General features: G+C 40.0%; 2 protein-coding genes and 2 pseudogenes across 2 annotated transcripts; 2 read left to right on the top strand and 2 right to left on the bottom strand.

Annotated features, from left to right (window-relative positions):
* Positions 1–2,873: 2,873 nt before the first annotated feature.
* Positions 2,874–54,056, bottom strand: LOC132649923 (COP9 signalosome complex subunit 5-like; annotated as a pseudogene).
* A 240-nt stretch (positions 54,057–54,296) lies between these two features.
* LOC132649922 (PWWP domain-containing DNA repair factor 4-like) lies at positions 54,297–56,390 on the top strand. Its single transcript, XM_060374700.1, has one exon. It carries the CDS (start codon positions 54,297–54,299, stop codon positions 56,388–56,390), a length of 2,094 nt encoding a protein of 697 aa, XP_060230683.1.
* Positions 56,391–77,084: 20,694 nt separating this feature from the next.
* Positions 77,085–122,175, bottom strand: LOC132649921 (COP9 signalosome complex subunit 5-like; annotated as a pseudogene).
* A 239-nt stretch (positions 122,176–122,414) lies between these two features.
* LOC132649920 (PWWP domain-containing DNA repair factor 4-like) lies at positions 122,415–124,508 on the top strand. The gene has a single exon (XM_060374699.1). The coding sequence runs from the start codon at positions 122,415–122,417 to the stop codon at positions 124,506–124,508; it is 2,094 nt and encodes a 697-aa protein (XP_060230682.1).
* The last annotated feature ends 19,671 nt before the right edge of the window (positions 124,509–144,179 follow it).

Genomic DNA, 144,179 nt, shown 5'->3' with positions numbered 1-144,179 from the left:
GACAAAAAGGATTTAGCAATGCTTAGGAAATAGTGACACCAAGTAGAATTTTGCTGAGGGAAGACTGCCTCTAAAACATCCCACAGATAAGTAGTATGCTAACCAGGACTGTTAGAGATTAGAATGCTTAGATACACATTTGGTCACCAGGATTGTCCAGACATTTGGCTCCAAACCAAAAAAGGGGGGACACTGATTTAAAAATATCCACTAGGCACATCCTCATATCAAAGGACAGGCCTCTAACAAGGTGCCCAATGGTCCATTACACCTCCACAACTGACACTAAGGCCTGGTGTGCCATACAGGTGTTGAAGTAACTTTTATTCTCCTGATGTAATTTTCCTTTCACAGGCTTTCTGCTTCCATCTGCGAACCTAGGCCAAGTCCTGGAAACTTCTAGACTCCATCCAATCTAACCCAGGCCTAGAATGTTTTCAGCTTCTGAGACTTACTGATGAATAAGCTCACCCTTTCTGCTCCTATCTCAACTCTTGCTGGCTAGTTCACGTCTGCTGTTCTGACTCAAACTGTTCTCCAAGCTGACTGATTAAATACGTTTTTCTTTTTGTTTTTGTTTTTGTTTTCTCAGTTTCTGACTAAATTGTTCTGCTTAGCCTCATACTAATTCTGGCAATATGTTCTAAGCTTCTGGCTCTTTCTCTTTCTCTGGCTTGTTCTGTCTTTACGTGTGTCTAGTTTGTTCTCTTTTCAACCTGTCTCTGTAAAACTCTCCCAGTGAAACTGCCTCTGTATTTCACAAACTCAGCTCCACTGCACTGCCTCTCAACTCACTGACTCATCTGAACTGCTTGAACAGAACTGACTAGAACTGTAAAGTCTGCATACCCTTGCCTCCTGAGTGCTAGAATTAAAGGCATATACTACCACGCCTGGATCTAAGGTTTTCTTTACCTGAAACTTGCTCTATTCCAGGCTGGCCTTGAACTCAGAAATCTGTTTGCCTCTGTTTTCTGGGATTAAAGAGGTGTCTGTATTCTAGTTAGACCACACAGACCTACAAAGTGCTTGGATGTGGTTTCTTGCCATAGCAGCCATGTTCTGAATTAAAATTCCTCTACACAGAGTTTCAGTTTGCTTTTTGAGAAAAGCACAATTTTGCCCTATGGGCAAGTCTAAACTGGTTGGCACTGCTTTGAAAAGGAAAAACACTGTTGTGTTGAGAGCTGGCCTGATCAAGAAAGGTCATCACAGCAGAAGTGGGTGATTACTTTAGGCCCACACTATGTCAAGCAAAAGGTGATGAGCGTATGGAAAAGAGCAACTAGAAACTGTCACTAATTGAATGCAGACTCTCCTAGATATCAGTGTTAAATAATACAGGGGGCTACAAATATCCACATAGCAATCATAGGCCATAGAGGCCAGAAGGCAAAACTCTGTGATCATGAAGGTAGGCCAACAACTCAGTTGTGCTGCACAAGCATGAAAAGGGATGGTGTTGTGCTCTACCACATCTCTGGTTCACCATCATCTCTGGTGTGAGAGCAGATGAGAAACAAAGTTCAACTAAGGTCAGGTGACTGAGAAAGAAGTACATATATAGATAGTGTACTTACTATACTATACTAACATAGTGAGATTGGTAGAAACTTTAGGCAGTGGGATGTAGTGGAAGGAAGTGAGGTGACTAGGCACACCAGCTTCCTTAAAGTGTTTTTAACTGACTATGCTTCCCAGCCACCAAAAAATAAGAGCGTTTCATTTTAAGACACTCTCAGCATGTATACTGGGTTAGAAACAACTGGACCAATCTGAATGAAGAATAAAACCTGACACTTTGAGCAAAAATAAAACTTTCTTTCTTATAAACTCATTATCTCAGGTATTTTGCCACAATAATGGAAGCTAACAAAAAGCTGTAAACCAAGTAAGAGCAAAGACAAAAGATACTTGTTTTGTCCTGAGTTGGATTCCCAGGACTTGCTTGATGGAAGAAGGAAACTTGACACTTTCATATTTTCTTCTGACCACAGTGCCTGAGCCCACATACATGTACACAAACACATACACACTTACAAACAAATAAATAAAAGAAGCTTTTAAAAATTGCTATGGCTGTCAGGCATGGTGGTGTACTCCTTCAATCCCAGTACATGGGAGGGATAGGCAGGTGGATCTCTTTGAGTTGGAGGAAATCCTGATCTACAAAGTGAGTCCAGGACAGCCAAGGCTACACAGAGAAACACTGTCAAAAAAATTAAAGCCCCCAAACCTAAACCTTACATTTATGTATTGTGTGTGTATGAGTACCATGTGGATGAATATACTATATGGAAGTCAGAGTACAACAGGCAGGAATTAATTCTTTCTCTTGTATGGTCCTGGGGATTGATCTTAGGTTGTTTTATGCTCCAGGGTGGAAATCAGGTTAGCACATGAACAATGATCTTAGGTTTTCAGCCTTGGCATCAAGGACCTTTATTCACTGAACCACCTTGCCATCCCAAAATTGTGTATTTGAAGGTCAGCAAACATGTTACTGTAGACCTGTAGTATTTGTCTCCACTGTTAATTTTTTGTGGACACAGTATCCTGTGCAATAAAAAATGTTTATGTTTATGTGAAAGATATGAGCTATATTAATATAATTACTGAGGAATAAACATAAATAAAATAGTAATTATTACCTAAATAATTTGACTGTTATCCTAAATCAATTTTTACTACTATTTCAAAGGTACTATATATTATCAAATGCATTCTGTCTGAGTTTTCTTATGTGTTAAAAAAATCTTTGACTAAATCATTTCTGAGTTTTTGGTGCTGGGGTTGAACTCAAGGCCATGGGAGTGACAGGCATGTATTCTGCTGTTGTGTTACATCCTTGGCCCTGATGTCTGGTCGACTACTCACTGTTTGCAGTGCACAAAAAAGTCTTCTATTTTATTAAGTGGTATAGTCTGATACTCAGAACGTTCTTCATCAGGAGATTTGTAGCCAGAAAGGAAGAAAGAAAGACAAAGAAGAAAGAAAGAAGGAAAGGAAAGAAGGAAAGAAAGAAAGAAAGAAAGAAAGAAAGAAAGAAAGAAAGAAAGAAAGAAAGAAAGAAAGAAAGAAAGAGAGAAGGAAAGAAAATCCCCTTAGCATATTCTATAGCTTATTATGGATGGGATGAAAATCTGGAAAACCAATTAGTAAGCATCAATATTTTAATAACAGCTGGGCCTGGTGGCTCATACATGTCAATTTCAGTACTTGGGAGGCAGAGACAAAAGGACTACTGACAGTTGTGAGGACAGCATGTATTCAGCTCCAGGAAAGCATGGGCTATACAGAGTGTGATTTTATCTTAAAAGCAAAACCAAAGCAAATAACAAATCCAAGAAGGAAAAAACATTCCTCCTACTCACCTCCAAAGCCATTAGTTTCTCTAGGCAGGATTTGGCATATGGCTTAAATTCTCTTGTGTTTAGGTGATGTTTACATATGCTAGTAATATCGATTGCTGACTACAGGCTCCCTTCATGGAAAGAGATGGATTCAGCTTATTTCTCTAGTACTTGTCAAGCTGCAAAGGTCTCACAAGCATTTCTCTTTTTTTTTAATTTTAATTTTTCTTTTTAGTTACATTTTGTTAACTCTGTGTCCCAGCTGTATCTCGCTCCCTCATTCCCTCCCCAACCCCACACTCCCTCCCTGGTCTCCTCCCTGCCCCTTTCCAAGTCTACTGATAAGGGAGGACCTCCTCCCCTTTCATTTGATCCTGTTTTATCAGGTATGTTCAGGGCAGGCTGCACAGTCCTCCTCTGTGGTCTAACAGGACTGCTCCTCCCCTGGGGGGGGGGAGGTCAAAGAGCCTACCCTTGAGATCCTGTTAGAAATAGTCCTTGTTCCCCTTACTTTGGAAAACTACTTGGTTACTGAGCTACCATGGGCCACATCCGAGCAGAAGTTCTAGGTTATATCCATGGACGGTCCTTGTTTGAGTGTCAGTCTCAGAAAAGACCCTGTGCCCGGATAAAACCCTTTGTCTGCCAAGATTAATATTTAACAACTATGTTATCTTTTTATTTGAACTGTGGCAGTTTGCAATTTTGTATTTGAAAAGTTTTCTACACTAAAAAAATATCAAACAGGATGGACATATAGCTTGCCTCTATCCCTTAGAACTTTAAAAAAAAAGATTGTATAAAAATATGAGAAGCTAAATTTGGATCCCAAAACCCACACAAAGAAGGACTAGTTAATACTTATAGTCGGGGGAGCTGGAGACAGATTCCACAGAAGCCAGCTGTATAAGCCTGGTGGCTGGTAGCTCATTTGCAGTGAAAACTAAAAGAACCTGCCTCAAACAAGGAGGAAGGAGAAGACTGGCACCAAAGGCTGTCTTCTGACCTGCACACCAGTGCTTGTACTCATGAACACATGCCACTCCTGTGGTGACTCACATCTCTACTCCCAGTGCTTCACAGGTAAGTAATTTCATGGCTAGTATAAACTACCTGAGACTGTGAATGTCCTGCTTATCTTCTCCATCCAAATTACCTTTGGATATGTCCAAAGGGTATCAAGATTCACTTTTCCTGAAGATATTGTTCTGGTTGGGTTAATCTAGAAGAGATATATGCTTAATATTGGTCAACATAAACCATATGTTCTAGTGAGTCAAGATCAGAAACCCAAAACAAGCAAGTAAATATAGCACTATATATTTGTAAACTAAACTAGCAAACCATCTGAAAAAGATAACCAAAATAACCAGAAAAGTTCAATAAAATGGGAATATTCAGTTATTTTACAGATTAGATTTAGTTACCATATCATCAAAGAGTATTTATTATTATTATTTAAGCTGTGCATGCTATTCAACAAGGACATATTTTTGAAACAAACAAATCAACTGAGAATCTTCCCTCCCTTACCCAAATACTTTAATAGATGAACAACTATTAGTTTCCTCCTAATAAAATCCAGATTGCATCTAAAGCACCCTGGACATAGAAGAAGACAGGTTCTAGCCATTTCTGCTTCTCCAATTCAGTCCACCCTGATTAAATGCCTATGCAGAGCAAAGAAGATGACATGGGTTCTATGATTTAACTTCTTATCACAGGAGTGAAGTGTGAGGTGCAAGAGGGTTAAGACACCAGAGCTTAAGCCTTTATCACAGTGTTTTAATTTTTCAGTATTCTTTCTTTAGCAAATCTTTCTGAACAACTTAAAACACACACACACACACACACACACACACACACACACACACACACACACACAGAAACATAAAACAAGCTTGGTGTGGTGGTATATGGCATTAACCTGAACACTCAGGCAGAGGCTGTCTGGGAGTTCAAGGACAGCCTGGTCAACATATCCAGTTCTAGGATAGACAGAGCTACATAACAGAGAGACTCTGTGCCAAAAACAGTAACAAAACAAAACAAAATTAAACCCATACAAAACTTATATAGGTTGGAGGGATACCTCAGAAGTTAAGGGTAGTTGCTGCTCTGGCAGAAGGAAATGGGTTTGGTTCCCAGCACTCACATCTAACTCCAATTCCAGGGTATCCCACTGCTACTTCTGGACCCTACAGGCACCAAGCACATGTGTGGTGCACAAAGATAACATGCAAACACTCATAAAGATACAAATTTTTAAATATTTACTGAAGCTAGAGGACTGAGGATATAGCTTCATGGTAGAGAGAACTCTTAAATAGCATATGAAACCCTGACACCATAAAAACAAAAGGTAAAATGAAACAAAAAAAGTGGAGCCACTAGGATGGTCCTATGGGTAAACGTGCCTACTGTCAAGCCTGAGGACCTGAATTTGGTCCCTGAGACCGACATGGTGGAGGGAGAGAATGGACCCCAACAAGCTGTCTTCTCACCTATGTACATGGGTCATAGCATGTGTATGTCTCTCCCCCAGCTCCTGATACAAACGTACAAGAAGGAAGACAAACAACAAAAATTAAAACTGAAATAAAAAAATGCTAAAAAGAATGTGGTACTCTACACTTATAGTCCTAGTATGCTAAGCACATAATAGGAGAATCAGGAGTTCAATTTCAGGAGGTAATGACCAGCCTGAAACACATGAGACCCTCATTCATTCATTCGCTTATTTATTTTTACCTTATGTATGACTCCTTGAATATATGTCTTATATCGTGTCCTTGGAGGTCAGAGAAAGGTTTCAGATACCCTGGATCTAGGTTGTAAGCCTTCATATGGGTGATAAGAATCAAACTAGAGTTCTTTAGTTCTTTGCTAAAGCAGAGACACTTTTTGTTTTGTTTTGTTTTGTTTTGTTTTTTTAATGCACGTACCACCACTGCCATGAATGGTTACTGGGAGTGCAAGTTAAGCATCTGCCTACTAACATCAATCCCAGAGAGCCAAGAGCTTTAACCTGGGTAGCTCTGGTATAAGCTAATTGCATTTTCAAGGTGGCCACCTTAATACATGAAAGAAAAAGCTTGCTTGAGGTGTGGTAGAATCTCAGATATTGTCATTTACAGGTTTTATGAAGCACTGTGGTCTAGTAGCAGTGTGAAGCACATGCTTCTTTGAAGCTAAAGAATTTCTGAAAAGACACACATGCATGCAGTGTAAAATTATCAAGGTACCAGATCAAGGCAATCCACTCTCTTTCTGTACCTTTTCCCTCATCTCTCTCTTTCTCAGCCCAGACATTATCACTAACATCTGATATACCTTCGCAGGAATATGCTGTAGATTATAAAACATATCTGCACATAGATGCATATCACATACAACATACTTAAAAAATTGAACAAAAAATCTTGATCTTGTTCTGTGTAAGTATATAAGTAACTTAAGGAAGAAAAATATCCTAGTCCATTAGATTTCAACCTCACACTCATCAGAATGGCTAAGATAAAAAGCTTAAGGAATGATGCATGCTGGAGAGGATATGGAGAAAGTGGAACCTTCCTCCACTGTTGGTGGGAATGTAACCTAGTACAATCACTTTGGAAATCAATCTGGTGCTTCTGCCAAAATTTAGGAATAATGGTACCTCATGATCCAGCTATAATACTCCTAGGCATATATCCAAAAGATACCCCACCACTCACTAACGACATTTGCTCAACCACGTTTGTAGCAGCTCTATTCGTAATAGCCAGAATCTGGAAACAACCTAGATGTCTCTCATGAAGTAATGGATGCCGAAATTGTGGTACATTTACACAATGGAACAGTACTCAGTAATTCAAACAAGGAAATCATACAATTTGCAGGCTAATGATGGGAACGAGGAAAGATCATCCCGAGTGAGATAACCCAGAAGCAGAAAGACACAAATGTTATATACTCACTTATAAGCGGATATTAACCATATAATATAGGATAAACATACTAAATCTATAGCCCTCAAGAAGCTTAACAACAAGGAGGACCCTAGGGAAGATGCTTAATCCATATTCAGAAGGGCAAACAGTATTGATTTGAAAGTAGTAGAAGGAACAAGACAGGAGGTCCACAAGGGACCTCGGATAGACTCTACCTACCTGGATATTGAAGGAGAAACTTAAACTCATAGCCTAATTTTGGGAAGAGTGGCAGAATTATTAAGAAAAAGAGATAGAAAGAAGAGGGAGATAGAAAGACCTGGAGGGGACAGGAACTCCACAAGGAGGAAAACATTGCCAAACTTCCTTGGCTGAGTGGGGACTGTAGAGACCTATACTCCAACTATGGACCATTCATAGAGAGGACCTAGAACCCCTGTTTAGAGAAAGCCAATCGGCTGCTCAGTATACAAGTGGGTTCCCTAGCAAGGGGTGCAGGGGCTGTCTCTGACATTAACACAGTGGCAGGCTCTCTGATCACATTCCTTTGGTGGGTGGAGCCTTGCCAGGCAACAGAGGAAGATGATGCAGTGAGCCTTGATGAGACCTGATACTCTAAGGTCAGTTAGAATGGGAGAAGTTACTCCCCTATCAGGTGAATAGGGAAAGGACATAGAAGGAGATGAGGGAAGGTTGGTGGGACTGGGACAAGAGAGGGGGCTGCAGCTGGGATACAAAGTGAATAAATTGTAATAAATAAATAAATAAAATTACTTAGAAAAAATTAGATTCACTCTTCTCAGGAATAGTTAATTCCTAAATTTCTTCATTTTTTTTTCCAGTGTTGAGGGATTCTGGAGATATTGAACTCTGGGCTCATGAATGCCAAGCCTACATATTTTTTTTTCAATTTTAAACACAACTGACACTGACTATGAAAATTTAATTGAGAAGGACTCCTTCCTCCAACCTAGTACTATAAACCTCACAAGATTTTTAATACTTTACATGAAAATTATTCAATTTTAATTGTAAATTTTAATGTGAAAAGGACAGTTTTAAGCTCAGAAACCCAAAAGTCATCTTGAGACTCTTAAGAGTTACTAAGTTCTAAGAAACCATATTTTTACCTGTTTGTCATTTTCTGTGTTTGCAGCCATTTCCTCATATGTGGCAGCCTGAGAATTTATTTTGGTTTCAGTGACCTCTACAGACAAAACAAAACTGCCCATGATGATCATGGTCCCACTGTCCACTTTACCAAGCACCAAGCCCATCACTTCCAGGTTGCCTCCTGATCTGGCACGCATCACGATTTTCAGTAGAGCCAATGTTGAGATTTTGCAGTATTTAAAGTAATGCTGACTATAAAACAAAATCACAGTACAATCAAGGTTCTTACATAATATACAATTTCAAAAGATTTTTTATGAAAATAAATAAATACTGAAGGGATCTGTAGTGATGGAAGAGGACTGTAGAATGGGGGGCTGGGGGGGAATAAAACAGCATCTACAAGCACTGGGAAATAGCTTCACGAGTCATCATCATCTCTGGCCCCCAGGGAAAGTGAAGATTACAAAGTAAACTTTAATATACTATTGAAGTGAAGGAATAATATGATCAACTCGATAGGCCTTTTTATCTCCATTAACATGTAATCATCATAGCTTTGATTATGTTCTCAGTTCTAACTTTATGACCTAAATTTATTGATTTATTAATTAAATTGCAACCACAAGCTGAAAGAACAGAGACCATCTTGGAAATCAAAACATAAGTTAAAAATTTGGCTCTTCTGTTTACAGGGAAAAGAGAGAAAGATAATCACTACTATGGCTCATTGCATATGGCTCATCTAGAAGCTTTAAATAAATTACCACATCTATTCTTCATAACATCATCAATAGCTAGATTTACTTTTATCTTACAGGTAGGTAAGTTTAGATACTTCAGTTTCCTAATGCCAGTCAACAGTTTAACTGTTCAGAGGTGATTTTCAGTTTGGTGCTCCTGAGTTCATTACTGTAGTATGATAATGAGGTGAATTTCTGAATGCATTTGTTTATTTCCCTATTTACAGAATAGGAATGAAAGTACAGTACTGGACTGCCATGATTATTAAACGACATGAAAATCTTTAATCCAGTGCTAGGCCACGGTAAGTACTCAATAAATACTTTGAAAATTGAATAATGCCAATTAAAGCCAGCTTTGCTACCAAAACAAAACACCTGAAAATAGTGAGACAGTTTAGACAGCATCCATTGGTGAGTTTTCTTTACTCTCCTTAACACAAGCAGCTCCATGAAAAATCTTTTGACTTGTATTCAGTCCCAAAGATACATGGATTTGTGGCATTTGTGTAGGAGCTAAATAGCCTTTAAGCTCTATTTTAAAATTTCTGACTTCTGTGAATTGTTGTAGTGGTATTTTAGAAAACTAGTACGACTTGGTGTACAGTTTCATGAAAAAAAGTGATTTAAAAAAGTGCTTATGGAGTGCCTTCTTTCCCTTCATTTTTTTTTTTAAATCACTGGCTTGTAAATTTGATTTCTGAAAACAGCTGTGCTCCTCAGTTTGGAAGTCACTTATAGCTGCAACAAGGTGCATGTAGTCACCAGGTTCAAGGCAGAATTATGAAATTTATGAAAATAATCATGTTGAGAACATGACATCGTAAGTCATCCCTTACACTCCCTGGAGAGACAATTCAGTTAAAGAAACTTTCTAAGAGGGGAATGGAAACAGGCTCTAGAAGAGGGGTTAGGCTCTGCTGATTCAGAAAATGCAAACTAAAAACATATAAATAAATTTTTTCACTAACTTAAAAGTGGATATTAGACTTAGAATATAGGATAAACATACTAAAATCTGTACACCCAAAGAAGCTAAGCAAGAAGGAGGACCCTGGATAAAATCATTAATAATCACTCAGAAAGGCAAACAAGATGGACGTCAGAAGAGGGAGAGTGTAGGGAACAGGACAGGAGCCTACCACAGGGGACCTCTGAAGGACTCTACCCAGCAGGGTATCAAAGCAGATGCTGAGACTGCTGGCCAAACTTTGGGCAGAGTGCAGAGTGTCTTGTGAAAGAAGGGGGAGATGAAGGACCTCGGTGGTAGGAGGGGACAGAAACTCCACAAAGAGAGCAGCAGAACTGAAGGATCTGGGCAAAAGGGTCTTTTCCAAGACTGATGCTCCAACCTGGGCCCATGCATGGGGATAACCTAGAACTCCTGCAGATATGTAATCCATGGAACCTCATTATTCAAGTGGTTCCCTAGTAACTGGAACAGGGACTGTCTCTGACATGAACTCACCCGGCTCTTCCCTTGAGTGGGGAGCAGCCTTACTATGCCACAGAGGAAGACAATGCAGCCACTCCTGATGAGACCTGATATGCTAGGGTCAGATGGAAGGGGAGGATGCTTTCCACTATCAGTGAACTTGTGGAGGGGAATGGGAGGAGATAAGGGAACGAGGGTGGGATTAGACGAGGACAAAGTAGGGGCTGCAGGTGGGATACAAAGTGAATAAACTGTAATTAATTAAAAATAAATTAATTAAAAAATTAAAAAATTAAAAATAACATTGTATAGAGTCTATTTTTTTCTTTGGGTTACTTCACTCAAGATGGTCTTTTATAGTTCCCACCATTTGCCTGAAAATTTCATGATTTCCTTGTTTTTAATAGATGTGTAGTATTCCGTTGTGCAAATGTACCACAATTTCTGTATCTATTCCTCCATTGAGGGACACCTACGTCATTTCCAGATTGTGGCTATTATGAATAGAGCTTCTAGGAACATTGTTGAGCAAATGTTCTTGTTGTATAGTTGAGTGTATTTTGGATACACGCCTAGGAGTGGTATGGATGGATCTTGAGGAAGAGTTATTCCTAGTTGTCTGAGAATGTGCCAGATTGAATTTCCAGAGAGGTTGTACAGGTTTACATTCCCAATGGAAGTGGAGGAGGGTTCCCCTTTCTTCACAGCCTCTCCAGCATGTGTTGTCACTTGAATTTATGGTCTTGGCCATTCTGATGGGTGTAGGTGAAATCTCAGGGTCATTTTGATTTGCATTTCCCTGATGGATAATGAGGCTGAGGATTTCTTTAAGTGTTTCTCTGCCATTCGATATTCCTCTACAGAGAATTCTCTGTTTAGCTTTGAAATCCATTTTTTTAAATTGGATCATTTGATGTGCTGGTGTTTAACTTCTTGTTTTCTAAGTTTCTTTTTTAAATTTTATTATTTTTTAAAATTTTTAAATTTTTTATATTAATCACAGGTTATTTACTTTGTATTCCAGCCGTAGACCCCGTCCTTATTCCCTCCCATTCCCACCCCCCCTCCCTCATCTCCTCCATGCTCTTTTCCAAATCCACTGATAGGGGAGGACCTCCTCCCCTTCCATCTGACCCTAGTTTATCAGGTCTCTTCAGGACTGGCTGCAATGTCCCCTACTGTGACCTAGCAAGGTTGCTGCTCCCTTGCGGGTGTGTGTGTGTGTGTGTGTGTGTGTGTGTGTGTGTGTGTGTGTGAAGAGCTCACCATTGAGTTCATGTCAGAAATAGCCCCTGTTCCCCTTAATATAGAATCCACTTGGATACTGAGCTACCATGAGCTATATCTGAACTGGGGTTCTAGGTTATATGCATACGTGGTTCTTGGTTGGAGAAACAGTCTCATGAAAGACGCCTGTGCCCAGATATATATGGTCCTTGTGGAGCTCCTGTCCTCTCCAGGTCTTACTAACTCCCCCTAATTTCATATGATTCCCTGCACTCTGCCCAAATTTTAGTTATGAGTCTTAATATCTGCTTTGATACACTGCTAGGTAGAGTGTTTCAGAGGCCCTCTGTGGTAGGTTCCTGTCCTGTTATTTGTTGTCTCCTACATCCAAGGTCCATCCCATTTGTCTTTCTAAGTGAGGATTGATCATCTAACCCTTGGTCTTCTTTCTTGTTTATCTTCTTTAGGTGTAAAGATTTCAGGATATTTATCCTATCTTATAGGTCTATATAAGTGAGTATATACCATGTGTGTCTTTCTGCTTTTGGGATACCTCGCTCAGGATGATCGTTTCTAGGTACCAAAATTTGCCTGCAAATTTCATAATTTCCTTGTTTTTAATTGTTGAGTAGGATTGTTTTTAATTGCTGAGATGAAACCTAAGAATAATAGGAATAGATGAAAAAGAAGACTCCATGCTCCAAGAACTGGAAAATATTTTTAAGAAAATAATAGAAGAAAAATTTCCCAACTTAAAGAAAGAGATGTCCATAAACATACAAGAAGCCTACAGAACACCAAATAGACTAGACCAGAAAAGAAATACTTCGTGTCACATCATAGTCAAATCACTAAACCTACAAAACAAAGGGAAAAAGGCCAAGTGACATATGAAGGTAGACCAATCAGAATCACACCAGACTTCTCATCAGAAACTATGAAAGCCAAAAGGGTCTGGACAGAAATCATTCAGTCTTTAAGGGAACACAGATGTCAACTCAGACTACTATACCCAGCAAAGCTTTCAATCAACATAGATGGAGAAATCAAAATATTCCATGATAAAACTAAATTGAAGCAATATCTACACAGCTACCCAGCCCGAAAGAAGATATTAGAAGGAAAACTCCAATCCAATGAAAACAACTACACTAAAGAAAAAATAGTGTACAGATAATTTCCCAAAAAAATTAAAAGAAAAAAAACCTGCAATGAATCATAGTAAGACCACCAACTCTACAGTAAAAGGAACTATCTGTCATTGGTCACTATTATCTATCAATATCAATGGACTCAACTCTCCAATAAAAAGACACAGACTAATAGAACAGTTGTGCAAACAGGATCCAGAATTCTGCTGCATCCAAGAAACACACCTATGCAAAAAAGGTAAACACTACCTTAGAGTAAAGGGCTGGAAAAATGTTTATCAAGCAAATGGACCCAGAAAACAAGCTGAGGGAGCGATCCCAATATCTAATAAAATAGGCTTTCAACCAAAATTAATAAAAAAAGATGAGGAGGGGCACTTCCTTCTCATCAGGGAAAATTCCAACAGGAGAACATCACAATTTTGAACATCTAAGCCCCAAATAAAAGACCACCTACATCTGTAAAAGAAACATTATTAAAGCTGAAATCACACATTGATTGGAAGCCTTAATAGTGGGAGACTTCAACGCTCTGCTTTCACCAAGGGACAGGTCATCCATTCACAAGTAAAACAGGAAAAAAAGGGCACTTACAGAGGCCCTAAATCAAATGGACCTAATAGATGTCTACAGAACTTTGCACCCAAAACCAAGAGTATACCTTTTCAGCACCTCATGGAACATTCTCCAAAATAGACCATGTAGTTTGTCACAAAGCAAGCTTCAGCAGATACAAGAAGATTGAAATAATCCTTTGTATCCTATCTGACCATCATGGTTTAAAGCTGGACCTCACCAACAAGAGAAACAGCAAAAAGCCTGTACATAAATGGAAACTGAACAACTTGCTACTCAATGACAGCTTGGGGGTTGCTGGTGGGGCCATGGTGTCTTGATTTTTGTTGGGTGAGTTCTTACTCCTACCTTTGTCCATTTGCTTATATGTGATCTTCACTGTCTTTTCCTTGAGTCTGAACTTCAGACTGGAACTGTCTTTCTCTGGTGTCTGGAATATTCTTCAGGAAAATCAGGGAAGTCCAATGTTTTGAGAGTGTGTGTAGTTGCTTCAGTTGTACCCTAGAGAGGAAAAGCTGCTGGCACAGATTCATTATTGCGGGGGAGTAAGTGTGTGTGTGTGTGTGTGTGTGTGTGTGTGTGTGTGTGTGCGCTCCCACGCATGTCTAAGTGTGTCTTGATGGGTAGTGCTAGAGAGTGTAATTGGGATATGGGGGTTGGGAGGAAGCACAGGAGGGGATGTGGATGCTAATGGTGTTAGCAAGCACAGATTGTGGACACAAATCCCTGTGCAGGTTTCCTGAATAGCCAGTGGTCTCCAATCTTTGGAAGGCTCTGCAGGCTGGACTATGAGGTCTGTGGCTGACACTGCAGGTTGGACAAGTACTCTGTCGTGGGCTCTGTGTGCCCAGCCCTCTGCTCTGTGCTAGAAGCTGTGAACACAGCAGGCTGTGCTGTGCTCTCTGATTTGGGAAGCACTATGTGCTTCCTCTGCCTCCTCCCCCTCAGGCAAGGCTGGTGATCAGAATTCCTGGGGAAAATGCCAGGGGTTTGAGTGTACTTAGTCTCAAATCTCAAGGAGGAGGATTTGTGCTTGGAACAGGTAGCACTGTGTTTAGGCAAGCTGTTTGCACTGCGGGGTGCTTCCTCTGCTTCAGCTGCTAGTTGTGGTGCCTCCACTGCTGCCTCCATGTTTGCTGCGGTACCTCCGCTGCTTCCTCTGCTGTAGGCTTGGCTACCTCCACTTGTGCTTCCACCCATTATTATGGAAGTGCCTGGGAATCGATTCCCCAGGTGAAGTCCAAGGAGATGTTCGCTGACAAACTGTATCCTATTGGACTCAGATCAGGGTTTGTCTCCCTTCTCCCCAGACTCTTCTACCATTGTTTTGGGTTTTACAGCCCCTAGACTCACCAATTCAGAGTTTCAGCTCCTCTGAATATGGTGCATGCTGGTCGCCCCAATCTTGGATTCTCCCGGTGTTTAACTTCTTAAGTTCTTTATATATTCTGGATATTAGCCCTCTGTCAGATAGAGGGTTGGTGAAGATCCTTCCCAATCTGTAGGCTGTCGTTTTGTTCTTATGACAGTGTTCTTTGCTTTACAGAACCTTTTCAGTTTCATGAGGTCCCATTTATTAACTGTTGATCTTAGAGCCTGTGTTGTTGATGTTGTGTTTAAGAGTTGACTCCTATGCCAATGAGTTCAAGGATCTTCCCCACTTGATCTTCTTACAGATTTAGTGTGTCTGGTTTTATGTGGAGGTCTTTGATGCACTGGGACTTTAGTTTGGGGCAGGGTCATAAGTATGGATCTATTTACATTTTTCTACATGTAGATATCTAGTTAAGCCAGAAGCATTTGTTGAAGACGCTATCAATATTCCATTGTATGGTTTTGGATTTTTGTCAAAAATCAAATATCCGTAGGTGTGTGGGTTTATTTCTGGGTCTTCTATTTGATTGTGTTGATCCTCCAGACTGTTTCTCTGCCAGTACCATGCAGTTTTTATTACTGTGGTTCTATAGTACAGATTGAGATCAAGGATAGAGATAACTCCAGATGATCTGTTGTTGTACAGGATTTTTTTTAAACAACTGTGGGTTTTTTATTTTCCATATGAAATTGAGAATTGTTCTTTCAAGTTCTGTAAAGAATTATGTTGGTATTTTGATGGGAATTACCTTGAATCTGTAGACTACTTTTAGCAGGATGGCCATTTTCATTATGTTTATCCTATCAATCCATGAGCATGGGATATCTATCCTTTTTCTGATATTTTCTTATGGGCCTCTAATAACTGGAAAAGCACACACTTGAGATCATTCTCCTGTGCTTCTGATGTTATTAAAATATCCGTTGATATTTGGGGTTGGTGATGAAGGCAAGTTGTCCTGATTTTTTTGGATGTGTTCTTATGCCAATCTTTAGCCATTGCTTATCAGTGGCTTTGGCTGTTTTTTCCTCTAGTCTGTACTTCCAAACTGGGTCTGTTTGTCTCTGGTATCTGGAGTATACTTCAGGAAGATGAGAGAAGTCCACCACTTTGAGAGCAGATGTTGGTGTTTTAGCTGTAGCTAAGGCAGGAAAGATGCAGGTACATACACAAAATCATGGGAGTTTGTGGAAGTGTGCCTTGAAGGACAGTGTGCCTGAGTGTTTAGATGCCTGGAATGGTGGAGCATAAGTGCAGGATTGGGTGCGGGTGCAGTTCATGGGCACAATGTGCCTGCATGGGTGCTCTAAATGCATATAGGCCTGTGGTACTGTCCTCCCATTATTCAGATCTGTCTGGGATCTAGGAATTTTTTGCCTGGACTCCACTAGGAGACCCACAGAAGACGGGCTTCAATGTTGAGAACACTGTCCCAATGATGTCTATGTTGCCTACAGTGTGGATGTGGTTGGGAGGGATCTGATATCTGCCTGCTAGCAAACAGGGACCTTGGATCTGGGGCAAAACCAACCAGAATTAACTTAATATGGTTTAAATTTTGGCATACTTTACAGTTTATTTTTTCTTGTATTTCCAGGTATACAACCAAAGCAAATAAAGTTCATATGCCCTCTAGCTTCTTGTAATTTTTACATACTCTGGCCTTTTATAAATTTTTATATACTTTGACATTTTACAACATTTTATACATGTTTAGGTTATGATTTTTTTCTAGCTCTGATTTTTAGGTTTAAGAAAACATTTTTGGGGGGCCAAGATGGCGGCGCCAGGAGAACACTGTGTCTGAGAAACAGGACAAAACTCTCCGTGCAGCGACCAGGAGGCTGAACTCTGGGCCCTAAAACTACAGCGATCATGTTTCCCAGGTGAGGGGAGGCTCCCACAGCATGGGAATTGGTCGGGTCCACTCTCAGGCCACACAGCTAGAACCCAGAAGAGATCCCAGCTAATGTGGGCTTTGGTTCTCCAGGCTGGAGCCGCACGCTTGCGTGTCCTGATCACTTTCCCAGGCTGATTGGTGGGCACAAGGGTGCCAGAGACTGAGAGTTCCAGTTCCAAGAAAACCCCATGGGGAAGGAAGGTTGAGAGACTTATCATGGGTTACCCGGTCTTTCCCTGGAAGGTCTCACTGACCATGGGTACCCGCCACCTTCACAGCTGAGATCCACTGTGCAGAGAGCTGCTGCGCGCCCAGCTCAAAATCCCTACTTCCTCTTTGGAGGAGGCAGGGGGCATCCACCAGAATCTGCCACAGACCACATTGTCTTTACCCCAACCCGAGATTGGGACTGAGAAAACCCAATCCTTTCGAGCACTCCCGCAAATGCCACCATAACCCTGCCATGGTGGAGAGGAAAGATAAAGAGGTGCACAGCGGCTTCACAGTGCTCGGACCCCAGTGCTGCCAGAGGCTCCTAGCAAACAAACTTCAGCTCAGGATCTGGGACTGTGGTCATTCAACACATCCTGAGAATCTCCTGCATCCTGCACAATAAGGTCTAGCACCAAGTCCTATCACCGGCAGCCCCCTGACCCCTGGCAGAAAAACCCTGGCTCAGGATCGGGACTGAGAATTCCCAACCCCTTCTGGCACTCCCCTGAGAGCACAGCCATAAGCTTGCCCTGGTGGAGGGGCAGGTCAGAGGGGAAGGACAGAGAGGGAGCCTGCCACAGGACACAGCACCCCCTCTTCAGCTCACCCAGCGGCCCCTGCCAGAGAAACCCAAGCTCTGGATCTTAGGACACTCAACCCTACCTGGTACAATCTCGGCATCAGCAAACATAGGTTCTACCGCCAGGCTGCTTCTTGCAGAGAGATCTGGGCCTGGGACCTGGGATTGAGAACACTCAACCTAACTCTTTCCCACGCTACCCTGGAACCAGTCATCATAATCCTTCCTGGTAGAGGGAAAGGACAGAGAGGCAGCACACAGGAATGGTGGACACCGAGTCCTGTGGCCACAGTGTCACAGAGCTGACTGTTAGCCTACCCGTGCATTTTCTGCAGCAGGACCAAATCAGAGAGTAGAGAGAAAGGGGAACCCCTGTGCATTCCAACTGGTCCTGCAAGAGAGTGAGTGAGCATTCTAGGGAGAGTTTGCCCCAGACCCAGGGCCTCTCCACAGAAGCAACCAGACGAGATCCCTGCCACCCTCAACCCTAGTGTGGGCATCATAGGGATTCTTGGGATAGCGACCCCAATGTTGCAGCCTCTGCCTTGTGGGTCCACCAGTGTAATCCAGGCAAACAATCCCTGGATCTCAGACAGAAATGCATAATAGTGGCCTACAGACCACTGCAATAGTCAAAGAATCCGCACATGCACACTGTGCCACATTCCTTACTTAGGCAAAACTGAAACCACAGTGCACACTCCAAAACCACCGAACCTCTCTCATCTTCCTGAAAAAAAAAAAAAAAAAAAAAAAAAAAAACGGTCCAGAAAACAGAAAGAGATGATCATAGCCTGAGCTATAAACCAAGGAACAAACAGTGAGGGCTATAGATAACCAGATGGCTAGAGGCAGACATAAGAACACACCCAATAAAAATCAGGACATAATGACCTCACCAGAAACCCCACAAATCAATGGACACTTCAATTCACTAGATAGACAAGAAAAGGACCTCAAAACTATGCTTCTCCAGCTATTAGAGGCCCATAAAGATGAAATGAACAAAGCCCTCAGAAAAATAGCCAAGGAAATCGAGACGAACAAAGAGGAAACATATAGAACTCTCAGAGAAATGACCACGAGAATTGAGGGAAACAAAGAAGAAATGAACAAAGCTTTCAAAGAAATGTCCACACAAATGAAGGCAAATAAAGAAGAAATAAACAAAGCTCCCATAGAAATACACGCAATTATAGCCAAAAAAGTAGAGGCACAATTAGTGATACATAGAGAGGAAACGGAAAAAAAAATAGAAGCGGTCATTGAAAAGCAGGACTCCACATTCAAACAGATGAAGGAAATTGTACAAGACATGAAAACAGAATTAGAATCAATAAAGAAAATACAAATAGAGAAAAACCAGGAGCTGGAGAACATAGAGAAAAGATCGGGAACTACAAAGGTAAGCATCACCAACAGAATACAAGAGATGGAAGAAAGAATCTCAGGAGACGAAGATACACTTGCAGAAATTGACACATCTCTCAAAGAAAAAATAAAATCAAAAAAGTTCCAACACAAAACATCCAAGAAATCAAGGACACCATGAAAAGACAAAATCTAAGAATAATAGGAGTAGAAGAAAAAGAAGACATCAGGCTCAAAGGTCCAGAAAATATTTTCAAGAAAATTATAGAAGAAAACTTTCCCAACTTAAAGAAGGAGACGGCCATAAACATACAAGAGTCCTACAGAATACCAAGTAGACTAGACCAGAAAAGAAATTCTTCACGTCACATCACAGTCAAAACACTGAACCTACAGAACAAAGAAAAAATTATAAAAGCAGCAAGGGAAAAAGCCAAGTAACATATGAAGGTAGACCTATCATAATCACACCAGATTTCTCAACAGAAACTATGAAAGCCAGAAGGGCCTGGACAGAAATCATACAGTCCTTAAGGGACCACAGATTCCAACCCAGACTACTATACCCAGCAAAACTTTCAATCAACATAGACGGAGAATTCAAAATATTCCATGACAAAACCAAATTTAAACAATATCTACATAGTACCCCAATTCTACGGAAGAAGACCATTTATGGATATAACATAGAACCTCTGCTCAGATGTAACCTGTGGTAGCTCAGTAACCAATTGGTTTCCCATAGTGAGGGGAACAAGGACTATTTCTACCAGGAACTTAATGACTGGCTCTTTGACCTCTCCACCCCACCCCCCAAGAGAGGAGCAGTCCTGTTAGGCCACAGAGGAGGGCTTTGCAGCCAGTTCTGAAGATACCTGGTAAAACAGGATCAGATGAATGGGGAGGAGCCCCCCACATCAGTGGACTTGGAAAGGGGCAGGGTGTAGATGAGGGAGTGAGGGTGGGATTGGGAGCGAATGAGGGAGCGGGATATGGCTGGGATACAGAGTTAATAAAATGTAACTGATAAGAAAAAAAATAAAATTAAAAAAAAGAGAACATTTTTACTTTAGACAAGCTTTTTTTTTCCATCCCAGTCTCTTGCTTTTTTTTTTTTTTTTTGTTTTATAGACAACATAAAAACTTCCTTTAAAATCCTTTTCATTTTTATTTTTACTCACTCATTCCATGGGTTTTTACCATCCTGAAATGATACATTTTAAAAACTCTAGTTTCTTCAATTGCCTTAAACAGTATGGCTTGGTTTAATTTGGTAAAATTAATAAAATAAATAACAAGGCCTTTTTACCTCCCTGAAAGCACTGAGAAACTGTTCCAATTTCCTTGTTAGGTTGCAGAGGGTCATTATTTTTAAATACCTGAAAAATTTTAAAATGTTTTATAGCCTTAAACATTCAAACATTCTTCAAAATCTGCTTTTGCAATATTAAAATGCCCAGAGTAAAGTGTTAGAGCATAACCATAGTTTTTAGAAGTCAAATCCAAATTTTATCAGTGTTAAAAATTCAGACAAATCAGTGTCTTTAAAATCAATACCAAATGTATTATTTTGATGTTACAAAGTTTGACTGCCAACAAGAAAAATTCTGATATACAGACACATGGAGGTGTAGCTCTAATATCTCATACAAACAAAGTTTTAAACGTTTTTTTTTTTTTTATGATCCTTGTTTTTAAGACAGGACAGAAATTATGTAAAATCTTATACAAATTTATATTACCTTTGGAGACTTTTTTTTATTGAGCTCATGCCGTTTGTTATTTAGAATGGCTCCAATCCTAAGTTTTAAGTTAACTTTACGTTACAGATTTTAAACATACCCAATAACCATTAACCTATAACCAAGACTTATATAACATTGCAAACTTATACAAACAATACTCTTTGTACTTTTAAGCTGTTATTTCAAAGGAGGAGCATCTTGCTACCTGTTGAATCCAATTTCTTATGAGTACAGAGGCTTTGTAGCAGAATTAAACATTAGATTTCTTATGGAGAAACGGAGAAGCCACTGGTGCCCTTTCAAGAGCAGGCTGAACATGCCATAACTGGCTGGCTGCCAGGTTAACCCAGGCAGGAGACTCAGTTGCAAAAATGCAGACCTTCAAGGACAGAGCCAGTATTATCAGTCTTTGTCAAATGAGCTGCTTTTTTATTTTTATTTATTCATTTTTTTTACTAGAGAAGCTGTATTTTTTTTTTTTCTGAAAATTTTTGAAACAAGCTAAACCAAGTTAAGGGGTAAACAGATGGCCAACAGATAATGTTTGGTTCATGATTACTACATATTAATCCAGAAGAGTCCAAAATGAGCCAATGACAAACATAACTCAAATGACATGTACAAATAAATACTCCCAGGAGACAAACAAAACATCAGACCAGCATCTCTTGACTTTTATATCTGTGCATGAGAGGCAAAGAGGCTCTATGCAGGTTCAAAAACTAAATGAAAGACATCAGACTCTCACTGGGAGTTTCGAGCACCAGGCCCTCTCAGAACTTGCTGAGAGTCTCATAGAATCTCTCTGGGATCTTGGAGCATCATCCAGCATCCTTTTGTGACTTCTGCGATTGTATGGAAAGAGACTTTACCACACTAGTCAACATTCCTTATATTTAAAATCATTTTTTATTAATTGCATTTATTCATTTTGTATGCCACCTGTATCCCCTTCCCTCATTCCATCCCAATCCCACCATCCCTCCCTCATTTCTTTGCATGCCCTTCCCCAAGTCCACTGATAGGGGTGGTCTTCCCCTCCTTCCTTCTAATCCTAGTCTATCAGGTCTCATCAGGACGGGTTGCATTGTCTTCCTCTGTGGCCTGGTAAGACTGTTTCCTCCTCAGGGAGAGGTTATCAAAGATCCAGCCACTGAGTTCATGTCTGAGACAGTCCCTCTTCCCCTTACTAGGTAACCCACTTGGAGACTGAGCTGCCATAGGATATTTCTCTGGGGCGGTTCTAGGTTATCACCATGCATGGTCCTTGTTTGGAATATCAGTCTCAAAGAAGACCCCATGTGCACAGAAGTTTTGCTTCTGCTGCTCTACTTGTGTACCACCTGGCCTGTCCAGGTCTCTCTATCTCCCCCTTCTTTCATAAGATTCGATGCACTCTGTTGAAAATTTGGCTATGTGTTTCAGCATCTGCTTTGATACCCTGCTGGACAGGGTCTTTTAGTGGCCCTCTGTGATAAGCTCCTGTCCTGTTCCCTGCTTTCTCCTTCTTCTGACATCCATCCTGTTCACCTTTCTGAGTGACAATAGATCATATTACCCAGGGTACTCCTTCTTGTTTAGCTTCTTCAGGTATACAGATTTTAGTATGCTTATCCTATATTATATGTATAATATCCACTTCTAAGTGAGTATATACAATGTGTGGCTTTCTTCTTCTGGGATACCTCACTCAGGATGATCTTTTCTAGGTCCCACCATTAGCCTGCACATTCCATGATTTCTTTGATTCCAATTGCTGAATAGTATTCCATTGTGTGAATGTAACACAATTATTGTATCCTTTCCTTAACTGAGGGACATCTGGTTTTTTTTTCCAGATTTGGGCTATTACAGATAATGCTGATGGGAACATGTTTGAGCATGTCCTTGTGGTGTACTTGAGCATATTTTGGATATGTGCCTAGTAGCTGCATTTTGAGTTAGAACAATCCCCAACTGAGAACACACCAGATTTCTTTCCAAAGAGGTTGTATATGTTTACATTCTCAGCAAGCAACAAAGGAAGGTTCCCCTTTCTCCACATCATCTCCTGTATGTCTTGTCACTTGAGTTGTTTCTCTTAGCCATTCTGATGGGTGTAAGGTGAATCTCAGGGTCATTTTGATATGCAGTTCCCTGATGACTAAGGATGTTGAGCATTTCTTTAAATGTTTCTCTGCAATTTGATATTCCTCTATTGAGAATTCTCTGTTTAGCTCCGTCCCCCATTTTTAAATTGGATTACTTCATTTGTTGCTTTTTAACTTATTGAGTTCTTTATATATTCTGGATATTAACTCTCTCTCAGATACAGAGTTGGTGAAGATCTTTTCCCAGACTGCAGTCTGTCCCTTGGTTCTGATGACAGTGTCTTTTATTTTACAGGAGCTTTTCACTTTCATGAGGACCCAATTATTGATTGTTTTTTTATTTTTATTTTTATTTTTATTTTTATATTAATTACAGTTTTTTTCACTTGTATGCCAGCTGTAGATCCCTCCCTCATCCCTTCCAATCCCACCACCCCTCATTCATCTCCTCCCATGCCCCTTCCCAAGTACACTGATAGGGGAGATCTTCCTCTCCTTCCATCTGAACTTAGCCTATAAAGTCTCATCATGACTGGCTGCGTTGTCTTCCTCTTTGCCTGGTAAAGCTGTTTCCCAATCAGGGGGAGGTGATAAAACAGCCACCTACTGAGTTCATGTCACAGACAGTCTCTGTTCCCCTATTGCAAAATCCACTTGGCTACTGAGCTGCCATGAACTACATCTGTGCAGGGGTTCTAAGTTATCTCCATGAATGGCCCTTGGTTGGAGTATCAGTCTCAAAAAACACCCCTGGGCCCTGATTTTTTGGTTGTGTTGATGTCATTGTGGAGCTCCTGTCTCTTCCAGGTCTTTCTATGTCTCCTTTTATTCATAATTTTTCTGGCACTCTGCCCAAAGTTGTTTATGAACCTCAGTATCTGCTTTGATACACTGCTGGGTAGAGTCTTTCAGAGGCCTTCTTTGTATGGCTCCAGTCCTGTTTCCTGTTTTCTCCTTCCAATGTCTGTACTATTTGTCTTTCTGAGTGAGGATTAATCACCTTACCCAGAACCTCCTTCTTCCTTAGTTTCTTCAGGTATACAGATTATAGTACGTTTTTCGTATATTGTTTGTCTAATATTCACTTATATATACCAAGTGTGTCTTTCTGCTTCTGGGATTCCTCACTCGGGATAATCTTTTCTCTATCCCAACATTTGCCTGCAAATTTAAAGATTTACTTGTTTTTAATTGCTGAGTAGTAGTCCATTGTGTAAATGTACCACAATATTTCTGTATCCATTTCTCAACTGAGGGACGTCTGGGTCATTTTCTGGTTCTTGCTATTACAAATATAGATGCTTTCAACATGGTTGAACAAATGTCCTTGTTGTGTACTTGAGCATATTTTGGATATATGCCTAGGCCACTTATTGACTGTTGATCTTAGAGCCTGTGCTGTTGGTGTTCTGATCAGAAAGTTGTCTCATGTGTCAATGAGTTCTAAACTCTTCCCATTTCTAATATATTTTTTGTCTTGTTTTATGTTGAGGTCTTTGATCCACTTGGAATTTAGTTTTGTGCAAGATGATAAAAATGGAAGTACTTGCATTTTTTTCTACATGTTGACTTCTAGTTAGACAAGCACCACTTGTTGAAAATGCTGTCTTGTTGATAATGTAAGGTTTATGATTTTTTGTCAATAATCAAATATCCATAGGTGTTTGTTTTTATTTCTGGGTCATTTATTCTATGCCATTGATCCACCATTCTTTTTTTAGGCCAGTACCATGCAGGTTTTATTACTATTGCTCTGTAGTGCAGCTAGAGATCAGGGATGGAGATACCTTCAGATGACCTGTTGTTGTGCTGGATTATTTTCGCAATTCTGTTTTTTTTATTTTTTTTATTTTTTCCCTTTGAAGTTGAGACTTGTTCCATCAAGTTGTGAAAATAATTGTGTTGGTATTTTGAGGAGAATTGCAATTAATCTGTAGATTGCTTTATCTAAGATGACCATTTTTACCATCTTTATCCTGTCAGCCCATGAGCACGGGAAATCATTTCATCTTTTTTTTGATACAATTAGATTCAATAATCTACCTTTTATTCTATAATCCTATACCCATTCTTTTCTCTTTTTTTACATTTTCTTTTTTTAATTTCATTTTTTCTCATTAGTTACATTTTATTGACTCTGTATTCCTCATTCCCTCCCAATCCCACCCTCACTCCCTCATCTCCACCCTGCCCCTTTCCAAGTCCACTGATAGGGTTGGGGACCTCCTCCCCATTCATCTGACCCTGTTTTATCAGGTATCTTCAGGACAGGCTGTAAAATCCTCCTCTGTGGCCTAACAGGCCTGCTCCTCCCTTAGGGGGTGGGGAAGTCAAAGAGCCAGCCATTGAGTTCCTGTTAGAAATATTCTTTTTTTCCCCTTACTATGGGAAACCAATTGGATACTGAGCTACCACAGGCTGCATCTGAGCAGAGGTTCTAGGTTATATCTGTACATGGTCCTTGGTTGAATGTCAGTCTGAAAAGATTCTGTGCCCAGATATATTTGGTCCTTGTGGAGCTCCTATCTTTTCCACATCATACTAACTCCCCTTCTTTCATATGATTCCCTGTACTCTGCCGAAAGTTTGGTTATGCGTCTTAGTGTCTGCTTTGAAACACTGCTAGGTAGAGTCTTTCAGATGCCTTCTGCGGTAGACTCCTGTCATATGTTCAAAGCACACCCCATCTGTCTTTGTAAATAAGGATTGATCATCTTACCCTGTGTCCACTCTTTTGATTATCTTTTTTAGGTGTATAGATTTCATTGTGTTTATCATAACTTATAGGTTTATATAAGCAAGTATATACCGTGTTTGTCTTTCTCCTTCTGGGATAATTCACTCAGAATGATCTTTTCTAGATCCCACCATTTGCCTGCCAATTTCATGATTTCCTCCTTTTTGATTGCTGAGTAGTATTCCATTGTGTAAGAATACCACAATTTCTGCATCCATTCCTCCATTGATGGATATCTAGGTTGTTTCCAGGTTCTGGCTATTACAAATAAAGCTGCTATACACATGATAGAACAAATATCCCTGTTGTATACTTGAGCAAATTTTGGATATATACCTAGCAGTGGTATAGCTGGGTCTTGAGGAAGCATTATTCCTAATTGTCTTAGAAAGTGCCAGATAGATTTCCAGAGTGGTTGTACCAGTTTACATTCCAACCAGCAGTGGAGGAGGGTTCCCCTTTCTCCACAACCTCTCCAGCATGTGTTGTCACTTGAATTTTCATCTTGGCCATTCTGATTGGTGTAAGGTCTCAGGGTCGTTTTGATTTGCATTTCCCTAATGGCTAATGATGTTGAGCATTTCTTTAAGTGTTTCTCTGCCATTCGATATTCCTCTGTCAAGAATTCTCTGTTTAGATCTGTTCCCCATTTTTTAATTGGATTACTTGGTTTGCTGTTTTTCAGCATACATACAGATGATCTGTTGTACAGGATTGTTTGGGAGATTCTGTGTTTTTGTTTCTCCATAGGAAGCTGAGATTCTTTTTTATAAGGTCTGTAAAGAATTGAGTTGGTATTTTGATGGGAATTGCATTGAATCTGTATATTCCCTTGCTCTCCAATAGTTGTCTTAATTCAATTGTTATGTTGAAGAGATGCAGAGAGAGTGGACAGCCTTTCGTTGTCACTGGTTTCATCAAGACTGATTTAAGTTTCTCTACATGTAGTTTGATGTTTGCTATAGGCTTGCTGTATATTGTTTTTACTATGTTTACATATGTGCCTTGTATCCCTGATTTCACCAAGTCTTTGATCATGAACGGGTGTTGGATTTTGTCAAATGATTTGTCAACATCTAAGGAGATGATGCTGTGGTATTTCGCCTTCATTTGTTTATATGATGGATTACATTGTTATATTTCCACATAGTGAATCACCCCTGCATGCCTGGGATGAAGCCTACTTGGTCATGGTGGATGAGAACTTTTATATGTTTTTGGATGTGGTTTGCAAGTACTACATTGAGTATTTTGGCAGAAATTTACATAACAGTGATAGGTCTGAAGGTCTCTTTTTTGATTGGTCTTTTTGTGGTTTAGGTATCAAGGTGACTGTGGCTTCATAGAAAGAGTTTGGTAAAGTTTCTTCTGTTTCTATTTTGTGGAATAGTTTGAAGAGAATTGGAGTTAGCATTTCTTTGAAGGTCTGGTAGAATTCTTCACTGAATCCATCTGGCCCAGGGCTTTTTTTTGAAAGGGAGACTTTTGATGACTGCATCTATTAACTTGTGGGATATAGGACTATGTAATATATGTGTCTGATCTTGATTTAATTTTGTTAAATGGAATCTATGAAGAAAATTGTCCATTTGACTTAAATTTTCAAATTTTTTTTTATATAGGCTTCTGTAGTAAGACCTAATATTTGTTTGTATTTCCTCAGTGCCTATCGTTATGTCCCCTTTTCATTTCTTATTTTGCTAATTTGGATAATTTCTCTCTGCCTTTTAGTTAGTATGGCTAAGGGTTTGTCTGTCTTGTTGATTTTCTCTAACAACCAGCTCTTGGTCTCATTGATTCTTTGAATTGTTCTCTTTACTTCTACTTCATTGATTTCAGCTCTGAGTATGATTATTTCCAGTTATCTATTCCTCCTCTTGGGTGAGGCTTCTTCTTCTTCTTCTTCTTCTTCTTCTTCTTCTTGTTCTTCTTCTTGTTCTTGTTCTTCTTCTTGTTCTTCTTGTTCTTCTTGTTCTTCTTCTTGTTCTTCTTCTTGTTCTTCTTCTTGTTCTTCTTCTTGTTCTTCTTCTTCTTGTTCTTCTTCTTGTTCTTCTTGTTCTTGTTCTTGTTCTTGTTCTTCTTCTTCTTCTTCTTCTTCTTCTTCTTCTTCTTCTTCTTCTTTGGCTTTTAGGTGTGCTTTAGGTTGTTTGTAAGAAATTTCTTAAACTTCTTTCTGGAGGCACTTAATGCTATGAAATTTCCTGATAGCACTGCTTTCATTATGTCCCATGAGTTTGGATAAGTTGTACCTGCATTTTCATTGAAATTTAGGAAATATCTAATTTCTTTTTTCATTTCTTCCCTGACCAAGCTGTCAGTGAGTAGAGAGGTGTTCAATTTCCATATGTATGTAGGCTTTTAAAATATTCTGTTGTTGTTGAGGTGTAGTTTTAGGCCATGGTGGTCTGATAGGATACAAGATTTAAATAATCTTGTATCATTGAGGCTTGCTTTGTGCCCAACTATATGGCAAATTTTTGAGAAGGTTCTATGAGGTGCTGAAAAGAAGGTCTACTCTTTTGTGCTTGGGTGAAAATTTCAGTAGACAGCTATTATTTCCATTTGATTTAGGACCTCTATAACTGTTATTATTTCGCTATTTAGCTTCTGTCTAGAACATCTTGCCTTGGTAGGAGAGGAGAGTTGAACTCTCCCACTATTAAGGTGTTGGGATCTATTTGTGATTTAAACTTTAATAATGTTTCATTTACAAATGCAGTTGCTCTTGTATTTGGGTCATATATGTTCAGGACTATGATGACCTCCTGATGGATGTTTCCTTTCATGAGAATGAAATGCCCTTCCTCATGTTTTTTAATTAATTTTGGTTGAAAGGCTATTTTTTTAGATATTATGATAAATTCTACAGCTTATTATCTGGGTCTATTTGCTTGAAAAACATTTTTCCAGCTGTATCCCACTCCCTCATTCCCTCCCAAATCCTCCCTTCTTCCCTCATCTCCTTCCTGCACCTTTCCAAGTCCACTGATTGGGGAGGACCTCCTCCCCTTTCATCTGACCTTGTTTTATCAGGTATCTTCCAGACTGGCTGCAAAGTCCTCCTCTGTGGCCTAGCAGGACTGCTCCTACCTTGGGGGTTGGGGAGGTCAAAGAGCCTGCCATTGAGTTCCTGACAGAAATAGTCCCTGTTCCCCTTACTATAAAAATCCAGTGGGTTACTGAGCTACCACAGGTTTCATTTGAGCAGAGGTGTTGGTTATATCCATACATGGTCTTTGGTGGAGTGTCAGTCTCAGAAAAGACCCCTGTGCTCAGATATATTTGGTCCTTGTGGAGCTCCTATACTTTCCATGTCATACAAACTCCCCCTTTTTCCTATGATTTCCTGCACTCTGCTGAAAGTTTGGATATGAATCTTAGTATCTGCTTTGATACACTGCTAGGTAGAGTCTTTCAGAGGCCCTCTGTGGAAGGCTCCTATCCTGTTACTTGTTTTCTTCTACCTCCAAGGTCCATCACATTGTCTTTCTGAGTGAGGATTGATCATCTTAACCAGGGTACTCTTTTTTGTTTATCTTCTTTAGATGTATAGATTTCACTATGTTTATCCTATCTTATAGGTCTGTATAAGTGAGTACATACCATGTGTGTCTTTCTATTTTTGGGATACCTCACTCAGGATGATCCTTTCTAGGTCCCACCATTTGCCTGCAAATTTCATGATTTCCTCATTTTTAATTGCTGAGTAGTATTCCATTGTATAAAAGTGCCACAATTTCTGTATCCATTCCTCAACTGAGGGACATCTGGGTTGTTTTCAGGTTCTGGTTATTACAAATAAAGCTGCTATAAACATGGTTGAGCAAATGTCTTCATTGTGTACTTAAGCAAATTTTCGATATAGGCCTAGGAGTGGTATAGCTGGATCTTAAGGAAGCACTATTCCTAATTGTTTGAGAAAGTGCCAGATTTACTTCCAAAGTGGTTGTACAAGTTTACATTCCCACCAGCAATGGAGGAGAGTTCCCCTTTCTCCACAACCTCTCCAGCATGTGTTGTCACTTGAGTTTTTGATCTTAGTCCTTCTGATGGGTGTCAGGTGAAATCTCAGGGTTGTTTGGATTTGCATCTCCCTGATGGCTGAGCATGTTTATCATGTCTTTAAGTGTTTCTCTCCCACTCTACAATCCTCTAGAGAAAATTCTCTCCTTAGATGTATACCCCATATTTTAATTGGATTACTTGATTTATTGCTTTTTAACATCTTTAGTTTTTTATATATGCAGGATATCAGCCCTCTGTCAGATATAGGGTTGGTGAAGATATTTTCACAGTCTGTAGGCAGTCAATTTGTTCTTTTGCTTTACAGAAGCTTTTCAGTTTCATGATGTCCCATTTATCGATTGTTGCTCTTAGAGCCTGTGCTTTGGTTGTTCTTTTCAGGAAGTTGTCTCCTATGCCAATGAGTTCTGGGGTCTTCCCTACTTCTTTTTCTAACCGATTCAATGTATCAGGTTTTATGTTGAGGTCTTTGATCCACTTGGACTTTAGTTTTGTGCAGGGTGATAGATATGGAGTTATTTTCTTTTTCTTTCTCTTTATTTACTTATTTTTTTTTTTGCGTGTAGATATGGAGTTATTTTCTTTCTTTCTTTCTTTCTTTCTTTCTTTCTTTCTTTCTTTTTTTTTTTTTTTTTTTTTTTTTTTTTTTGCATGTAGACATCCAGTTGGCTGAGCACAATTTGTTGAAGATGCTGTCTTTTTTCCATTGAATGGTTTTGGTTTCTTTGTCAAAAATCAAGTATTCATAGGTGTGTGTGGGTTTATTTCTGGGTCTTCTATTCAGTTTCACTGATCTTCTTCTGTTTCTATGCAAATACCATGCAGTTTTTATTACTATTGCTCTGTAGTACAGCTTGAGATGTGGGATGAAGATACCTCAAGGTTATCTGTTGTTGTGCAGGATTGATTCTCGGTTTTTTGTTTCTCCATATGAAGCTGAGAATTTTTCTTTCACGGTCTGTAAAGAACTGAGTTGGTATTTTGATGGAAATTGCGTTGAATGTGTAGATTGCTTTTGGCAGGAGGGCCATTTTCACTATGTTAATCCTACCAATCCATGAGCATGGGAGATCTTTCCATCTTATATCTTCTTCAATTTCTTTCTTCAAAGATTTAAAGTATTTTTTTCTTTTTTTTCAAACAGGTCTTTCACTTGCTTGGTTAGAGTCACCCCAAAGTATTTTGTGTTATTAGTGGCTATTGTGAAGGGTGTTGTTTCCCTGATTTCTTTCTTGGCCCTTTTGTCTTTGGTATAAAGGAGAGCTTCTTATTTTTTTGAGTTGACTTTGTATCCTGCCACTTTGCTGAAGGTGTTTATCAGCTGATGGAGTTCTCTGTTTGAATTTTGGAGGTCACTCATGCAGACTATCATTATCTGCGAATAGTGACACTTTGACCTCTTCCTTTCTAATTTGTATCCTCTTGATCTCCTTTAGTTGCCTTATTGCTTTAGCAATTATTTCAAGTAGTATGTTGAAGATATATGGAGAGAGTGAGCAGCCTTGCCTTGTCCCTGATTTCAGTGGGATTGATTTAAGTTTCTCTCCATTGAGTTTGTTGTTGACTATAGGCTAATTTATATTGACTTTACTATGTTTAGGTATGTGCCTTGTATCTCTGATCTCTCCACGACTTTAAACATGAATGGGTGTGGGACTTTGTCAAATGCTTTTTCGGCATCTAAGGAGATGATCATGTGGTTTTCTCCTTCAGTTTGTTAATGTGGTGGATTACATTGATGGATTTCTGTATGTTGAACCACCCTTGCATGCCTGGGTTGAAGCCTACTTGGTCATGGTGGATGATATCTTTGATGTGTTCTTGGATTCCATTTGGAAGTAATTTATTGAGTATTTCTGCATCAATGTTCATAAGAGTGATAGGTCTGAAGTTCTCTATTGTTGTTGGGTCTTTGTGTGGTTTAGGTATCAGTGTGACTGTGGCTTCATAGAATGAGTGTGGTAATGTTCCTTCTGTTTCTATTTTGTGGAATAGTTTGGAGAGAATTGGAGTTAACACTTCTTTGAATATTGGTAGAATTCTGCACTAAATCCATCTGGCCCAGGGCTTTTTTTGGAAGGGAGAGTGTTCATGACTGCTTCTGTTTCATTCGGGGATATAGGACTATTTAGTCTTTCTCTCTGATATTGAATTAATTTTGGTAGATGGACTCTATCTAGAAAATTCTCCATTTCCTTTAAATTTTCAAATTTGTGGCATATAGGCTTTTGTAGTAAGATCTAATGATTGCTTGGATTTTTTTCAGTGTCTGTAGTTATGTCCCCCTTTTCATTTCTGATTTTGCTGATTTGGATAGTTTCTCTCTGTCTTTTAGTTAATTTGGCTAAAGGTTTGTCTATCTTGTTGATTTTCTCAAAGAGTCAGCTCTGGCTTTCATTGATTCTTTGAATAGTTTTATTTGTTTCTAATTGATTGATTTCTGCCCTGAGCTTCATTATTTCCAGCCGTCTGCTCCACTTAGGTGCATTTGCTTTTTTTTTTTTTTTTTTTTTTTTTTTTCTAGGACTTTCACTTGGGCCATTAAGTTGCTTGTATGAGACGTCACAAATTTCTTCTTGAAGACACTTAGTGCTATGAATTTTCCTCTGAGCACTGCTTTCATTGTGTCCCATAAATTAGGGTATGTTGTACCTTCGTTTTCATTGAATTCTAGGAAGTCTTTATTTCCTTTCTTTATTTCTTCCTTAACCCACCTGTCATTGAGCAGCAAGTTATTCAGTTTCCATTTGCTTGTAGGCTTTTTTCTAATCCTATTTTTGTTGAGGTACAGCTTTAGTTCATGGTGGTCAGATAGAATACAGGGAATTATTTCAATCTTCTTGTATCTGTTTAGGCTTGCTTTGTGACCAACTATATGGTCTATTTTGGAGAAGGTTCCATGCGGTTCTGAAAAGAATGTATACTCTTTTGAGTTTGGGTGGAAAGTTCTGTAGACATCTCTTAGGTCCATTTGATTTAGAACCCATGTAAGTGCCTTTCTTTATTAGGCTTCTGTCTAGATGATCTGTCCCTTGGTGAAAGTGGAGTGTTGAAGTCTCCCACTATTAAGGAGTTGGGATCCGTGTGTGATTTGAGTTTTAATAATGTTTCCTTTATGAATGTATGCGCTCTTGTATTTGGGGCATAGATGTTCAGAGTTGTGATGTCTGCTTGGTGGATTTTTCTTTTGATGAGAATGTAGTGCCCCTCCACATCTTTTTCGATTAAAGTTTGGTTGAAAATCTACTTTATTAGATATTAAGATAACTACCCCAGCCTGTTTTCTGGGTTCATTTGCTTGAAAGACATTTTTCCAGCCCTTTACTCTGAGGTAGTGTTTGTCTTTGTTGCAGAGGTGTGTTTCTTGGATGCAGCAGAATGTTGGATCCTGTTTCCACAATCATTCTGTTGGTCTGTGACTTTTTATTCTAAAGTTCAGTAATTGATGTTGATAGAAATTAGTGACCAATGAGTGTTATTTTCTTTTATTGTGATTTGGTCGTGTTACAGTGTTTCAATTCTTGTTTTGTTTTAATTCTTTGTTGTGAATTTATCTATATCCTGTGCTTTCTTAGGTGTAGTTGTTTTCGCTGCATTGGAGTTTTCCTTCTAGTATCTTCTGTAGTGCCTCAGCCCTACAATACCTGTGTAGATATGGTTTAAATATAGTTTTGTCATGGAATATTTTGTTTTCTCCATCAATTTTGATTGAAATCTTTGCTGAGTATGATAGTTGGGATTGGCATCTGTGGTCCCTTAGAGTCTGCATGACATCTGCCCAGGCCCTTGTGGCCCACCATACTTTTTGTTGAGAAATCTTGTGTGATTTTGATAGGTAGTTATATGTTACTTGGCTTCTTTCCCTTGCTGCTTTTAATAGTTTTTCTTTGTTCTTTAGACTTAGTGTTTTGACTATTATGTGACATGAGGAGTTTCTTTTCTGGTCTAGTCTCTTTGGTATTCTGTTGGCCTCTCGTATGTTTATGGACATTTCAGTCTTTAAGTTGGGAGAATTTTCTCCTATTTTTTTCTGAAAAATATTTCCTGCACTTTGGAACCTAGAATCTACTTCTTATCTATTCATAATATTCTTAGATTTCGTTCTTTCATCGCATCCTTGATTTCTTGGATAATTTGTGTTTGGGTCTTTTTCAATTTTACTTTTTCTTTGAAAGATGTATTAATTTCAGCAACTGTATCTTCAGTGCCTGAGATTATCTATTCCATGTCTCGTGGCCTGTTGGTAATGTTTACCTTTGTGGTTCCTGACCTAGTTTCTAAGTTCCTCAGCTCCTGGGTTTTCTTTGTTTGTATTTTCTTTATTGATTCTAATTTTGTTTTAGTGTCTTGCACCATTTCTTTCATGTGTTTGAATGTGGATTCCTGTCTTTCTATGATGGCCTCTATTTTGGTGTTGTCATTGTTCATTTCCTCTCAATATGCCACCCCTTGTGCCTTTACATGTATCTCTATTTGTATGGCTGTATTTGCTTGTATTTCTCTGAGACCTTTATTCATTTCCTCTTTATGTGCCTCTAATAAATGATTAAGAATAAATTTAAGATAATTTTCCTGTGATTCGAATGAATTAGTATATATCTTGATATTTGGGGTTGTTGGTGGAGCCATGGTGTCCTGATTTTTATTGGATGTGTTTTTATATGGACCTTTAGCCATCTGCTTATCTTAATTTTGATGTTTATTTCTTCAGGCTACACTTCAAACAGGGTCCAACTGTCTCTGGTGTCTGGGCTGTTCTTCAGGAGGATCAGAGAGATCCACTGTTTTGACAGTGTGAGCTGGTGTTTCAGCTGTAGCCAAGGAAGGAAGTTTTCAGGCACATACGTGTAAGTATGGGGGTATGTGTGGAATTATACTGGAAGGACAGGGTGTTAGAGCATGTAGATGCCTCATAATGTAGAGCTTTACTGTACGAGTGTGTGCTGGCATTATTCATGTGCAATGTACATTCACAGCTGTCCTGAATACCTCAGTGTTCTACAGGCCTGTTATACTATACTCCTGGTGTTCAGATATTTCTGTGCTCCAGGAAATGTTTTCCTGGACTCCACTGGTAGACCAACAGAACAGGTGCTTCAATTTTGAGAATGCTCTCCTAAGAATCCCTATGTTGCCCACCGTGAGAGTGTGGATGAAAGGGAAGTGATGTCTGGCTGCTACTGTAGAGGGATCTTGGATCTAGGGCTCTGCATGCACTCACTTGAAGGTGCACTCACTATCTTATAGGTCTAATCAGGAAGGACATGGGTTCCTCCTGTTCTCTTTTCTCAGATATCATCCCTCAGGAGAAAATGAGAGTGTAGGAAATCTGTTAGCTCAGTGGTGTCCACTGTTTATCAACATTTGCACAAATATTTTTATACTATTTCCCTGTTCCATGATAAAAAACAAAAACAAAAACAAACAAACTCTCTACTCAATGACAGCTGTATCAGGGAAGAAATACAGAATTTAAAGTCTTCCTAGAATCCAGTGAAAATGAAGGCACATTACCAAACTTATGGAACACAATGACATCAGTGATAAGAGGTAAGTGAATATCACTAAGTGCCTCCTGAAAGAAGTTGGAGACATCTCATACAAGCAACTTAACAGTTCACCTGAAAGCCCTAGGGAACAAAAACAGAAGCAGACACACCAAGGGTAGTAGATGGCTGGAAATTATCAAACGTGTGGCTGAAATCAATAAATTAGAAACAGATAAAACAATCCAAAGACTCAATGAAACCAAGAGCTAGGTTTTTGAGAAAATCAACAAGATAGACAAACTCTTAGCCAAGCTAATAAAAAAGGTAAAGAGACACTATCCAAATCAACAAAGTGAGAAATGAAAAGGGGAAATTACAGCAGACACTGAGGAAATCCAAACAATCATTAGGTCTTAATTCAAAACCTATACACCACAAAATTTGAAATCTAAATGAATTTGAAGAGAACTGGAGATAGCTCTTCTCTGAAATTCTGGTACAATTCTGCACTTAATTAATCTGGTCCTGGGCTTTTTTTTTTTTTTTTTTTTTTTTTTTTTTTTTTGTATGGGAGACTTTCGATGACCACTTCTATTTCCTTGGGAGATATGATATAAGACTATTTAATTGATTTACCTGGTCTTGATTCAGGTTTGGTAAGTGAAATCAATTATGAAAATTGTCCATTTCATTTAGATTTTCAAATTTTGTGGCACATAGACTTTTGAAGTTAAGTCCTAATGATTGTTTGGATTTCCTCAGTGTCTGTAGTTATGTCCCCCTTTTCATTTCCGATTTTGTTGATTTGGATGGTGTCTCTCTGCCTTTTAGTTAGCTTGGCTAAGGGTTTGTCTATCTTGTTGCTTTTCTCAAAGAACCAGCTCTAGGTTTCATTGATTCTTTGAATTGTTTTATTTGTTTCTAATTGATTAATTTCAGTCCTGAGTTTGATTATTTCCAGCCGTCTACTCCGTTTTGGTTTGTCTGCTTCTTCTTTTTCTAGGGTTTTTAGGTGAGCCATTAAGTTGCTTGAATGAGCTGTCTCTAATTTCTTCTTAAAGGCACTTAGTGCTATGGACTTTCCTCTTAACACTGTGTCCCACAAGTTTGGGTATGACATAGCCATCTGAATAGCTAATTAATTAGACTTCAAACCACAATTAGTCATAAAAGATGGAGAGGGACACTTTATTGTCGTCAAAGGAAAAATCCACCAGGAGAACATCACAATCCTGGACATCTATGGACCAAATACAAGGGCTCCTGCATTTGTCAAAGAAACATTAATAAAACTTAAACACATTGATCCCAACACCTTCATAGTGTAAGACTCCAACTCTCCCATCTCATTAAGGGACAGATCATTGAGACAGAAGCTAAACAGAGAAATGATGACACCTACAGAGGTGTTTATTTTTATGTTTCTTTTAAATTTTTATTTATATTTTTATACAGTATAGTTTATTCACTTTGTATTCCCAGTGTAGCCTCCTCCATCCTCCCCTTCCAATTCCACACTCCCAACCCCATCTCCTCTCATGTCCCTCCCCAAGTCCACCTAAAACTTAGGTTTTCCTCCCCGTCACTCTGACACCAGCCCATCAAGTCTCATCGGGACTGGCTTCATTGTCCTCCTTTGTTTCCTTGTATGGCTGCTCTCCCATCGAGGGAGATGATCAAAGAGCCAGCCACTGAGTTCACACCAGAGACATTCTCTGTTATCATCATTAGGGAACCCACACAGAGACCGAGATATCATGGCCCACATCTTTGCGGGGGCTCTAAGGGTTAGCAAAACATTTACAGAGGTCTTAAATGAAATGGAACTAATAGATGTCTATAGAACATTTCACTCAAACACAAAAGAGTGTACCTTCTTTTCAGTACCTCATGACACCTTCTCAAAAATTGACCATAGAGCAGGGCACAAAGCCAGCCTTAACAGATACCAGAATATAGAAATAATTCCTTGTAGCATATCAGACAACCATGGTCTAAAACTAGACCTCCACCTTAACAGAAATAACAAAAAGCCTACACACACACACACATGGAAACTGAACAACTCTCTACTCAATGACTTTTGTTTAGGGAGGAAATAATGAAAGGAATTAAAGACTTCCAAATATTCAATGAAAATGAAGGTACAATTTATCCTAACTTATGGGACACAATTAAAGCAGTGCTAAGAAGAATCTTCACAGCATTAAATGTCTTCATAAAAAATTCAGAGGCCTCTAATACAAGCAAATTAATGGCGTACCTGAAAGAACAAGAAAAAAAAGAAGCAGATACATCCAAGAGGAGTAGATGGCTGGAAATAACCAAATTCAGGGCTGAAGTCAATAAATAACAAACATTGAAAACAATTCAAAGAATCAACAACACCAAGAGCTAATTCTTTGAGAAAATCAGCAAGACAGACAAACACTTAGCCAAACTAAATCAAAGGAAGAAGGACACTGTCCAAATCAACAAATTCAGAAATGAAAAGGGAAACAAAAATACAGACACCTTGGAAATCAAAAGAATCATTAAGTCCTGCTTCAAAAGCCTATAAGCAACAAAATTTGAAAATCTAAATGAAATGGACAATTTTCTTGATAGATTCCATTTATCAAAGCTGAATCAAGATCAGGTAAGTAAATTAAATAGTCCTATATACCTGAAGGAAATAGAAGTTGTCATAAATAATCCTCCCACCAAAAAATACCATGGGTATAATAGAATTCTACCTGACCTTCAAAGAAGAGCTAACACAAATACTCTTCAAACTATTCCACAAAATAGCAACAGAAGGAACATTGCAAACTTCATTCTATGAGCTGACAGTCACATTGATACCTAAACCTCACAAAGACGCTACAAAGAAAGAGAACATCAGACCAATCCCACTTATGAACATTGATGCAAAAATACTGAATAAAATATTCACAAACAGAATCCAAGAACACATTAAAGATATCATCCAACACAACTAAGTAGGCTTGATCCTGGGCATGCAGGTGTATTTCAACATATGAAAATTCATCAATGTAATACAGCATATAAACACACTAAAGGAGGAAACCACATGATCATCTCCTTAGATGCCAAAAAAATTGACAAAATCCAATACCTATTCATGTTTAAAGTCTTGGAGAGATCAGGGATACAAGGCACATACCTAAACATTGTAAAAACAACATAGAGGAATCCTATAACTAACATCAAACTAAATGGGGAGAAATGAAGTCAATCCCACTGAAATCAAGGACAAGGCAAGGCTCCCCACTCTCTCCTTGGCTCTCCAACATAGTTCCTGAAGTCCTAGCTAGAGCAATAAGACAACTAAAGGAGATATAGGTGATAGAAATCAGAAAGGAAGAAGTCAAAATATCACTATTAGCAGATGATTAGTAGTTTACATGAGTGACCCCAAATATTCTACCAGAGACCTCCTTCAGCTGATAAACACCTTCAGGAAAGTGGCTGGATACAAAATTTACTCAAAAAAACAAAACAAAACAAAACAAAAAACCTGAAGCCATCCTGTATACAAAAGACAAATGGGCTGAGGAAGAAATTAGGGAAAAAATAATTTCACAATAGCCACAAATAACATTAAAGTACCTTGGTGTGACTCTAACCAAGCAAGTAAAAGAACTGAAAAAAAAAGCTAAAATGATACGCTCAGGATGCGAGGCTAAGCACTGCACTAAGGGTCAACCGCTTTGGACCCAGAGAAGAGCATGTCTGATTGCATGCGGGTTGATGCCCCAGGTCCCGCCTCTGAGAAAAAGGTATCGGACGGGTCTGATGCTCTTTGGGTGGATGACACCTAAATGAACATCTGTACAAAGTCCCAATTTATTTCTAATATCAGAGATCAGACCTCTACTCTTGCCTGATGCTTCTAAAACAAAAAGGGGGAACTGTAGAGAGCTGCGGAATGCTGTGCCTTAAAGATGGAGCTGGTTTCCGCCTTCCACCTTCCCGATGGTGAGTGCTCTCTGTCATGAACAATTCCACATTTGGCTAAGGCTGAGGATCTGGCTTGCTTCCATGTATGTGGACCTATCTGCATTGCCCCCGTGGCACGCCTGGGTTGGCTACCCAGAGGCTATTTAAGCTGTGGGCTGGCTTTCCCCGGGGTCCGAGGATTGTTCAATGTTCCTGAATAAACTGCATTGAAAAAAAAAAATAAAAAATAAAAAAATAAATAAATCATTAGATCTACTAAAAAAAAAAAAAAAGATCTGAAGAAAGAAACTGAAAGAGATATTTGAAGATGGAAAGGTTCCACATGCTAATGGATCTGTATGAATAACAGTGAAAATGGCCACCCTACAAAAAGCAATCTATAGCATCAACACAATTCCCAAAAAAATACCAACATAATATTTTACAGACCTTGAAAGAACAATTCTCAATTTCATATGGAAAAACAAAAACTCAGAATAGCTAAAACATTCCGGTACAATAACAGATCTTCTGGAGGTATCTCCATCCCTGATCTCAAGTTGTACTATAAAGCAACAGTAATAAAATTGGCATGTTTCTCGCATAGAAACAGACTGACAGATTTTATGGAATCAAATCAAAGACCCATAAATAAACCTACACACAAATGGGAACTTAATATAAAAAAAAAAAAAAAAGCCACAACCATACAATGGAAAAAAGACCATATCTTCATCAAATGGCGCTGGTCTAACTGGATGTCGATATGTAGAAGAATGCCAAGAGGCCCATATTATTACCCTTCACAAAAAGAAAAGAAGAGAAGAGAAGCGAAGAGAAGAGAAGGGAAGAGAAGGGAAAAGAAGAGAAGAGAAGAGAAGAGAAGAGAAGAGAAGAGAAGAGAAGAGGAGAAGAGAAGAGAAGAGAAGAGAAAAGAAAAGAAAAGAAAAGAAAAGAAAAGAAAAGAAAAGAAAAGAAAAGAAAAGAAAAGAAAAGAAAAAGAAAAAGAAAGAAAAGAAAGAAGGCAGGCCATATAGTCTTTAAGTGATTTTTAGCACCTTTATTTTCCGTGTAACTGTTTTAGAGATATACCAATTCTTAGTAGTTCTCTCAAATACTACTACCGTATTTCACATAAGCCAGGAATTGTAAGTTAGCGCTTAAAAGCTATTTCGCCCCTAGCCAATTGCATGTACCTTTGGGACTGACTACAATTCAAAAGATTCTTTATACTGCAGATTCTGTTAAGATGATTAAAAAAAAACTCACAGAAGAGTGTTGTGTAAATTTTGTCCCTATTTTCAGTTTTTTTTTGTTATTGTTGTTAGCAAAGCTGGCTTTAACTGGCAGAATTCATTTTCCACAGTGTTCTTTGCCTACTTACCCTGGCCTAGTACTGGTCTGAAGATTTTCATGTCGTTTAATAATCACGGTAGTCCAGGACTACACTTTCATTCCTTTTTTATAAAAAGGAAAACAAGCAAAAGCATTCAGAAATTCACATATGATCATACTACAGCAATGAATTCAGGAACAACAGACTGAAAATCATTTCTCTCTCAACATTTAAACTGTTGACTGGCATTAAGAAACTAAAGTATCTAAACTTACCTGTTAAACAAAAGTAAACGTAGTTATTGGTCATGTTATGAAGATTCAAGGGGGTAATTTATTTAAAATTTCTAGATGAACCATATGTAATGAGAGCACAGTAGTGGTTCCCTGTACCTCTTTCCCTGGTAAATGAGAACCAAATTTTTCATTTATATCTTGATTTCCAAGAAAATCTCTGTATCTTTCAGCTTATGGCTGAAATTTAGCAAAACCTGGACTTTACACTTGTTTGCTTTCTGTGGGTAGGCATCCAAAAAACATGAGAAGCTGAGTAGTCTGCATAGATTACCTGGCTCTTCTTAAGGCTAGCTTCACATTGTAGATTGGTGTAAACTCTCAACTTTCCTCACCAACTATGGCTGTAATACTCATTCTAGAATGAAGGCCACATCAGTGGTTTTAAAATATGTATGTTGTTCAAGAGTTTAATATCATACAATGATGAGTCACAGAAGTAGGGATATTAGATCTACTTTTTTAATTTTGAAGATGATATCAGAAGGGATGCCCATACTTCAACACACTTTCTTTGAGATAATTTCAAAAGGCATGTTAATATACCAATTCTTAGTAGTTCTCTAAAATATTACTACAGTATTTCACATAAGCCAGGAATTGTAACATAGCGCTGAAAAGCTATTTCAACTTAGATTTATTTATTTGTTTGTTTGTTTGTTTGTTTATTTATTTATTTAGATTATAGCAACTTATATTTTAGTGTTTCAGGGACTAAACGAAACATTTTGTGTACTTTTCATTCTAACATGAAATACCTGTTTAAAGATATATAATCTGGCATAGACATTAAATGGGCCTGAAGCTTCAGTTAGGGAATGTCAGTGTAAAGATGGAACCTAAGCAGGGACATTTCAGAGGTGACATTTGTAAAAAATAGGTCATCTGGCTCATTGGGTAAAAATGTTTGCTATCAAGCATGTGGACCTGAGTTCAAATCCCCAGCCTCTATGTAGAAATCCATGCACAGATGTTTGTGTATCTGTAACTGTGGCATTATATGGAAGGAAATCAGAGATTTCTGTAAGCTGGTCCACAGCCTAGCAAAAACGGTAAGCTTCCAGTAAATTAGAGACAGTCTCAAGGGATTAACATGTAATCCCTTGTGTAACCTGGTGTACAGATTATGCGCCATGACAGCAAAGGCTATAAAAAAATAAAAAAAAAAATAAAACCACCTGTCTCAAATAAAAAGAAAAAAAAAAAACAAAGAGAGAGAGAGAGAGAGAGAGAGAGAGAGAGAGAGAGAGAAGAAGACACCCAACAGCCCCTCTCATCTCTACATGCCATTTTGTGGAACACTAATAAACATATACCATACACAATAAATAAGTAAATCATTTAATTAATAAATAGATAAATTTAGGTCAGAAAGTTAGAACTGAGAACATAAAGCTATGATAATTGCATGCTAATGGAGTTAAAAAGACTTATGGAATTGATCACATTATTCTCTCACTTCAATAGTTTAAATTTAAAATTTACTTCAGAATCTTCACTTTCCCCAGGAGCCAGAGATGGTGATGACCTGTGAAGCTATTTCCAAGCACTTTGTAATTACTGCTTTCTTTTTTTCCCAATTCCACAATCCCCTTCCATCACTACAGATCCCTTCACTACTTATTTATTTTCACAAAAAGTCTTTGAAAATGTACATTAAGTAAGATCGTTAATTACACTGTGATTTTGTTTTGTACTCACAATTTCTTTAAATACTACAAAATCTCAGCACCAGCACTACTGAAAATGGTGATGCATTCCAGACCAGGAGGCAACCTGCAAGTGATGGGCTGAACCAGGGGCCCTGCATGCACTCACTTGAAGGCACACTCACTAGCCCTCAGGTCTAATCGGGATGCACAGGGTTACCCCCTATTCTCTACCCTCAGATTTGGACCATAGAGGAACCCGCACCCCCTCTTGCATGTAAGCTCAACATTCCATGCATCTACATGCTCAGCACCCTGTTCTTCATGGCACACTTCTGAGCACACACCTGTGCTTAATTGCTCGCACTTGCACACCTGTGACCTTCCTCCCTTAGCTACAATGGAAACACCAATATCTGCTCTCAAAACTGTGTGGACCTCTCTTATCTTCCTGAAGAATACTCCAGACACAAAAGAAAGACCTACGCAGTCTGAAATACAAACTAGGAATAAATTGAGCAAAGGTTACAGATAAACAGATAGCTAGAGGTTGGCATAAGAACACATCCAACAAAAATCAGGACATCATGGCTTCACCAGGAACCTCAAATGTTAATGGACATGCTAATTCATTGGAAAAACAGGAAAATTATCTCACTTCAAGGCTCATCAATATATTAGAGGCACAAAAAGAGAAAATGAACAAAGCTCTTAAGGGAACAGAGGCAAATACAGCCAAACAAATAGAGGCACGAGTAGAGGTATATAGAGAGGAAATGAACAAAGCTCTCAAAGAAATACTGGCAACTGCAGCCAAATTAATAGAGGTACAATTAGAGGCACAATTAATGGCATATAAACAGCAAACGAACAAAAAATCAGAGGTCATCATGGAAAGACAGGAATCCATATTCAAACGTATGAAGGAAATGATGCAAGACATGAAAACACAATTAGAATCAATAAAGAAAACACAAAAGAGAAAACCCTAGAGTTGGAGAACTTAGAAAAATGATCAGGAACCACAAAGGTCAGCATCACCAACAGGATACAAGAGATGGAATAGATAATCTCAGGCGCTGAAGATACACTAGCCAAAACTAATATATTTCTCAAAGAAAAAGTAAAATGAGAAAAGTTCCAAACACAAAACATCCAGGAAATCAAGGATAGCATGAAAAGACAATATCTAAGAATAATAGAAACAGATGAAAAAGAAGATTCCAAGGTCCAAGGTACACAAAGTATTTTCAAGAATATCATAGAAGAAAAATTTCCCAACTTAAAGAAAGAGATGTCTATAAACATACAAGAGGCCTTCAGAACAACAAATAGACTAGATCAGAAAAGAAACTCCTCAAGTCACATCATAGTCAAAGCACTAAATCTACAGAACAAAGAAAAAAATATTAAAAGCAGTAAGGGGAAAAGGCCAAGTAACATACAAAGGTAGACCTATAAGAATCACACCAGACTTCTCCACTGTAACTATGAGAGCCAGAAGGGCCTGGACAGATGTCATGCAGAATCTAAAAGACCAAAGATGCCAATGCAGACTACTATACACAGAAAGCATTCAATCAACATAGATGGAGAAAACAAAACATTCCATGACAAAACAAAACTTAAACAATATCTACACAGGAACCCAGCCCTACAGAAGGTACTATAAGGTAAACTCCAATCCAATGAAAACAGCTACACATAAGAAACCACAGGACATAGATAATTTCACAACAGAAAAATAAATAAAAGAAAGCAAGCATAGAAACACAGTAACATCACTAACTCCACAATAAAAGGAACTAATATTCATTGATCACTATTAACTATCAGCATCAAGGGACTCAACTCTCCAATAAAAACACACAGACTAAAAAATGTTTGGAGAAACAGGATCCAACATTGAAATTTATCAACATTTTGAACATCAACACTTTGAGTTGTCTCAAAATCTAAAATTAATATGCGCCTAGCCTATTTTAAGAAAGAGAAAGGCTGTACTGAATACAAGGACTTACAATAAAAGTTAAAATGATATATTTTAATTCTCAGGGGCATCATCGTATTGTTGAGGATATCATCAGTAATTATTCATTACATAAATCCTGTAAAAAACACTACCTTAGCTCAGGATTCTGAATTTCAACTTACAATAAAGTGGCAATCTCTCTCTTCTCTGTGTTCTCCTCTCTCTCCTTAAATGCAATTTTGTTTTTCCTCTTAATAAAGGGGAATGTTATATTCTCCTTTATGAAGTAAAAGCTGCTATTCACCAAAACTGACTTTCTATATGAACCTGGACCACTGTTCTAAGCCCAGCTACTGAAAAGGCTAGCAACAAATTGTCAATCCTGACTCATGATTTTCTTTTAAAAAATGTGAAGAGTTCACAGTATCACTCAGTGGTAGAACACTTGCCTAATGTGTGCAAAGACCTAGGTTTTTCCTAATACCAAATAAATAAATAAAATTTAGATTGCTCATGGTGGCCCAAGGCTTTGTTCCTGTTTTCACTTGTTCTGTTCTCACAGTTCCTTCCTTCCCAGTCTCCTCAATCTGGCTACTCCTGAGGCCCAGAATATTCTTCAAGGGCTCCACAGGCTTAACTCCCTGTTTCTTCAAGTCTTTGTTCAGATGCTTGATTCTTTAGTTCTTGTCATTATTAATTTTTACTTTGTATTCAGAGAGGTGTTTCAAAATGATACTTTCACACATATGTATCATTGTAGTTCATTGTTCTATACCTTACTTCCCTTGTCCTCCCTTTCCTTCTTACTGGCCTCTTTGTTCTCCACTACTGCTCCAGTAACAAGCTCAATGCACCCTTCTGCTTCCCACACATGCACAGAATTTGACTCAATCTAAATGGGTCACACGATTGTGTAATGGTTCTCTTCCAAACTTAATGAAATGTAAGGGAGGGATTCCCATGGAGGGAAGGATACGACCTAACTTACTCTTGTAGCCTCTGAATAGAACTCACAGAGAAGGCACTTGATAAATATTTCTTCACTGAAAAACCAAATTCACAGTCGGGCGGTGGTACACACACCTGTAATTCCAGCATTCAGGAAGCAGAGGCAGGAGGATCTCTGTGAGTTCAAGGCCAGCCTAGTCTACATAGTAAGTCTAGGAGAGCCAACTCTACACAGAGAAACCCTGTCTCAAAACCCATCCCCCCCCCAGAAAAGAAAAAAATGGAAAAGCAAATTTACTAGACATTTCCAATCATCTTAAAGATACAGCAAAATTAGAAGGTGTTTTTAGGTTGAAAGTAATTGTATTTGCCCCCTTTATGGAAATAAACATGTAAAACTATGAAGCAGTGTAAGTTTTCTTACATTGTTTATTTTGGACATTTTGTTAGTGTAATGCAAAGTTTATTAGCATATGTAGTTATCCATATATATGTGTGTGCACACATACAATTCCTTCAGAGATATAAAATTTATATTGTAATACTAATTGATTTAGTCTTGGTAAAGAATGAGAGCCATTAAAAGGGAAATATTATTTTTCAATAATAGTTCTGTAACAATATTCTGTAAAAAATGTTTTCAAGGTAGGCTACAGAAAAGAAAAAGTGCAAAGATAAGTCTTGGCTCATTTTCTGCTTCTACTACATAAACATATAAAAGAAGTACACCACATGATCATCTCATTAGATACAAAAAAAGGCCTCTGACAAAATCCAAAACTCTTCATTGATAAATATCCTGGAGCAATTAGGGATATTAGAGACATACTTAAAAAATAATAAACATGGTCTGTGAGATTCTATCGAACACCGGCCATAATGTCTAATACCAAAAACATTGATCATTGGCAGAGTCTATACAGAGGGGTAAGAGGATAGATTTATTAAAGCCAGTGCTTGATTTTTAAATCCATGTGCATTTAGATGTAAATCTTTATCTATCACTATGGTCTGGCCTGAATGAAGTTTTGTTGTTTTGTTTTATTTGTATTTCAAAATGTGAAACTAAAGAATCATAAAACAATTGAACCCAAATAAGCCTTTTTTCATTATTTCTCATAAATAAATGAACTTATCAAGGGCAAAAATCATTGTGTATAAGGAAAAGACATCAATAATCCAAACCTGTTATGAGGAAGAAAGATGATAATGCATGTTAATCCAGTGGTGAGCTCTATTAGGATCCTTGTGCTTTTGTTACACATGGGGGCATTTGTAATGCACACTCATGTTTCAGTTGATTGTTTGAAACCTAATCACAACACCCCATGAATACTCCCTTCCAAATATTGGGGAAATCTTCTCCCACAAAATGTACTCTTTTACTTTGTACTGGCATGAAAGATTAAGAAAAGAATGGAATGTATTTTTCAGTATTGTACCTGAAATTACATGATTAATTCACATTTTATAACTGCTCATACAACAAGAGAAATACAGGTCTTTTTCCAGAAAATACATTTATTCAGAAACCATATGACTAGCTGAAACTAATTAAACTCAACTAAAGGGCTGATATGTAAAATGTGGCTCAATTGAAAAGTCATTTCACGTACGATTATTCCATTAAAATTATTTTCATTTCCATAGTCAAAGTAAACTAAAGTCACCAAGAAAACTGGAATGGCCCCTACTATTAAAACTGACTTTTTGTTGGTTGAAGGTCTGGTTATCTTGTTGCTATGGTAATGTGGAAAATAAAGTCACTCCTTTCCCTTATGTTGCTAGTATAAGATTTGCTAAAGTGTTCTCTTTCTTGAAGCTTGAATAAGAAATAATCACTGCTGATTTGGTTATGGAGTCTTCCCCAGTCCATTCCCATATCAAACCAGTATGTGAAGCATTTCATCTGTCACTAGAGGAACATAAACAGTTAATTTAACCAAATTATATCTCTGAATAAATTCAACATAGTGCTTATAACATACACCTGCTGTGATAAGCTCAGACTATAGGCTGACCTCACATGACACAGAAATATCAACAACAGAGTTTCTGAGAATCTTCTGCTGTCTGTGTGTCCTGAATCCCGGTTGTTTCCAAGAGTCATTTAAATTGTAAACTGCTATGACCTCATGTACAGGGTGGAATAATTAGTAAATAACTAGATACATAAAATATCTTTCCATTTTTCTCTTAAATTACTACAATTTAAGCAAGCACAAATTTCAAATCTCCCTAGTAAACATTTGAAAATTGTGAGTTGCCAGATAAGAACTGGTACGCACAATAACATGAACACTTCATTTCTGACCCTTTCTGATGTACTGCTAGTGACAGAGATGACTTATTCAATAAAAGGAGAATGCAGAATCTTTTTTATCAAAATGATTTTGGGCTTTTTACTGATATCTTTTTATCTCTCACTTTCCATTCAGAAACCACCAAGAATCTCTTCCAGGCTTTCTTCATGGCATTTGTCATATCCTTATTCCTAAAAGTGCAAATAATAAATTGAACAAGGGAGCTATAATGTTGTAAAATATCGCCACCATTTTATCAGAGGAGAAAGCAGATGGTGGGTGTGCATATACAAATAAGCATGGGACAAAGAACAAAATCACAACTGCAATGTGAGACCCACAGGTGGAGAGAGTTTTCCATTGCCCTTTACAACTGTAGGCTTTCAGAGAGCACAGGATGACACCTTAGGATACAAGCAAAATAGAAAAGATTATTATGCAGTTAGACCCACTCTCGCCAACCACCAAAAGGCTGAAGCTATGTGTATCAGTGCAGGCAAGTTTCAGTAATGGGAAGAAATCACAAATGAAATGATCAAAAACATTGAGTGCAAAGAAGGGTAACTTCAAAGCAAAAATTATTTGTATGATAGAACACAAGAATCCTCCTGTTTATAGTACCCCCATCAGTGTGCCACAGGCCTTCCAGTTCATGATGGAAGGGTAGTGCAAGGGCTTACAAATTGCTACCTAGTGGCCATAGGCCCTGGTTGTCAGTACAATCACTTTTACTGCTTTAAGGAAGTGTTCAGCAAAGAGCTGCATCATGCATCCTTCAAAGGAGATAGTTTTCTTCTCATATAGGCAGTACACAAGCTTTGGTGTGGTTATCGAAGAAAAGAATGCATCCAATAGGGACAAAAATGCCAAGAAGGAATATACGGAACAGTCTGTATGTTCTGGGCTACAGATAGTGGTCACCACAATTATCATGTTGCCCCCAACAGTTTGCAATGTAGACAAATGAAAATACAATAAAAACTATTTTCTGGACTTTAGGGTTCTGTGAAAGTCTGAGGAATATAAACTCTGTTAGAAAACTCTGCTTTTGCATAATTTTAAGGAGGATGAAGAAGTAACTGTGTTTATATAATCTGTAATTATTAGAGAAAAATGCTTCAAATAAGTATACATTATCATCAAGAAGTTAGGTAGTAAACAATTTTATCTTCAGTGGGAATTGGATAAAACATGCTTTTCCCAAGACATGTTAATACAATGAACACTAATTGAATTGTGTTTGTGAGAATGTCTTTGTGCAGTAATAGAGAGACTAATGTGTAAACAGATAGATGATAGGCATATACATAGGCAGATAGATAGATAGATAGATAGATAGATAGATAGATAGATAGATAGATAGATTTACTAATAAGTAGAGTTCATAAATTATAGAGAGGATTACAGTATGAGTCAGAAGGGGGAGGGATGTAAGGGAAGGAATTAGGTTTAAAAAAGATATACATGTATAAATTTGTTTTTAACAAAAAAAAATCATTTTCTGTAACCAGTATTCAGAAATCATGTATAATTAAAATGCTGGCTATTTTTACTCCACAAAGCATCCACATGTGTTTTCACAGTGAATTGCTGATTTGTTTTCTCTAGTGGCGTCCTGAAGTAGAATAACAAAAAAGCATTGTGAAACTATTTACATATTACACATGTAGAGAAAACACTTTGTGTTAACCATTTTTCTAATCTGCCTGGAACAAGGTACAGATAAATAGTTTACAATGTCTGATCAGAACTCTTACTTACCAACAGAAAAAAGACAAAATGTACTGTAGAATGCAATTGAAAACCGTCTTCATATTTCAGATTGTCGTGAAGATCCTGAGCTTAATTGGAATGTCAGATGAGTTAATTTATTCTTAAAAATTATAAAGACCTACAGGAAATGTTTGTCTCTGTTTGTAATGTATATGTTCCATTTGTTGAGATTTCCTTTTAATTCATCAATTTAAATTGTTACCAGAACAGAATATAATGCCTGTTGTCATAGTAAGTGAAAGACAACAAGTTAAGCAGCTGCTTAGAAGTTAGGTAACAAGGAACAATGTCTGTATTATATTATATCTATTTTCTTGGTGAACATTTTAGTAAGAGGTGTTAACTTTAAGCTAAGAAAAGGTGCTTAACCTGCTATTTTAACACAGACTCTCTGGTTCAAACATACAGGAGCTTTCCTTTGGGATGAACAGAGAAGAAAAAAATTTCATCTTTTTAGACAAAAATACAGAGGAGTGGTGGCCTTTTCACACTCTACGTCCAGATATAAAAGTCAAAATATTTTTATTACTTTGCTGATTTGTGTCTGAGCTTTGTTGACCATGCTAACAGAAGAAATGGTTGAGAATTAAAAGTCAGTGTTCCATTCAGCCTCAGATACAAATTAACAGCAGTCACATAAAGAAGTGTAACTCTAAGTTGAAAAAGATTTAGTGTCTTGAAACATTATAAGTATCAATGATTTATTCATTGTTTCCCATGTTGATACAAGCCAAATTCCTCAAGGTATATGATTTGAAATTCATAAGACTTTTCTTTAAAAATGATGTTTATAAATAGCTTACCTGCTCAAAGGCGAGGTTTCTGGAAAAACATCAAATGTGAACACTACCTATGCTAAAACGTGTTTAACAATTCTAGTTATAATTCATCCCTTTAAAATCACAGATAGTTTTTCCATAAGAGCACCAGATAAGTATTTCAGCTCTTGAATTCATTTTGTACAGACACATACTCAACCAACTATTTCTGGTTCCTCTTTTGTGTGGACAATTGAAATACTATTGGTACCTGCCATCTCTTGTCTTGCCTTCTCCCAGAGCCTCTGTGCTTAAAGACCCTGTACCCTGGAGTGATAGAGACATCTTCTGTAGTGTGTGCATGGTTACTTTCTTTCATGCCTGAAGCTACAGGGGTCTGGCTGGGGGGAACTAGGTGACAGAGGTGTAAGTGAACAGTACTTCCTGGTTTCCACAAAGAATTGGCTACTTGCAGAAAACTTTTTCTATGACACTGTGGTTGCCATGACAACGAGGACAAGCCATTCTTTCCTGGTTACAGATGTATTTCTGAAGGATACTCACAGACTGAAGAGGTGAGATCAGTAGACAACCACAGGAAGCATGTAGGTAGGTGCCTTCAGCCAACCTGAGTGACTCTGTGAGCTGACCCTCTGAGTGTGCCCTGGGAGCCTGTGTGCTTGTTCATGGGACAGGAGTTGTTGTCACTACTACTGTTTGAAGTGAAGCCCAAAGGACCCTGCCTTGTCTCTTTGTCCTCAGGTGACAACCCTTTGGTGCCAGCTTTATCATTTCAGGCCATGAAAGCATAGTTCCCCAACACATGTGAATGGATACCTTTTCTCTCTTTGGCGATGATTGTCACTTGTGTGCTTGACAGAATGACTGCATCTGTGTGGCAGCACCTTAATGCCTAGATAGTTGTGGTGTTTGTTGTCTTAGAGAGAAGCTGGAAGGCATTTAAGGCAGAGGTGTATCTGGGCCTCCCTTTGTGACTGGGGTGGAGGCTTATGAGTGGGAGGTGGGTGCTGACCTGCAGGCTATTTTTGGAAGATTGTTTATAGGAAGTGGTGATACTCTCCGGGCCTGGATATCTGCCACGGGCCTACAAAAAGATACCTGCCTCTAATACTGGCCACTAATGGCAGTTGGGTATACTGAAGTAAAACACCTGGTGTCATGAATACCCGAGGAGAGAGGAGAGGCCAGACATTGTTCCCCCAACAGGCATTAGTATGTGTCTGTGTCTGAGACTTTACAGTGCTCTGAGTTGGGTTAAGAACCAGCTGGGAATTAGAGAGTGTGCAGCCATGGATTCCCCATAACCCACCAACACATCAGGATCCCTCTGTGTGTCTCTGCTCCTCTGTGTGACCAATATACACTATACCCTTCTTGCACCTTCTCATCAGACTTCCTTTAACCCATGTGTCTGTCTTGCACACAGGAAAGGAAGCTATTGTTCCCATCTGCAGAAAATGTGAATAGACTTCACACACAGCAATTGTGCCCAAGTTCTTGATAAAAGGCCTTTGGTCCCAGGGCTGAAGCATGTACTGAGACAGGGATTTCAGTATTCTACTTCTTCTCTTTGTGCCTCTGGAAAAGAGAGCACTGTTTTTGCCAGAAAGGTAACTATCACAGAAATTTCAGCAAAGCCTTGGTTGAAAGTAGTGGTCTGGAGGCAGGTGATGCCTGAAACAGTGGAGGCAGTTGGCAATACCAATAACATTTAAGCAGTCTGTAGGAAGGGCAAGGACTTTCATATGCCCTGGAGCAACAGGCATACAAAGACAGAATACACAAAGGGGGTGTGGGTGGCGGAGTGTGGACTGATATGAGTGCATGCACATCTCTCTATGTCTGGGTTACAGATGATGCCTGAATAGCATGGTTTGTGGGCTTGAACACACACTTTGTATTCCCAGATATGATTTCTAAGTGAAGTATGTGAGTCTGAGAACGTACTGCCCGAGGGAAGCTGAACATTTTGCAGACCTGTGCAGCGTAAAAAGGGTGCATTTTGTAAGTATAACTCACATATCTGAGGTTTCTAAGGGTACCCTGTGAGGCATGGTATCTGGATGGTGGTGATGTGGTTGGGCCTGATGGTGCTCATTCATCCTTGCTGGAGGGCCAGTTCAAGGAAGATCCAGAAGAAGACAACCTAAGGTACCTGAGGGGGTTATAGTTTCCTCTGTGTTCTCAGGAGACACCTGTGTCCCAACGTCTAGGACTCCAAGGGAGCTGCATCAGAGGGAGCCAGCTAACCATGTTAGATGATACAGCCTCATCAGAGGAAGGGTTCCTGTTGGTGATCACTAAAATGAACTCCATACTTCCAACATACGCATTTAGTGCTGCATCATCCAGCAGATGTGGCCTGAGACACACCTAGCCTCCTTTATGTAGATAGCCACTTTATGCATTGTGAGATCAGATTTGAAGTCAGTAATGCTTGGAAGGGAATGCAACAGGAGAGACACTGCACATTTGCATTGTGAATAGGGGGCTAGCGTGTACCACCAGTAGTTTATGGATACAGGGGTTCAGAAGGAAAGGACTGAGGAATTGAGGAGAATGTCATTGCTCTCCACCCCCTACTTCTGTAAGGTTAGGAATTCCTAGGATAAGATCTGGGGTCTCTATGCTCGGTATGGCCACACTCACAGAGGGGACCTGTTGTAATGGGAGTTCCCAAGATGATTTGTGTCACAGGAGCCCCCAGTTCAGAATGCTCTGTTTCACTATGGCTCATGGTGCCCTGGTAATGTCAAGAATCAAATTTGCATGCTAGCATGAATAGTGAACATGGGTGGCATGTGGGTCTTTCTTGGTTCTTCCTCTGTGTTGTAGTTCTTCTCAGCAAGCACAGCCTCTTGAGGATCAGACAGATGAGTTTTCCCTCAGGTGACATGCACACTGCTGATAGGAAACTGGCCGGCTCAAGGAAGAAGCAGTCAAGAGCAGATTAGCTACCACCATAAACACACACACACAGAGGGAGAGACAGAGAGAGACAAACAGACAGATGGACAGAGAGGAGAAGAAAGGGTTGAAATTACACTGAGATGGTTAAGGGGAGGACTATGTTGAGAGGGACAGTATGGAGGAACATGAAGAGGAGAGCTGCAATACAGATGAGATTGAATATCACGAGACCTAGGGATGGGCACATGACCATCCATATCATCAAGTAGCTACTTTAATTTCCTGTCTAAGACTTTATGGATTAACATTAGGGCACAGAGGTTGGAGACAGGAGAGGTCAGTGATCTGTAATCTCTTGGATGAATAGTGCTCATCACAGGCAGATATGGGTGTGCAGGGTCTACCATAGGCTTGACATTGCAGCAGGAGGGTGCACAGTTCCAACAGAGACACTTGTCTCCCTGTCATGTCACATAACCCTGTTGCTTGCCATCTGAAATCACTGAGTCTTCCAATTAATTAATAAGCATGTCTGTTTAGTAAAGAAGTAGCTTCTCTTTGGGGATCTCGCCAAGTGTGCCCTGTAGACACTTGATGCCATAGTGAGGTCCACAATGGAAACAGAACTAAGCTGAAAGATTGGTGGTGGGCTGGTGGGGTAGCCAGAAGCTATGAAAGCAGCCATCTTCTCTTACCATGTTATGCGAATCACCATGAAGAGTTCCCCACCTCCTTGCTGCTCAACTTAGAATCACACAAGTATGGAAGGCTCATGCACTAGGTTGTCCATAGGCATCCTGGGGTTGGCAGAGCAGGACTAGCTCCCTAGGAAAGAGAACAATGAGGTTTCCTTGGCAAAAGAATCCCAGGGAGCCCTAAGGTACTGACTGGTGGGCAAGAAAATGCACAGCCTTTGTAATGACATCCACCTCTCTGGGATGAAGTTAAACACTCCAGACTTGGGGTGGGGAACAACATTATTACAACTGTTTCCCATCTGCTCTGGACCTTTTGCATATCTTCTCCCACATCTGTAGAACAGGCTTTGTGAGCTCCCTTGATTACCCTTGCCTCACCTGACCGCATTGATGTGTCCATGCTGGCTAAAGCCTATTTATTTCCTTCCTAATGCAACTCTGCTTCCTTCTCCCACCATGCAGGGGAAGCCCACATAACCCTGAGGGAAGTCAACTCCAGCTCCTCCACCAGAATCTGGAAGGAGGCCAGTAGCACAGGCAGGAGAGCCTGGACAGAGACAACTGCCAGGCAGTCACATTGCCCACCAAATCCAAAGTGCTCACGCTGTAGTGATCAGCACAGCCCCAGAGTACTGTCACCATGAACTCTGCAGAGTATGTGCTGTGTGGCTGGAAGGGTCAGCTGTGGCCTGCAAGGGTGTTGTCCAGACCCAGGACATCAGCCCATTGTAAGAGGAGAGGGGCACCTTTCCTGGAGGTGCAAATCTTGCCTATGGGGGAGAAGACAAGAGTGAGGAGCACCAAAGCAAGGCCACTATCCAAGTCTGAAATTGTGAGCCTTGCCTCCATGGCAGGGAAGGAGTCACAGGGCAATGGCTCACCAAAGCAGACCAGAGCATACAGAAGAGCCCTCAAGGTGGCTCTCGATATCCTGGGGGAGGGAGGCTGTTTGCAAGGTGGAAGGACAGGTGGCCAAAGAACCAGCACAAGAACAAGTCCTCAAAAGGTTCCAAAAGAGCAGGCCAACTCCAAACCACGTCCTCGCTTTCGCCTGCGCGTGCGTCTGTGCTTCCAAAAGCACAACCAGAAAGGCCAAGAGCTCTCCCAGAGGAGTCCTGGAAAGCAGCACCGTCAGGGTCCTGTGTTGCCAGTGGGCTCACAGAAAGTGCCCACAGTGCGAGGTGGAAAAGCCCAGGCACACACCACTGTTGGGCCTCCACACTTTGAGATGAAACAGAATGTCCTAAGAGGCATCAGAGTACGGCCATGTCACACAACACTGGAAGGAAATTCTGGTCGTAATGCATGCATGAAAAAGCTAAACACATCCAAACCCAAGTCTTTGACTGCCTCAGCCTCCAGGCAGAGTGTACGGGCTAAGAAAGAGCAGCAGGCTGCTTCTGGGCCACTGAGGTGCATCTGGTCTTCGCCCAAAGCCCTCAAGCAACAAGCACGTTTTGCTGACCTACACACCAGGGCTACTGGAGGCCAAAGGAAGAATGCCTTCCATGAGAGCAAGGAGGACCACGGCCCGGGCACCCTGAAGCCAGCTGCAAACTCGGCCTCAGCAGCTTGCATGCCTCCAATCCTGAGGCTGCGAAGATCCCTCCGCATTGCTAACAGGAAAAGGAAGATCCACGTGCTGTGTCCACATTGCAGGGTGCCAGAACTGGAACCGTGTGCTCACTCAAAGGTGACGAAGACCAGGTTCAAGAGGAGGCGTTCCACCATTCAAAAAGCACGCCAAGCTGCCAAGGTGGCTTCTGCCCAGCTACAGAATACCATTGAACGAGGAATGCTGGTCTGGTTCAAATTTCAGGACCTTCCATTCTGGCCAGCGGTGGTAAAAAGTGTCAGCCAAAATGACAAGATGGCGAGGGTGTTGTTGATGGAAGCTAACATGCAGTTTGAGCACAAGGGTGTCCGTGCCCCTCTACACAAGTTGAAACATCTGGACTGTGGAGAAAAAATATCACTCATAAGAAGAGCCAGCAGAGTGTACAGCCAGGGCATCAGCTGGTGCCTCACAGTGATCGACCACTACAGAGAGGGCCTGGCCTGTGGCGCCTACCTGGGCTCCTTTATGGGCTATTACACTGCCCAAGTCAGTTACCCGCTAAGGAGGGCCATCCAGGAAGGAGACCTGCACATTGATTTCCCTAAGGTGAGCTATGTGGACCTGGAAGATTGGGAGGAGGAGAATGCCCCAGGTGGGAAAGGCCCCCGCAAGAAAGTTCTGCCTGACCGTATGAGGGCTGCTTGGGACAGAGCCAACCAGAAGCTCGTGGACTTCATAGTGAAGAGAAAGGGGGCCGACCAGCACCTGCGGGAGATTGTGCAGGGCAGAAAACCGTCCAGGTGGGTGGACAATCTTTGGAAATCAAGGGGGGAAGACTTCTGTATTGAGACCTACCTGGAGGATGACGACCAGTTGCATCTTGTGGCCAGGCATTTGCAAGAAATATGCAAGGAAGCAGATGAGGCTCTGCTCTCCCTGACTAGAGGAGATAAAGTGCAGTTTACCATGGACGTTCTTCTTCCAGAAGCAATCATCTGCTCCATCGCTGCCCTCTATGAGCTCAGCTACAAGGAGGCAGAAGAGAAGTACCTGCATGGCCCACCAGTGCACTACCGTGAGAAAGAGCTCTTTGAAAAGAACCTCTTAAAGGCAGCCCGGAAGAGGTCAGCAGTCAGAATTGGGGCTGCCAGGGCCCCTCATGCACCCATTCCTTAGAAGGGTGCTCACTGCTATCAGCCATCACCCCTGCAACTCCCAAGAGAGGAGACAGGAAGGAACTCCAAAAAGGAACATCTGGGAGACTGTGGGGTGTACTTTGGGCACTGGGACGACTGCTCGCTGAGTGTTTCTTTCCCCACCTCGAAATAAATATTTTCTTTCCTGATTGACAGTGCAGATGTCTACATGGGCTCTACAGACAGACAGATTCTGTTAGCTTCAGGCCAGACCAGCCCTCTCTGGCCTGTGCCTAGGTGTGCACAAGTCCTGTGGGTGCACTTCCCTGGAACCTTGCCAGCCCTGAGTGGAGCATTGGCTATCTTGGCATAGCCTTGCCCTCTCTGCAGTTTCCCAACATACCCAGCCAGCACATCAGGTTAATGATGACACCTGTCTCTGACTTCCCCACACTTCCTGTCCTCTTTTCTCTAAGGTGCTATGGATGGAGCCAGCTTAGCTTCCACAATTTTCTTTCTCCATTACCTCCTTCTTCACTCACTCACAATGAAGAAGAGGAACAGATATGTGTATTGAGGCAGTTGGTTAAAGCCAGAGAAAGGAAGTGAATGTACTCCCGGAGTTAGTCTGATTTCAAAGATCATGATGTATTGCGTTTTAAAACCTCTCACTCTCTCTCTCCTTCCCTTCCTTTATTCTTCCCTCTCTACTCTCTCTCATCTTTCTGCACCTTCCTCCCTCCATCTCCTTCTCTTTCCCTCCCTGCCTCCCTCCCTCTCTCTCTGTATGTGTGCACAAACGTGAGGATGTCATAGGTCAAAATCTGGTGTCTCTTCACTTATTTTTTCTGCTTTCTGAGACAGGATCTCTGATGGAACGTGTTGCTCACTGATTGTGCTAGAAGAGGTATCCAGGCAGCTCTTTCCATCCTCCTGTCTCTGTCACCCCAGTGCACAGATTAAACATGCCTGTCCATATACTTTTCTTATAAATGAGTACTGGATGGTAAACTCATGTTTTCACCCCATGCAGGAAACACTTTATATTCTCAGCCATTCTCCAGTCCCCCAGAGACTACATTCTCTTAATGAGAAAGGTCTGCCAATCTCATGGGCTGACTGTCTGCAGCAGCAGACAATAGTATCTCTGCTTTTCTCACATTTCTGAGATCAAAACTTCTAGACTTCTGGTGTTGGCCGGAAGAGGGAGAGCGGCCTTTCATTCCTTGGATTCACTGACACCTTGGGTGTACTGTTGAGAAGCAAGCTTGCCATACCTCCCAGATTGGCCTGTTTTCCCCTCTCGAATCACAGTCCTTTATGTGTTTTGGAGATACACATGAATCGGTGCCTCTGTGGACCCTGAAGTACAACTTTATAAGCAGCTGTCCCCTTGGTTTCTGCCAAATCCCTGTAAATATGCATTTGTACTCCAGCCTATGTCCCTGGATACATGATACCTTTTCCCTTCCTGTTGCACTGGAGAATGGTGAGCATTAGCCCTTGATACTAATTAGTGCCTTTCCTTTGTGTATACAGTGGGGTCTTACCTGTGAAAAAGGGCAAGAATGACACAGGTGCTTGTATTCTCAGTAGTGGGGGCACAAAGACAAAAACACTGAGGCTTGCCAACCAGCCAGTATAGGTGCATTGGCAAGCCTCTTGTTCTGTGAGAGACCCTGTCAAAAAAAGAACAAAAGAAAAACAAATATACTAATTTGGAGTGTAAATGAGGGAGACACCTGATATCAACTTCTGGCCTTCAAGTTCAGGTGCACACAAAAATTATCATGTACACACACCAAAAATATATAAATGAAGAAGACTTTTTAAATGTAATCATATTTTTCCCTCTGCTATGAGCCATCTCTCTGTAAAAGACACCGACACTGTATAACTCAATCCTCCTTGCTTTTGAAAAGTTTATAAATCATAGTCATCTCCTTTAGTCCTGCTTTTGACTCCATCTAGGATAGGAATTAATAACTCCAATCTGTTAATGGATTTTCCAGGAGAAGCTCAAATCTAAATTCTTTGTGTTCTACATACCCAAGCACCATGCCAGTGCAGGTCTCAGAAGCTTCATGTCAGACATAGTCTCACCTGCATAGTCAGCCTCTACTATGACTTTAACTGACACTGCCCCCTTTTGCATTATGTTCTGACAACAAAACCCTCTGTCCTCACCTTCTACCATTCATGTCCCCTAACAGCACCACCTACCCTGCCTGTAGCATCCTCATTCAGAGCTAAAAGTCTTTTCTTCCTTCTCAACTTTCAAGTGAATTTTGTGCCATTTCTACTACTTACTTTGAGCACTGACATGGAACAAGAGAACACATGATTGCCCTACTGCTACACTAATCTGCCCACATTCCTGTTATCTCCTTGTCTCCTGGTCCTTATCTTTCCTACCAGTAATTCTGTCTTGGTTTCTTGAGACTCTGGGGTCCTCAAAGTTCCCTATTCATTTGGGAATAGATGTGAATTGAGTTTTCCACCTTTTCTTTTGCTTAACTTTTAGATCTGCAATCTCTGACACCCACTCTCATGGTCACATTTTCACTACCTATTATCCACAGCTAATGCTAAAGATCATGATCTCTCTCTCAGTTTGGGTTTTACAGCTGTGAAGAGACACCATGCCCATAGCACTCTGAGAAATATAAACATTTAGTTTGCTTTGGTTTACAGTTTCAGAGTATGTTGTTGGCAATAGGCTTGCTGTATATTGCCTTTACTATGTTTAGGTATGTGCCTTGTATCCCCGATCTCTCCAAGACTTTAAACATGAATGGGTGTTGGACTTTGTCAAATGCTTTATTAACATCTAAGGAGATGATCATGTGGTTTTTCTCCTTCAGTTTGTTAATGTGGTGGATTACATTGATGGAATTCCATATGTTGAACCATCCTTGCATGCCTGGGAAGAAGCCTACTTGGTCATGGTGGGTGATATCTTTGATGTGTTCTTGGGTTCGGTTTGCAAGGATTTTATTGAGTATATTTGTATCAATGTTCACTGAGTTCAGTTCTTTATCTGTCTGAGGATAGATGAAGCATCGTTGGTCCCAGTAAGGAATATCGCCAAATGAAAAAAAAAAAAAAAAAAAAAAGCTACATCTCCTTACAGGCCTCAATGCATTGCTTCTTATATTTTATTACATGATTTAGGTAGCCTGGGTGTTTGAATGAAAGTTGTTACATTTGAGTGAAAGGTATCTATATTATAAACCCTTGCCTGGTACACACAGAAACACACACTTCTGTTGTAAGAGAGACAGCAGATCTAAACAGGACACTATGATTAATATTTTAATGTTAATCATTAAAATCCCATGGAAGCTGTAAGTACTCTAATATAAGTACAACCTTTATCAAAACAGTCTCTATGGGGTGATTTGGAAACCAAAAATTGAGAGCTGATAATACCTATAAACTCTGCTTCTCACACACGTGAAGCTGTATGTAGAGTGTACCTAAAGGCTTAGTAGGCATGACCATCACTGACATCATCACACACCCCAGAGAGGACATAAAGAGGAGGATTCAATACCTTCTGTGGGATTTGTACCTAAACTTCTTATTTATGGCCTACATATGAAAAAAGCATCAGACAAATTCAAATTGGAGACATTCTAGGTGTTTGACAAGTTCATGCAAACAATGGCCAGAGGAGGCAGAATTTGCAAGAGGGACTAAATACCTGAACCAGTAACCACTGTGCTGTGTCCCTTAGCACACCCTAACCCTAAGCTGTACAAAAAGTAGTTAATTCACCTTAGGCATAATTACGACCTGGTCGTAATTATATATATATTTTAATTATATATAGATAGATAGATAGATAGATAGATAGATTGCCTTGTACTTAGAATAGTTACTTATATCATGTTTAGGCATTATTATGACCTGGTTAATGTTTACATTTGGAAATTAATTATGGCATAAATATGACTGTGTGTCAAGTCAACACAGTTTGCAGTTGTGACGGGTTTTCTTGGTTGTCAACTTTATTACACTAGAATTAAATAAAACCCTAAAATGGATGGATACCCCCAAGAGGATTTTTTTTTTCTTGATTTGAAGTTAGAATATCTACACATAATCTAGAATTAGAGGTAGGAAGGCATGTCTTTAACTTGGACCATGATGGAGGACGATACACCTTAATACATTGTTTTGAGCAAGAAAACCCCACCTCTAGTCTGGGCCACACCTTCTTCTAGAAGCCTATATAATGGCGTAGAAGAAGCTTTTTTTTTCTTTAGCTGCTTACTATCACTTTTTAAGCAAGCCCATTCCTTCACTACTTCTTTGAGATTCCAACCTAGACTAAAGATGACCTGAGACATCCAGCCTTATGGACTGAGCAACTACTTGGTTCAAGAACTTTGTCATCATAGATGGCCATAGTTCAAATGACTGGACCACAACCTCTAAGTCATTAAAATAAAAAAGAAACTTTCTGTATAGAGAGGATGATTCTTTAGGTTCTGTTATTCAATATAGAACACATTAATATAATTATATGTGTGTGCAAGATAGAGAGGTTCCCACTTAAATGAAGAATGAAAATCCAAATGCCTTGCTTCCGTGGGCCAAGACCTGAAACTCAACCCATATGAAGAGTAGAAGACAGAACTTTTTACCTTTGATTTGACCACCCTAATCTTGAGACTCAGAGTTACTTCCTACACACTGTCAGTGCCAGAAGTCAGATCTGTTCCACATATCTTCACAAGAATAAAGCAGTCAAGAGGAAGAAACATTTCCTCAATATACTCTGAGATCTGCTATGGTAAAAGAGCAGCATCAACTATCTCTCTCTTCCTAGCCTTGCACATACACACTCTCCAGCAGATGCATGTGGACCCTGATGCAGGCTCCATATTCTCCAGCTAGTTTTAAGGCTCCTCCTAAGGTTGCTTACCTCAACCATCTAGAGGGATTCCTTACCTCATCTCTACACTGAGGATAGTTTTATCAATTCAGCATTTCATCAGACCATCAGGCAGGCCTAATCTTCATTGTCATTCTTCCTGAGAGGTAACAAATATGTTCCAATCTGACAATCAGTGATATTGTGGCAGGATCCATAGCCCAGGTTGGCTTCAAACTCACTGTAAAGAATGGCCTTGAATTTCTGATCCTCTCTCCCTTCCCTCCTCAGTTATAAGTCTTTAGACAGATAGCACCATGCTTGGTTTGTGCGATCTTGGTGATGGAACCCTGGGGTTCATGCATGCAACTTAGCCCAAACTACTCTGCTCTTATTTTATATTTATGAGACAAGGCCTTGCTATGTACCCCTAAATGGCCTGGAACTCACTTAATAGAGAAGGCTGGTTTTGAATTCAAGGTGTTCTTCTCATGCCTTATCTTCTAAATGCTGCATCTTCTAAGCATGCATCACCATGCCTGGTTTTCTTTTTGTTTCATTTTTGTGTATGTGTGTTAGTGTATGCATGTACTGGCAGAAACAAGAAGTCAATGTTGACTGTCTTTTTAATCTCTCTCTCTCTTGAGATGGTATCTCTTACTGAACCAGGAGCTCATTGATTTGAATGGAACATCTGGCTAGCAAATTCTGAGGATCAATCTGTCTCTACTGACCTAGAGACAGATTTCAAGCAAGCAACACAAAACTGGCTGGAAATCAAAATTGGTCCTCATAAGTATTCCACATCCAAAGTTGTTGTTTGAGACAGGCTCTCAGAGACTCCAGGCTGACCTCAAATTATGGTCTTGAATTCCCTTTCCTCCTGTCTCCACCTCCCAAGTGTTAGGATTACCTCCTTGCACCACTGCAGGCTTATCTTTGATCCAGAAGCCATTAAGTTGTGAGTCTGTAGAACCTGAGATCAGAAGACATTCCTATGCAGCAACCCTCTTTAGTTTGTGCTGCATTATCAGGTTCCGCCTCATTCTCAGTCTCTGACCATGATTTTGCAAGGAGAAAAAGTATGGGTTGAGAGAGAGAGAGAGAGAGAGAGAGAGAGAGAGAGAGAGAGAGAGAGAACGAATGACCACAACTGTCTGGGAAGATGACTCAGTCTGTAAAGCAGTTACAAGATAACTCAGTCTGTAAAGCAATGAACAAGAATGAGAAACTGACTTTGACTCTGAGATCCCTTCCAAAAACCTGGGCATGGTAGATGCAGAGACAGTTGGATCCCTAAGGCTCACTGTCCATGGAGTTTAGCACAAATTTGGCGCCAAAAGAGAGGATGCACAACTCCTGATGAACAGTTGTCCTCTGGCCGCCATATGTATTTTCACCTGTGCACACAAACACATATGCTCACACATAACACGTATCTGAAAATGCATGTATGAATACACCTGCACACATACACTAGCATTCTTAAAATTGAACTGAGACTCAATGGGCCAGTTTTGCACATGCTGCTGCAAATTCCTTAAAAGAGATGAGAAGTAGAAAGGTAAAGATTACACAGAGAGAGTGCTCCAGCACTGACTTAGGCCAAGAGTTATAGTGGACTATACCAGGTCTATAGAATCAGTTTCAGTACAGCCAAGGCTAGAGAGAGAAACCCTGTTTCAATAATCTTTTATTTTTTATATTTTATATTATATTAAAAACTATTTATTATAATTTATTCACTTTGTATCCCAGCTATAGCTCCCTCCCTCATCCCTTCCTAATCCTGTGGTCCCTCCTTTTTCTCCTCTCATTCCCCTTCCCCAATCCAAAGACAGGGGAGGACATCTACCACTTCCATCTGATCCCAGCTTTTCAGGTCTCATCAGGACTGGCTACATTGTCTTCCTCTGTGGCCTGGTAGGGATGCTACCCCTCAGTGGAGATGGTCAAAGAGCCAGCCAATGAGATCATGTCAGAGATATTCCCTGTTGCCAAGGGAACCCACTTGGACACTGAACTGCCATGGGCTGTATCTGAGTGGGGGTTCTAGGTTAACTTCATGTGTGGTCCTTGGTTGGAGTATCCATCTCAGAAAAGACCTCTGTGCCCAGATTTCTTGGTTCAGTTGCTATCCTTGTGGATTTCAAGTCACCTCCAGGGCTTTCTATCTCCCTCTTCATTCATAAGATTCCCTGAGCTCTGCCCAAAGTTTAACTATGAGTCTCAGCATTTGCTTTAATACCCTGCTTGGTAGGATCTTTCAGAGGTCCTCTCTAAGTAGGCTAGTGTCTTTTTCCTTGATTTCACACTCTTCCAATGTCTATTCCATTTGCCTTTGTGAATAAGGATTGAGCACCTTACACCAGGTCCTCCTTGATTAGCTTCTTTAGATGTGCAGATTTTAGTATGATTATCCTATATTATATGTCTAATACACACTTATAAGTGAGTATATACCATGTGCATCTTACTGCTTCTGGGATACCTCACTCAGGAAGATCACCATTTGCCTGGAAATTTCATGATTTACTTATTTTTATTTGCCAAGTAGTAATCTATTGTGTAAATGTACCAGCATTTTTGTATCCATTCTTCAGTTAAGGGACAGACATCTGGCTATTAGGAATAAAAGTGCTACAAACATGCTTGAGCAAATGTCCTAGTTATATACTTGAGCGACTTATAGATATAGGCCTAGGAGTGGTACAGCTGGATCTGGAGGTAGCACAATTCCTAATTGTCTGAGAAACTGCCAGAATGTTTTCCAAACTTGTTTTACAAGTTTACATTCCTGCCAGCAGTGAACGTAGGTTCTTCTTTCTCCACATCATCTCCAGCATGTGTGGTTACTTGAGTTTTTGATCTTCGCCATTCTGGTGGTTGTAATTTGAAATCTCAGGGTCATTTTGATATGCATTTCCCTGATAACTAAAGATATTGAGCATTTCTGCCATTCGATACTCCTCTTGAGAATTCTTTGCTTAGCTCTGTACTATTTTTTTATTTGGATTACTTGATTTGTTGCTTTTTAACTTATTCTTTTTCTTTGCCAGTACCATGCAGTTTTTATTACTAATGCTGTGTAGTACAGCTTGAGATCAGGGATGTAGAAACCTCCAGAAGGTCTTTCATTTTATAGGATAGGTTTAGTGATTCTGGATTTCTTGTTGTTCCATATAAAATGGAGAATTTTTCTTTCAAGGTCTGTAAAGAATTGTGTTGGTATTTTGATGGGAATTGCATAGACTCTGTAGATTACTTTTGGCAGGATGGCCATTTTCATTATGTTAATCCTGCTCTATTCATCTTCCAGTATCGTATACTATTTCTATCTTCAGAGACTTCAAGTTTTGTTTTGTTTTGTTTCATACAAGCCTTTGACTTGCTTGGTTAAGTTACACCAAGGTACTTTATGTTCTTTGTGGCTATTGTGAAAGGTGATGTTTCCCTAATTTCTTTCTCAGCCCAATTGTCTTTTGTATACAGGAGAGCTATAGATTATTTTTGTGTTAATTTTGTATCCAGCCACTTGCTGAAGTTGTTTATCAGCTATAGGAATTCTTTGGCAGAATTTTTGGAGTCACTTATGTATACTATAATATCATCTGCAAATACAGCTAATTTGACTTCTTCCTACAAGTATGCTTCATGCCAGGCATACAGGGGTGGTTCAATATACGGAAATCCATCAATGTGATCCACCACATAAACAAAATGAAGGAGAAAAACCACATGATCATCTCTTTAGATGCTGAAAAGGCATTTGACAAAATCCAACATCCATTCATGTTTAAACTATTGGACAGATCAGGTATACAAGGCACATACCTGAACATAGTAAAGGCGATATACAGCAAGCTTATAGCCAACATCAAACTCAATGGAGAGAACCTTAAATCATTCCCACTGAAATCAGGGACAAGGCAAAGCTGTCCAATCTCTCCATATCTCTTCAACATTGTTCTTGAAGTCCTAGCCAGAGCGATAAGACTATTGAAGGAGATCAAGGGAATACAAATTGGAAAGGAAGAAGTCAAAGTATCACTGTTTGCAGATGATATGATAGTATACCTGAGTAACCCCAAAAACTCTAACAGGGAACTCCTACAGCTGATTAACACCGTCATCAAAGTGGCTGGATACAAAATTAACTCAAAAAAAAAAATCAGTATCCTCCTGTATACAAAGGATAAAAGGGCTGAGAAAGAAATTAGGGAAACAACACACTTCACAATAGCCACAAAGGACATAAAGTACCTTGGTGTGAACCTAACCAAGCAAGTCAAAGACTTGTATGAAAAAAAATTTCCAGTCTCTGAAGAAAGAATTAGAAGAAGATATCATAAAATGGAAAGATCTCCCATGTTCATGGCTTGGCAGGATCAATATAGTAAAATTGGCCATCTTACCAAAGCAATCTACAGATTCAATGCAATTCCCATCAAATTACCAACACAATTCTTTACAGACTTTGAAAGAAAAATTCTCACCTTCATATGGAACAACAGGAAACCCAGAATTGCTAAAACAATTCTCTACAGTAAAAGATCTTCAGGTGGTATCTCCATCCTTGATCTCAAGCTATACTATAGAGCAACAATACTAAAAACTGCATGGTACTGGCATAGAAACTGACTCATGGATCAGTGGAATTGAATAGAAGACCCTGACATAAATCCTTTCCAAACTGAATCCCTTTGATCTCTTTTAATTGTCTTATTGCTCTAGCAAGGACTTAAGGAGCTTTGTTGAAGAGATATGGAGAGAGTGAACATCGTTGCCTTGTCCCTGATTTCAGTGGGATTGATTTAAATTTCTCTCCTTTTAGTTGATGTTGGCTATACGTTTGCTATATGTTGCCTTTAATATGTTTAGGTAAGTACCCGTGTACCTGATCTCTCCATGACTTTAAACAAACGAATGTTGGATTTTATCAAATGCTTTTTCAGCATCTAAGGAGATGATCATGTTTTTTTTTTCTTTCAGTATGTTTATATGGTGATTAAATGGATGGATTTCTGTATATGGAATCACCCCTGCATACCTTGGAGGTAGCCTACTTGGTTATAGTGGATGATATCTTTAATGTGTTCTTGGATTCAGTTTATGAGTATTTTGTTGACTATTTTTTGCATCAATTTTCATAAGGAAGATTGGCCTGAAATTCTCTTTCTTTGTTTGGTCTGTGAGAGGCTTCGTTATCAAGGTGACTCTGGCTTCATAGATTGAGTTTGATACTGTTCTTCTGTTTCGGTTTTATATAAAAGATTTGAAGAGTATTGGTAGCTAGCTCTTCTTTGCAGGTCCAGTAGAATTCTGCCCTGAAACGTTCTAACACTGGTTTTTTGTTTTTTGTTTTTTTTTAATGGGAGACTTTTGATGACAGCTTCTATTTCCTTAGGGGATATAGGACTATTTATTTGGTTTACCTGGACTTGATTTGACTTTGTTAAGTGGAATTGATCATAAAAAAAAATATCCATTTCATTTAGATTTTCAAATTTTATGGTGTATAGGCTTTTGAAGTAAGGCCTTATGTTTGTTTGGATTTCCTCAGTCTCTGCTGTTATATCTCCCTTTTCATTTCTGATTTTGTTGATTTGGATAGAGTATCTCTGCCTTTCAGTTATTTTCGCTAAGGTTTTGTCTATCTTGTTGATTTTCTTAAAGAACCAGCTCTCTGTTTTCTTGAGTCTTGAGTTGTTTTATTTGTTTCTATTTTATTGATTTCAGCCCTGAATTTGATTATTTCCAGCTGTCTACTTTTTTTGGGTGTGTCTGCTTCTTTTTCCCCCTAGGGCTTTCAGGTGAGCCATTAAGTTGTTTGAATGAGATGTTTCAAATTTCTGCTTAAAGGAACATAGTGCTATGCATTCTCTTCTTAGCACTGCTTTCACTGTGTCCCATAGAATGGGTATATTGTGCCTTTATTTTCATTGAATTATAGGAAGCCTTTAATTTTGCCCTTTATTTCTTTCCTGACCTACCTGTCATTGAATAGTGAGTAAGCTTTTGGTATTTCTATTGCTGTAAAGGTCCAGCTTTAATCCATGGTGGTCAGATAGGATACGTGGGATTATTGCGGTCTTCTTGTATGTGTTGAGGCTTGCTTTGTCCCAATATATGTTCTATTTTGGAGAAGGTTGCATGAGGTGCTGAGAAGAAAGTAAATTCTTTTGTGTTTAAGTGAAAGGTTCTGTAGATGTCTGTTAGGTCCATTTGATTCATGAACCTGTGTCAGAGTCAATGTTTCTTTGTTTATGTTTTGTTAACCTGTTCTTTGTTGGAAGTGGGATATTGAAGTCTCCCACTATTAATATGTGGGATTCTATGTGTGGCTTCAAATTTATTAATGTTTCCTTTCCAAATGTCTGTGCCCTTGTACTTGGGGCACAAATGTTCAGAATTGTGATGTCTTCTTGGTGGAATTTTCCTTTGATGGGTATGAAGTGTCCTTCCACATCTCTTTTGATGAATTTTGGTTGAAAATCTGTTTTATTCAATGTGAGAATGGCTATTCTTGCTTGCTTCATTTGGTCCATTTTGATTGGAAAACTGTCTTCAAGCCCTTTACTCTCAGGTAATGTCTATCTTTGTGACTTAGGTATGTTTCCTGTATGCAACAGATTGTTGGGTCTTGTTTACATAATCATTTTGTTAGTGTGTGCCTTTTTATTGAGTCCATTGATGTTGAGAGAGGTTCATGACCAGTGGCTCTTTGAGGCTATCATTTTGCTGTTGGTTGTGGTAGTTTGTGTGCTTGGCTACTATCCATTTTGCTGTAGTGAGGTTATTTTTTTCCTTTGTTTTTTTCTGAATGTAGTTAGCTTTCTTGGCTTGTATTTTTCTTCTAGTAACTTCTGTAATGCTGTATTGGTGTAAAGAAAAGTTTAAATTTGTTTTTGTCATTGAATATCTTTTTTTTTTCATATCTATGAAGAGTAAGAGTTTTTCTTGGTAGAGTAGCCTGGGCTGACATCTGTGTACTCTTAGGTTCTGCATGATATCTGTCCAGGCCCTTCTCACTTTCTTAGTCTCTGTTGAGAAGTAAGGTGTGATTCTGATGGGTTTTCCATATGATACTTGGCGTTTCCCCTTGTAGCTTTTAGTATTTTTTTCTTTGTTCTGTTTACTTACTGTTTTGATTATTATGTATTGGGAGGATTTTCTTTTCTGGCCTAATTTTTTAAGTATTCTGTAGGACTCTTCTATTCTTATAAGCTCCTCCTTTAAATTTGGGAAATTTTCTTCTCTGCTTCTCACATAGACAACCAAGTGGCATAGTAAGTTAGCTCAGACATTGATAGGCACAGCTAAGGGAACTACCTAACCTCAGCTCAACATCTTCATTTCTTTTCACCACACCTATGCAGGACTGTTCCTCATGTAGCCCTTATAGGTGGCTGCCCATTTATGGGGTAGGGTGCCCAACATGTACAAGTGGAAGAAGCACACAGTGATGTCACCCCACAACTTCTTCATCTCTGCCAACACTGACAAAGAAATGCCCTGGGCTGCATGATGGTTGGTCTTCTGGGCCTGAATGACATTTCAAGTCCATGATCTTTACTCTTTATGTTTCTTTAGAAATAAGTAGCTGAGAAGTTCTTTGTGTATAACATTGGGTGAGTGGTCACAAATCCCAACAGATCATGGAGGTATGCCTCCCAAGTGCAGTCTGAGCTACCATGGGCTACGTCTAAGCAGGGGTTCTAGGTTATTTCCATGCCTGATTCCTGTTTTGAGAATCAGTATCAGAATAGACACCTGTGCCCAGATATATTTGATCCTTGTGGAGCTCCTGTCCTCTCCAGGTCTTACTAACGTCTCCTTCTTTCATATGATTCCCTGCACTCTGTCCAAGGTTTGGTTATGAGTCTCAGCACCTGCTTTGATACCCTGCTAGGTAAAGTCTTTCATATGCCTCCCTATTGTAGGCTGCTCTCCTGTTAATTGTTTTCTCCTACTTCAAATGTCCACCACATTTGTCTTTCTAAGTGAGGATTGATCACCAGGACCTCCTTCTTGTTTAGGTTCTTTAGGTGTACAGATTTTAGTATGTTTTTCCTATCTTATATATTTAGTATCCTTAAGTGAGTATATACCATGTGTGTCTTTTCTGTTTCTGGAATACCTCTTCACGATGATCTTTTCCAGATTCTACCATTTGCCAGCAAATTTCATGATTTCCTTGTTTTTAATTGTTGTGTAGTATTCCATGGATTTTCCTAGTAAGGGGAACAAGGACTGTCCTTGACATGAACTCAATGGAGGGCTCATGAACACAGAGGAGGACATTGCAGCCATTCCTGATGAGACCTCATAAATTAGGGTCAGATGGAAGGGTAGGAGGATCTCCCTTAGGAGTGGACTTAGAGAGGGGCAGGTAGGAGATGAGGGAGGGAGGGTGGGATTGGGAAGGAATGAAGGAGGGGGCTAAAGCTGGCATACAAAGTAAATAACCTGTATTTAATATAAAAAATAATAATTAAACAAAGAAAACTGCTTCTGAAGTTGAGTGGTATATACAAAAGGGTTTACTGCTCATGGGGGGGGGGCATTCAAATGCTTAATTTCAAACATTTCCTAATTAGGTCTTTTCATGCTTCTTTTCTTCCCCACAGATTGTGAAAATCAGTTTATGTTAGTCAAGTGTCTCTTCCATCTCTCTCTCTCTCTCTCTCTCTCTCTCTCTCTCTCTCTCTCTCTCTCTCTCTAGGTGTGTGTGTGTGTGTGTGTGTGTGTGTGTGTGTGTGTGTGTGTGTTATCCATGTAATTAAGGCGGCTTGGAATTAATTGGGAGGACTTTGAACAGAACTCTTCAGGCAGTGACAAGAATTCCATCTAAACAGAAAAGGACCAGAGAGGGTCAAGGCGGCTCAGTGTAGCCAGCAGTGCAGGTTATGCCAAGGAAGGCCACAGCCTCACAGGCGAAAGTTGCCTGGTGTGATTATTTGGCTAGACAGAAACAACCAATGCTCTCAGTTCAGTGGCAGTTAAACACCTATATACATACTTTGTGTCTAGAATGCCTGACTCTCTGGTTGATTTGAATTTTGGGACAGTCTTGCTTTGTAGGCAAGGCTGTCCTGGAACTCAGGATCCATAGGCCTGTATAGAAGACCCTATCTCCAAACAACAACATAAAGTAAAGGGACTATTCAATGTTATAAACCAAAGAAAAGAACCATACAGAATCAAAGTTGGTATGGTGCAGCTCAAGAGCTGGCCCCAGTTCTCATATTCATTAGAAAGGCTGTCCCTGCCCTTTGCTGGCTGTGGCAACTAAGGATATCTAGCTCTGCCATTTGTCTGCTTGCCATGGCATGGCCACAGGAGAGATGGCCCCCTCACTGCTGTAACAGGTGGGAGAGCTGGCCCCACCCCGGGCCAACTGCAGCAGTCAACAGAGTGGGTCCTGTACCTCCCCTTAGCAGCAAGGTAGAACTGGCCCTGGTGGTGTGGGCAAGAATGAGCTGACCCCAGGGTATGAGAGTGAGAGATTCGGCCTTGTCTCTCAGCTGGGCAATGCAGGAGAGCTGGCCCTGATGGCAGGACAGCACGAGTGATGGTAGGCTGTCCAACTCAGCTTCCACCCATGCTGAGATCCAAGGCTGTGACTTGGGCCACTCCAAGATCTACATCATGTACACTATGATGAAGCACATGAAGGAGCTGGTCCTACAGATCCAAACCTGTAGTTTCTTCATGACACAGGGCAAATACAGAATATCTGAGAGGAGACCACGTGAGGATCCTGAATATTGCACATCACAGAGGCAATAGAAGCCCTGGGTGCCTCGTGAATCGACACTTTTGGTACTTTGAGAGTTCTGCATCTACCACAGGGCTAACCTGTGCAGTCTTTGAGAGCCTTTGAGTCTTTGATTTCAGAAATTTACAAGATGGCTTAGTAGGTAAAGGGCTTACTGCCAAGCCCAATAAGTTAGTTTGATTTCTACCACTCACATTGTGGAAGAAGAGAACCAACTTCACAAGTTGTCCTCTGGTATCCATAGGCACGCCATGGTAAAGACTTCCACACACAAACTTTTTTCCATACACAGACTTCCTCTAAGTCTATCTCACTCTCACTCAAGGTGACACAGATCTCAACAACAGTTCATGGAGGGGAAGAACATATGAAGTTGGGAAACAAGGCCTATCTTGAAATCGTTTACTGTGCAGGGCACAAACCAGAAAAAGTCAGGTACTGTGGGGGATGCAGTGGTAAACACAGCCATGGGGCTAATTAAATGGCAGTGTGGTGATGCTCCATATCAAGCATTCAGATCTTGGCAATAACTCTGTTCTGATCAACCACTTATATGTGTTCACCACTACACCTAGCTTTAGAGCTCTCTCTCTCTCTCTCTCTCTCTCTCTCTCTCTCTCTCTCTCTACCTATCTATCTTTCTGTATATGAATATGTGTGTGTTTGTGTATGAAAACAGGTGCTCAAGAAGGACAGAGGCTTTTAAACTTTTGGAGTTGTTGTTGCAGGTAATTGTGAGTGATGTGGATTCTGGGAATGAAATTTATGTCTTATCAGAAGAAGTTAATTCTAATGAGCCATCGCTTTAGCCCCTAGAATTTTTGTTTGTTTGCTTTTGAAATCATCCTCAGTTACTAGAACCTTTCATCACTTACAAATACTTGTTCTAGAGAATAACTGCACAAACCACTCAGACACCAATCTCAGTTAGATATTTTTGGTTTATTAAACACACACCCCAAGACTAATCATGATGTGAGACACAGAATGAACTCAGTAGACAAACTGTGATATCAATCTCTTCTTGGGGCAGTCTTATTATAGGAAAATCAAGTTCAGAAGACAAGGGGGAGCACTAATACATTATAATACATTTTGACTAACTAGGCTAGGTATTATCAGCTAGCCTTTAAACTGTTTGTCTTCAAGTGAGGTAAGTAAGTTAGTAGTTATCTATGACTCAAGCTATTTTTGTTAACAAGATAAGCAGTTTTAACATATTTAAAACAGTACAATTATGAATAAAAATTCCAGGCAACAATCAGTCCAATTGCAGGTGCACAATGAAGCCTAAAGTGTATCTACAAAGAAACTCATTTGAAAAGTACATGTGACCATGAGGTTGGGTTATGTAGCTAATAGGCTTAGAATTCAGTGTGGTCTCTGAACAATAGCTTAGAGGTCAGCTGGTTATAAAGTACATAGGGCATTTCTTCTAAGGAGTGGTAACAGTCTAGGGAAGAAAGAGTCTGGGATAATCATTCTGGAAATTTGGTGTAAAATCTGCCTTTCAAGCAAGAGGTTGCTGAGGTCTGCCTCCACAGATAGCTAAGAGGTCACCAGGACATTAGCAAAATCCATGTCCAGCCTTTTGGTTTGAATGCAGTTATTTTATCTCTTTGATTGAGTAGATTTCCCTGTTTTCTTAATATTCATGTTTTGCCTAGTGATCTGGGGGTGTAAGGACCTTTGTGCCCTCAGCATCGGGTTGCCTGTTAAAGAGTGGAACTCTCCTTCAAGTGGGAGAATTATCCTCAGGCAAGGATGAGCTTCCTAACTGATTATTGAGCCCACTGTGGTCAGTCCTGAAAACATATTCACACAACCAACAAAAAAGAACTTCACAAGATTTTTAAAAGATCTATCTATCTATCTATCTATCTATCTATCTATCTATCTATCTATCTATCTATTTTGTATACAGTATTCTGCCTCATAGTACAAGATGAACATTCCAGAGGCATTTCTGTCTGTCATTTTTATAAATTACATATGTTTCTGTGTGACATTGTCCTAAGAGTACCCTTAAATATCTCTGCTTTTACAAAGTGACCACTTTCAGAAGAGGATTTTACTTAGCATGCTTAAGAGTAGGCAAACCTATATGTAAAGATATCCAGACGCCCTAAGAAAAATCCCAATGTTTCCTTGGTTGAAGAACATCATTTCTTTGGAAATAACTCCCATTTTCTTCTTCCCCACCACAGGGGGAAAATATCTTTCTCAGGTCTTCTGTATTGGCTGTCATGATGGTTATTCTTGGTAGTCAAATTAGCTACCTCTAGAATTAACTAAAACACTAACAGTTGGGAATTGTGGGGATTTATCTTGATTATAACTTTTGAAGGGAAAACCCCTTCTTTAATCTAGATCTTTTGAGGTGATACGATTCACCTTTAATCTAGGTGCCACAGTTTGTTGTTGTTGTTGTTGTTGTTGTTGTTGTTGTGTTTTTTGTTTTTTTTTTTAATTCTGGCATATAAAGCCACTTGAAACATCCAGACACATGGATTAAAACATTACTGGATTGGTTGTATTTAAGAAAAATCCCATAAATTCAATTTTACCAATAAAGACTCAGGAGCCAGACGCTGAATGAAAGCCTATTAGCTCAGAGAGGCAGAGAAAGCACCCAAGTGACCTTTCTACTCAGCCAAAGTCCTGTGGAGGAGGAGTGTTCTGGGTGCCTAGCTGCAGTTTCAGTGCTCTCACTGAGCAGGTCTGAATGATTCCTTGTGGTGTTCTCTGCATGCTGCTGCTGGGTACTGTGAGGGGAACTCAGGCAAGCTCTGAAGCTGCAACATGGTGAGCCCAGGGTCACTGCCCACAACAGGGAGGAGCATGTGGTTGAACAACAGGAGATGGTATGGTGGGTCATCCCTGGGGCTGGGTAGTAAGGTCCCTTTTAATCCTAGTCAGTCCCTGGATCTGGAAGGCTCTGCATAACTAAACTTTGGGGGCTGGATCTAAGCAAAGCATTTGAAGCAGGAGTTTGTGTGTAGAAACATCCTTGGCAGAAAGCCAAACTCAGAGAACCCTAGTATTTCTACTATCTTTTACAGATTCTACCCTTAGCATTCTTTTAACATTTATGTGTAAGACACATTTGGAGTTAATTCTCTGGAGGCTGTGAAAGGAATCTCATGTGTTAGGTAGCACTCCATTATTAAGCTGTGATGTACAAGACTAGACTAGATGACAAAAAGGATTTAGCAATGCTTAGGAAATAGTGACACCAAGTAGAATTTTGCTGAGGGAAGACTGCCTCTAAAACATCCCACAGATAAGTAGTATGCTAACCAGGACTGTTAGAGATCAGAATGCTTAGATACACATTTGGTCACCAGGACTGTCCAGACATTTGGCTCCAAACCAAAAAAGGGGGGACACTGATTTAAAAATATCCACTAGGCACATCCTCATATCAAAGGACAGGCCTCTAACAAGGTGCCCAATGGTCCATTACACCTTCACAACTGACACTAAGGCCTGGTGTGCCATACAGGTGTTGAAGTAACTTTTATTCTCCTGATGTAATTTTCCTTTCACAGGCTTTCTGCTTGCATCTGCGAACCTAGGCCAAGTCCTGGAAACTTCTAGACTCCATCCAATCTAACCCAGGCCTAGAATGTTTTCAGCTTCTGAGACTTACTGATGAATAAGCTCACCCTTTCTGCTCCTATCTCAACTCTTGCTGGCTAGTTCACGTCTGCTGTTCTGACTCAAACTGTTCTCCAAGCTGACTGATTAAATACGTTTTTGTTTTTGTTTTTGTTTTTGTTTTTTTTCTCAGTTTCTGACTAAATTGGTCTGCTTAGCCTCATACTAATTCTGGCAATATGTTCTAAGCTTCTGGCTCTTTCTTTCTCTGGCTTGTTCTGTCTTTACGTGTGTCTAGTTTGTTCTCTTTTCAACCTGTCTCTGTAAAACTCTCCCAGTGAAACTGCCTCTGTATTTCACAAACTCAGCTCCACTGCACTGCCTCTCAACTCACTGACTCATCTGAACTGCTTGAACAGAACTGACTAGAACTGTAAAGTCTGCATACCCTTGCCTCCTGAGTGCTAGAATTAAAGGCATATACTACCACGCCTGGATCTAAGGTTTTCTTTACCTGAAACTTGCTCTATTCCAGGCTGGCCTTGAACTCAGAAATCTGTTTGCCTCTGTTTTCTGGGATTAAAGAGGTGTCTGTATTCTAGTTAGACCACACAGACCTACAAAGTGCTTGGATGTGGTTTCTTGCCATAGCAGCCATGTTCTGAATTAAAATTCCTCTACACAGAGTTTCAGTTTGCTTTTTGAGAAAAGCACAATTTTGCCCTATGGGCAAGTCTAAACTGGTTGGCACTGCTTTGAAAAGGAAAAACACTGTTGTGTTGAGAGCTGGCCTGATCAAGAAAGGTCATCACAGCAGAAGTGGGTGATTACTTTAGGCCCACACTATGTCAAGCAAAAGGTGATGAGCGTATGGAAAAGAGCAACTAGAAACTGTCACTAATTGAATGCAGACTCTCCTAGATATCAGTGTTAAATAATACAGGGGGCTACAAATATCCACATAGCAATCATAGGCCATAGAGGCCAGAAGGCAAAACTCTGTGATCATGAAGGTAGGCCAACAACTCAGTTGTGCTGCACAAGCATGAAAAGGGATGGTGTTGTGCTCTACCACATCTCTGGTTCACCATCATCTCTGGTGTGAGAGCAGATGAGAAACAAAGTTCAACTAAGGTCAGGTGACTGAGAAAGAAGTACATATATAGATATTGTACTTACTATACTATACTAACATAGTGAGAGTGGTAGAAACTTTAGGCAGTGGGATGTAGTGGAAGGAAGTGAGGTGACTAGGCACACCAGCTTCCTTAAAGTGTTTTTAACTGACTATGCTTCCCAGCCACCAACAAATAAGAGCGTTTCATTTTAAGACACTCTCAGCATGTATACTGGGTTAGAAACAACTGGACCAATCTGAATGAAGAATAAAACCTGACACTTTGAGCAAAAATAAAACTTTCTTTCTTATAAACTCATTATCTCAGGTATTTTGCCACAATAATGGAAGCTAACAAAAAGCTGTAAACCAAGTAAGAGCAAAGACAAAAGATACTTGTTTTGTCCTGAGTTGGATTCCCAGGACTTGCTTGATGGAAGAAGGAAACTTGACACTTTCATATTTTCTTCTGACCACAGTGCCTGAGCCCACATACATGTACACAAACACATACACACTTACAAACAAATAAATAAAAGAAGCTTTTAAAAATTGCTATGGCTGTCAGGCATGGTGGTGTACTCCTTCAATCCCAGTACATGGGAGGGATAGGCAGGTGGATCTCTTTGAGTTGGAGGAAATCCTGATCTACAAAGTGAGTCCAGGACAGCCAAGCTACACAGAGAAATACTGTCAAAAAAATTAAACCCCCCAAACCTAAACCTTACATTTATGTATTGTGTGTGTATGAGTACCATGTGGATGAATATACTATATGGAAGTCAGAGTACAACAGGCAGGAATTAATTCTTTCTCTTGTATGGTCCTGGGGATTGATCTTAGGTTGTTGTATGCTCCAGGGTGGAAATCAGGTTAGCACATGAACAATGATCTTAGGTTTTCAGCCTTGGCATCAAGGACCTTTATTCACTGAACCACCTTGCCATCCCAAAATTGTGTATTTGAAGGTCAGCAAACATGTTACTGTAGACCTGTAGTATTTGTCTCCACTGTTAATTTTTTGTGGACACAGTATCCTGTGCAATAAAAAATGTTCATGTTTATGTGAAAGATATGAGCTATATTAATATAATTACTGAGGAATAAACATAAATAAAAGAGTAATTATTACCTAAATAATTTGACTATTATCCTAAATCAATTTTTACTACTATTTCAAAGGTACTATATATTATCAAATGCATTCTGTCTGAGTTTTCTTATGTGTTAAAAAAATCTTTGACTAAATCATTTCTGAGTTTTTGGTGCTGGGGTTGAACCCAAGGCCATGGGAGTGACAGGCATGTATTCTGCTGTTGTGTTACATCCTTGGCCCTGATGTCTGGTCGACTACTCACTGTTTGCAGTGCACAAAAAAGTCTTCTATTTTATTAAGTGGTATAGTCTGATACTCAGAACGTTCTTCATCAGGAGATTTGTAGCCAGAAAGGAAGAAAGAAAGACAAAGAAGAAAGAAAGAAGGAAAGGAAAGAAGGAAAGAAAGAGAGAAGGAAAGAAAATCCCCTTAGCATATTCTATAGCTTATTATGGATGGGATGAAAATCTGGAAAACCAATTAGTAAGCATCAATATTTTAATAACAGCTGGGCCTGGTGGCTCATACATGTCAATTTCAGTACTTGGGAGGCAGAGACAAAAGGACTACTGACAGTTGTGAGGACAGCATGTATTCAGCTCCAGGAAAGCATGGGCTATACAGAGTGTGATTATATCTTAAAAGTAAAACCAAAGCAAATAACAAATCCAAGAAGGAAAAAACATTCCTCCTACTCACCTCCAAAGCCATTAGTTTCTCTAGGTAGGATTTGGCATATGGCTTAAATTCTCTTGTGTTTAGGTGATGTTTACATATGCTAGTAATATCGATTGCTGACTACAGGCTCCCTTCATGGAAAGAGATGGATTTAGCTTATTTCTCTAGTACTTGTCAAGCTGCAAAGGTCTCACAAGCATTTCTCTTTTTTTTAATTTTAATTTTTCTTTTGAGTTACATTTTGTTAACTCTGTGTCCCAGCTGTATCTCGCTCCTCATTTCCTCCCCAACCCCACACTCCCTCCCTGGTCTCCTCCCTGCCCCTTTCCAAGTCTACTGATAAGGGAGGACCTCCTCCCCTTTCATTTGAGCCTGTTTTATCAGGTATGTTCAGGGCAGGCTGCACAGTCCTCCTCTGTGGTCTAACAGGACTGCTCCTCCCCTGGGGGGGTGGAGGTCAAAGAGCCTACCCTTGAGATCCTGTTAGAAATAGTCCTTGTTCCCCTTACTTTGGAAAACTACTTGGTTACTGAGCTACCATGGGCCACATCCGAGCAGAAGTTCTAGGTTATATCCATGGACGGTCCTTGTTTGAGTGTCAGTCTCAGAAAAGACCCTGTGCCCGGATAAAACCCTTTGTCTGCCAAGATTAATATATAACAACTATGTTATCTTTTTATTTGAACTGTGGCAGTTTGCAATTTTGTATTTGAAAAGTTTTCTACACTAAAAAAATATCAAACAGGATGGACATATAGCTTGCCTCTATCCCTTAGAACTTTAAAAAAAAAGATTGTATAAAAATATGAGAAGCTAAATTTGGATCCCAAAACCCACACAAAGAAGGGCTAGTTAATACTTATAGTCGGGGGAGCTGGAGACAGATTCCACAGAAGCCAGCTGTATAAGCTTGGTGGCTGGTAACTCATTTGCAGTGAAAACTAAAAGAACCTGACTCAAACAAGGAGGAAGGAGAAGACTGGCACCAAAGGCTGTCTTCTGACCTGCACACCAGTGCTTGTACTCATGAACACATGCCACTCCTGTGGTGACTCACATCTCTACTCCCAGTGCTTCACAGGTAAGTAATTTCATGGCTAGTATAAACTACCTGAGACTGTGAATGTCCTGCTTATCTTCTCCATCCAAATTACCTTTGGATATGTCCAAAGGGTATCAAGATTCACTTTTCCTGCAGATATTGTTCTGGTTGGGTTAATCTAGAAGAGATATATGCTTAATATTGGTCAACATAAACCATATGTTCTAGTGAGTCAAGATCAGAAACCCAAAACAAGCAAGTAAATATAGCACTATATATTTGTAAACTAAACTAGCAAACCATCTGAAAAAGATAACCAAAATAACCAGAAAAGTTCAATAAAATGGGAATATTCAGTTATTTTACAGATTAGATTTAGTTACCATATCATCAAAGAGTATTTATTATTATTATTTAAGCTGTGCATGCTACTCAACAAGGACATATTTTTGAAACAAACAAATCAACTGAGAATCTTCCCTCCCTTACCCAAATACTTTAATAGATGAACAACTATTAGTTTCCTCCTAATAAAATCCAGATTGCATCTAAAGCACCCTGGACATAGAAGAAGACAGGTTCTAGCCATTTCTGCTTCTCCAATTCAGTTCACCCTGATTAAATGCCTATGCAGAGCAAAGAAGATGACATGGGTTCTATGATTTAACTTCTTATCACAGGAGTGAAGTGTGAGGTGCAAGAGGGTTAAGACACCAGAGCTTAAGCCTTTATCACAGTGTTTTAATTTTTCAGTATTCTTTCTTTAGCAAATCTTTCTGAACAACTTAACACACACACACACACACACACACACACACACACACACACACACACAGAAACATAAAACAAGCTTGGTGTGGTGGTATATGGCATTAACCTGAACACTCAGGCAGAGGCTGTCTGGGAGTTCAAGGACAGCCTGGTCAACATATCCAGTTCTAGGATAGACAGAGCTACATAACAGAGAGACTCTGTGCCAAAAACAGTAACAAAACAAAACAAAATTAAACCCATACAAAACTTATATAGGTTGGAGGGATACCTCAGAAGTTAAGGGTAGTTGCTGCTCTGGCAGAAGGACATGGGTTTGGTTCCCAGCACTCACATCTAACTCCAATTCCAGGGTATCCCACTGCTACTTCTGGACCCTACAGGCACCAAGCACATGTGTGGTGCACAAAGATAACATGCAAACACTCATAAAGATACAAATTTTTAAATATTTACTGAAGCTAGAGGACTGAGGATATAGCTTCATGGTAGAGAGAACTCTTAAATAGCATATGAAACCCTGACACCATAAAAACAAAAAGTAAAATGAAACAAAAATAAGTGGAGCCACTAGGATGGTCCTATGGGTAAACGTGCCTACTGTCAAGCCTGAGGACCTGAATTTGGTCCCTGAGACCGACATGGTGGAGGGAGAGAATGGACCCCAACAAGCTGTCTTCTCACCTACGTACATGGGTCATAGCATTTGTATGTCTCTCCCCCAGCTCCTGATACAAACGTACAAGAAGGAAGACAAACAACAAAAATTAAAACTGAAATAAAAAAATGCTAAAAAGAATGTGGTACTCTACACTTATAGTCCTAGTATGCTAAGCACATAATAGGAGAATCAGGAGTTCAATTTCAGGAGGTAATGACCAACCTGAAACACATGAGACCCTCATTCATTCATTCGCTTATTTATTTTTACCTTATGTATGACTCCTTGAATATATGTCTTATATCGTGTCCTTGGAGGTCAGAGAAAGGTTTCAGATACCCTGGATCTAGGTTGTAAGCCTTCATATGGGTGATAAGAATCAAACTAGAGTTCTTTAGTTCTTTGCTAAAGCAGAGACACTTTTTGTTTTGTTTTGTTTTGTTTTGTTTTTTTAATGCACGTACCACCACTGCCATGAATGGTTACTGGGAGTGCAAGTTAAGCATCTGCCTACTAACATCAATCCCAGAGAGCCAAGAGCTTTAACCTGGGTAGCTCTGGTATAAGCTAACTGCATTTTCAAGGTGGCCACCTTAATACATGAAAGAAAAAGCTTGCTTGAGGTGTGGTAGAATCTCAGATATTGTCATTTACAGGTTTTATGAAGCACTGTGGTCTAGTAGCAGTGTGAAGCACATGCTTCTTTGAAGCTAAAGAATTTCTGAAAAGACACACATGCATGCAGTGTAAAATTATCAAGGTACCAGATCAAGGCTATCCACTCTCTTTCTGTACCTTTTCCCTCATCTCTCTCTTTCTCAGCCCAGACATTATCACTAACATCTGATATACCTTCACAGGAATATGCTGTAGATTATAAAACATATCTGCACATAGATGCATATCACATACAACATACTTAAAAAATTGAACAAAAAATCTTGATCTTGTTCTGTGTAAGTATATAAGTAACTTAAGGAAGAAAAATATCCTAGTCCATTAGATTTCAACCTCACACTCATCAGAATGGCTAAGATAAAAAGCTTAAGGAATGATGCATGCTGGAGAGGATATGGAGAAAGTGGAACCCTCCTCCACTGTTGGTGGGAATGTAACCTAGTACAATCACTTTGGAAATCAATCTGGTGCTTCTGCCAAAATTTAGGAATAATGGTACCTCAAGATCCAGCTATACCACTCCTAGGCATATATCCAAAAGATACCCCACCACTCACTAACGACATTTGCTCAACCACGTTTGTAGCAGCTCTATTCGTAATAGCCAGAATCTGGAAACAACCTAGATGTCTCTCATGAAGTAATGGATGCCGAAATTGTGGTACATTTACACAATGGAACAGTACTCAGTAATTCAAACAAGGAAATCATACAATTTGCAGGCTAATGATGGGAACGAGGAAAGATCATCCCGAGTGAGATAACCCAGAAGCAGAAAGACACAAATGTTATATACTCACTTATAAGCGGATATTAACCATATAATATAGGATAAACATACTAAATCTATAGCCCTCAAGAAGCTTAACAACAAGGAGGACCCTAGGGAAGATGCTTAATCCACATTCAGAAGGGAAAACAGTATTGATTTGAAAGTAGTAGAAGGAACAAGACAGGAGGTCCACAAGGGACCTCGGATAGACTCTACCTACCTGGATATTGAAGGAGAAACTTAAACTCATAGCCTAATTTTGGGAAGAGTGGCAGAATTATTAAGAAGAAGAGATAGAAAGAAGAGGGAGATAGAAAGACCTGGAGGGGACAGGAACTCCACAAGGAGGAAAACATTGCCAAACTTCCTTGGCTGAGTGGGGACTGTAGAGACCTATACTCCAACTATGGACCATTCATAGAGAGGACCTAGAACCCCTGTTTAGAGAAAGCCAATCGGCTGCTCAGTATACAAGTGGGTTCCCTAGCAAGGGGTGCAGGGGCCGTCTCTGACATTAACACAGTGGCAGGCTCTCTGATCACATGCCCTTGGTGGGTGGAGCCTTGCCAGGCAACAGAGGAAGATGATGCAGTCAGCCTTGATGAGACCTGATACTCTAGGGTCAGTTAGAATGGGAGAAGTTACTCCCCTATCAGGTGAGTAGGGAAAGGACATAGAAGGAGATGAGGGAAGGTTGGTGGGACTGGGACAAGAGAGGGGGCTGCAGCTGGGATACAAAGTGAATAAATTGTAATAAATAAATATATAAATAAAATTACTTTGAAAAAATTAGATTCACTCTTCTCAGGAATAGTTAATTCCTAAATTTCTTCATTTTTTTTTTCCAGTGTTGAGGGATTCTGGAGATATTGAACTCTGGGCTCATGAATGCCAAGCCTACATATTTTTTTTTTTTCAATTTGAAACACAACTGACACTGACTATGAAAATTTAATTGAGAAGGACTCCTTCCTCCAACCTAGTACTATAAACCTCACAAGATTTTTAATACTTTACATGAAAATTATTCAATTTTAATTGTAAATTTTAATGTGAAAAGGACAGTTTTAAGCTCAGAAACCCAAAAGTCATCTTGAGACTCTTAAGAGTTACTAAGTTCTAAGAAACCATATTTTTACCTGTTTGTCATTTTCTGTGTTTGCAGCCATTTCCTCATATGTGGCAGCCTGAGAATTTATTTTGGTTTCAGTGACCTCTACAGACAAAACAAAACTGCCCATGATGATCATGGTCCCACTGTCCTCTTTACCAAGCACCAAGCCCATCACTTCCAGGTTGCCTCCTGATCTGGCATGCATCACGATTTTCAGTAGAGCCAATGTTGAGATTTTGCAGTATTTAAAGTAATGCTGACTATAAAACAAAATCACAGTACAATCAAGGTTCTTACATAATATACAATTTCAAAAGATTTTTTATGAAAATAAATAAATACTGAAGGGATCTGTAGTGATGGAAGAGGACTGTAGAATGGGGGGCTGGGGGGGAATAAAACAGCATCTACAAGCACTGGGAAATAGCTTCACGGGTCATCATCATCTCTGGCCCCCAGGGAAAGTGAAGATTACAAAGTAAACTTTAATATCCTATTGAAATGAAGGAATAATATGATCAACTCGATAGGCATTTTTATCTCCATTAACATGTAATCATCATAGCTTTGATTATGTTCTCAGTTCTAACTTTATGACCTAAATTTATTGATTTATTAATTAAATTGCAACCACAAGCTGAAAGAACAGAGACCATCTTGGAAATCAAAACATAAGTTAAAAATTTGGCTCTTCTGTTTACAGGGAAAAGAGAGAAAGATAATCACTACTATGGCTCATTGCATATGGCTCATCTAGAAGCTTTAAATAAATTACCTCATCTAATCTTCATAACATCATCAATAGCTAGATTTACTTTTATCTTACAGGTAGGTAAGTTTAGATACTTCAGTTTCCTAATGCCAGTCAACAGTTTAACTGTTCAGAGGTGATTTTCAGTTTGGTGCTCCTGAGTTCATTACTGTAGTATGATAATGAGGTGAATTTCTGAATGCATTTGTTTATTTCCCTATTTACAGAAAAGGAATGAAAGTACAGTACTGGACTGCCATGATTATTAAACGACATGAAAATCTTTAATCCAGTGCTAGGCCACGGTAAGTACTCAATAAATACTTTGAAAATTGAATAATGCCAATTAAAGCCAGCTTTGCTACCAAAACAAAACACCTGAAAATAGTGAGACAGTTTAGACAGCATCCATTGGTGAGTTTTCTTTACTCTCCTTAACACAAGCAGCTCCATGAAAAATCTTTTGACTTGTATTCAGTCCCAAAGATACATGGATTTGTGGCATTTGTGTAGGAGCTAAATAGCCTTTAAGCTCTATTTTAAAATTTCTGACTTCTGTGAATTGTTGTAGTGGTATTTTAGAAAACTAGTACGACTTGGTGTACAGTTTCATGAAAAAAGTGATTTAAAAAAGTGCTTACGAGGATCTGGCTTGCTTCCATGTATGTGGACCTATCTGCATTGCCCCCGTGGCACGCCTGGGTTGGCTACCCAGAGGCTATTTAAGCTGTGGGCTGGCTTTCCCCGGGGTCCAAGGATTGTTCAATGTTCCTGAATAAACTGCATTGAAAAAAAAAAAAAGTGCTTATGGAGTGCCTTCTTTCCCTTCATTTTTTTTTAAATCACTGGCTTGTAAATTTGATTTCTGAAAACAGCTGTGCTCCTCAGTTTGGAAGTCACTTATAGCTGCAACAAGGTGCATGTAGTCACCAGGTTCAAGGCAGAATTATGAAATTTATGAAAATAATCATGTTGAGAACATGACATCGTAAGTCATCCCTTACACTCCCTGGAGAGACAATTCAGTTAAAGAAACTTTCTAAGAGGGGAATGGAAACAGGCTCTAGAAGAGGGGTTAGGCTCTGCTGATTCAGAAAATGCAAACTAAAAACATATAAATAAATTTTTTCACTAACTTAAAAGTGGATATTAGACTTAGAATATAGGATAAACATACTAAAATCTGTACACCCAAAGAAGCTAAGCAAGAAGGAGGACCCTGGATAAAATCATTAATAATCACTCAGAAAGGCAAACAAGATGGACGTCAGAAGAGGGAGAGTGTAGGGAACAGGACAGGAGCCTACCACAGGGGACCTCTGAAGGACTCTACCCAGCAGGGTATCAAAGCAGATGCTGAGACTGCTGGCCAAACTTTGGGCAGAGTGCAGAGTGTCTTGTGAAAGAAGGGGGAGATGAAGGACCTCGGTGGTAGGAGGGGACAGAAACTCCACAAAGAGAGCAGCAGAACTGAAGGATCTGGGCAAAAGGGTCTTTTCCAAGACTGATGCTCCAACCTGGGCCCATGCATGGGGATAACCTAGAACTCCTGCAGATATGTAATCCATGGAACCTCATTATTCAAGTGGTTCCCTAGTAACTGGAACAGGGACTGTCTCTGACATGAACTCACCCGGCTCTTCCCTTGAGTGGGGAGCAGCCTTACTATGCCACAGAGGAAGACAATGCAGCCACTCCTGATGAGACCTGATATGCTAGGGTCAGATGGAAGGGGAGGATGCTTTCCACTATCAGTGAACTTGTGGAGGGGAATGGGAGGAGATAAGGGAACGAGGGTGGGATTAGACGAGGACAAAGTAGGGGCTGCAGGTGGGATACAAAGTGAATAAACTGTAATTAATTGAAAATAAATTAATTAAAAAAATTAAAAATAACATTGTATAGAGTCTATTTTTTTCTTTGGGTTACTTCACTCAAGATGGTCTTTTATAGTTCCCACCATTTGCCTGAAAATTTCATGATTTCCTTGTTTTTAATAGATGTGTAGTATTCCGTTGTGCAAATGTACCACAATTTCTGTATCTATTCCTCCATTGAGGGACACCTACGTCATTTCCAGATTGTGGCTATTATGAATAGAGCTTCTAGGAACATTGTTGAGCAAATGTTCTTGTTGTATAGTTGAGTGTATTTTGGATACACGCCTAGGAGTGGTATGGATGGATCTTGAGGAAGAGTTATTCCTAGTTGTCTGAGAATGTGCCAGATTGAATTTCCAGAGAGGTTGTACAGGTTTACATTCCCAATGGAAGTGGAGGAGGGTTCCCCTTTCTTCACAGCCTCTCCAGCATGTGTTGTCACTTGAATTTATGGTCTTGGCCATTCTGATGGGTGTAGGTGAAATCTCAGGGTCATTTTGATTTGCATTTCCCTGATGGATAATGAGGCTGAGGATTTCTTTAAGTGTTTCTCTGCCATTCGATATTCCTCTACAGAGAATTCTCTGTTTAGCTTTGAAATCCATTTTTTAAATTGGATCATTTGATGTGCTGGTGTTTAACTTCTTGTTTTCTAAGTTTCTTTTTTAAATTTTATTATTTTTTAAAATTTTTAAATTTTTTATATTAATCACAGGTTATTTACTTTGTATTCCAGCCATAGACCCCGTCCTTATTCCCTCCCATTCCCACCCCCCCTCCCTCATCTCCTCCATGCTCTTTTCCAAATCCACTGATAGGGGAGGACCTCCTCCCCTTCCATCTGACCCTAGTTTATCAGATCTCTTCAGGACTGGCTGCAATGTCCCCTACTGTGACCTAGCAAGGTTGCTGCTCCCTTGCGGGTGTGTGTGTGTGTGTGTGTGTGTGTGTGTGTGTGTGTGTGTGTGAAGAGCTCACCATTGAGTTCATGTCAGAAATAGCCCCTGTTCCCCTTAATATAGAATCCACTTGGATACTGAGCTACCATGAGCTATATCTGAACTGGGGTTCTAGGTTATATGCATACGTGGTTCTTGGTTGGAGAAACAGTCTCATGAAAGACGCCTGTGCCCAGATATATATGGCCTTGTGGAGCTCCTGTCCTCTCCAGGTCTTACTAACTCCCCCTAATTTCATATGATTCCCTGCACTCTGCCCAAATTTTAGTTATGAGTCTTAATATCTGCTTTGATACACTGCTAGGTAGAGTGTTTCAGAGGCCCTCTGTGGTAGGTTCCTGTCCTGTTATTTGTTGTCTCCTACATCCAAGGTCCATCCCATTTGTCTTTCTAAGTGAGGATTGATCATCTAACCCTTGGTCTTCTTTCTTGTTTATCTTCTTTAGGTGTAAAGATTTCAGGATATTTATCCTATCTTATAGGTCTATGTAAGTGAGTATATACCATGTGTGTCTTTCTGCTTTTGGGATACCTCGCTCAGGATGATCGTTTCTAGGTACCAAAATTTGCCTGCAAATTTCATAATTTCCTTGTTTTTAATTGTTGAGTAGGATTGTTTTTAATTGCTGAGATGAAACCTAAGAATAATAGGAATAGATGAAAAAGAAGACTCCATGCTCCAAGAACTGGAAAATATTTTTAAGAAAATAATAGAAGAAAAATTTCCCAACTTAAAGAAAGAGATGTCCATAAACATACAAGAAGCCTACAGAACACCAAATAGACTAGACCAGAAAAGAAATACTTCCTGTCACATCATAGTCAAATCACTAAACCTACAAAACAAAGGGAAAAAGGCCAAGTGACATATGAAGGTAGACCAATCAGAATCACACCAGACTTCTCATCAGAAACTATGAAAGCCAAAAGGGTCTGGACAGAAATCATTCAGTCTTTAAGGGAACACAGATGTCAACTCAGACTACTATACCCAGCAAAGCTTTCAATCAACATAGATGGAGAAATCAAAATATTCCATGATAAAACTAAATTGAAGCAATATCTACACAGCTACCCAGCCCGAAAGAAGATATTAGAAGGAAAACTCCAATCCAATGAAAACAACTACACTAAAGAAAAAATAGTGTACAGATAATTTCCCAAAAAAATTAAAAGAAAAAAAACCTGCAATGAATCATAGTAAGACCACCAACTCTACAGTAAAAGGAACTATCGGTCATTGGTCACTATTATCTATCAATATCAATGGACTCAACTCTCCAATAAAAAGACACAGACTAATAGAACAGTTGTGCAAAGAGGATCCAGAATTCTGCTGCATCCAAGAAACACACCTATGCAAAAAAGGTAAACACTACCTTAGAGTAAAGGGCTGGAAAAATGTTTATCAAGCAAATGGACCCAGAAAACAAGCTGAGGAAGCGATCCCAATATCTATTAAAATAGGCTTTCAACCAAAATTAATAAAAAAAGATGAGGAGGGGCACTTCCTTCTCATCAGGGAAAATTCCAACAGGAGAACATCACAATTTTGAACATCTAAGCCCCAAATAAAAGACCACCTACATCTGTAAAAGAAACATTATTAAAGCTGAAATCACACATTGATTGGAAGCCTTAATAGTTGGAGACTTCAACGCTCTGCTTTCACCAAGGGACAGGTCATCCATTCACAAGTAAAACAGGAAAAAAAGGGCACTTACAGAGGCCCTAAATCAAATGGACCTAATAGATGTCTACAGAACTTTGCACCCAAAACCAAGAGTATACCTTTTCAGCACCTCATGGAACATTCTCCAAAATAGACCATGTAGTTTGTCACAAAGCAAGCTTCAGCAGATACAAGAAGATTGAAATAATCCTTTGTATCCTATCTGACCATCATGGTTTAAAGCTGGACCTCACCAACAAGAGAAACAGCAAAAAGCCTGTACATAAATGGAAACTGAACAACTTGCTACTCAATGACAGCTTGGGGGTTGCTGGTGGGGCCATGGTGTCTTGATTTTTGTTGGGTGAGTTCTTACTCCTACCTTTGTCCATTTGCTTATATGTGATCTTCACTGTCTTTTCCTTGAGTCTGAACTTCAGACTGGAACTGTCTTTCTCTGGTGTCTGGAATATTCTTCAGGAAAATCAGGGAAGTCCAATGTTTTGAGAGTGTGTGTTGTTGCTTCAGTTGTACCCTAGAGAGGAAAAGCTGCTGGCACAGATTCATTATTGCGGGGGAGTAAGTGTGTGTGTGTGTGTGTGTGTGTGTGTGTGTGTGTGTGCTCCCACGCATGTCTAAGTGTGTCTTGATGGGTAGTGCTAGAGAGTGTAATTGGGATATGGGGGTTGGGAGGAAGCACAGGAGGGGATGTGGATGCTAATGGTGTTAGCAAGCACAGATTGTGGACACAAATCCCTGTGCAGGTTTCCTGAATAGCCAGTGGTCTCCAATCTTTGGAAGGCTCTGCAGGCTGGACTATGAGGTCTGTGGCTGACACTGCAGGTTGGACAAGTACTCTGTCGTGGGCTCTGTGTGCCCAGCCCTCTGCTCTGTGCTAGAAGCTGTGAACACAGCAGGCTGTGCTGTGCTCTCTGATTTGGGAAGCGCTATGTGCTTCCTCTACCTCCTCCCCCTCAGGCAAGGCTGGTGATCAGAATTCCTGGGGAAAATGCCAGGGGTTTGAGTGTACTTAGTCTCAAATCTCAAGGAGGAGGATTTGTGCTTGGAACAGGTAGCACTGTGTTTAGGCAAGCTGTTTGCACTGCGGGGTGCTTCCTCTGCTTCAGCTGCTAGTTGTGGTGCCTCCACTGCTGCCTCCATGTTTGCTGCGGTACCTCCGCTGCTTCCTCTGCTGTAGGCTTGGCTACCTCCACTTCTGCTTCCACCCATTATTATGGAAGTGCCTGGGAATCGATTCCCCAGGTGAAGTCCAAGGAGATGTTCGCTGACAAACTGTATCCTATTGGACTCAGATCAGGGTTTGTCTCCCTTCTCCCCAGACTCTTCTACCATTGTTTTGGGTTTTACAGCCCCTAGACTCACCAATTCAGAGTTTCAGCTCCTCTGAATATGGTGCATGCTGGTCGCCCCAATCTTGGATTCTCCCGGTGTTTAACTTCTTAAGTTCTTTATATATTCTGGATATTAGCCCTCTGTCAGATAGAGGGTTGGTGAAGATCCTTCCCAATCTGTAGGCTGTCGTTTTGTTCTTATGACAGTGTTCTTTGCTTTACAGAACCTTTTCAGTTTCATGAGGTCCCATTTATTAACTGTTGATCTTAGAGCCTGTGTTGTTGATGTTGTGTTTAAGAGTTGACTCCTATGCCAATGAGTTCAAGGATCTTCCCCACTTGATCTTCTTACAGATTTAGTGTGTCTGGTTTTATGTGGAGGTCTTTGATGCACTGGGACTTTAGTTTGGGGCAGGGTCATAAGTATGGATCTATTTACATTTTTCTACATGTAGATATCTAGTTAAGCCAGAAGCATTTGTTGAAGACGCTATCAATATTCCATTGTATGGTTTTGGATTTTTGTCAAAAATCAAATATCCGTAGGTGTGTGGGATTATTTCTGGGTCTTCTATTTGATTGTGTTGATCCTCCAGACTGTTTCTCTGCCAGTACCATGCAGTTTTTATTACTGTGGTTCTATAGTACAGATTGAGATCAAGGATAGAGATAACTCCAGATGATCTGTTGTTGTACAGGATTTTTTTTTAAACAACTGTGGGTTTTTTATTTTCCATATGAAATTGAGAATTGTTCTTTCAAGTTCTGTAAAGAATTATGTTGGTATTTTGATGGGAATTACCTTGAATCTGTAGACTACTTTTAGCAGGATGGCCATTTTCATTATGTTTATCCTATCAATCCATGAGCATGGGATATCTATCCTTTTTCTGATATTTTCTTATGGGCCTCTAATAACTGGAAAAGCACACACTTGAGATCATTCTCCTGTGCTTCTGATGTTATTAAAATATCCGTTGATATTTGGGGTTGGTGATGAAGGCAAGTTATCCTGATATTTTTGGATGTGTTCTTATGCCAATCTTTAGCCATTGCTTATCAGTGGCTTTGGCTGTTTTTTCCTCTAGTCTGTACTTCCAAACTGGGTCTGTTTGTCTCTGGTATCTGGAGTATACTTCAGGAAGATGAGAGAAGTCCACCACTTTGAGAGCAGATGGTGGTGTTTTAGCTGTAGCTAAGGCAGGAAAGATGCAGGTACATACACAAAATCATGGGAGTGTGTGGAAGTGTGCCTTGAAGGACAGTGTGCCTGAGTGTTTAGATGCCTGGAATGGTGGAGCATAAGTGCAGGATTGGGTGCGGGTGCAGTTCATGGGCACAATGTGCCTGCATGGGTGCTCTAAATGCATATAGGCCTGTGGTACTGTCCTCCCATTATTCAGATCTGTCTGGGATCTAGGAATTTTTTGCCTGGACTCCACTAGGAGACCCACAGAAGACGGGCTTCAATGTTGAGAACACTGTCCCAATGATGTCTATGTTGCCTACAGTGTGGATGTGGTTGGGAGGGATCTGATATCTGCCTGCTAGCAAACAGGGACCTTGGATCTGGGGCAAAACCAACCAGAATTAACTTAATATGGTTTAAATTTTGGCATACTTTACAGTTTATTTTTTCTTGTATTTCCAGGTATACAACCAAAGCAAATAAAGTTCATATGCCATCTAGGTTCTTGTAATTTTTACATACTCTGGCCTTTTATAAATTTTTATATACTTTGACATTTTACAACATTTTATACATGTTTAGGTTATGATTTTTTTCTAGCTCTGATTTTTAGGTTTAAGAAAACATTTTTGGGGGGCCAAGATGGCGGCGCCAGGAGAACACTGTGTCTGAGAAACAGGACAAAACTCTCCGTGCAGCGACCAGGAGGCTGAACTCTGGGCCCTAAAACTACAGCTATCATGTTTCCCAGGTGAGGGGAGGCTCCCACAGCATGGGAATTGGTCGGGTCCACTCTCAGGCCACACAGCTAGAACCCAGAAGAGATCCCAGCTAATGCGGGCTTTGGTTCTCCAGGCTGGAGCCGCACGCTTGCGTGTCCTGATCACTTTCCCAGGCTGATTGGTGGGCACAAGGGTGCCAGAGACTGAGAGTTCCAGTTCCAAGAAAACCCCATGGGGAAGGAAGGTTGAGAGACTTATCATGGGTTACCCGGTCTTTCCCTGGAAGGTCTCACTGACCATGGGTGCCCGCCACCTTCACAGCTGAGCTCCACTGTGCAGAGAGCTGCTGCGCGCCCAGCTCAAAATCCCTACTTCTTCTTCGGAGGAGGCAGGGGGCATCCACCAGAATCTGCCACAGACCACATTGTCTTTACCCCAACCCGAGATTGGGACTGAGAAAACCCAATCCTTTCGAGCACTCCCGCAAATGCCACCATAACCCTGCCATGGTGGAGAGGAAAGATAAAGAGGTGCACAGCGGCTTCACAGTGCTCGGACCCCAGTGCTGCCAGAGGCTCCTAGCAAACAAACTTCAGCTCAGGATCTGGGACTGTGGTCATTCAACACATCCTGAGAATCTCCTGCATCCTGCACAATAAGGTCTAGCACCAAGTCCTATCACCGGCAGCCCCCTGACCCCTGGCAGAAAAACCCTGGCTCAGGATCGGAACTGAGAATTCCCAACCCCTTCTGGCACTCCCCTGAGAGCACAGCCATAAGCTTGCCCTGGTGGAGGGGCAGGTCAGAGGGGAAGGACAGAGAGGGAGCCTGCCACAGGACACAGCACCCCCTCTTCAGCTCACCCAGCGGCCCCTGGCAGAGAAACCCAAGCTCTGGATCTTAGGACACTCAACCCTACCTGGTACAATCTCGGCATCAGCAAACATAGGTTCTACCGCCAGGCTGCTTCTTGCAGAGAGATCTGGGCCCGGGATCTGGGATTGAGAACACTCAACCTAACTCTTTCCCACGCTACCCTGGAACTAGTCATCATAATCCTTCCTGGTAGAGGGAAAGGACAGAGAGGCAGCACACAGGAATGGTGGACACCGAGTCCTGTGGCCACAGTGTCACAGAGCTGACTGTTAGCCTACCCGTGCATTTTCTGCAGCAGGACCAAATCAGAGAGTAGAGAGAAAGGGGAACCCCTGTGCATTCCAACTGGTCCTGCAAGAGAGTGAGTGAGCATTCTAGGGAGAGTTTGCCCCAGACCCAGGGCCTCTCCACAGAAGCAACCAGACGAGATCCCTGCCACCCTCACCCCTACTGTGGGCATCATAGGGATTCTTGGGATAGCGACCCCAATGTTGCAGCCTCTGCCTTGTGGGTCCACCAGTGTAATCCAGGCAAACAATCCCTGGATCTCAGACAGAAATGCATAATAGTGGCCTACAGACCACTGCAATAGTCAAAGAATCCGCACATGCACACTGTGCCACATTCCTTACTTAGGCAAAACTGAAACCACAGTGCACACTCCAAAACCACCGAACCTCTCTCATCTTCCTGAAAAAAAAAAAAAAAAAGGTCCAGAAAACAGAAAGAGATGATCATAGCCTGAGCTATAAACCAAGGAACAAACAGTGAGGGCTATAGATAACCAGATGGCTAGAGGCAGACATAAGAACACACCCAATAAAAATCAGGACATAATGACCTCACCAGCAACCCCACAAATCAATGGACACTTCAATTCACTAGATAGACAAGAAAAGGACCTCAAAACTATGCTTCTCCAGCTATTAGAGGCCCATAAAGATGAAATGAACAAAGCCCTCAGAAAAATAGCCAAGGAAATCGAGACGAACAAAGAGGAAACATATAGAACTCTCAGAGAAATGACCACGAGAATTGAGGGAAACAAAGAAGAAATGAACAAAGCTTTCAAAGAAATGTCCACACAAATGAAGGCAAATAAAGAAGAAATAAACAAAGCTCCCATAGAAATACACGCAATTATAGCCAAAAAAGTAGAGGCACAATTAGTGATACATAGAGAGGAAACGGAAAAAAAAAATAGAAGCGGTCATTGAAAAGCAGGACTCCACATTCAAACAGATGAAGGAAATTGTACAAGACATGAAAACAGAATTAGAATCAATAAAGAAAATACAAATAGAGAAAAACCAGGAGCTGGAGAACATAGAGAAAAGATCGGGAACTACAAAGGTAAGCATCACCAACAGAATACAAGAGATGGAAGAAAGAATCTCAGGAGACGAAGATACACTTGCAGAAATTGACACATCTCTCAAAGAAAAAATAAAATCAAAAAAGTTCCAAACACAAAACATCCAAGAAATCAAGGACACCATGAAAAGACAAAATCTAAGAATAATAGGAGTAGAAGAAAAAGAAGACATCAGGCTCAAAGGTCCAGAAAATATTTTCAAGAAAATTATAGAAGAAAACTTTCCCAACTTAAAGAAGGAGACGGCCATAAACATACAAGAGTCCTACAGAATACCAAGTAGACTAGACCAGAAAAGAAATTCTTCACGTCACATCACAGTCAAAACACTGAACCTACAGAACAAAGAAAAAATTATAAAAGCAGCAAGGGAAAAAGCCAAGTAACATATGAAGGTAGACCTATCATAATCACACCAGATTTCTCAACAGAAACTATGAAAGCCAGAAGGGCCTGGACAGAAATCATACAGTCCTTAAGGGACCACAGATTCCAACCCAGACTACTATACCCAGCAAAACTTTCAATCAACATAGACGGAGAATTCAAAATATTCCATGACAAAACCAAATTTAAACAATATCTACATAGTACCCCAATTCTACGGAAGAAGACCATTTATGGATATAACATAGAACCTCTGCTCAGATGTAACCTGTGGTAGCTCAGTAACCAATTGGTTTCCCATAGTGAGGGGAACAAGGACTATTTCTACCAGGAACTTAATGACTGGCTCTTTGACCTCTCCACCCTCCCCCAAGAGAGGAGCAGTCCTGTTAGGCCACAGAGGAGGGCTTTGCAGCCAGTTCTGAAGATATCTGGTAAAACAGGATCAGATGAATGGGGAGGAGCCCCCCACATCAGTGGACTTGGAAAGGGGCAGGGTGTAGATGAGGGAGTGAGGGTGGGATTGGGAGCGAATGAGGGAGCGGGATATGGCTGGGATACAGAGTTAATAAAATGTAACTGATAAGAAAAAAAAATAAAATTAAAAAAAAGAGAACATTTTTACTTTAGACAAGCTTTTTTTTTCCATCCCAGTCTCTTGCTTTTTTTTTGTTTTGTTTTATAGACAACATAAAAACTTCCTTTAAAATCCTTTTCATTATTTTTTTTTTTTACTCACTCATTCCATGGGTTTTTACCATCCTGAAATGATACATTTTAAAAACTCTAGTTTCTTCAATTGCCTTAAACAGTATGGCTTGGTTTAATTTGGTAAAATTAATAAAATAAATAACAAGGCCTTTTTACCTCTCTGAAAGCACTGAGAAACTGTTCCAATTTCCTTGTTAGGTTGCAGAGGGTCATTATTTTTAAATACCTGAAAAAATTTAAAATGTTTTATAGCCTTAAACATTCAAACATTCTTCAAAATCTGCTTTTGCAATATTAAAATGCCCAGAGTGAAGTCATAGAGCATAACCATAGTTTTTAGAAGTCAAATCCAAATTTTATCAGGGTTAAAAATTCAGACAAATCAGTGTCTTTAAAATCAATACCAAATGTATTATTTTGATGTTACAAAGTTTGACTGCCAACAAGAAAAGTTCTGGTATACAGACACATGGAGGTGTAGCTCTAATATCTCATACAAACAAAGTTTTAAACGTTTTTTTTTTTTATGATCCTTGTTTTTTAAGACAGGACAGAAATTATGTAAAATCTTATACAAATTTATGTTACCTTTGGAGACTTTTTTTATTGAGCTCATGCCATTTGTTATTTAGAATGGCTCCAATCCTAAGTTTTAAGTTAACTTTACGTTACAGATTTTAAACATACCCAATAATCATTAACCTATAACCAAGATTTATATAACATTGCAAACTTATACAAACAATACTCTTTGTACTTTTAAGCTGTTATTTCAAAGGAGGAGCATCTTGCTACCTGTTGAATCCAATTTCTTATGAGCACAGAGGCTTTGTAGCGGAATTAAACATTAGATTTCTTATGGAGAAACGGAGAAGCCACTGGTGCCCTTTCAAGAGCAGGCTGAACATGCCATAACTGGCTGGCTGCCAGGTTAACCCAGGCAGGAGACTCAGTTGCAAAAATGCAGACCTTCAAGGACAGAGCCAGTATTATCAGTCTTTGTCAAATGAGCTGCTTTTTTATTTTTATTCATTCATTTTTTTTTACTAGAGAAGCTGTTTTGTTTTTTTTTTGTTTTTTTTTTTCTGAAAATTTTTGAAACAAGCTAAACCAAGTTAAGGGGTAAACAGATGGCCAATAGATAATGTTTGGTTCATGATTACTACATATTAATCCAGAAGAGTCCAAAATGAGCCAATGACAAACATAACTCAAATGACATGTACAAGTAAATACTCCCAGGAGACAAACAAAACATCAGACCAGCATCTCTTGACTTTTATATCTGTGCATGAGAGGCAAAGAGGCTCTATGCAGGTTCAAAAACTAAATGAAAGACATCAGACTCTCACTGGGAGTTTGGAGCACCAGGCCCTCTCAGAACTTGCTGAGAGTCTCATAGAATCTCTCTGGGATCTTGGAGCATCATCCAGCATCCTTTTGTGACTTCTGCGATTGTATGGAAAGAGACTTTACCACACTAGTCAACATTCCTTATATTTAAAATCATTTTTTATTAATTGCATTTATTCATTTTGTATGCCACCTGTATCCCCTTCCCTCATTCCATCCCAATCCCACCATCCCTCCCTCATTTCTTTGCATGCCCTTCCCCAAGTCCACTGATAGGGGTGGTCTTCCCCTCCTTCCTTCTAATCCTAGTCTATCAGGTCTCATCAGGACTGGTTGCATTGTCTTCCTCTGTGGCCTGGTAAGACTGTTTCCTGCTCAGGGAAAGATTATCAAAGATCCAGCCACTGAGTTCATGTCTGAGACAGTCCCTCTTCCCCTTACTAGGTAACCCACTTGGAGACTGAGCTGCCATAGGATATTTCTCTGGGGCGGTTCTAGGTTATCACCATGCATGGTCCTTGTTTGGAATATCAGTCTCAAAGAAGACCCCATGTGCACAGAAGTTTTGCTTCTGCTGCTCTACTTGTGTACCACCTGGCCTGTCCAGGTCTCTCTATCTCCCCCTTCTTTCATAAGATTCGATGCACTCTGTTGAAAATTTGGCTATGTGTTTCAGCATCTGCTTTGATACCCTGCTGGACAGGGTCTTTTAGTGGCCCTCTGTGGTAAGCTCCTGTCCTGTTCCCTGCTTTCTCCTTCTTCTGACATCCATCCTGTTCACCTTTCTGAGTGACAATAGATCATATTACCCAGTGTACTCCTTCTTGTTTAGCTTCTTCAGGTATAAAGATTTTAATATGCTTATCCTATATTATATGTATAATATCCACTTCTAAGTGAGTATATACAATGTGTGGCTTTCTTCTTCTGGGATACCTCACTCAGGATGATCTTTTCTAGGTCCCACCATTAGCCTGCACATTCCATGATTTCTTTGATTCCAATTGCTGAATAGTATTCCATTGTGTGAATGTAACACAATTATCGTATCCTTTCCTTAACTGAGGGACATCTGGGTTTTTTTTTTTTCCAGATTTGGGCTATTACAGATAATGCTGATGGGAACATGTTTGAGCATGTCCTTGTGGTGTACTTGAGCATATTTTGGATATGTGCCTAGTAGCTGCATTTTGAGTTAGAACAATCCCCAACTGAGAACACACCGGATTTCTTTCCAAAGAGGTTGTATATGTTTACATTCTCAGCAAGCAACAAAGGAAGGTTCCCCTTTCTCCACATCATCTCCTGTATGTCTTGTCACTTGAGTTGTTTCTCTTAGCCATTCTGATGGGTGTAAGGTGAATCTCAGGGTCATTTTGATATGCAGTTCCCTGATGACTAAGGATGTTGAGCATTTCTTTAAATGTTTCTCTGCAATTTGATATTCCTCTATTGAGAATTCTCTGTTTAGCTCTGTCCCCCATTTTTAAGTTGGATTACTTCATTTGTTGCTTTTTAACTTATTGAGTTCTTTATATATTCTGGATATTAACTCTCTCTCAGATACAGAGTTGGTGAAGATCTTTTCCCAGACTGCAGTCTGTCCCTTGGTTCTGATGACAGTGTCTTTTATTTTACCCTAGCTTTTCACTTTCATGAGGACCCAATTATTGATTGTTTTTTTTATTTTTATTTTTATTTTTATATTAATTACAGTTTTTTTCACTTGTATGCCAGCTGTAGCTCCTTCCCTCATTCCCTTCCAATCCCACCATCCCTCATTCATCTCCTCCCATGCCCCTTTCCAAGTACACTGATAGGGGAGATCTTCCTCTCCTTCCATCTGAACCTAGCCTATAAAGTCTCATCATGACTGGCTGCGTTGTCTTCCTCTTTGCCTGGTAAAGCTGTTTCCCAATCAGGGAGAGGTGATAAAACAGCCACCTACTGAGTTCATGTCACAGACAGTCTCTGTTCCCCTATTGCAAAATCCACTTGGCTACTGAGCTGCCATGAACTACATCTGTGCAGGGGTTCTAAGTTATCTCCATGAATGGCCCTTGGTTGGAGTATCAGTCTCAAAAAACACCCCTGGGCCCTGATTTTTTGGTTGTGTTGATGTCATTGTGGAGCTCCTGTCTCTTCCAGGTCTTTCTATGTCTCCTTTTATTCATAATTTTTCTGGCACTCTGCCCAAAGTTGTTTATGAACCTCAGTATCTGCTTTGATACACTGCTGGGTAGAGTCTTTCAGAGGCCTTCTTTGTTTGGCTCCAGTTCTGTTTCCTGTTTTCTCCTTCCAATGTCTGTACTATTTGTCTTTCTGAGTGAGGATTAATCACCTTACCCAGAACCTCCTTCTTCCTTAGTTTCTTCAGGTATACAGATTATAGTATGTTTTTCGTATATTGTTTGTCTAATTAATATTCACTTATATATACCAAGTGTGTCTTTCTGCTTCTGGGATTCCTCACTCGGGATAATCTTTTCTCTATCCCAACATTTGCCTGCAAATTTAAAGATTTACTTGTTTTTAATTGCTGAGTAGTAGTCCATTGTGTAAATGTACCACGATATTTCTGTATCCATTTCTCAACTGAGGGACGTCTGGGTCATTTTCTGGTTCTTGCTATTACAAATATAGATGCTTTCAACATGGTTGAACAAATGTCCTTGTTGTGTACTTGAGCATATTTTGGATATATGCCTAGGCCACTTATTGACTGTTGATCTTAGAGCCTGTGCTGTTGGTGTTCTGATCAGAAAGTTGTCTCATGTGTCAATGAGTTCTACACTCTTCCCATTTCTAATATATTTTTTGTCTTGTTTTATGTTGAGGTCTTTGATCCACTTGGAATTTAGTTTTGTGCAAGATGATAAAAATGGAAGTACTTGCATTTTTTTCTACATGTTGACTTCTAGTTAGACAAGCACCACTTGTTGAAAATGCTGTCTTGTTGATAATGTAAGGTTTATGGTGTTTTGTCAATAATCAAATATCCATAGGTGTTTGTTTTTATTTCTGGGTCATTTATTCTATGCCATTGATCCACCATTTTTTTTAGGCCAGTACCATGCAGGTTTTATTACTATTGCTCTGTAGTGCAGCTTGAGATCAGGAATGGAGATACCTTCAGATGACCTGTTGTTGTGCTGGATTATTTTCGCAATTCTGTTTTTTTTTTTTTTTTTCCCTTTGAAGGTGAGACTTGTTCCATCAAGTTGTGAAAATAATTGTGTTGGTATTTTGAGGAGAATTGCAATTAATCTGTAGATTGCTTTTTCTAAGATGACCATTTTTACCATCTTTATCCTGTCAGCCCATGAGCACGGGAAATCATTTCATCTTTTTTTTGATACAATTAGATTCAATAATCTACCTTTTATTCTATAATCCTATACCCATTCTTTTCTCTTTTTTTTACATTTTCTTTTTTTAATTTTATTTTTTCTCATTAGTTACATTTTATTGACTCTGTATTCCTCATTCCCTCCCAATCCCACCCTCACTCCCTCATCTCCACCCTGCCCCTTTCCAAGTCCACTGATAGGGTTGGGGACCTCCTCCCCATTCATCTGACCCTGTTTTATCAGGTATCTTCAGGACAGGCTGTAAAATCCTCCTCTGTGGCCTAATAGGCCTGCTCCTCCCTTAGGGGGTGGGGAAGTCAAAGAGCCAGCCATTGAGTTCCTGTTAGAAATATTCTTTTTTTCCCCTTACTATGGGAAACCAATTGGATACTGAGCTACCACAGGCTGCATCTGAGCAGAGGTTCTAGGTTATATCTGTACATGGTCCTTGGTTGAATGTCATTCTGAAAAGATTCTGTGCCCAGATATATTTGGTCCTTGTGGAGCTCCTATCTTTTCCATATCATACTAACTCCCCTTCTTTCATATGATTCCCTGTACTCTGCCGAAAGTTTGGTTATGTGTCTTAGTGTCTGCTTTGAAACACTGCTAGGTAGAGTCTTTCAGATGCCTTCTGCGGTAGACTCCTGTCATATGTTCAAAGCACACCCCATCTGTCTTTGTAAATAAGGATTGATCATCTTACCCTGTGTCCACTCTTTTGATTATCTTTTTTAGGTGTATAGATTTCATTGTGTTTATCATAACTTATAGGTTTATATAAGCAAGTATATACCGTGTTTGTCTTTCTCCTTCTGGGATAATTCACTCAGAATGATCTTTTCTAGATCCCACCATTTGCCTGCCAATTTCATGATTCCCTCCTTTTTGATTGCTGAGTAGTATTCCATTGTGTAAGAATACCACAATTTCTGCATCCATTCCTCCATTGATGGATATCTAGGTTGTTTCCAGGTTCTGGCTATTACAAATAAAGCTGCTATACACATGATAGAGCAAATATCCCTGTTGTATACTTGAACAAATTTTGGATATATACCTAGCAGTGGTATAGCTGGGTCTTGAGGAAGCATTATTCCTAATTGTCTTAGAAAGTGCCAGATAGATTTCCAGAGTGGTTGTACCAGTTTACATTCCCACCAGCAGTGGAGGAGGGTTCCCCTTTCTCCACAACCTCTCCAGCATGTGTTGTCACTTGAGTTTTCATCTTGGCCATTCTGATGGGTGTAAGGTCTCAGGGTCGTTTTGATTTGCATTTCCCTAATGGCTAATGATGTTGAGCATTTCTTTAAGTGTTTCTCTGCCATTCGATATTCCTCTGTCAAGAATTCTCTGTTTAGATCTGTTCCCCATTTTTTAATTGGATTACTTGGTTTGCTGTTTTTCAGCATACATACAGATGATCTGTTGTACAGGATTGTTTTGTGAGATTCTGTGTTTTTGTTTCTCCATAAGAAGCTGAGATTCTTTTTTATAAGGTCTGTAAAGAATTGAGTTGGTATTTTGATGGGAATTGCATTGAATCTGTATATTCCCTTGCTCTCCAATAGTTGTCTTAATTCAATTGTTATGTTGAAGAGATGCAGAGAGAGTGGACAGCCTTTCGTTGTCACTGGTTTCATCAAGACTGATTTAAGTTTCTCTACATGTAGTTTGATGTTTGCTATAGGCTTGCTGTATATTGTTTTTACTATGTTTACATATGTGCCTTGTATCCCTGATTTCACCAAGTCTTCGATCATGAACGGGTGTTGGATTTTGTCAAATGATTTGTCAACATCTAAGGAGATGATGCTGTGGTATTTCTCCTTCATTTGTTTATATGATGGATTACATTGTTATATTTCCACATAGTGAATCACCCCTGCATGCCTGGGATGAAGCCTACTTGGTCATGGTGGATGAGAACTTTTATATGTTTTTGGATGTGGTTTGCAAGTACTACATTGAGTATTTTGGCAGAAATTTACATAACAGTGATAGGTCTGAAGGTCTCTTTTTTGATTGGTCTTTTTGTGGTTTAGGTATCAAGGTGACTGTGGCTTCATAGAAAGAGTTTGGTAAAGTTTCTTCTGTTTCTATTTTGTGGAATAGTTTGAAGAGAATTGGAGTTAGCATTTCTTTGAAGGTCTGGTAGAATTCTTCACTGAATCCATCTGGCCCAGGGCTTTTTTTGAAAGGGAGACTTTTGATGACTGCATCTATTAATTTGTGGGATATAGGACTATGTAATATATGTGTCTGATCTTGATTTAATTTTGTTAAATGGAATCTATGAAGAAAATTGTCCATTTGACTTAAATTTTCAAATTTTGTTTTATATAGGCTTCTGTAGTAAGACCTAATATTTGTTTGTATTTCCTCAGTGCCTATCATTATGTCCCCTTTTCATTTCTTATTTTGCTAATTTGGATAATTTCTCTCTGCCTTTTAGTTAGTTTGGCTAAGGGTTTGTCTGTCTTGTTGATTTTCTCTAACAACCAGCTCTTGGTCTCATTGATTCTTTGAATTGTTCTCTTTACTTCTACTTCATTGATTTCAGCTCTGAGTATGATTATTTCCAGTTATCTATTCCTCCTCTTGGGTGAGTCTTCTTCTTCTCCTCCTCCTCCTCCTCCTCCTCCTCTTCCTCCTCCTCCTCCTCCTCCTCCTCCTCCTCCTCCTCCTCCTCCTTCTTCTTCTTCTTCTTCTTCTTCTTCTTCTTCGGCTTTTAGATGTGCTTTAGGTTGTTTGTAAGAAATTTCTTAAACTTCTTTCTGGAGGCACTTAATGCTATGAAATTTCCTGATAGCACTGCTTTCATTATGTCCCATGAGTTTGGATAAGTTGTACCTGCATTTTCATTGAAATTTAGGAAATATCTAATTTCTTTTTTCATTTCTTCCCTGACCAAGCTGTCAGTGAGTAGAGAAGTGTTCAATTTCCATATGTATGTAGGCTTTTAAAATATTCTGTTGTTGTTGAGGTGTAGTTTTAGGCCATGGTGGTCTGATAGGATACAAGATTTATATATTCTTGTGTCATTGAGGCTTGCTTTGTGCCCAACTATATGGCAAATTTTTGAGAAGGTTCTATGAGGTGCTGAAAAGAAGGTCTACTCTTTTGTGCTTGGGTGAAAATTTCAGTAGACAGCTATTATTTCCATTTGATTTAGGACCTCTATAACTGTTATTATTTCGCTATTTAGCTTCTGTCTAGAACATCTTGCCTTGGTAGGAGAGGAGAGTTGAACTCTCCCACTATTAAGGTGTTGGGATCTATTTGTGATTTAAACTTTAATAATGTTTCATTTACAAATGCAGTTGCTCTTGTATTTGGGTCATATATGTTCAGGACTATGATGACCTCCTGATGGATGTTTCCTTTCATGAGAATGAAATGCCCTTCCTCATGTTTTTTAATTAATTTTGGTTGAAAGGCTATTTTTTTAGATATTATGATAAATTCTACAGCTTATTATCTGGGTCTATTTGCTTGAAAAACATTTTTCCAGCTGTATCCCACTCCCTCATTCCCTCCCAAATCCTCCCTTCTTCCCTCATCTCCTTCCTGCACCTTTCCAAGTCCACTGATTGGGGAGGACCTCCTCCCCTTTCATCTGACCTTGTTTTATCAGGTATCTTCCAGACTGGCTGCAAAGTCCTCCTCTGTGGCCTAGCAGGACTGCTCCTACCTTGGGGGTTGGGGAGGTCAAAGAGCCTGCCATTGAGTTCCTGACAGAAATAGTCCCTGTTCCCCTTACTATAAAAATCCAGTGGGTTACTGAGCTACCACAGGTTTCATTTGAGCAGAGGTGTTGGTTATATCCATACATGGTCTTTGGTGGAGTGTCAGTCTCAGAAAAGACCCCTGTGCTCAGATATATTTGGTCCTTGTGGAGCTCCTATCCTTTCCATGTCATACAAACTCCCCCTTTTTCCTATGATTTCCTGCACTCTGCTGAAAGTTTGGATATGAATCTTAGTATCTGCTTTGATACACTGCTAGGTAGAGTCTTTCAGAGGCCCTCTATGGAAGGCTCCTATCCTGTTACTTGTTTTCTTCTACCTCCAAGGTCCATCACATTGTCTTTCTGAGTGAGGATTGATCATCTTAACCAGGGTACTCTTTCTTGTTTATCTTCTTTAGATGTATAGATTTCACTATGTTTATCCTATCTTATAGGTCTGTATAAGTGAGTACATACCATGTGTGTCTTTCTATTTTTGGGATACCTCACTCAGGATGATCCTTTCTAGGTCCCACCATTTGCCTGCAAATTTCATGATTTCCTCATTTTTAATTGCTGAGTAGTTCCATTGTATAAAAGTGCCACAATTTCTGTATCCATTCCTCAACTGAGGGACATCTGGGTTGTTTTCAGGTTCTGGTTATTATAAATAAAGCTGCTATAAACATGGTTGAGCAAATGTCTTCATTGTGTACTTAAGCAAATTTTCGATATAGGCCTAGGAGTGGTATAGCTGGATCTTAAGGAAGCACTATTCCTAAATGTTTGAGAAAGTGCCAGATGTACTTCCAAAGTGGTTGTACAAGTTTACATTCCCACCAGCAATGGAGGAGAGTTCCCCTTTCTCCACAACCTCTCCAGCATGTGTTGTCACTTGAGTTTTTGATCTTAGTCCTTCTGATGGGTGTCAGGTGAAATCTCAGGGTTGTTTTGATTTGCATCTTTCTGATGGCTGAGCATGTTTATCATGTCTTTAACTGTTTCTCTCCCACTCTACAATCCTCTAGAGAAAATTCTCTCTTTAGATGTATACCCCATATTTTAATTGGATTACTTGATTTATTGCTTTTTAACATCTTTAGTTTTTTATATATGCAGGATATCAGCCCTCTGTCAGATATAGGGTTGGTGAAGATATTTTCACAGTCTGTAGGCAGTCAATTTGTTCTTTTGCTTTACAGAAGCTTTTCAGTTTCATGATGTCCCATTTATCGATTGTTGCTCTTAGAGCCTGTGCTTTGGTTGTTCTTTTCAGGAAGTTGTCTCCTATGCCAATGATTTCTGGGGTCTTCCCTACTTCTTCTTCTAACCGATCTAATGTATCAGGTTTTATGTTGAGGTCTTTGATCCACTTGGACTTTAGTTTTGTGCAGGGTGATAGATATGGAGTTATTTTCTTTTTCTTTCTCTTTATTTACTTATTTTTTTTTTGCGTGTAGATATGGAGTTATTTTCTTTCTTTCTTTTTTACTTTTTTTTTTTTTTTTGCATGTAGACATCCAGTTGGCTGAGCACAATTTGTTGAAGATGCTGTCTTTTTTCCATTGAATGGTTTTGGTTTCTTTGTCAAAAATCAAGTATTCATAGGTGTGTGTGTGGGTTTATTTCTGGGTCTTCTATTCAGTTTCACTGATCTTCTTCTGTTTCTATGCAAATACCATGCAGTTTTTATTACTATTGCTCTGTAGTACAGCTTGAGATGTGGGATGAAGATACCTCAAGGTTATCTGTTGTTGTGCAGGATTGATTCTCGGTTTTTTGTTTCTCCATATGAAGCTGAGAATTTTTCTTTCATGGTCTGTAAAGAACTGAGTTGGTATTTTGATGGAAATTGCGTTGAATGTGTAGATTGCTTTTGGCAGGAGGGCCATTTTCACTATGTTAATCCTACCAATCCATGAGCATGGGAGATCTTTCCATCTTATATCTTCTTCAATTTCTTTCTTCAAAGATTTAAAGTATTTTTTTCTTTTTTTTCAAACAGGTCTTTCACTTGCTTGGTTAGAGTCACCCCAAAGTATTTTGTGTTATTAGTGGCTATTGTGAAGGGTGTTGTTTCCCTGATTTCTTTCTTGGCCATTTTGTCTTTGGTATAAAGGAGAGCTTCTTATTTTTTTGAGTTGACTTTGTATCCTGCCACTTTGCTGAAGGTGTTTATCAGCTGATGGAGTTCTCTGTTTGAATTTTGGGGGTCACTCATGCAGACTATCATTATCTGCGAATAGTGACACTTTGACCTCTTCCTTTCTAATTTGTATCCTCTTGATCTCCTTTATTTGCCTTATTGCTTTAGCTATTATTTCAAGTAGTATGTTGAAGATATATGAAGAGAGTGAGCAGCCTTGCCTTGTCCCTGATTTCAGTGGGATTGATTTAAGTTTCTCTCCATTGAGTTTGTTGTTGGCTATAGGCTTGGTTTATATTGCCTTTACTATGTTTAGGTATGTGCCTTGTATCTCTGATCTCTACGACTTTAAACATGAATGGGTGTGGGACTTTGTCAAATGCTTTTTCGGCATCTAAGGAGATGATCATGTGGTTTTCTCCTTCAGTTTGTTAATGTGGTGGATTACATTGATGGATTTCTGTATGTTGAACCACCCTTGCATGCCTGGGTTGAAGACTACTTGGTCATGGTGGATGATATCTTTGATGTGTTCTTGGATTCCATTTGGAATTAATTTATTGAGTATTTCTGCATCAATGTTCATAAGAGTGATAGGTCTGAAGTTCTCTATTTTTGTTGGGTCTTTGTGTGGTTTAGGTATCAGTGTGACTGTGGCTTCATAGAATGAGTGTGGTAATGTTCCTTCTGTTTCTATTTTGTGGAATAGTTTGGAGAGAATTGGAGTTAACACTTCTTTGAATATTGGTAGAATTCTGCACTAAATCCATCTGGCCCAGGGCTTTTTTTGGAAGGGAGAGTGTTGATGACTGCTTCTGTTTCCTTCGGGGATATAGGACTATTTAGTCTTTCTCCCTGATCTTGACTTAATTTTGGTAGATGGACTCTATCTAGAAAATTCTCCATTTCCTTTAAATTTTCAAATTTGTGGCATATAGGCTTTTGTAGTAAGATCTAATGATTGCTTGGATTTTTTTTAGTGTCTGTAGTTATGTCCCCCTTTTCATTTCTGATTTTGCTGATTTGGATAGTTTCTCTCTGTCTTTTAGTTAATTTGGCTAAAGGTTTGTCTATCTTGTTGATTTTCTCAAAGAGTCAGCTCTGGCTTTCATTGATTCTTTGAATAGTTTTATTTGTTTCTAATTGATTGATTTCTGCCCTGAGCTTCATTATTTCCAGCTGTCTGCTCCACTTAGGTGCATTTGCTTTTTTTTTTTTTTTTTTTTTTTTTTTTTTTTTTTTTTTTTTTTTCTAGGACTTTCAGTTGGGCCATTAAGTTGCTTGTATGAGACGTCACAAATTTCTTCTTGAAGACACTTAGTGCTATGAATTTTCCTCTGAGCACTGCTTTCATTGTGTCCCATAAATTAGGGTATGTTGTACCTTCGTTTTCATTGAATTCTAGGAAGTCTTTATTTCCTTTCTTTATTTCTTCCTTAACCCACCTGTCATTGAGCAGCAAGTTGTTCAGTTTCCATTTGCTTGTAGGCTTTTTTCTAATCCTATTTTTGTTGAGGTACAGCTTTAGTTCATGGTGGTCAGATAGAATACAGGGAATTATTTCAATCTTCTTGTATCTGTTTAGGCTTGCTTTGTGACCAACTATATGGTCTATTTTGTAGAAGGTTCCATGCGGTTCTGAAAAGAATGTATACTCTTTTGAGTTTGGGTGGAAAGTTCTGTAGACATCTCTTAGGTCCATTTGATTTAGAACCCATGTAAGTGCCTTTCTTTATTAGGCTTCTGTCTAGATGATCTGTCCCTTGGTAAAAGTGGAGTGTTGAAGTATCCCACTATTAAGGAGTTGGGATCCGTGTGTGATTTGAGTTTTAATAATGTTTCCTTTATGAATGTATGCGCTCTTGTATTTGGGGCATAGATGTTCAGAGTTGTGATGTCTGCTTGGTGGATTTTTCTTTTGATGAGAATGTAGTGCCCCTCCACATCTTTTTCGATTAAAGTTTGGTTGAAAATCTACTTTATTAGATATTAAGATAACTACCCCAGCCTGTTTTCTGGGTTCATTTGCTTGAAAGACATTTTTCCAGCCCTTTACTCTGAGGTAGTGTTTGTCTTTGTTGCAGAGGTGTGTTTCTTGGATGCAGCAGAATGTTGGATCCTGTTTCCACAATCATTCTGTTGGTCTGTGACTTTTTATTCTAAAGTTCAGTAATTGATGTTGATAGAAATTAGTGACCAATGAGTGTTATTTTCTTTTATTGTGATTTGGTCGTGTTACAGTGTTTCAATTCTTGTTTTGTTTTAATTCTTTGTTGTGAATTTATCTATATCCTGTGCTTTCTTAGGTGTAGTTGTTTTCGCTGCATTGGAGTTTTCCTTCTAGTATCTTCTGTAGTGCCTCAGCCCTCCAATACCTGTGTAGATATTGTTTAAATATAGTTTTGTCATGGAATATTTTGTTTTCTCCATCAATTTTGATTGAAATCTTTGCTGAGTATGATAGTTGGGATTGGCATCTGTGGTCCCTGAGAGTCTGCATGACATCTGCCCAGGCCCTTGTGGCCCACCATACTTTTTGTTGAGAAATCTTGTGTGATTTTGATAGGTAGTTATATGTTACTTGGCTTCTTTCCCTTGCTGCTTTTAATAGTTTTTCTTTGTTCTTTAGACTTAGTGTTTTGACTATTATGTGACATGAGGAGTTTCTTTTCTGGTCTAGTCTCTTTGGTATTCTGTTGGCCTCTCGTATGTTTATGGACATTTCAGTCTTTAAGTTGGGAGAATTTTCTCCTATTTTTTTCTGGAAAATATTTCCTGCACTTTGGAACCCAGAATCTACTTTTTATCTATTCATAATATTCTTAGATTTTGTTCTTTCATCGCATCCTTGATTTCTTGGATAATTTGTGTTTGGGTCTTTTTCAATTTTACTTTTTCTTTGAAAGATGTATTAATTTCAGCAACTGTATCTTCAGTGCCTGAGATTATCTATTCCATGTCTCGTGGCCTGTTGGTAATGTTTACCTTTGTGGTTCCTGACCAAGTTTCTAAGTTCCTCAGCTCCTGGGTTTTCTTTGTTTGTATTTTCTTTATTGATTCTAATTCTGTTTTAGTGTCTTGCACCATTTCTTTCATGTGTTTGAATGTGGATTCCTGTCTTTCTATGATGGCCTCTATTTTGGTGTTGTCATTGTTCATTTCCTCTCAATATGCCACCCCTTGTGCCTTTACATGTATCTCTATTTGTATGGCTGTATTTGCTTGTATTTCTTTGAGACCTTTATTCATTTCCTCTTTATGTGCCTCTAATAAATGATTAAGAATAAATTTAAGATAATTTTCCTGTGATTCCAATGAATTAGTATATATTTTGATATTTGGGGTTGTTGGTGGAGCCATGGTGTCCTGATTTTTATTGGATGTGTTTTTATATGGACCTTTAGCCATCTGCTTATCTTAATTTTGATGTTTATTTCTTCAGGCTACACTTCAAACAGGGTCCAACTGTCTCTGGTGTCTGGGCTGTTCTTCAGGAGGATCAGAGAGATCCACTGTTTTGACAGTGTGAGCTGGTGTTTCAGCTGTAGCCAAGGACGGAAGTTTTCAGGCACATACGTGTAAGTAAGGGGGTATGTGTGGAAGTGTACTGGAAGGACAGGGTGTTAGAGCATGTAGATGCCTCATAATGTAGAGCTTTACTGTACGAGTGTGCGCTGGCATTATTCATGTGCAATGTACATTCACAGCTGTCCTGAATACCTCAGTGTTCTACAGGCCTGTTTTACTATACTCCTGGTGTTCAGATATTTCTGTGCTCCAGGAAATGTTTTCCTGGACTCCACTGGTAGGCCAACAGAACAGGTGCTTCAATTTTGAGAATGCTCTCCTAAGAATCCCTATGTTGCCCACCGTGAGGGTGTGGATGAAAGGGAAGTGATGTCTGGCTGCTACTGTAGAGGGATCTTGGATCTAGGGCTCTGCATGCACTCACTTGGAGGTGCACTCACTATCTTATAGGTCTAATCAGGAAGGACATGGATTCCTCCTGTTCTCTTTTCTCAGATATCATCCCTCAGGAGAAAATGAGAGTGTAGGAAATCTGTTAGCTCAGTGGTGTCCACTGTTTATCAACATTTGCACAAATATTTTTATACTATTCCCCTGTTCCATGTTAAAAAAACAAAAACAAAAACAAACAAACCAAAAAAAATCCTCACTGCTTCTCTTCTCTATTTCAAACTCTCTTTTAGTATCCAGTGGTGTCGTTTATAATACTCTCCATTCTCAGGCTCCTATATAGGGTGCCAACAATGACCAAGCCCTCTTGGTCATGCAACAGGGAATACAAGAGGAGGTGTGGGGAGGAAAAGAGAAAAGTTAGACCAGTGAATCTCAGGACTTCAGAAAGTGAAAGAATCAGACTAACCCTATAACTTATATTTCTTTTAATTGTCATGAAACTTATAATTTTAAATTGTAGGCCCATGATAAACTAAAGTCTATCAGTACTTTTCCAGAGAACAGGAGATTGTAACAACCCTCCTGATCCTAGCCATTTGCACCGATGGAGATAAGGAAATGAACAAAGAAAGACCTCCACCCGATTGCAGAAGAAGATAACATCATCTAGCAGCCGATCCAGATGGTCCTAACTCCCCTCCCAAATAACCCCTGATTTTTTGACCAAAGGCATGTACCCCTGCTTTTTGGAGAGGCCACAGGATGAGCAAATTACTTTTCCCACGTTTAACAATGGCCTAGTCTGACCACAGGATGTAATAATCCTTTTCCCACAATTAACAGTGGCTCAATCTGCACGTATCAGGAAAGATATGATATCCCCCAGATGTCTGGGACAGACCTGACCTGGTTCCCCAAATAGACCATATATATACTACCATGCTGTGAAACCTGTAACCCCCTCTATCCCTACAGTGTTTCCTTTAAAAACCTGAGGCTTTCCTAACTTGGTGCTGACACTAGCCTGATTGCAGAGTTAGCCCCCTGACTTGGTGCTGACTCTAGCCTGATTGTAGAGCTAGCCCCATCATGCAATGGCTTGAATAAACCTCTTGCATTTGCATCAGTTGAGTCTTCTCAGATCCCCTCAACTGTCTCCCCAGAAATTAGGCTCTTGCTGGGCCTAACAAAAGGACTGAGGCAAGTTAGTTTTTCCTCTTCCTTATTAATACACCACAAAATCTCTTACTAGCATACAACATGAGAATTTTTCCTGTGCTGCAAATCTGTCTAAACAATTGTCAAGCTATATTTTAGGTAATTGGACTGGAGAATTCGATACTACGATGGAGCAGCTGAGAGTGGCCATTGTCACAGTAAATTCTACCAGAGTGGACGCAGGACTAGCCACAGGATTATCAATGGATTGCTGCAGCCATGAATCATCTGAAGGAATGGGCGGGCATGGGAGTGTTAGCAGGCCTTCTGGTGTTGGTCTCCTTGGTTTGCCTGTGGTATATATGCAAGATTAGAGCCTCACAACAGTGTGATGCAGCCATGATCATTCAGGCCTTTACAGCCATTGAAGCAGGACACTCTCCCCAAGCATGGTTGGATACCATAAAAAGCTAAAATGATATGCTCAGGATGCGAGGCTAAGCACTGCACTCAGGGTCAGCCGCTTTGGACCCAGAGAAGAGCATGTCTGATTGCATGCGGGTTGATGCCCCAGGTCCCGCCTCTGAGAAAAAGGTATCGGACGGGTCTGATGCTCTTTGGGTGGATGACACCTAAATGAACATCTGTACAAAGTCCCAATTTATTTCTAATATCAGAGATCAGACCTCTACTCTTGCCTGATGCTTCTAAAACAAAAAGGGGGAACTGTAGAGAGCTGCGGAATGCTATGCCTTAAAGATGGAGCTGGTTTCCGCCTTCCACCTTCCCGATGGTGAGTGCTCTCTGTCATGAACAATTCCACATTTGGCTAAGGCTGAGGGTCTGGCTTGCTTCCATGTATGTGGACCTATCTGCATTGCCCCCGTGGCACGTCTGGGTTGGCTACCCAGAGGCTATTTAAGCTGTGGGATGGCTTTCCCCGGGGTCCGAGGATTGTTCAATGTTCCTGAATAAACTGCATTGAAAAAAAAAAATAAAAAATAAAAAAAATAAATAAATCATTAGATCTACTCAAAAAAAAAAAAAAAGGATCTGAAGAAAGAAACTGAAAGTGATATTTGAAGATGGAAAGGTTCCACATGCTAATGGATCTGTATGAATAACAGTGAAAATGGCCACCCTACAAAAAGCAATCTATAGCATCAACACAATTCCCAACAAAATACCAACATAATATTTTACAGACCTTGAAAGAACAATTCTCAATTTCATATGGAAAAACAAAATCTCAGAATAGCTAAAATATTCCGGTACAATAACAGATCTTCTAGAGGTATCTCCATCCCTGATCTCAAGTTGTACTATAAAGCAACAGTAATAAAATTGACATGTTTCTCGCAATGAAACAGACTGACAGATTTTATGGAATCAAATCAAAGACCCATAAATAAACCTACACACCCATGGGAACTTAATTTTGACAAAAAAAAAAAAAAAAGCCACAACCATACAATGGAAAAAAGACCATATCCTCATCAAATGGTGCTGGTCTAACTGGATGTCGATATGTAGAAGAATGCCAAGAGGCCCATATTATTACCCTTCACAAAAAGAAAAGAAGAGAAGAGAAGAGAAGAGAAGAGAAGGGAAGAGAAGAGAAAAGAAAAGAAAAGAAAAGAAAAGAAAAGAAAAGAAAAGAAAAGAAAAGAAAAGAAAAGAAGGCAGGCCATATACTCTTTAAGTGATTTTTAGCACCTTTATTTTCCGTGTAACTGTTTTAGAGATATACCAATTCTTAGTAGTTCTCTCAAATACTACTACAGTATTTCACATAAGCCAGGAATTGTAAGTTAGCGCTTAAAAGCTATTTCGCCCCTAGCCAATTGCATGTACCTTTGGGACTGACTACAATTCAAAAGATTCTTTATACTGCAGATTCTGTTAAGATGATTAAAAAAAACTCACAGAAGAGTGTTGTGTAAATTTTGTCCCTATTTTCAGGTTTGTTTGTTTTTTTTGTTGTTGTTGTTGTTAGCAAAGCTGGCTTTAACTGTCAGAATTCATTTTCCACAGTGTTCTTTGCCTACTTACCCTGGCCTAGTACTGGTCTGAAGATTTTCATGTCGTTTAATAATCACGGTAGTCCAGGACTACACTTTCATTCCTTTTTTATAAAGAGGAAAACTAAGAATTGGTATATTAACATGCCTTTTGAAATTATCTCAAAGAAAGTGTGTTGAAGTATGGGCATCCCTTCTGATATCATCTTCAAAATTAAAAAAGTAGATCTAATATCCCGACTTCTGTGACTCATCATTGTATGATATTGAACTCTTGAACAACATACATATTTTAAAACCACTGATGTGGCCTTCATTCTAGAATGAGTATTACAGCCATAGTTGGTGAGGAAAGTTGAGAGTTTACACCAATCTACAATGTGAAGCTAGCCTTAAGAAGAGCCAGGTAATCTATGCAGACTACTCAGCTTCTCATGTTTTTTGGATGCCTACCCACAGAAAGCAAACAAGTGTAAAGTCCAGGTTTTGCTAAATTTCAGCCATAAGCTGAAAGATACAGAGATTTTCTTGGAAATCAAGATATAAATGAAAAATTTGGTTCTCATTTACCAGGGAAAAGCATTCAGAAATTCACATATGATCATACTACAGGAATGAATTCAGGAACAACAGACTGAAAATCATTTCTCTCTCAACATTTAAACTGTTGACTGGAATTAAGAAACTAAAGTATCTAAACTTACCTGTTAAACAAAAATAAACGTAGTTATTGGTCATGTTATGAAGATTCGAGGGGGTAATTTATTTAAAATTTCTAGATGAACCATATGTAATGAGAGCACAGTAGTGGTTCCCTGTACCTCTTTCGCACTTGCACACCTGTGACCTTCCTCCCTTAGCTACAATGGAAACACCAATATCTGCTCTCAAAACTGTGTGGACCTCTCTTATCTTCCTGAAGAATACTCCAGACACAAAAGAAAGACCTACACAGTCTGAAATACAAACTAGGAATAAATTGAGCAAAGGTTACAGATAAACAGATAGCTAGAGGTTGGCATAAGAACACATCCAACAAAAATCAGGACATCATGGCTTCACCAGGAACCTCAAATGTTAATGGACATGCTAATTCATTGGAAAAACAGGAAAATTATCTCACTTCAAGGCTCATCAATATATTAGAGGCACAAAAAGAGAAAATGAACAAAGCTCTTAAGGGAACAGAGGCAAATACAGCCAAACAAATAGAGGCACGAGTAGAGGTATATAGAGAGGAAATGAACAAAGCTCTCAAAGAAATACTGGCAACTGCAGCCAAATTAATAGAGGTACAATTAGAGGCACAATTAATGGCATATAGACAGCAAACGAACAAAAAATCAGAGGTCATCATGGAAAGACAGGAATCCATATTCAAACGTATGAAGGAAATGATGCAAGACATGAAAACACAATTAGAATCAATAAAGAAAACACAAAAGAGAAAACCCTAGAGTTGGAGAACTTAGAAAAATGATCAGGAACCACAAAGGTCAGCATCACCAACAGGATACAAGAGATGGAATAGATAATCTCAGGCGCTGAAGATACACTAGCCAAAACTAATACATTTCTCAAAGAAAAAGTAAAATGAGAAAAGTTCCAAACACAAAACATCCAGGAAATCAAGGATAGCATGAAAAGACAATATCTAAGAATAATAGAAACAGATGAAAAAGAAGATTCCAAGGTCCAAGGTACACAAAGTATTTTCAAGAATATCATAGAAGAAAAATTTCCCAACTTAAAGAAAGAGATGTCTATAAACATACAAGAGGCCTTCAGAACAACAAATAGACTAGATCAGAAAAGAAACTCCTCAAGTCACATCATAGTCAAAGCACTAAATCTACAGAACAAAGAAAAAAATATTAAAAGCAGTAAGGGGAAAAGGCCAAGTAACATACAAAGGTAGACCTATAAGAATCACACCAGACTTCTCCACTGTAACTATGAGAGCCAGAAGGGCCTGGACAGATGTCATGCAGAATCTAAAAGACCAAAGATGCCAATGCAGACTACTATACACAGAAAGCATTCAATCAACATAGATGGAGAAAACAAAACATTCCATGACAAAACAAAACTTAAACAATATCTACACAGGAACCCAGCCCTACAGAAGGTACTATAAGGTAAACTCCAATCCAATGAAAACAGCTACACATAAGAAACCACAGGACATAGATAATTTCACAACAGAAAAATAAATAAAAGAAAGCAAGCATAGAAACACAGTAACATCACTAACTCCACAATAAAAGGAACTAATATTCATTGATCACTATTAACTATCAACATCAAGGGACTCAACTCTCCAATAAAAACACACAGACTAAAAAATGTTTGGAGAAACAGGATCCAACATTGAAATTTATCAACATTTTGAACATCAACACTTTGAGTTGTCTCAAAATCTAAAATTAATATGCGCCTAGCCTATTTTAAGAAAGAGAAAGGCTGTACTGAATACAAGGACTTACAATAAAAGTTAAAATGATATATTTTAATTCTCAGGGGCATCATCGTATTGTTGAGGATATCATCAGTAATTATTCATTACATAAATCCTGTAAAAAACACTACCTTAGCTCAGGATTCTGAATTTCAACTTACAATAAAGTGGCAATCTCTCTCTTCTCTGTGTTCTCCTCTCTCTCCTTAAATGCAATTTTGTTTTTCCTCTTAATAAAGGGGAATGTTATATTCTCCTTTATGAAGTAAAAGCTGCTATTCACCAAAACTGACTTTCTATATGAACCTGGACCACTGTTCTAAGCCCAGCTACTGAAAAGGCTAGCAACAAATTGTCAATCCTGACTCATGATTTTCTTTTAAAAAATGTGAAGAGTTCACAGTATCACTCAGTGGTAGAACACTTGCCTAATGTGTGCAAAGACCTAGGTTTTTCCTAATACCAAATAAATAAATAAAATTTAGATTGCTCATGGTGGCCCAAGGCTTTGTTCCTGTTTTCACTTGTTCTGTTCTCACAGTTCCTTCCTTCCCAGTCTCCTCAATCTGGCTACTCCTGAGGCCCAGAATATTCTTCAAGGGCTCCACAGGCTTAACTCCCTGTTTCTTCAAGTCTTTGTTCAGATGCTTGATTCTTTAGTTCTTGTCATTATTAATTTTTACTTTGTATTCAGAGAGGTGTTTCAAAATGATACTTTCACACATATGTATCATTGTAGTTCATTGTTCTATACCTTACTTCCCTTGTCCTCCCTTTCCTTCTTACTGGCCTCTTTGTTCTCCACTACTGCTCCAGTAACAAGCTCAATGCACCCTTCTGCTTCCCACACATGCACAGAATTTGACTCAATCTAAATGGGTCACACGATTGTGTAATGGTTCTCTTCCAAACTTAATGAAATGTAAGGGAGGGATTCCCATGGAGGGAAGGATACGACCTAACTTACTCTTGTAGCCTCTGAATAGAACTCACAGAGAAGGCACTTGATAAATATTTCTTCACTGAAAAACCAAATTCACAGTCGGGCGGTGGTACACACACCTGTAATTCCAGCATTCAGGAAGCAGAGGCAGGAGGATCTCTGTGAGTTCAAGGCCAGCCTAGTCTACATAGTAAGTCTAGGAGAGCCAACTCTACACAGAGAAACCCTGTCTCAAAACCCATCCCCCCCCCAGAAAAGAAAAAAATGGAAAAGCAAATTTACTAGACATTTCCAATCATCTTAAAGATACAGCAAAATTAGAAGGTGTTTTTAGGTTGAAAGTAATTGTATTTGCCCCCTTTATGGAAATAAACATGTAAAACTATGAAGCAGTGTAAGCTTTCTTACATTGTTTATTTTGGACATTTTGTTAGTGTAATGCAAAGTTTATTAGCATATGTAGTTATCCATATATATGTGTGTGCACACATACAATTCCTTCAGAGATATAAAATTTATATTGTAATACTAATTGATTTAGTCTTGGTAAAGAATGAGAGCCATTAAAAGGGAAATATTATTTTTCAATAATAGTTCTGTAACAATATTCTGTAAAAAATGTTTTCAAGGTAGGCTACAGAAAAGAAAAAGTGCAAAGATAAGTCTTGGCTCATTTTCTGCTTCTACTACATAAACATATAAAAGAAGTACACCACATGATCATCTCATTAGATACAAAAAAGGCCTCTGACAAAATCCAAAACTCTTCATTGATAAATATCCTGGAGCAATTAGGGATATTAGAGACATACTTAAAAAATAATAAACATGGTCTGTGAGATTCTATCGAACACCGGCCATAATGTCTAATACCAAAAACATTGATCATTGGCAGAGTCTATACAGAGGGGTAAGAGGATAGATTTATTAAAGCCAGTGCTTGATTTTTAAATCCATGTGCATTTAGATGTAAATCTTTATCTATCACTATGGTCTGGCCTGAATGAAGTTTTGTTGTTTTGTTTTATTTGTATTTCAAAATGTGAAAACTAAAGAATCATAAAACAATTGAACCCAAATAAGCCTTTTTTCATTATTTCTCATAAATAAATGAACTTATCAAGGGCAAAAATCATTGTGTATAAGGAAAAGACATCAATAATCCAAACCTGTTATGAGGAAGAAAGATGATAATGCATGTTAATCCAGTGGTGAGCTCTATTAGGATCCTTGTGCTTTTGTTACACATGGGGGCATTTGTAATGCACACTCATGTTTCAGTTGATTGTTTGAAACCTAATCACAACACCCCATGAATACTCCCTTCCAAATATTGGGGAAATCTTCTCCCACAAAATGTACTCTTTTACTTTGTACTGGCATGAAAGATTAAGAAAAGAATGGAATGTATTTTTCAGTATTGTACCTGAAATTACATGATTAATTCACATTTTATAACTGCTCATACAACAAGAGAAATACAGGTCTTTTTCCAGAAAATACATTTATTCAGAAACCATATGACTAGCTGAAACTAATTAAACTCAACTAAAGGGCTGATATGTAAAATGTGGCTCAATTGAAAAGTCATTTCACGTACGATTATTCCATTAAAATTATTTTCATTTCCATAGTCAAAGTAAACTAAAGTCACCAAGAAAACTGGAATGGCCCCTACTATTAAAACTGACTTTTTGTTGGTTGAAGGTCTGGTTATCTTGTTGCTATGGTAATGTGGAAAATAAAGTCACTCCTTTCCCTTATGTTGCTAGTATAAGATTTGCTAAAGTGTTCTCTTTCTTGAAGCTTGAATAAGAAATAATCACTGCTGATTTGGTTATGGAGTCTTCCCCAGTCCATTCCCATATCAAACCAGTATGTGAAGCATTTCATCTGTCACTAGAGGAACATAAACAGTTAATTTAACCAAATTATATCTCTGAATAAATTCAACATAGTGCTTATAACATACACCTGCTGTGATAAGCTCAGACTATAGGCTGACCTCACATGACACAGAAATATCAACAACAGAGTTTCTGAGAATCTTCTGCTGTCTGTGTGTCCTGAATCCCGGTTGTTTCCAAGAGTCATTTAAATTGTAAACTGCTATGACCTCATGTACAGGGTGGAATAATTAGTAAATAACTAGATACATAAAATATCTTTCCATTTTTCTCTTAAATTACTACAATTTAAGCAAGCACAAATTTCAAATCTCCCTAGTAAACATTTGAAAATTGTGAGTTGCCAGATAAGAACTGGTACGCACAATAACATGAACACTTCATTTCTGACCCTTTCTGATGTACTGCTAGTGACAGAGATGACTTATTCAATAAAAGGAGAATGCAGAATCTTTTTTATCAAAATGATTTTGGGCTTTTTACTGATATCTTTTTATCTCTCACTTTCCATTCAGAAACCACCAAGAATCTCTTCCAGGCTTTCTTCATGGCATTTGTCATATCCTTATTCCTAAAAGTGCAAATAATAAATTGAACAAGGGAGCTATAATGTTGTAAAATATCGCCACCATTTTATCAGAGGAGAAAGCAGATGGTGGGTGTGCATATACAAATAAGCATGGGACAAAGAACAAAATCACAACTGCAATGTGAGACCCACAGGTGGAGAGAGTTTTCCATTGCCCTTTACAACTGTAGGCTTTCAGAGAGCACAGGATGACACCTTAGGATACAAGCAAAATAGAAAAGATTATTATGCAGTTAGACCCACTCTCGCCAACCACCAAAAGGCTGAAGCTATGTGTATCAGTGCAGGCAAGTAAAATCACAGATAGTTTTTCCATAAGAGCACCAGATAAGTATTTCAGCTCTTGAATTCATTTTGTACAGACACATACTCAACCAACTATTTCTGGTTCCTCTTTTGTGTGGACAATTGAAATACTATTGGTACCTGCCATCTCTTGTCTTGCCTTCTCCCAGAGCCTCTGTGCTTAAAGACCCTGTACCCTGGAGTGATAGAGACATCTTCTGTAGTGTGTGCATGGTTACTTTCTTTCATGCCTGAAGCTACAGGGGTCTGGCTGGGGGGAACTAGGTGACAGAGGTGTAAGTGAACAGTACTTCCTGGTTTCCACAAAGAATTGGCTACTTGCAGAAAACTTTTTCTATGACACTGTGGTTGCCATGACAACGAGGACAAGCCATTCTTTCCTGGTTACAGATGTATTTCTGAAGGATACTCACAGACTGAAGAGGTGAGATCAGTAGACAACCACAGGAAGCATGTAGGTAGGTGCCTTCAGCCAACCTGAGTGACTCTGTGAGCTGACCCTCTGAGTGTGCCCTGGGAGCCTGTGTGCTTGTTCATGGGACAGGAGTTGTTGTCACTACTACTGTTTGAAGTGAAGCCCAAAGGACCCTGCCTTGTCTCTTTGTCCTCAGGTGACAACCCTTTGGTGCCAGCTTTATCATTTCAGGCCATGAAAGCATAGTTCCCCAACACATGTGAATGGATACCTTTTCTCTCTTTGGCGATGATTGTCACTTGTGTGCTTGACAGAATGACTGCATCTGTGTGGCAGCACCTTAATGCCTAGATAGTTGTGGTGTTTGTTGTCTTAGAGAGAAGCTGGAAGGCATTTAAGGCAGAGGTGTATCTGGGCCTCCCTTTGTGGCTGGGGTGGAGGCTTATGAGTGGGAGGTGGGTGCTGACCTGCAGGCTATTTTTGGAAGATTGTTTATAGGAAGTGGTGATACTCTCCGGGCCTGGATATCTGCCACGGGCCTACAAAAAGATACCTGCCTCTAATACTGGCCACTAATGGCAGTTGGGTATACTGAAGTAAAACACCTGGTGTCATGAATACCCGAGGAGAGAGGAGAGGCCAGACATTGTTCCCCCAACAGGCATTAGTATGTGTCTGTGTCTGAGACTTTACAGTGCTCTGAGTTGGGTTAAGAACCAGCTGGGAATTAGAGAGTGTGCAGCCATGGATTCCCCATAACCCACCAACACATCAGGATCCCTCTGTGTGTCTCTGCTCCTCTGTGTGACCAATATACACTATACCCTTCTTGCACCTTCTCATCAGACTTCCTTTAACCCATGTGTCTGTCTTGCACACAGGAAAGGAAGCTATTGTTCCCATCTGCAGAAAATGTGAATAGACTTCACACACAGCAATTGTGCCCAAGTTCTTGATAAAAGGCCTTTGGTCCCAGGGCTGAAGCATGTACTGAGACAGGGATTTCAGTATTCTACTTCTTCTCTTTGTGCCTCTGGAAAAGAGAGCACTGTTTTTGCCAGAAAGGTAACTATCACAGAAATTTCAGCAAAGCCTTGGTTGAAAGTAGTGGTCTGGAGGCAGGTGATGCCTGAAACAGTGGAGGCAGGTGGCAATACCAATAACATTTAAGCAGTCTGTAGGAAGGGCAAGGACTTTCATATGCCCTGGAGCAACAGGCATACAAAGACAGAATACACAAAGGGGGTGTGGGTGGCGGAGTGTGGACTGATATGAGTGCATGCACATCTCTCTATGTCTGGGTTACAGATGATGCCTGAATAGCATGGTTTGTGGGCTTGAACACACACTTTGTATTCCCAGATATGATTTCTAAGTGAAGTATGTGAGTCTGAGAACGTACTGCCCGAGGGAAGCTGAACATTGTGCAGACCTGTGCAGCGTAAAAAGGGTGCATTTTGTAAGTATAACTCACATATCTGAGGTTTCTAAGGGTACCCTGTGAGGCATGGTATCTGGATGGTGGTGATGTGGTTGGGCCTGATGGTGCTCATTCATCCTTGCTGGAGGGCCAGTTCAAGGAAGATCCAGAAGAAGACAGCCTAAGGTACCTGAGGGGGTTATAGTTTCCTCTGTGTTCTCAGGAGACACCTGTGTCCCAACGTCTAGGACTCCAAGGGAGCTGCATCAGAGGGAGCCAGCTAACCATGTTAGATGATACAGCCTCATCAGAGGAAGGGTTCCTGTTGGTGATCACTAAAATGAACTCCATACTTCCAACATACGCATTTAGTGCTGCATCATCCAGCAGATGTGGCCTGAGACACACCTAGCCTCCTTTATGTAGATAGCCACTTTATGCATTGTGAGATCAGATTTGAAGTCAGTAATGCTTGGAAGGGAATGCAACAGGAGAGACACTGCACATTTGCATTGTGAATAGGGGGCTAGCGTGGACCACCAGTAGTTTATGGATACAGGGGTTCAGAAGGAAAGGACTGAGGAATTGAGGAGAATGTCATTGCTCTCCACCCCCTACTTCTGTAAGGTTAGGAATTCCTAGGATAAGATCTGGGGTCTCTATGCTCGGTATGGCCACACTCACAGAGGGGACCTGTTGTAATGGGAGTTCCCAAGATGATTTGTGTCACAGGAGCCCCCAGTTCAGAGTGCTCTGTTTCACTATGGCTCATGGTGCCCTGGTAATGTCAAGAATCAAATTTGCATGCTAGCATGAATAGTGAACATGGGTGGCATGTGGGTCTTTCTTGGTTCTTCCTCTGTGTTGTAGTTCTTCTCAGCAAGCACAGCCTCTGAGGATCAGACAGATGAGTTTTCCCTCAGGTGACATGCACACTGCTGATAGGAAACTGGCCGGCTCAAGGAAGAAGCAGTCAAGAGCAGATTAGCTACCACCATAAACACACACACACAGAGGGAGAGACAGAGAGAGACAAACAGACAGATGGACAGAGAGGAGAAGAAAGGGTTGAAATTACACTGAGATGGTTAAGGGGAGGACTATGTTGAGAGGGACAGTATGGAGGAACATGAAGAGGAGAGCTGCAATACAGATGAGATTGAATATCACGAGACCTAGGGATGGGCACATGACCATCCATATCATCAAGTAGCTACTTTAATTTCCTGTCTAAGACTTTATGGATTAACATTAGGGCACAGAGGTTGGAGACAGGAGAGGTCAGTGATCTGTAATCTCTTGGATGAATAGTGCTCATCACAGGCAGATATGGGTGTGCAGGGTCTACCATAGGCTTGACATTGCAGCAGGAGGGTGCACAGTTCCAACAGAGACACTTGTCTCCCTGTCATGTCACATAACCCTGTTGCTTGCCATCTGAAATCACTGAGTCTTCCAATTAATTAATAAGCATGTCTGTTTAGTAAAGAAGTAGCTTCTCTTTGGGGATCTCGCCAAGTGTGCCCTGTAGACACTTGATGCCATAGTGAGGTCCACAATGGAAACAGAACTAAGCTGAAAGATTGGTGGTGGGCTGGTGGGGTAGCCAGAAGCTATGAAAGCAGCCATCTTCTCTTACCATGTTATGCGAATCACCATGAAGAGTTCCCCACCTCCTTGCTGCTCAACTTAGAATCACACAAGTATGGAAGGCTCATGCACTAGGTTGTCCATAGGCATCCTGGGGTTGGCAGAGCAGGACTAGCTCCCTAGGAAAGAGAACAATGAGGTTTCCTTAGCAAAAGAATCCCAGGGAGCCCTAAGGTACTGACTGGTGGGCAAGAAAATGCACAGCTTTTGTAATGACATCCACCTCTCTGGGATGAAGTTAAACACTCCAGACTTGGGGTGGGGAACAACATTATTACAACTGTTTCCCATCTGCTCTGGACCTTTTGCATATCTTCTCCCACATCTGTAGAACAGGCTTTATGAGCTCCTTTGATTACCCTTGCCTCCCCTGACCACGCTGATGTGTCCATGCTGGTTAAGCCTATTTATTTCCTTCCTAATGCAACTCTGCTTCCTTCTTCCACCATGCAGGGGAAGCCCACATAACCCTGAGGGAAGTCAGCTCCAGCTCCTCCACAAGTATCTGGAAGGAGGCCAGTACCACAGGCAGGAGAGCCTGGACAGAGACAACTGTCAGGCAGTCACAGTGCCCACCAAAACCAAACTGCTCACGCTGTAGTGATCAGCACAGCCCCAGAGTACTGTCACCATGAACTCTGCAGAGTATGTGCTGTGTGGCTGGAAGGGTCAGCTGTGGCCTGCCAGGGTGTTGTCCAGACCCAGGACATCAGCCCATTGTAAGAGGAGAGGGGCACCTTTCCTGAAGGTGCAAATCTTGCCTATGGGGGAGAAGACAAGAGTGAGGAGCACCAAAGCAAGGCCACTATCCAAGTCTGAAATTGTGAGCCTTGCCTCCATGGCAGGGAAGGAGTCACAGGGCAATGGCTCACCAAAGCAGACCAGAGCATACAGAAGAGCCCTCAAGGTGGCTCTCGATATCCTGGGGGAGGGAGGCTGTTTGCAAGGTGGAAGGACAGGTGGCCAAAGAACCAGCACAAGAACAAGTCCTCAAAAGGTTCCAAAAGAGCAGGCCAACTCCAAACCACGTCCTCGCTTTCGCCTGCGCGTGCGTCTGTGCTTCCAAAAGCACAACCAGAAAGGCCAAGAGCTCTCCCAGAGGAGTCCTGGAAAGCAGCACCGTCAGGGTCCTGTGTTGCCAGTGGGCTCACAGAAAGTGCCCACAGTGCGAGGTGGAAAAGCCCAGGCACACACCACTGTTGGGCCTCCACACTTTGAGATGAAACAGAATGTCCTAAGAGGCATCAGAGTACGGCCATGTCACACAACACTGGAAGGAAATTCTGGTCGTAATGCATGCATGAAAAAGCTAAACACATCCAAACCCAAGTCTTTGACTGCCTCAGCCTCCAGGCAGAGTGTACGGGCTAAGAAAGAGCAGCAGGCTGCTTCTGGGCCACTGAGGTGCATCTGGTCTTCGCCCAAAGCCCTCAAGCAACAAGCACGTTTTGCTGACCTACACACCAGGGCTACTGGAGGCCAAAGGAAGAATGCCTTCCATGAGAGCAAGGAGGACCACGGCCCGGGCACCCTGAAGCCAGCTGCAAACTCGGCCTCAGCAGCTTGCATGCCTCCAATCCTGAGGCTGCGAAGATCCCTCCGCATTGCTAACAGGAAAAGGAAGATCCACGTGCTGTGTCCACATTGCAGGGTGCCAGAACTGGAACCGTGTGCTCACTCAAAGGTGACGAAGACCAGGTTCAAGAGGAGGCGTTCCACCATTCAAAAAGCACGCCAAGCTGCCAAGGTGGCTTCTGCCCAGCTACAGAATACCATTGAACGAGGAATGCTGGTCTGGTTCAAATTTCAGGACCTTCCATTCTGGCCAGCGGTGGTAAAAAGTGTCAGCCAAAATGACAAGATGGCGAGGGTGTTGTTGATGGAAGCTAACATGCAGTTTGAGCACAAGGGTGTCCGTGCCCCTCTACACAAGTTGAAACATCTGGACTGTGGAGAAAAAATATCACTCATAAGAAGAGCCAGCAGAGTGTACAGCCAGGGCATCAGCTGGTGCCTCACAGTGATCGACCACTACAGAGAGGGCCTGGCCTGTGGCGCCTACCTGGGCTCCTTTATGGGCTATTACACTGCCCAAGTCAGTTACCCGCTAAGGAGGGCCATCCAGGAAGGAGACCTGCACATTGATTTCCCTAAGGTGAGCTATGTGGACCTGGAAGATTGGGAGGAGGAGAATGCCCCAGGTGGGAAAGGCCCCCGCAAGAAAGTTCTGCCTGACCGTATGAGGGCTGCTTGGGACAGAGCCAACCAGAAGCTCGTGGACTTCATAGTGAAGAGAAAGGGGGCCGACCAGCACCTGCGGGAGATTGTGCAGGGCAGAAAACCGTCCAGGTGGGTGGACAATCTTTGGAAATCAAGGGGGGAAGACTTCTGTATTGAGACCTACCTGGAGGATGACGACCAGTTGCATCTTGTGGCCAGGCATTTGCAAGAAATATGCAAGGAAGCAGATGAGGCTCTGCTCTCCCTGACTAGAGGAGATAAAGTGCAGTTTACCATGGACGTTCTTCTTCCAGAAGCAATCATCTGCTCCATCGCTGCCCTCTATGAGCTCAGCTACAAGGAGGCAGAAGAGAAGTACCTGCATGGCCCACCAGTGCACTACCGTGAGAAAGAGCTCTTTGAAAAGAACCTCTTAAAGGCAGCCCGGAAGAGGTCAGCAGTCAGAATTGGGGCTGCCAGGGCCCCTCATGCACCCATTCCTTAGAAGGAATCAGCCATCACCCCTGCAACTCCCAAGAGAGGAGAGAGGAAGCAACTCCAAAGAGGAACATCTGGGAGACTGTGGGGTGTACTTTGGGCACTGGGACAACTGCTCGCTGAGTGTTTCTTTCCCCACCTCGAAATAAATATTTTCTTTCCTGATTGACAGTGCAGATGTCTACATGGGCTCTACAGACAGACAGATTCTGTTAGCTTCAGGCCAGACCAGCCCTCTCTGGCCTGTGCCTAGGTGTGCACAAGTCCTGTGGGTGCACTTCCCTGGAACCTTGCCAGCCCTGAGTGGAGCATTGGCTATCTTGGCATAGCCTTGCCCTCTCTGCAGTTTCCCAACATACCCAGCCAGCACATCAGGTTAATGATGACACCTGTCTCTGACTTCCCCACACTTCCTGTCCTCTTTTCTCTAAGGTGCTATGGATGGAGCCAGCTTAGCTTCCACAATTTTCTTTCTCCATTACCTCCTTCTTCACTCACTCACAATGAGGAAGAGGAACAGATATGTGTATTGAGGCAGTTGGTTAAAGCCAGAGAAAGGAAGTGAATGTACTCCCGGAGTTAGTCTGATTTCAAAGATCATGATGTATTGCGTTTTAAAACCTCTCACTCTCTCTCTCCTTCCCTTCCTTTATTCTTCCCTCTCTACTCTCTCTCATCTTTCTGCACCTTCCTCCCTCCATCTCCTTCTCTTTCCCTCCCTGCCTCCCTCCCTCTCTCTCTGTATGTGTGCACAAACGTGAGGATGTCATAGGTCAAAATCTGGTGTCTCTTCACTTATTTTTTCTGCTTTCTGAGACAGGATCTCTGATGGAACGTGTTGCTCACTGATTGTGCTAGAAGAGGTATCCAGGCAGCTCTTTCCATCCTCCTGTCTCTGTCACCCCAGTGCACAGATTAAACATGCCTGTCCATATACTTTTCTTATAAATGAGTACTGGATGGTAAACTCATGTTTTCACCCCATGCAGGAAACACTTTATATTCTCAGCCATTCTCCAGTCCCCCAGAGACTACATTCTCTTAATGAGAAAGGTCTGCCAATCTCATGGGCTGACTGTCTGCAGCAGCAGACAATAGTATCTCTGCTTTTCTCACATTTCTGAGATCAAAACTTCTAGACTTCTGGTGTTGGCCGGAAGAGGGAGAGCGGCCTTTCATTCCTTGGATTCACTGACACCTTGGGTGTACTGTTGAGAAGCAAGCTTGCCATACCTCCCAGATTGGCCTGTTTTCCCCTCTTGAATCACAGTCCTTTATGTGTTTTGGAGATACACATGAATCGGTGCCTCTGTGGACCCTGAAGTACAACTTTATAAGCAGCTGTCCCCTTGGTTTCTGCCAAATCCCTGTAAATATGCATTTGTACTCCAGCCTATGTCCCTGGATACATGATACCTTTTCCCTTCCTGTTGCACTGGAGAATGGTGAGCATTAGCCCTTGATACTAATTAGTGCCTTTCCTTTGTGTATCCAGTGGGCTCTTACCTGTGAAAAAGGGCAAGAATGACACAGGTGCTTGTATTCTCAGTAGTGGGGGCACAAAGACAAAAACACTGAGGCTTGCCAACCAGCCAGTATAGGTGCATTGGCAAGCCTCTTGTTCTGTAAGAGACCCTGTCAAAAAAAGAACAAAAGAAAAACAAATATACTAATTTGGAGTGTAAATGAGGGAGACACCTGATATCAACTTCTGGCCTTCAAGTTCAGGTGCACACAAAAATTATCATGTACACACACCAAAAATATATAAATGAAGAAGACTTTTTAAATGTAATCATATTTTTCCCTCTGCTATGAGCCATCTCTCTGTAAAAGACACCGACACTGTATAACTCAATCCTCCTTGCTTTTGAAAAGTTTATAAATCATAGTCATCTCCTTTAGTCCTGCTTTTGACTCCATCTAGGATAGGAATTAATAACTCCAATCTGTTAATGGATTTTCCAGGAGAAGCTCAAATCTAAATTCTTTGTGTTCTACATACCCAAGCACCATGCCAGTGCAGGTCTCAGAAGCTTCATGTCAGACATAGTCTCACCTGCATAGTCAGCCTCTACTATGACTTTAACTGACACTGCCCCCTTTTGCATTATGTTCTGACAACAAAACCCTCTGTCCTCACCTTCTACCATTCATGTCCCCTAACAGCACCACCTACCCTGCCTGTAGCATCCTCATTCAGAGCTAAAAGTCTTTTCTTCCTTCTCAACTTTCAAGTGAATTTTGTGCCATTTCTACTACTTACTTTGAGCACTGACATGGAACAAGAGAACACATGATTGCCCTACTGCTACACTAATCTGCCCACATTCCTGTTATCTCCTTGTCTCCTGGTCCTTATCTTTCCTACCAGTAATTCTGTCTTGGTTTCTTGAGACTCTGGGGTCCTCAAAGTTCCCTATTCATTTGGGAATAGATGTGAATTGAGTTTTCCACCTTTTCTTTTGCTTAACTTTTAGATCTGCAATCTCTGACACCCACTCTCATGGTCACATTTTCACTACCTATTATCCACAGCTAATGCTAAAGATCATGATCTCTCTCTCAGTTTGGGTTTTACAGCTGTGAAGAGACACCATGCCCATAGCACTCTGAGAAATATAAACATTTAGTTTGCTTTGGTTTACAGTTTCAGAGTATGTTGTTGGCAATAGGCTTGCTGTATATTGCCTTTACTATGTTTAGGTATGTGCCTTGTATCCCCGATCTCTCCAAGACTTTAAACATGAATGGGTGTTGGACTTTGTCAAATGCTTTATTAACATCTAAGGAGATGATCATGTGGTTTTTCTCCTTCAGTTTGTTAATGTGGTGGATTACATTGATGGAATTCCATATGTTGAACCATCCTTGCATGCCTGGGAAGAAGCCTACTTGGTCATGGTGGGTGATATCTTTGATGTGTTCTTGGGTTCGGTTTGCAAGGATTTTATTGAGTATATTTGTATCAATGTTCACTGAGTTCAGTTCTTTATCTGTCTGAGGATAGATGAAGCATCGTTGGTCCCAGTAAGGAATATCGCCAAATGAAAAAAAAAAAAAAAAAAAAAAAAAAAAAGCTACATCTCCTTACAGGCCTCAATGCATTGCTTCTTATATTTTATTACATGATTTAGGTAGCCTGGGTGTTTGAATGAAAGTTGTTACATTTGAGTGAAAGGTATCTATATTATAAACCCTTGCCTGGTACACACAGAAACACACACTTCTGTTGTAAGAGAGACAGCAGATCTAAACAGGACACTATGATTAACATTTTAATGTTAATCATTAAAATCCCATGGAAGCTGTAAGTACTCTAATATAAGTACAACCTTTATCAAAACAGTCTCTATGGGGTGATTTGGAAACCAAAAATTGAGAGCTGATAATACCTATAAACTCTGCTTCTCACACACGTGAAGCTGTATGTAGAGTGTACCTAAAGGCTTAGTAGGCATGACCATCACTGACATCATCACACACCCCAGAGAGGACATAAAGAGGAGGATTCAATACCTTCTGTGGGATTTGTACCTAAACTTCATATTTATGGCCTACATATGAAAAAAGCATCAGACAAATTCAAATTGGAGACATTCTAGGTGTTTGACAAGTTCATGCAAACAATGGCCAGAGGAGGCAGAATTTGCAAGAGGGACTAAATACCTGAACCAGTAACCACTGTGCTGTGTCCCTTAGCACACCCTAACCCTAAGCTGTACAAAAAGTAGTTAATTCACCTTAGGCATAATTACGACCTGGTCGTAATTATATATATATTTTAATTATATATAGATAGATAGATAGATAGATAGATAGATAGATAGATAGATTGCCTTGTACTTAGAATAGTTACTTATATCATGTTTAGGCATTATTATGACCTGGTTAATGTTTACATTTGGAAATTAATTATGGCATAAATATGACTGTGTGTCAAGTCAACACAGTTTGCAGTTGTGATGGGTTTTCTTGGTTGTCAACTTTATTACACTAGAATTAAATAAAACCCTAAAATGGATGGATACCCCCAAGAGGATTTTTTTTTTCTTGATTTGAAGTTAGAATATCTACACATAATCTAGAATTAGAGGTAGGAAGGCATGTCTTTAACTTGGACCATGATGGAGGACGATACACCTTAATACATTGTTTTGAGCAAGAAAACCCCACCTCTAGTCTGGGCCACACCTTCTTCTAGAAGCCTATATAATGGCGTAGAAGAAGCTTTTTTTTTCTTTAGCTGCTTACTATCACTTTTTAAGCAAGCCCATTCCTTCACTACTTCTTTGAGATTCCAACCTAGACTAAAGATGACCTGAGACATCCAGCCTTATGGACTGAGCAACTACTTGGTTCAAGAACTTTGTCATCATAGATGGCCATAGTTCAAATGACTGGACCACAACCTCTAAGTCATTAAAATAAAAAAGAAACTTTCTGTATAGAGAGGATGATTCTTTAGGTTCTGTAATTCAATATAGAACACATTAATATAATTATATGTGTGTGCAAGATAGAGAGGTTCCCACTTAAATGAAGAATGAAAATCCAAATGCCTTGCTTCCGTGGGCCAAGACCTGAAACTCAACCCATATGAAGAGTAGAAGACAGAACTTTTTACCTTTGATTTGACCACCCTAATCTTGAGACTCAGAGTTACTTCCTACACACTGTCAGTGCCAGAAGTCAGATCTGTTCCACATATCTTCACAAGAATAAAGCAGTCAAGAGGAAGAAACATTTCCTCAATATACTCTGAGATCTGCTATGGTAAAAGAGCAGCATCAACTATCTCTCTCTTCCTAGCCTTGCACATACACACTCTCCAGCAGATGCATGTGGACCCTGATGCAGGCTCCATATTCTCCAGCTAGTTTTAAGGCTCCTCCTAAGGTTGCTTACCTCAACCATCTAGAGGGATTCCTTACCTCATCTCTACACTGAGGATAGTTTTATCAATTCAGCATTTCATCAGACCATCAGGCAGGCCTAATCTTCATTGTCATTCTTCCTGAGAGGTAACAAATATGTTCCAATCTGACAATCAGTGATATTGTGGCAGGATCCATAGCCCAGGTTGGCTTCAAACTCACTGTAAAGAATGGCCTTGAATTTCTGATCCTCTCTCCCTTCCCTCCTCAGTTATAAGTCTTTAGACAGATAGCACCATGCTTGGTTTGTGCGATCTTGGTGATGGAACCCTGGGGTTCATGCATGCAACTTAGCCCAAACTACTCTGCTCTTATTTTATATTTATGAGACAAGGCCTTGCTATGTACCCCTAAATGGCCTGGAACTCACTTAATACAGTAGGCTGGTTTTGAATTCAAGGTGTTCTTCTCATGCCTTATCTTCTAAATGCTGCATCTTCTAAGCATGCATCACCATGCCTGGTTTTCTTTTTGTTTCATTTTTGTGTATGTGTGTTAGTGTATGCATGTACTGGCAGAAACAAGAAGTCAATGTTGACTGTCTTTTTAATCTCTCTCTCTCTTGAGATGGTATCTCTTACTGAACCAGGAGCTCATTGATTTGAATGGAACATCTGGCTAGCAAATTCTGAGGATCAATCTGTCTCTACTGACCTAGAGACAGATTTCAAGCAAGCAACACAAAACTGGCTGGAAATCAAAATTGGTCCTCATAAGTATTCCACATCCAAAGTTGTTGTTTGAGACAGGCTCTCAGAGACTCCAGGCTGACCTCAAATTATGGTCTTGAATTCCCTTTCCTCCTGTCTCCACCTCCCAAGTGTTAGGATTACCTCCTTGCACCACTGCAGGCTTATATACTTCAGGAAGATGAGAGAAGTCCACCACTTTGAGAGCAGATGGTGGTGTTTTAGCTGTAGCTAAGGCAGGAAAGATGCAGGTACATACACAAAATCATGGGAGTGTGTGGAAGTGTGCCTTGAAGGACAGTGTGCCTGAGTGTTTAGATGCCTGGAATGGTGGAGCATAAGTGCAGGATTGGGTGCGGGTGCAGTTCATGGGCACAATGTGCCTGCATGGGTGCTCTAAATGCATATAGGCCTGTGGTACTGTCCTCCCATTATTCAGATCTGTCTGGGATCTAGGAATTTTTTGCCTGGACTCCACTAGGAGACCCACAGAAGACGGGCTTCAATGTTGAGAACACTGTCCCAATGATGTCTATGTTGCCTACAGTGTGGATGTGGTTGGGAGGGATCTGATATCTGCCTGCTAGCAAACAGGGACCTTGGATCTGGGGCAAAACCAACCAGAATTAACTTAATATGGTTTAAATTTTGGCATACTTTACAGTTTATTTTTTCTTGTATTTCCAGGTATACAACCAAAGCAAATAAAGTTCATATGCCCTCTAGCTTCTTGTAATTTTTACATACTCTGGCCTTTTATAAATTTTTATATACTTTGACATTTTACAACATTTTATACATGTTTAGGTTATGATTTTTTTCTAGCTCTGATTTTTAGGTTTAAGAAAACATTTTTGGGGGGCCAAGATGGCGGCACCAGGAGAACACTGTGTCTGAGAAACAGGACAAAACTCTCCGTGCAGCGACCAGGAGGCTGAACTCTGGGCCCTAAAACTACAGCGATCATGTTTCCCAGGTGAGGGGAGGCTCCCACAGCATGGGAATTGGTCGGGTCCACTCTCAGGCCACACAGCCTAGAATCCAGAAGAGATACCAGCTAATGCGGGCTTTGGTTCTCCAGGCTGGAGCCGCACGCTTGCGTGTCCTGATCACTTTCCCAGGCTGAGTGGTGGGTACAAGGGTGCCAGAGACTGAGAGTTCCAGTTCCAAGAAAACCCCATGGGGAAGGAAGGTTGAGAGACTTATCATGGGTTACCTGGTCTTTCCCTGGAAGGTCTCACTGACCATGGGTACCCGCCACCTTCACAGCTGAGCTCCACTGTGCAGAGAGCTGCTGCGCGCCCAGCTCAAAATCCCTACTTCCTCTTCGGAGGAGGCAGGGGGCATCCACCAGAATCTGCCACAGACCACATTGTCTTTACCCCAACCCGAGATTGGGACTGAGAAAACCCAATCCTTTCGAGCACTCCCGCAAATGCCACCATAACCCTGCCATGGTGGAGAGGAAAGATAAAGAGGTGCACAGCGGCTTCACAGTGCTCGGACCCCAGTGCTGCCAGAGGCTCCTAGCAAACAAACTTCAGCTCAGGATCTGGGACTGTGGTCATTCAACACATCCTGAGAATCTCCTGCATCCTGCACAATAAGGTCTAGCACCAAGTCCTATCACCGGCAGCCCCCTGACCCCTGGCAGAAAAACCCTGGCTCAGGATCGGGACTGAGAAGTCCCAACCCCTTCTGGCACTCCCCTGACAGCACAGCCATAAGCTTGCCCTGGTGGAGGGGCAGGTCAGAGGGGAAGGACAGAGAGGCAGCCTGCCACAGGACACAGCACCCCCTCTTCAGCTCACCCAGCGGCCCCTGGCAGAGAAACCCAAGCTCTGGATCTGAGGACACTCAACCCTACCTGGTACAATCTCGGCATCAGCAAACATAGGTTCTACCGCCAGGCTGCTTCTTGCAGAGAGATCTGGGCCCGGGATCTGGGATTGAGAACACTCAACCTAACTCTTTCCCACGCTACCCTGGAACCAGTCATCATAATCCTTCCTGGTAGAGGGAAAGGACAGAGAGGCAGCACACAGGAATGGTGGACACCGAGTCCTGTGGCCACAGTGTCACAGAGCTGACTGTTAGCCTACCCGTGCATTTTCTGCAGCAGGACCAAATCAGAGAGTAGAGAGAAAGGGGAACCCCTGTGCATTCCAACTGGTCCTGCAAGAGAGTGAGTGAGCATTCTAGGGAGAGTTTGCCCCAGACCCAGGGCCTCTCCACAGAAGCAACCAGACGAGATCCCTGCCACCCTCAACCCTAGTGTGGGCATCATAGGGATTCTTGGGATAGCGACCCCAATGTTGCAGCCTCTGCCTTGTGGGTCCACCAGTGTAATCCAGGCAAACAATCCCTGGATCTCAGACAGAAATGCATAATAGTGGCCTACAGACCACTGCAATAGTCAAAGAATCCGCACATGCACACTGTGCCACATTCCTTACTTAGGCAAAACTGAAACCACAGTGCACACTCCAAAACCACCGAACCTCTCTCATCTTCCTGAAAAAAAAAAAAAAAAAAAAAAAACGGTCCAGAAAACAGAAAGAGATGATCATAGCCTGAGCTATAAACCAAGGAACAGTGAGGGCTATAGATAACCAGATGGCTAGAGGCAGACATAAGAACACACCCAATAAAAATCAGGACATAATGACCTCACCAGCAACCCCACAAATCAATGGACACTTCAATTCACTAGATAGACAAGAAAAGGACCTCAAAACTATGCTTCTCCAGCTATTAGAGGCCCATAAAGATGAAATGAACAAAGCCCTCAGAAAAATAGCCAAGGAAATCGAGACGAACAAAGAGGAAACATATAGAACTCTCAGAGAAATGACCACGAGAATTGAGGGAAACAAAGAAGAAATGAACAAAGCTTTCAAAGAAATGTCCACACAAATGAAGGCAAATAAAGAAGAAATAAACAAAGCTCCCATAGAAATACACGCAATTATAGCCAAAAAAGTAGAGGCACAATTAGTGATACATAGAGAGGAAACGGGAAAAAAAATAGAAGCGGTCATTGAAAAGCAGGACTCCACATTCAAACAGATGAAGGAAATTGTACAAGACATGAAAACAGAATTAGAATCAATAAAGAAAATACAAATAGAGAAAAACCAGGAGCTGGAGAACATAGAGAAAAGATCGGGAACTACAAAGGTAAGCATCACCAACAGAATACAAGAGATGGAAGAAAGAATCTCAGGAGACGAAGATACACTTGCAGAAATTGACACATCTCTCAAAGAAAAAATAAAATCAAAAAAGTTCCAAACACAAAACATCCAAGAAATCAAGGACACCATGAAAAGACAAAATCTAAGAATAATAGGAGTAGAAGAAAAAGAAGACATCAGGCTCAAAGGTCCAGAAAATATTTTCAAGAAAATTATAGAAGAAAACTTTCCCAACTTAAAGAAGGAGACGGCCATAAACATACAAGAGTCCTACAGAATACCAAGTAGACTAGACCAGAAAAGAAATTCTTCACGTCACATCACAGTCAAAACACTGAACCTACAGAACAAAGAAAAAATTATAAAAGCAGCAAGGGAAAAAGCCAAGTAACATATGAAGGTAGACCTATCATAATCACACCAGATTTCTCAACAGAAACTATGAAAGCCAGAAGGGCCTGGACAGAAATCATACAGTCCTTAAGGGACTACAGATTCCAACCCAGACTACTATACCCAGCAAAACTTTCAATCAACATAGACGGAGAATTCAAAATATTCCATGACAAAACCAAATTTAAACAATATCTACATAGTACCCCAATTCTACGGAAGAAGACCATTTATGGATATAACATAGAACCTCTGCTCAGATGTAACCTGTGGTAGCTCAGTAACCAATTGGTTTCCCATAGTGAGGGGAACAAGGACTATTTCTACCAGGAACTTAATGACTGGCTCTTTGACCTCTCCACCCCCCCCCCCCAAGAGAGGAGCAGTCCTGTTAGGCCACAGAGGAGGGCTTTGCAGCCAGTTCTGAAGATACCTGGTAAAACAGGATCAGATGAATGGGGAGGAGCCCCCCACATCAGTGGACTTGGAAAGGGGCAGGGTGTAGATGAGGGAGTGAGGGTGGGATTGGGAGCGAATGAGGGAGCGGGATATGGCTGGGATACAGAGTTAATAAAATGTAACTGATAAGAAAAAAAAATAAAATTAAAAAAAAGAGAACATTTTTACTTTAGACAAGCTTTTTTTTTCCATCCCAGTCTCTTGCTTTTTTTTTTGTTTTGTTTTATAGACAACATAAAAACTTCCTTTAAAATCCTTTTCATTTTTTTTTTTTTACTCACTCAGTCCATGGGTTTTTACCATCCTGAAATGATACATTTTAAAAACTCTAATTTCTTCAATTGCCTTAAACAGTATGGCTTGGTTTAATTTGGTAAAATTAATAAAATAAATAACAAGGCCTTTTTACCTCCCTGAAAGCACTGAGAAACTGTTCCAATTTCCTTGTTAGGTTGCAGAGGGTCATTATTTTTAAATACCTGAAAAATTTTAAAAAATGTTTTATAGCCTTAAACATTCAAACATTCTTCAAAATCTGCTTTTGCAATATTAAAATGCCCAGAGTGAAGTCATAGAGCATAACCATAGTTTTTAGAAGTCAAATCCAAATTTTATCAGTGTTAAAAATTCAGACAAATCAGTGTCTTTAAAATCAATACCAAATGTATTATTTTGATGTTACAAAGTTTGACTGCCAACAAGAAAAGTTCTGGTATACAGACACATGGAGGTGTAGCTCTAATATCTCATACAAACAAAGTTTTAAACGGTTTTTTTTTATCATCCTTGTTTTTAAGACAGGACAGAAATTATGTAAAATCTTATACAAATTTATATTACCTTTGGAGACTTTTTTTTATTGAGCTCATGCCATTTGTTATTTAGAATGGCTCCAATCCTAAGTTTTAAGTTAACTTTACGTTACAGATTTTAAACATACCCAATAATCATTAACCTATAACCAAGATTTATATAACATTGCAAACTTATACAAACAATACTCTTTGTACTTTTAAGCTGTTATTTCAAAGGAGGAGCATCTTGCTACCTGTTGAATCCAATTTCTTATGAGCACAGAGGCTTTGTAGCAGAATTAAACATTAGATTTCTTATGGAGAAACGGAGAAGCCACTGGTGCCCTTTCAAGAGCAGGCTGAACATGCCATAACTGGCTGGCTGCCAGGTTAACCCAGGCAGGAGACTCAGTTGCAAAAATGCAGACCTTCAAGGACAGAGCCAGTATTATCAGTCTTTGTCAAATGAGCTGCTTTTTTATTTTTATTCATTCATTTTTTTTTTACTAGAGAAGCTGTTTTTTTTTTTTTTTTCTGAAAATTTTTGAAACAAGCTAAACCAAGTTAAGGGGTAAACAGATGGCCAATAGATAATGTTTGGTTCATGATTACTACATATTAATCCAGAAGAGTCCAAAATGAGCCAATGACAAACATAACTCAAATGACATGTACAAGTAAATACTCCCAGGAGACAAACAAAACATCAGACCAGCATCTCTTGACTTTTATATCTGTGCATGAGAGGCAAAGAGGCTCTATGCAGGTTCAAAAACTAAATGAAAGACATCAGACTCTCACTGGGAGTTTGGAGCACCAGGCCCTCTCAGAACTTGCTGAGAGTCTCATAGAATCTCTCTGGGATCTTGGAGCATCATCCAGCATCCTTTTGTGACTTCTGCGATTGTATGGAAAGAGACTTTACCACACTAGTCAACATTCCTTATATTTAAAATCATTTTTTATTAATTGCATTTATTCATTTTGTATGCCACCTGTATCCCCTTCCCTCATTCCATCCCAATCCCACCATCCCTCCCTCATTTCTTTGCATGCCCTTCCCCAAGTCCACTGATAGGGGTGGTCTTCCCCTCCTTCTTTCTAATCCTAGTCTATCAGGTCTCATCAGGACTGGTTGCATTGTCTTCCTCTGTGGCCTGGTAAGACTGTTTCCTGCTCAGGGAGAGATGATCAAAGATCCAGCCACTGAGTTCATGTCTGAGACAGTCCCTCTTCCCCTTACTAGGTAACCCACTTGGAGACTGAGCTGCCATAGGATATTTCTCTGGGGCGGTTCTAGGTTATCACCATGCATGGTCCTTGTTTGGAATATCAGTCTCAAAGAAGACCCCATGTGCACAGAAGTTTTGCTTCTGCTGCTCTACTTGTGTACCACCTGGCCTGTCCAGGTCTCTCTATCTCCCCCTTCTTTCATAAGATTCGATGCACTCTGTTGAAAATTTGGCTATGTGTTTCAGCATCTGCTTTGATACCCTGCTGGACAGGGTCTTTTAGTGGCCCTCTGTGGTAAGCTCCTGTCCTGTTCCCTGCTTTCTCCTTCTTCTGACATCCATCCTATTCACCTTTCTGAGTGACAATAGATCATATTACCCAGGGTACTCCTTCTTGTTTAGCTTCTTCAGGTATAAAGATTTTAGTATGCTTATCCTATATTATATGTATAATATCCACTTCTAAGTGAGTATATACAATGTGTGGCTTTCTTCTTCTGGGATACCTCACTCAGGATGATCTTTTCTAGGTCCCACCATTAGCCTGCACATTCCATGATTTCTTTGATTCCAATTGCTGAATAGTATTCCATTGTGTGAATGTAACACAATTATCGTATCCTTTCCTTAACTGAGGGACATCTGGTTTTTTTTTTTCCAGATTTGGGCTATTACAGATAATGCTGATGGGAACATGTTTGAGCATGTCCTTGTGGTGTACTTGAGCATATTTTGGATATGTGCCTAGTAGCTGCATTTTGAGTTAGAACAATCCCCAACTGAGAACACACCAGATTTCTTTCCAAAGAGGTTGTATATGTTTACATTCTCAGCAAGCAACAAAGGAAGGTTCCCCTTTCTCCACATCATCTCCTGTATGTCTTGTCACTTGAGTTGTTTCTCTTAGCCATTCTGATGGGTGTAAGGTGAATCTCAGGATCATTTTGATATGCAGTTCCCTGATGACTAAGGATGTTGAGCATTTCTTTAAATGTTTCTCTGCAATTTGATATTCCTCTATTGAGAATTCTCTGTTTAGCTCTGTCCCCCATTTTTAAATTGGATTACTTCATTTGTTGCTTTTTAACTTATTGAGTTCTTTATATATTCTGGATATTAACTCTCTCTCAGATACAGAGTTGGTGAAGATCTTTTCCCAGACTGCAGTCTGTCCCTTGGTTCTGATGACAGTGTCTTTTATTTTACAGGAGCTTTTCACTTTCATGAGGACCCATTTATTGATTGTTTTTTTATTTTTATTTTTATTTTTATATTAATTACAGTTTTTTCACTTGTATGCCAGCTGTAGCTCACTCCCTCATTCCCTTCCAATCCCACCATCCCTCATTCATCTCCTCCCATGCCCCTTTCCAAGTACACTGATAGGGGAGATCTTCCTCTCCTTCCATCTGAACCTAGCCTATAAAGTCTCATCATGACTGGCTGCATTGTCTTCCTCTTTGCCTGGTAAAGCTGTTTCCCAATCAGGGGGAGGTGATAAAACAGCCACCTACTGAGTTCATGTCACAGACAGTCTCTGTTCCCCTATTGCAAAATCCACTTGGCTACTGAGCTGCCATGAACTACATCTGTGCAGGGGTTCTAAGTTATCTCCATGAATGGCCCTTGGTTGGAGTATCAGTCTCAAAAAACACCCCTGGGCCCTGATTTTTTGGTTGTGTTGATGTCATTGTGGAGCTCCTGTCTCTTCAAGGTCTTTCTATGTCTCCTTTTATTCATAATTTTTCTGGCACTCTGCCCAAAGTTGTTTATGAACCTCAGTATCTGCTTTGATACACTGCTGGGTAGAGTCTTTCAGAGGCCTTCTTTGTTTGGCTCCAGTTCTGTTTCCTGTTTTCTCCTTCCAATGTCTGTACTATTTGTCTTTCTGAGTGAGGATTAATCACCTTACCCAGAACCTCCTTCTTCCTTAGTTTCTTCAGGTATACAGATTATAGTATGTTTTTCGTATATTGTTTGTCTAATATTCACTTATATATACCAAGTGTGTCTTTCTGCTTCTGGGATTCCTCACTCGGGATAATCTTTTCTCTATCCCAACATTTGCCTGCAAATTTAAAGATTTACTTGTTTTTAATTGCTGAGTAGTAGTCCATTGTGTAAATGTACCACGATATTTCTGTATCCATTTCTCAACTGAGGGACGTCTGGGTCATTTTCTGGTTCTTGCTATTACAAATATAGATGCTTTCAACATGGTTGAACAAATGTCCTTGTTGTGTACTTGAGCATATTTTGGATATATGCCTAGGCCACTTATTGACTGTTGATCTTAGAGCCTGTGCTGTTGGTGTTCTGATCAGAAAGTTGTCTCATGTGTCAATGAGTTCTACACTCTTCCCATTTCTAATATATTTTTTGTCTTGTTTTATGTTGAGGTCTTTGATCCACTTGGAATTTAGTTTTGTGCAAGATGATAAAAATGGAAGTACTTGCATTTTTTTCTACATGTTGACTTCTAGTTAGACAAGCACCACTTGTTGAAAATGCTGTCTTGTTGATAATGTAAGGTTTATGATGTTTTGTCAATAATCAAATATCCATAGGTGTTTGTTTTTATTTCTGGGTCATTTATTCTATGCCATTGATCCACCATTTTTTTTTAGGCCAGTACCATGCAGGTTTTATTACTATTGCTCTGTAGTGCAGCTTGAGATCAGGGATGGAGATACCTTCAGATGACCTGTTGTTGTGCTGGATTATTTTCGCAATTCTGGTTTTTTTTTTTTATTTTTTTCCTTTGAAGTTGAGACTTGTTCCATCAAGTTGTGAAAATAATTGTGTTGGTATTTTGAGGAGAATTGCAATTAATCTGTAGATTGCTTTTTCTAAGATGACCATTTTTACCATCTTTATCCTGTCAGCCCATGAGCACGGGAAATCATTTCATCTTTTTTTTTTGATACAATTAGATTCAATAATCTACCTTTTATTCTATAATCCTATACCCATTCTTTTCTCTTTTTTTTACATTTTCTTTTTTTAATTTTATTTTTTCTCATTAGTTACATTTTATTGACTCTGTTTCCTCATTCCCTCCCAATCCCACCCTCACTCCCTCATCTCCACCCTGCCCCTTTCCAAGTCCACTGATAGGGTTGGGGACCTCCTCCCCATTCATCTGACCCTGTTTTATCAGGTATCTTCAGGACAGGCTGTAAAATCCTCCTCTGTGGCCTAACAGGCCTGCTCCTCCCTTAGGGGGTGGGGAAGTCAAAGAGCCAGCCATTGAGTTCCTGTTAGAAATATTCTTTTTTTCCCCTTACTATGGGAAACCAATTGGATACTGAGCTACCACAGGCTGCATCTGAGCAGAGGTTCTAGGTTATATCTGTACATGGTCCTTGGTTGAATGTCATTCTGAAAAGATTCTGTGCCCAGATATATTTGGTCCTTGTGGAGCTCCTATCTTTTCCACATCATACTAACTCCCCTTCTTTCATATGATTCCCTGTATTCTGCCGAAAGTTTGGTTATGCGTCTTAGTGTCTGCTTTGAAACACTGCTAGGTAGAGTCTTTCAGATGCCTTCTGCGGTAGACTCCTGTCATATGTTCAAAGCACACCCCATCTGTCTTTGTAAATAAGGATTGATCATCTTACCCTGTGTCCACTCTTTTGATTATCTTTTTTAGGTGTATAGATTTCATTGTGTTTATCATAACTTATAGGTTTATATAAGCAAGTATATACCGTGTTTGTCTTTCTCCTTCTGGGATAATTCACTCAGAATGATCTTTTCTAGATCCCACCATTTGCCTGCCAATTTCATGATTTCCTCCTTTTTGATTGCTGAGTAGTATTCCATTGTGTAAGAATACCACAATTTCTGCATCCATTCCTCCATTGATGGATATCTAGGTTGTTTCCAGGTTCTGGCTATTACAAATAAAGCTGCTATACACATGATAGAGCAAATATCCCTGTTGTATACTTGAGCAAATTTTGGATATATACCTAGCAGTAGTATAGCTGGGTCTTGAGGAAGCATTATTCCTAATTGTCTTAGAAAGTGCCAGATAGATTTCCAGAGTGGTTGTACCAGTTTACATTCCCACCAGCAGTGGAGGAGTGTTCCCCTTTCTCCACAACCTCTCCAGCATGTGTTGTCACTTGAATTTTCATCTTGGCCATTCTGATTGGTGTAAGGTCTCAGGGTCGTTTTGATTTGCATTTCCCTAATGGCTAATGATGTTGAGCATTTCTTTAAGTGTTTCTCTGCCATTCGATATTCCTCTGTCAAGAATTCTCTGTTTAGATCTGTTCCCCATTTTTTAATTGGATTACTTGGTTTGCTGTTTTTCAGCATACATACAGATGATCTGTTGTACAGGATTGTTTGGGAGATTCTGTGTTTTTGTTTCTCCATAGGAAGCTGAGATTCTTTTTTATAAGGTCTGTAAAGAATTGAGTTGGTATTTTGATGGGAATTGCATTGAATCTGTATATTCCCTTGCTCTCCAATAGTTGTCTTAATTCAATTGTTATGTTGAAGAGATGCAGAGAGAGTGGACAGCCTTTCGTTGTCACTGGTTTCATCAAGACTGATTTAAGTTTCTCTACATGTAGTTTGATGTTTGCTATAGGCTTGCTGTATATTGTTTTTACTATGTTTACATATGTGCCTTGTATCCCTGATTTCACCAAGTCTTCGATCATGAACGGGTGTTGGATTTTGTCAAATGATTTGTCAACATCTAAGGAGATGATGCTGTGGTATTTCTCCTTCATTTGTTTATATGATGTATTACATTGTTATATTTCCACATAGTGAATCACCCCTGCATGCCTGGGATGAAGCCTACTTGGTCATGGTGGATGAGAACTTTTATATGTTTTTGGATGTGGTTTGCAAGTACTACATTGAGTATTTTGGCAGAAATTTACATAACAGTGATAGGTCTGAAGGTCTCTTTTTTGATTGGTCTTTTTGTGGTTTAGGTATCAAGGTGACTGTGGCTTCATAGAATGAGTTTGGTAAAGTTTCTTCTGTTTCTATTTTGTGGAATAGTTTGAAGAGAATTGGAGTTAGCATTTCTTTGAAGGTCTGGTAGAATTCTTCACTGAATCCATCTGGCCCAGGGCTTTTTTTGAAAGGGAGACTTTTGATGACTGCATCTATTAACTTGTGGGATATAGGACTATGTAATATATGTGTCTGATCTTGATTTAATTTTGTTAAATGGAATCTATGAAGAAAATTGTCCATTTGACTTAAATTTTCAAATTTTGTTTTATATAGGCTTCTGTAGTAAGACCTAATATTTGTTTGTATTTCCTCAGTGCCTATCATTATGTCCCCTTTTCATTTCTTATTTTGCTAATTTGGATAATTTCTCTCTGCCTTTTAGTTAGTTTGGCTAAGGGTTTGTCTGTCTTGTTGATTTTCTCTAACAACCAGCTCTTGGTCTCATTGATTCTTTGAATTGTTCTCTTTACTTCTACTTCATTGATTTCAGCTCTGAGTATGATTATTTCCAGTTATCTATTCCTCCTCTTGGGTGAGTCGTCTTCTTCTTCTTCTTCTTCTTCTTCTTCTTCTTCTTCTTCTTCTTCTTCTTCTTCTTCTTCTTCTTCTTCTTCTTGTTCTTCTTCTTGTTCTTCTTGTTCTTCTTCTTGTTCTTCTTCTTGTTCTTCTTCTTGTTCTTCTTGTTCTTGTTCTTCTTCTTGTTCTTCTTCTTGTTCTTCTTCTTGTTCTTGTTCTTCTTGTTCTTCTTCTTCTTCTTCTTGTTCTTCTTCTTGTTCTTCTTCTTGTTCTTCTTCTTGTTCTTCTTGTTCTTGTTCTTCTTGTTCTTGTTCTTCTTGTTCTTCTTCTTGTTCTTCTTCTTGTTCTTCTTGTTCTTGTTCTTGTTCTTGTTCTTGTTCTTGTTCTTCTTCTTCTTCTTCTTCTTCGGCTTTTAGATGTGCTTTAGGTTGTTTTTAAGAAATTTCTTAAACTTCTTTCTGGAGGCACTTAATGCTATGAAATTTCCTGATAGCACTGCTTTCATTATGTCCCATGAGTTTGGATAAGTTGTACCTGCATTTTCATTGAAATTTAGGAAATGTCTAATTTCTTCTTTCATTTCTTCCCTGACCAAGCTGTCAGTGAGTAGAGAGGTGTTCAATTTCCATATGTATGTAGGCTTTTAAAATATTCTGTTGTTGTTGAGGTGTAGTTTTAGGCCATGGTGGTCTGATAGGATACAAGATTTATATATTCTTGTGTCATTGAGGCTTGCTTTGTGCCCAACTATATGGCAAATTTTTGAGAAGGTTCTATGAGGTGCTGAAAAGAAGGTCTACTCTTTTGTGCTTGGGTGAAAATTTCAGTAGACAGCTATTATTTCCATTTGATTTAGGACCTCTATAACTGTTATTGTTTCGCTATTTAGCTTCTGTCTAGAACATCTTGCCTTGGTAGGAGAGGAGAGTTGAACTCTCCCACTATTAAGGTGTTGGGATCTATTTGTGATTTAAACTTTAATAATGTTTCATTTACAAATGCAGTTGCTCTTGTATTTGGGTCATATATGTTCAGGACTATGATGACCTCCTGATGGATGTTTCCTTTCATGAGAATGAAATGCCCTTCCTCATGTTTTTTAATTAATTTTGGTTGAAAGGCTATTTTTTTAGATATTATGATAAATTCTACAGCTTATTATCTGGGTCTATTTGCTTGAAAAACATTTTTCCAGCTGTATCCCACTCCCTCATTCCCTCCCAAATCCTCCCTTCTTCCCTCATCTCCTTCCTGCACCTTTCCAAGTCCACTGATTGGGGAGGACCTCCTCCCCTTTCATCTGACCTTGTTTTATCAGGTATCTTCCAGACTGGCTGCAAAGTCCTCCTCTGTGGCCTAGCAGGACTGCTCCTACCTTGGGGGTTGGGGAGGTCAAAGAGCCTGCCATTGAGTTCCTGACAGAAATAGTCCCTGTTCCCCTTACTATAAAAATCCAGTGGGTTACTGAGCTACCACAGGTTTCATTTGAGCAGAGGTGTTGGTTATATCCATACATGGTCTTTGGTGGAGTGTCAGTCTCAGAAAAGACCCCTGTGCTCAGGTATATTTGGTCCTTGTGGAGCTCCTATCCTTTCCATGTCATACAAACTCCCCCTTTTTCCTATGATTTCCTGCACTCTGCTGAAAGTTTGGATATGAATCTTAGTATCTGCTTTGATACACTGCTAGGTAGAGTCTTTCAGAGGCCCTCTGTGGAAGGCTCCTATCCTGTTACTTGTTTTCTTCTACCTCCAAGGTTCATCACATTGTCTTTCTGAGTGAGGATTGATCATCTTAACCAGGGTACTCTTTCTTGTTTATCTTCTTTAGATGTATAGATTTCACTATGTTTATCCTATCTTATAGGTCTGTATAAGTGAGTACATACCATGTGTGTCTTTCTATTTTTGGGATACCTCACTCAGGATGATCCTTTCTAGTTCCCACCCTTTGCCTGCAAATTTCATGATTTCCTCATTTTTAATTGCTGAGTAGTATTCCATTGTATAAAAGTGCCACAATTTCTGTATCCATTCCTCAACTGAGGGACATCTGGGTTGTTTTCAGGTTCTGGTTATTATAAATAAAGCTGCTATAAACATGGTTGAGCAAATGTCTTCATTGTGTACTTAAGCAAATTTTCGATATAGGCCTAGGAGTGGTATAGCTGGATCTTAAGGAAGCACTATTCCTAATTGTTTGAGAAAGTGCCAGATTTACTTCCAAAGTGGTTGTACAAGTTTACATTCCCACCAGCAATGGAGGAGAGTTCCCCTTTCTCCACAACCTCTCCAGCATGTGTTGTCACTTGAGTTTTTGATCTTAGTCCTTCTGATGGGTGTCAGGTGAAATCTCAGGGTTGTTTTGATTTGCATCTCCCTGATGGCTGAGCATGTTTATCATGTCTTTAACTGTTTCTCTCCCACTCTACAATCCTCTAGAGAAAATTCTCTCTTTAGATGTATACCCCAT

The sequence above is a fragment of the Meriones unguiculatus genome, chromosome X (genome assembly GCF_030254825.1).
Source record: "Meriones unguiculatus strain TT.TT164.6M chromosome X, Bangor_MerUng_6.1, whole genome shotgun sequence".
Taxonomy (NCBI): domain Eukaryota; kingdom Metazoa; phylum Chordata; class Mammalia; order Rodentia; family Muridae; genus Meriones; species Meriones unguiculatus.
The sequence above is the reverse complement of the archived record's forward strand: the minus strand, read 5'-3'. Positions and strand labels throughout refer to the sequence as shown.

Excerpts from the sequence above, each read along its gene's own strand:
- LOC132649922 (XM_060374700.1), top strand. The coding sequence starts at position 54,297 with ATGAACTCTGCAGAGTATGTGCTGTGTGGCTGGAAGGGTCAGCTGTGG.
- LOC132649920 (XM_060374699.1), top strand. The coding sequence starts at position 122,415 with ATGAACTCTGCAGAGTATGTGCTGTGTGGCTGGAAGGGTCAGCTGTGG.